We start from the raw sequence: 144,179 nt of genomic DNA on the forward strand, positions 1-144,179 counted from the left end.
AGTATACTCAAAATACAGAATTTCTCCACAAACTATATGCATAATAATTGTTTTTTTATGTATAGAAATGTATTTCTAGCTATAGTATAGAAATGTATATGATGAAATATATGTGAGAACCTACAAGTTCATCAGAAATTCCTTTGCAATCACCTCCTTTCTCCACTAATTCTCTATTATAAGCTCTTTTCTTAGTTCTATCATGAATTTATTTCCCAAACTCAATGTGTTACTATTATAATAATGCCTTTATTTTGATACTATCTGTGGACTTTATCCTTTTCACAATTTAGTAAACACAAAGATTGCAAAAGCCTATTACTTAGGCTTCTGAAATTAGGCTCCTATCTCAAATGAGGCAATAATTCTTTCCATATCTTACATAGTTATTAAATATATTAATAAATGCAAAATGTGATGCAAATTGTAAGGTGATATATAAATAAAAGCTACAAATATTTCAGTAGAAAATGGACACAGTATTCTTCCCTAGTCTGATGTAAATTCAAGTTGTATACCTGAATCCATGAATAGATGATGCCTAGATTATTAATATCCAAATATTAGCACGAGAATATGATTACTGGTTGAAAGTTCATACGTGGCTTTTGGTTAGTTGTGCGGCTTCTCCAGTTACCAATGTCCAAAACTCGGTTTAATCATAGCCCCTTATAGATTAAGTGGTTGCTAGAAAATACAATTAGTTTTGAAGACACTAGGAAATTTTAAAAATGTTTAAATGTTTAAATGTTTAAAAATGTTTGTAATAGTTGTAACTTTTGATAGTTGATAAGCAGGGGACATGTGTGCATGTGTGTGTGTGTATAAAACAGTGAATTACCTGACATCATCATATTGGAGCATGCTCTATTTTCACACCCCTATGTTATAGAAACATAGTAACCTTTGGAAAGGTGTATAATTTTTGCATAAATCTTACGGATTTAGTACATTTCTTCTTCTTTATCATTAAAGAACACTGTGGACTCTGCCTACAATGGAAAGTGGATGTTAGTTGCTTAGCAGTAGCAGCAATGAACTGCATTCTGTCACTCAGCTGATTGTAGTGACCAAGTGAAATGAGATAGTTTCTTGGTTGTGAATTCAAAAGCTCTTAAATGCTTTTTTCTCAGGAATGTCAGTAGGCCCTTGTCAGTATAATAGAGCTGATATAGTGACAACCTGATTTCCCAGTAAGTATTCACTTTAGCCATACCAGCTGCCAGGCCCTACCACTGGCTACAGCTTTGCTGCAAAATAGAGATAGTCATTTTTGTAAAGAATTAAATCGCTTTATTTATTACTGATGTTGCTTGTCTCAGTTATTGAAATACTTTGTCACAGCTGGAGAATGCAGCTGCTTTCCTTCCCCTTATATCACAATAAAAAATGTAAAATAAATACACTGGAGGGTAAAATAGTTTATTTAGTGTTTAAAATAGGCTTTCAGCTAGTTAGAAATATGTAATTTTTGGAAAATGAATATGTAATTTAAAATGAAACATATTGATGATGATCAATTATTCTAATTGTGTTGTAGTATTCTTTTGAAGCTTTTATTTCTTACTTGAGACAAACAAAATGCCCACAATTCAAACTTAAGAGAAAAGTGAAGCTACTGAAATTTGGACTCCTTTGTGTAATCATCAACAAAAGATGGTCAGATATGTTTATAGATATGTTTAATAGATATGTTTATAGATATGTTTAATTCCATCAGAGCCTGGCACATTAGCAATGGGAAACTTGAAAACACAAAATGTAATTGTTCCTGAATAATATGATGAACCAGTTTAGAACATAAAAAAATGGTTTATCCAAACTGCACTCCTGAAGTTGATACAAAATGAAACTCATATACTCTTAGTTGTTTTCTAAAGTCAAGTATATTTAGACTTGGCAGTTCAAACCCAGAGGAGATTCAAGTACACAACAGGGAATGTACATAAAATCCTCTCCTGATCGTGACTGAGCGATAAAACCCTAGTGTGTAAAATACTTGTGCTGGAAAAAATCCATGAAGTATTTTAACATATTAGCTGACCAGAATCTGGTAAAAAGTTTCCAACTGAAATTACCTAATAGAATGCTAATAATTTTTTAAAAGCAGAGTAAAAATAAAATAACTTCTTTTCCTATTCATGACAAAATAATGAACTAGATTAGCCCTCTCTCTTCATGCAAAAACAAAATCTAAAGGAAAATAAAAAATATAAGAAATAATTGTTTCCGACATTGGACTAGATGCAATATAAATCTGTAATACTTTAAGAAAAACAAACAAGGTGAGTCCTTCAAATTTCCCCAAATTTTTACCGTGAAACACTTTTCTCATGGCAGGGCAAGAAGGGTTTCTGAGTGTAGAGTCAGGGTAGGTGAGATTTTCACCTTTTCATGTTGTAACAGAGTGTAGAACATCTGCCTGCACAAGCCTCAATAGTGGAGTATTTGGGGCCTGCAAAGAAACATTACGACCTTGTTCTAAATTGTGGGGTTGGGTATATTTGATCTGAATGAAAACTGTTTATGTATTATACATGTTCACTCATTAATTTTAGGCAAAGATGATAGAATAGTAAGTTAACTAAAGTCTATCAACATGTTTCACAGCTAAGTAGTATTTACAATAAATAACTGTAAACCAGGCTTTAAACTGAGGGCTCTGTGACCATAGATCAGTTTATTAACTTTTCTAGATCTCAGTTTTCTCATTTGCAGAATAAAATTGCTGAACAAGATCAGTACTTGGTAATAATAGAAAGTTATAAGAACAACTATTGAGCAGCATATACATGTCTCAATAATTCTTCAAAACATCTCTATGAAGTTAGAATTCTTAGTATCCCATTTTACAGTGAAAATAGGTAACCTGTCCACGGTAAAATAGCTAGTAGGTGACAAAGAATGAATATGCACCCAGGTGTAATTGTTTCCCAACTCTGCGTTATTATTTGCCAGATTATAATGCTTAGATGGGAATTAACCAAAAAACATCTACTTGGAATGCACTTCATCATAGAAGGAAAACACAGTAGTAGATGATTAATGTAAACAACTGAAAACGAAGATTGATGTTATTAAACTAAATACTTACAAAACCAACTCTAAAAACATAAAGCTGCAGTCTGATCTCTTGAGCCAAGAAATTTTGGCAGTCTAATAAACTTTAGTTATGATGATGCTTCTTTGAACATTAAGAACAAGTCTGGTTTTAGTGGAGTTGATTTAGGCAACTGAATTAATTTAAACTCATATTGAAATGAACCATGTTTTAATTTTCTATTTAGAAATTAGAAAAATATCCCAATTTTCTAATTCCATTCCAATGATGTTAATCATTGTACAAAGTACTTTTATATATTTATTTTATCAAATTCTTGTTATAACTTGTTTAAATAGTCCATTGAAAATACATAATTCTCTGAATTCTGAGCAATAATATACCTGTAGAATCATTCCCACAATTAAGAAAAAGACTGTATCCAACATGACATAAAAGATTCCTTATGTGCCTTTGTAGCCCATCCCTTCATGTGTCCCTGGCTGCAGACAATCTGATTTGCCCCTTATCGCTATATAGGTCTCATTTTCTGAAATTTTATATGAGTGGAATCATGTAAGATGTGCTTTTTTGTGACTATTTCATTTCACAGAGGAATATTATCTTTAGGTTCAGCCATGTATCAGCTGTCCCATGTATCAGCAGTTCACTTTCTTTTTATTGTAGCTGAACACCGTGTGTAGATATACTATCAGTTTAAAATCTACTACCTGCTGTGCATCTTATCAGGTACATATTGGCCAACCAAGGATTTTTTTGGTAAAATGTCTGCTAAAATGTTTTGTCTCCTTTCGAAAAAGTCTTTTTTTACACTAGATAGCAAACAGTTTGTCTAATATTTTCTTCCAGAAACTTTATAGTCTTAGCCTTTAGGTTTGGATCTATGATACATTTAGAGTAAATTTTTGTTTATTATGAGAGGTGAGAGTTAATGTTTATTTTATTTTATGCGGATATGTATAAGGAATAAATTTAAGTGTAATTTTGTGAGACCAATTCATACACATATTTTCTTTTCTTTTTTTTTTAAGAGTTTATTTATGTAGTTTTAGAGAGAGGGGAGGGGAAAGAGAGAGAGGGAGAGAAACATCAGGGGCCTCTCACATGCCCCCTGCTGGGGACCTGGCCTGCAACCCAGGCATGTGCCCTGACCAGGAATTGAACCACGACCCTTTGGTTCACAGGCCCACACTCAATCCACTGAGCTACATCAGCCAGGGCCAATTCATATACATATTTTTTCTATACATGTCAGTTGGCTGCATCCAGTATGATGCTACTAGTAAATGGTGGTGGCAAATATAGCTCCAAATAAAGTTTTCATCTTCTCATGTGCTTTATCCCCTTTATCCCTGAGGAAAAAGTACAGTGGGTGATCCCCAAAGACAAAAAAAAATATTCTCCAAAATTTATTTAGCTTTGTGTTTGAATTCTTTTTCCTCCATTTTTGTTCTATGTGTTTACAAAACTATGTGGTGGGTGTTCGAAAGTGGTTCTTTCTCACTCACTATCCTTTTCATCTCTAATCAAGTTAGCCAAAGGAGTTTCCCCTTAAACATAATTACATGCTATTTTAGAAATGGGAATTTCTAGTGGGCCATCATGCAATTCATTTGTGAAAGACAAACACAATATGATCTCACCTATAAGTGGAACCTAATCATCAAAACAAACAAGCAAGCAAAATATAACCAGAGACATTGAAATAAAGAACAAACTGAGAGTAACCAGAGGGGGTGGGGGAGATGGATGATGGGGGATGGTAGGGGAAGGTCCCCCAAAAGAACACGTATAAAGGACACATGGACAAAGCCAAAGAGGGTAGGTTTGGGGGTGGGAGGCAGAAATGGGCCCGGGGGAGCATAGAGGTGTGAAAATGGAGACATTTGTACCAGAACAACAATAAAAATAAATTAAAAAAGAGCAATTATAACAGGTCTTATTCTCCAATCACCTGATGATTAATTCACATAACATTGAGGATATTCAGTGAGAATATGTTCCTTATATAGATCACATTTGATTAGGATATTGTTACTGGGTTTGGGGGATGTGTTACCTGTGCTTATTTACTAAAAATTCACTAGAAAGGGGATTTAATACATGATCTTCATCCATGAAATGATTCAAATTGAGGATAGACATGTGCTTTTATTTTTATGTAAAATCTCATTTTGTTTAAATATTAATAATCTTACTTTCACTGAAATGCAGTGAAAATTTAATTCATTTTGTGTAAACTAGCTAAATATATTGATTATTGTGTTATAATAATCATCAGAACAATGTAGTTATTACCTAATTACCTAATATGTTTCATCAGTAATTAAAAATGGGATTTCAGCTTATCCAAAACATAACATAGAAACATGTCGTTAAGCCATTCCCAAATGTGTTTGCAATGTGATTATTTGAGGAAGCATATTTAGACTCCTCAATGGATATTTGTGACAGAATTAAAATTCTTTTGTTTCCTTTTCCATGTTTATTCTATTGAAAACAATGAATTGACAAAATCTGACTGTAAACCTGGAAATGGTAAAAGCATCTGATGATTATTTCACATTATGTGATTATATAATCTACTATATTGAGGGGTTATGCAACTGAGAAACTAAGAAGCACTTCTGTAGAAGCCAGAAAATTGCAATGAAATTCATGTTTCAGAACTTCCTTACCCACACTCTTTTTTAAAATTTATTTATCTTTAGAGGGGAAGGGAAGGAGAGAGGAAGAGAAACATGAATGTATGGTTGCTCCTCATGCATCCCCTGCTGGGAATTGGCCCCTGCTGGGAACTGGCCTGCAACCCAGGGATGTGCCCTGACTGGGAATCGAACTGCGATCGTTTTGTTCGCAGGCCCGCGCTCAAGCCACTGAGCTACACCAGCCAGGGCCTTACCCACACTTTTGATGTAGCAAAGTAAAGGTGGCTTGTAAATACAAGCCACCTATATAATTCTCTTTTTAACATTGCTAAATTTACCATTATATGAAGCATTTCAGTGGTTAAAAGTGCTTGAAAATCTGTGACATTGAATCATAAAAGAAATGATTTTTAATGTTAAAAATTCACATTATAACAAAAATAAATAATATTTGAATCTACAAAGTATTTAATTTTACTTATTTTATCCCCAAGAATATTTTGTTAACAAATAAAAAATGCTACTCAGTGCTAATACCAGTTTCAATTTCCCATATCACCTTCTAGACTCTCCTTATATACATGCACATTTGTAAATGTTTCTTTACATGTTTTTGTAACTGACTTCCAGATTCTTTTCCAGGATGCTGATATAGGAGAGTTCTTTGTTGATATTTTCATAAGTTGTACAGCTGTCTGTTTTATTACAAAAGATTTTTATATTTCAATTTTCTACTAATTGATTTATATAGTTCTTACAGAACAGAAAGTTCAGAGTTTAAAAATGATGTGATTTGGTCCATGCAGATGTTTCATCTATCTTCCATGCTCTGCCTACACTAGCATAGTGGCTAGACATTTATATAACTTGGGCAGTTACTCACCCAATGGTTCTAGCAACTACCTGACACCATTCGTACTTATGACAATATTATTAACTATATTCTCTAAGTTATACTTTACCCTGTAACTATTTCGTAACTCCCAATTTGTACTTCTTAACCTCTTCACTTTTTTCATGCAGCACACCAACCCCTTTCCCATATAATGACCAGCAGTTTGTTTTCTGTTTCTCTGAGTTTTTTCCTGCTTTGTTTGTTCACTTATTTTGCTTTCTAGATTCCACATGTAAGTGAATCATATGGTATTTGTATGACCTATATGACTTATTTCACTTACCATAATATCCTCTCGGTTCATCAGTGTTGTGGAAAATAAGATTTTTTATGGCTGAGTAATATTCCATTGTGTACCAGTTCTGGCATATATAATGCCCCATTTTATTACAAAACTATAAGCATGTAATTCTGTAGCATAGCAATATCATACTCAAGCATATCATATGTTATTTTAGTTGAAATGTCCAAATTAAAACTATAAATTATTATACACGTATTATTACCCTACCAACCACACTTAAGCAGGTGTTACTCCCACTGGACCCTGTATATTTTCCTCATCCATTCGTCTTTTGATTGGAGCATTCAATCCACTTACATTTAAATTAATTTTTGAAAGGTATGTAGTCATTGCCATTTTATTTTTTCTAATTGTTTTTGAAGTTTTCTGCTCCTTATTCTCTTGCTCTCATGTGCATTGTTGACTATCTGTAGTGTTGTGTTTGGATTCCTTTCTCTTTATGTTTGTGTATCTCTTACAGATTTCTGGTTTGTGGTTACCTTGTGCTTCCTATATACCAAGCTATGTTTGTAACAGTCTATTTTAAGTCGTTGCTCACTTAAGTTCAAACACATTCTCCATCACTATCATTTTTACTAACCACCTCATAATTTTTGTTACTTTACTTTTGTTTGCTTGTGTATATCCCTTAATTTACTGTTGTAATTACACATGATCTTCTTACTTTTTGTCTTTTAAACTTTATACTACCTTTATGGTTGGTTGACCCATTGCTTTTACTATGTGTTTGGCTTTGTCAGTAAGAAGATTTTTCTTTGGGATACTTTCTTATTCTTACTTTTAAATTTTTCCTTCTTTTTAAAGAACTCTTTTTAACATTTTTTTTTGTAAACTGCTTTGGTGATTATAAATTGTCTTAGCTTTTTCTCATCTGGGAAGCTCTTTATATTTCTTTCAATTCTTAATGAAAGCCTTGCTGGCTAGAGTAATCTTGGTTGTAGTGCTTACTTTTCATCACTTTGAAAAGTGATGAAAAGTATTTTGTATTTCTTGTCAATCCGTCTTGGCCTGAGAAGTTTCTGTTGAGAAATCATGTGACAGTCTTATGAGAGCTCCTTTGTGGGTAACTAACTGCTTTTCTCTTGCTGCTTTTAAAATTCTCTGTCTTTAAATTTGACATTTTAATGATGATATACCTTGGTGTGGGCCTCTTTGGGTCCATGTGGTTTGTGATTTTTTGTGCTTCCTGGAGTTATGTATCTATTTCTTTTTGCAGGTTTGGAAGGTTTCTAGTCATTGTTTCTTCAAGTAGGTTTTTGATCCTTTGCTCTTTCTCTCCTCTTTCTGATGTTGTTATGCTTGATGTTGCCCTAGAGGTTGCTTAGATTATCATTTTCTTGAATTTTTTTTTCTTTTTGCATTTCTGTTTGGGTATTTTCTGCTATCTTGTCTTTTAAATCAGTGATTCAATCCTTTGCTTCATCTAATCTTTTGTGGATTTCTTCTAATGGTTCTTCCTTTGTTATAGTATTCTTTATTTCTGTCTGGTTCTTTTTGGTTTTTGCTGAGTTTTTAATTGAGTTTATTGGGGTGACATTGGCCAGTAAAATTATATATGTTTCAGGTATACAATTCTATAATACATCATGTCTACATTGTATTTGTGTGTCCTTTTTGTTTTGTTTTCTATCTCCTCTTTTTGTTTCCTATTTCATTGTTGAAGTTCCACTGAAATCATTTATTCTTCCCCTAAGTTCATTAAGCAACCTTATAAACTTTGTCTTGAACTCTATATTTTGTTTATTGTTTGCCTCCATTCTGATTAGTTATTTTTCTGGTGTTTTGTCCTATTCTTTTCATTGGGACATCTTTCTTTGTCTCCCTGCTTTGGTTTCTATTTATTAGGTAGATCTGCTATGCCTCTCAGATGTAGCTTTGTGGCCTTGTGTAGTAGGTTTCCTGTGGGTCCCAGTGGCACAGTCTCCAAGTTTGCCTTAGCTGTGTGCTACCAGTTGTGTTCTTTGTGTGGGTTGTGTGTGCTCTCCTATTGTAGTTGAGCCTTTATTGCTGCTGGCATGGCAGAATGTGGGACTGACCCTCAGGCTGACTGGCTGTGAGGGCCAACCATGAAGACAGAGGATGAGCTATTGTGTGGGCACTGACCTGCTGTGGAGGCTGACCCTACTGAGTGGGATTCACTTTATTGAGGCTCTGGTACCTGCCAAATTTACCGTTAGGGTAGTGCTGTGGTGTAATCTGAGGCAGGCCATGAAGTGTGTTGGTTCTGGGACCTCTTGGGAGGAGCTCTGGTGTAGGCCAACTGTTGCTTGTATTTTTCCTGGGGTCCCCTGGTAGGAGCTACACAGTGATCTGCATGTGGTAGCTGCTTGTTTTGGACTTGCAAGTGCCTGGGAATGATTACATTGTGAACCCAGTCTGGCTGCCACACTTAGCAAGAGTTATGGGGCACGATAAAGCCAGCTGCTGCTTGTATGAAATTTGTGGACCTTTGAGAGATTTAGGAAAGTCTGCAGCATGGACCCAGGCTGGTTGTGTTGATTAGCCTCTGAAAGATCTTAGGCTGGCATATGGATTGGGTGTGTCAGGGTATCACAGCATCACTGGGGAGGTGAGAGTGAGAATGATGTTGGCCAAATTTGGTGCCTGCCTATGCCTGCTGTGTGGAGGAGGGATCATCAGAGAAACAATGCTGCCTGCTGAGACTTTAGTCCCAGAGAGAGCTGGCCCATGACCCCTTGTCCTATGAAGCCAGACAATTAATTTTTTCCCCATACTGTCCTGGCATGTTCATGGTGTCTTTTAAGTTGCTGTTCATTTTCTGGAGCTTAGGGCACATGGTTGTGAGTGAGTTTGTACTTGAGCCTTTTAAGAGGATGCCTGAGTCTCCAGTGGCCCTCCATCACACTAGATGCAATTCCCACTGATTTTATAGCCAGATATTGTGGGGACTGTTGTTCCCAGTACTGGAGCTCAAGACTAGGGAGCCCAGTCTGGGGCTGGAGCCCTTTGTTTCTCAGGGGACACATCTGCAGCCAAGATATCCCTCCTGATCCTTACCTGCAGCATGTATGTATGGAACCAATCTGTTTTGCATCTCTAACCCTCCTACAAGTCTTGATGTAGCTTCTTAAAGAAGAAACCTTAGTTACTAACTATATCCTTAGTTGGAGGAGTTCTGTTCAGCTAGTCTTCGGGTAGTCTTGAGGGTGATTGTTCTATAATTTAGTTGCAGTTTGGAAGTTTTCCTGAGAGGAGATAAGCACAGTGTTTACTATTCCCTTTTGACAAGTCCTCCTGGAAATAGTTTTAAACTGGACTGGCAGTGTTTTCTCATCAACTGTCATTTTTGAAAAGGTCTCTGTATATAGGTTACACAATTTTGTATGACCTTCAAGATTAAATAATTTGTGATATTATTATGAATTGACTAAGTTTCTAATTGAATGACTGCATTATCACTGGAATGTAAAAATTCTACTGTATCATCCCATCTTTTTCTCTGGAGCTCCCAGTCATGCCCTCACTGACTAATTTTATTACAGGAAATCGAATTTGGTAAAACAAAATTTTCTCTGATGCTTCTGCTTTTAGCAAAGGCTACTGTCAAGAAAATTTTAGATTAAAAAGAAGATATCCCACTTCTTAAAATGCATGAGTCAGCATTAGGGCTGATACTGATGATGATGAACGTTCTTTGCTGTTTGGTCCACCTCTTTGGATCTTTTAAACAAAATCCTTAGATTCCAGGGGCAAATATTCAGGAGTTGGATTCATATCACAAAGTATCGGGCTAACTAATTCAGAAAAATTACTTTTACCACTGTTCTAGATATCCACTTGTTAAATTTTCTTCTTTACTTTTTGTTACTTTTTACAAACAGATGATACTTGATATCTATTTTCGTGTTAAAATACTTACTTAAAGGTTTGATGAATTTATCAAACAATTATTTATTTATAGATTTTATTTTCTCTACAAAGGTGTTATGTTTTTACTGACCAATGATTTATTTATAGATGCTATTTTATTTACAAAGCTATGTCTGAAAATAGTTTTGTTTTTTTTTTGTTTTTCTTTTTTAGTTATGGGGATCATTTAATGCATATCTAGTATTTTATACACAGTAATTATTTACTTCTATATGGTGCTTTATCCATACTTAGATCTTTTGCTTGGGAGGTATATCATAAAATGATGAAATTTTATCTTCTGCTAGGATAAACTGATTTCTTCTATCTGGTGTAAGTACTTTTATTTGAACATCCAAATATACACAGTGAACTGTAGCTGTGTCATAGAACCAATCTTGAGTTTCATCTCAATTTGCTAACTATTTTGGTAAAAGTACCTCTAAAAATTTAACAGAAAAAAATTCAAGTTCATTTTCTGGTGGTAACTGAGGGCTGACTAGTATACTAGGTACATTTTTTGTCTCTTTATCCTCATGGTACACAGGTAATGCTAACACACAGCATCTTCTCAAACCAAAATGAGTATTAAAAACATTTACCAAACCCTTCTCTTACACAGGCCTCTATTTTACTTTTTTTGTCCTTAAGTTTTTGCTCAATATAATATAAATCATCTACAGGATACTAAGTTATGCTTTAAAAATTATTTTATTTTTCTAAGGGAAATAAGCATTGTATATCAAGTACAAAAGCTTTAATGTTTGTCCTGGTGAGGTGGTGATGAAGATTTGGAAATGCCAGTGTTAGATCGAGAAAACACCTTTGACAGAGCTGAAGATACCTTTGCCAGCATATTAGATCTTTGTTTGGAAACACTGGCCTTGGGAGTTCCTGTGGATAAAGCAAATCAGTAATATGCATGTTTATTAGGTATTTTAGTACTACAATCATACTACAGCACTGGTTTTGTAAAATTTAGAAATTGACACAAAAAATACTTCATGGGTTTAAAATCATTTGCAAAGATTATTTTCCTGTGAAGGAAACAGGAAGAATGGTATCTCCATATATCCAAAGATATTGAATATTGATGAGGTTGAACAACTTGCCTAAGGTTACTCAAGTGGAAAGTGGCCAAGGTCAGGGGACAAGGTCCAGCCTTCTCATTCTCAGTGTATCATTATACCTTTTGCACTCTGAGGCTTCTGTAGTCAGATATGCAAAAATTGCTTTTCATTGTCTAGCAGAAAACTCTCTGAAGAAGCCTGATGAACTAGACTCATATGGAGAACTAGGTTTCAATTCTATACAAGGCAGGCGTCTATTTCAGAGTGGCGAAGGGAAAGCAGAAGTGTATGTATTAAGATACCTCAAACAGTATGCGAACAGAATGAAGTAGAGATATCTAAAACACTGCTTCTCATTGTGTGTATAATAGAGTGATTTGTGGAAATTGAAAAATAGTATGAATCCTTGGATCACAAATCACCAATTGAAAGGAAACCCCCGAGAGTGGGCAGATATTGATATTTAAAAATAAATGCACACCTAACTCCAATGTATGAGAATTAGAGTTGACAATTCCTAAAGCAAGAAGCAGATGCTACTGTGTGTCTCAGATGAATAAATACACTTAAGTTCTGCTGAGAACCCCTACTTTTCCATTTGATTCCAGCATATTTGCCATTACTTCTCGAAAATTTTTGTAATCATAGCTTTAAAATTTTTGCCTGAAAACTTCAACATCTTGGCAACATTGGAGATTGACATTTTTTGTCTATCTTAAAAGTTGTAGACATTGTCTTAGTTGTTTGAAAAATTGCAGAAAAAGTCTTGATAGTTGAGGATTTCATTCAGATTTAAATTATTTCAGATTTCATTGTATATTTTATAGAAAACTAAGAATGTATGTTTTCAACCCTGACCTCTCCATTGAGCTCTAGACTCAAGCATCCTATCGCTTATTAGACTGGCACCTCAACTTAAATGTCTAATAAGTACTTCAATTTTATCAGAGCTAAAACACAATTTTTGTGTCCCTCCCCTTAGTTACTTCCACAGTCTCTCCTATTGTACTAAATACATCCTCCCACTGCATGCTTGTTTTAGGCTCTTGAAAATACAGCTGTGATCTTCATGGAGTTTACCCTCTATAAGGAGGTAGCAACAAAATTGACAGCCAGATAATAACAAATGCCATAGAGAAAAACAAGCAATGAAGTGGAGTAGGTAGCACCATACTGGGAATGAGGTTCCAATTTCACAAAGTGAAGTCAAAGAAGACCTCACCAAGGAGGTGCCATCTGAGTCAAATTCTGAAGGTGAGGACTGAACAATGCAGCTACGGGAGGAAGAGCACTGCACAAGGATCAGCAAATGCAAGGGCTGCTGATGCCTGGGGTGTTTGAGGAGGAGCAAAGCAGCAAGTGAGGCCTGAGCAGAAGGAGTCAGAGAAGGAGCAAAAGAGGTGGTTAGAGAGGTGATAGAGGATTGGGGGGTAATGTTCAGATGATGTAGGGTTTTGCAAGTCATTACAGTTTCTTTGTGTTTTATCCCAGATAAGCTGGGAAGTACTTATTATCTAAAATTATCTTGTTGATGTTGCCCTTTGATACCCCGCCCCAAGTCGCAATGTAAATTCTATGAGAGCAAGGACTTTGTCAGGTTTATTCACACATGGGATGTAACACAGAGGAGATACTCAGTAACCTTTTGAATGAATGAATAAGTAAATGATTGACTTGGATAGCTGCAATACTACTAGTAAAGAATTAAAAATGACGATTGCAACAAACTAGGAAAAAACAAAACAAAATGAATGTATGGGTCTAGACTGGACTCTGTCTCTGACTCAAAGCAACCTTGGACAAGTCCTTTCCTCACCCTGAACTTGAGTTTCCTCATGCAAACAATTGAGGACATTGTATTAAGTAGTTGCTCTCTGACTCTAACAGCCTATGATTCCATAATAGAGGCATGATTATCAGTGATTATTGTGATACCTTCTGGTATCACATTATCCCCCAGTCCTCTATCACCTCCCTAACCACCTGTTTTGCTCCTTCTCTGACTCCTTCCGTTCAGGTCTCACTTGCTGCTTTGCTCCTCCTTAAACACCCCAGGCATCAGCAGCCCTTGCATTTGCTGATCCTTGTGCAGTGCTCTTCCTCCCATAGCTGCATTGTTCAGTCCTCACCTTCAGAATTTGACTCAAATGGCACCTCCTTGGTGAGGTCTTCTTCGACTTCACTTTGTGAAATTGTAATCTCATTCCCAGTATGGCGCTACCTACTCCACTTCATCGCTTGTTTTTCTCTACGGCATTTGTTATTACCTGTCTGTTACACACACATTGTGTGTTCATAGAATTCTAGCATACTTATTGGTGCTGCACTATGACCCATCTTAGTGAAAATGATTGCCACTTTGACCTTCTGTGAGAGAATATTGTTCTTGAGTGGATGTTTGAAAGAGCTAGGGTAAACCTGTGGTTTGAGTTTCAAGGAAACTTAACAGTAAACACAGTACCTTCTCTCTCATACATCCCATTGTAGTTAGAACCACATTGATCCTCTGAGGATTCAACAAATGGAAAACCAAAAGGTCCTCACAAGTTTTCTGAGTGACTACTAAGAGATTTTTTTAAAAAGTGAGGTCCATACTAGCCAGGTTGTAATGTCAGAAAATAAATTTAGCTCTGAAAGCCCTCCCCCACCCCCTTTTTAAGGCACATTTGTTGGGCACAAAGGTAGAGGCCATGGAGATGGAAGCACAAAGACAGGATAAACTTTCAAAAAATTGTTAAACCCTAGTGTCACGGATTCCAGCTCAGATAGAAACCATGGTCGACCCTGTTTTGTGTATATTTCTCACAGGAGCATGACAAATGTAAGTTCGTAATATCATACTATATTCATGATCAAAATCATTAATACAATCTTAATAGCAAATCAGACAAAGCAAATTATTTGGCTTATTCAAACATCTGAGTGATGTAGAAGTTAGATCACATTTCTAAGAGTAGTTAAAACTCACAGCCAATAACAGTAACACAGTATAAACTTTAGATTTGATAACTAAAAATATCAAAACAGTAAACAAAGTCCACTTTTGAATACTTTCTAATTAAGTTAAAAAATAAATCTGACCTTCTGATATATTATGTGTATCTGGAATACAATCTTCAGTCTCACTAAAACAAAAGAAAAAGAGCATTTCATTTTTTGTTCAGTTAATGAATAAAAGAATTACCAGTTAAACAAAAGAACAATCTGTCCGTCAATCTTCATATAGAAATAAACTTGGAATACTATATTGCTGAATTTCCAAATTAATAAATATGATATCTAAATTGACTTTTTTCACTTTAAGAATTTTGGTTAAATATACACAGCATAAAATTTAACATTGTCACCCTATCTTAAGTGTACAATTCTGTGCTTGAGTGCACTCACATTGTCGTGCAACTCTTACCATCATCCCTCTGCAGAATGTTTCATTTTCCCAAACTGATGCTCTGTACCCATGTGTTACTGATACCCCAGATTCCCCACTCTCCACCCCTCCAAACCACCATTCTGCTTTCTGATATGACTTCTCTAAGTATCTCATGTAAGTGGAATCATATAATATTTGTCCTTTTGTGGCTGATTTATTTCACTTAGTATGTCATCTTTAATGTTTGCACACGTTGAAGCATATCTCAGAATTTCCCTCATTTTTTAAGGCTGAATAACATACTTTGAATATATTAACACATTTTATTTACCATCATTTATTCATCCATCATGTTGCAGCTTCCATGATTTGTATTATGAATAATGTTGCTCAAACAGATACCTGTTTGAGTCTCTGTTCTCAATTGCTTTTGGTGTAACCCCAGAAGTGGAGTTGCTGGATCATATGGTAACTATACATGTAATTTTTTTGAGAAACTATCATACCGTTTTCCACAGTGATTGTATCATTTTAAATTCCCAACCGCAATGTAGGAGGGTTTAAATTTCTTCACATTCCTGATAATACATTATTTTCTGATTTTTAAAAGAGAACTATTTTAATCAATGTGAACAGCATCTCATAACAGTTTTGATTTGCATCTCCCTAATGATTAGTGATGTTGAGCATCTTTTTATGTGCTTATTTTCCATTTGTACATATTCTGTGGAGAAATAGCTATTCAAGTCCTTTGTCCAATTTCTAATTGGTGATTAGAAATAATTGGTGATATTTTTGTTGTTGATGGTGGTCATGAATTATAGGAATACTTTATATATTCTGGATATATCAGGTATATGAATTGCAAATATTTTCCCCATTTTATGGGTTGAATTTTCACTCTATCCTTTGAAGCACAAAATATTTTAATTTTGGTAAAGTCCAATTTATTTAATATTTTTTGTTCCTTGTACTTTTAGTGTTTTATCTATAAAATTATCACCAATTCCAATTGTGTATAGTTGTGTAGTTTCCCTAACAACATTTATTAAAAAGACTGTACTTTCCCTAATGAATTGTCTTACCATGTTTCTGTTTCGTTTAGGTTATCCAATTGTTGTCATAAAACTATTCATAGTACTTTCTTGTAATCCTTTTTATTTATATACACTGAGTTGTAATGGCCCTTCTTTCATCTATGATTTTAGGTATTCAAGTAGTCTCTCTCTCTTTTTAGACGATCTAGAAAAAAGTGCCAATTTTGTTGATCTCTTTAAAGAATCACCTCTTGACTTCACTTATTTTTCTCCATTGCCTTTCTAGTCTTTGTTTTGTTTATTTATGCTGTACTCTTTATTATTTTCTCTGCTAGTTTCTGAGTTTAGTTTTTCTTCTTCTAGTTATTTAAGGTATAAATTAGGTTATTGTTATGATTTTTTAATGAAGAAATTACTGCTGTAAATTGCACTTGCACAACTTTCGCTGCATCTCATACACTTTAGTACCACATTATTTTAATCTTCATTTGTCTTGAATATTTTTGACTCTCCCTGTGATTTCTTCTTTGACCCACTGGTTGTTTAAGAAGACATTGTTTAATTTCCATGTCTTTGTAAATTTTCCAGTTTTCCTTTTGCTATTGAATTCCAATTTTATTCCACTGTAATTAGAAAAGAGTTTGTGTGATTTCTAGGCATATATCCTCCTTGGGCTCCCAGTTGTTTTATCAGTCTGTGGTTTATTTTTTGTTTCTTTGAGCGAACAAGGGCCTTCAATTTTCTGCTCTTCTATCTTGCTCTAAATTGACTTTCATTTGGTATTTTCTGTGCCCTTGTCTTCGACATTGATATAAACAGTAGGGAGATACTTGCGTTACTAATCATGTATGTTTAAATAACCATTTTGCAGGAATAACAGGCAATAATGGTCCAGGAATAAATGTCCTCAAATAGTGTTAGTTTCAGAGTCAAGAAGAAACAATTCCTTTATGCTGCGTGGAATAAGAAATGTAATCAAGTATATTTTTCTCCATATATTTATTGTTTTCCCATAACAGAGAATGTTACCTCTTCCAGCTTATACAGTCTTATAAACTAAGAACAACTTTAGGCAAGTTTTAACTGTTCTAGATACAGTTATTAATTAGATGTCAAGTCTACAGTGTATTTTGCTCTCTGTCCTCCAAAAATTCCATGCTGTCCAGACTCTGCTTCTATAGTCATCTTAACTTGGATTGTCTTCTCCTCATACAAATGTTTCCCAAGCTTACATTCTCACATCAAACTCCATTGCTTTCTAGAATTTATTTTGGTATGCTCCAACTTACATGGACCCCTCTCTTCTTGGGATTCTTCTTACAAGCAGTTGTAGGACTGGAACACTTAGTTACTAAAGATATTTGAGCAGGACGCCTTTGGGCAAGTGGTGCAAATATGATTGTGACCCAATACTTATCTCCCAGATACAAACAAACAAACAAACAGACACAAATAAAACTGCACTAGCAAGTTCTTGTTCCAAGACACTGCTGGACTAGACAGAATGTATAGGCTGGGAGAATAAAAAGGGGGCATCAAATAGAAAGGCAAGGCCTTAGGAGGGATCTACAATGGGGTGGTATGGGAGGGAAGAATGAGGGATGAGTGGGAGTCTAGGACTAAACACTCGCTCAGTTACTATTTTACCAGGGAAACCGTCCTTCCTATAGGCATTGCTTTCATCTCAGATTTCTATTTTTGTATTGCTTTAATTTCATGTACCTGGCAGATGAAATCAGATCTTCTTGGTTGTATGAAGATGAACTCATAATTCTGTGGATGAGGTAATGTGTTGGTTCACTAGTAGTATTTTTTTCTTTTTCCTGAAAAAGTGAAAGCCAGGTATTACTGCACTCTAATCTACAATGTGAGAAAAGATGTGAGAGATTATTTAAAAGATACACGAACCCTATAATTATATTTAAAATATTTCTTTCCAATATAATTCTTTGGAATTGGCTCAGTGAAGATGATCTATTATTATAATATTGGAATTTGAATAGTTTTTCAAGACAAACCTAACACAATATTGAAGAACACAGTTTACCATTTCTTCACTTTACTAATATTTTAATAATATCTCACTGAGTTCAAAAACAAAAGGAACAGATATAACTGGTCAGTTCAGAAGATTATGTTTATAAATGCTGTATTCTCTTGAATGATTGCCCCTTTTAACATTATGTAGTGCCATTGTCTTTCATTACAGTCTTTGTTTTAGTGTCTGTTTTGTCTGATATGATTATAGATATAGAGCTTTTGTTTTCATTTCCATATAATATTTTTCTGTCCTTTTACATTCAGTCTGTGTGTGCCCTTACGGCTGTTAGTGAATCCCTTTTAAGCAGCATATGAGTCTTGTTTTTTTAACCAAGCAACTACTCTTTTGTGATTGGTAGATTGAGTCCATTTATATTTAAAGTAGTTATTGATAAGTATGTATTTATAGTCATTTACTGATTTTCTAGTGCTTTTATAGTTACTCTGGTTCTTTCTTCTTCTCTCTCTCTCTTGCCTTGCGGTTTGATGGTTTTGTTTACTGTTACGTTTTGAATCCTGCCTTATTTTCTTTTTTGTTTACTCTAGTTTTCTTGTGGTTACAGTGAGGTTTACATATACCATCATAAATATATAGCAGTCTAGGTTAAGCTGTTATCAACTTAAATTTAAACACATTCCAAAGCTTTATATTTATACTCCTCCCTTTTATTATTTGATGACACTTGATACTGCTTTCCCTCAATTGACTTTTATTGCTTAACCTATTATTTCTCTTAGTCTATAAATATTACCAGGCTAAGGAAAACACTGGAACCATTTTAGTATTTTTTTTCTGCCTAATTCAAGTATATTTTTGGACCGAATTTCTGAAGATCTCTATTCTTTCCATTTACATCTGGTCACCGATCGTCATGTTTCTCACTCACCTCCTGCTGTGGCTTTTTCTCCATAGAAGACTCTGTTACGGCCATGGTTGTTGAGCAGGGGGGCATATCTAGCTCAGCAACAGGTCTGTTAACTTCTCTCTCCTTCTGTTCTTTTAGAGGATCTGAGGTTTCTTCAGTGCTCACAATATTTGTTTCTGTGGTTTCTTTCACTTGATTTTCAAGTTGTTCTCCTGAGAGTTTTTCTTGAGTAACCTCTTTTAAAACAACTTCATATTCATCAGATGTTAGTTCCTCTTTCATGTTACTTTCTGCATCATCTTCAATATTATGAGCTACTAATCGGATGAGAAGATCTTTTTTGTTCTGAACATCTTTTAAAAGCTCCACCCTGGTGATATCTGGCTTCCTTATATTCTGAAATGAATTTCTGCAAACAATCTGAAATTGAAATTATGGTGATCAATCCCTCAATCACTTTTCTTATGGTTCTATTGTGATAAAGCTATGTTAATATGATTTCTATTTTCAACTAGGTAATACTATATTCACATACCACTCACTTATAGTTAGCAATGTTTTAAGAAGATACAAATGAAGCCTATAAGAAAAATTATAAAAATATTTGTCTATCATTTTTTACACTTAGATCATATTAATCCACTATAATTTATTTCAAAGTGTAGAAGGTCTAGCACAGCTCCTTTTTTCTTAAACTTTATATATTTTGTTCCATCATAATTTACATTTTGTACATTTACATCTAAAGTTTTATTGCAGAAGTAGACATGATAATCCACTTTTCTAAAATTCTAGATAAGAAATTATAGAGGAATCTAATATTTTAAAAATAAAATCTAGTTGTTATCTAATCTTGATTTTTTGAAATACAAAAAAAACCCAAAATTGTGAGGTTTTTTATTTCTTCATTCATCTCCTTCTAATTCTGATCCTTTGGATATAATCTCACCTCCCTAATCAAATCTCATTTTCCATTTTCAATGACTAAGATAGTTCAAAGACAACCATAATTCAAAAATAGAATTTCTCCACTCTTGTAGCTTTTGATGATGTCACAAAACCTCCAAACTAACTTAGTTAATAACCGTAGACCTCAACATGTCTTTGTAACACGGTAAACCAGTTTTTGGAAAATGGTGCCCTAAAATAATACATTCTGCTGAAACAAACTGTAGAAACTTCCTCCTTAAAAAATTAAAACAATCAAGTTTGATTTTCTGTGTCAGTGAAGGAAACCAGTGGTTTAGAAAGTCTAAAATCATTCTATATGGCTTTGAAATTCATTACTATATATGCTCTTTCAATTTTTAACTAACCATTATTTAAATAGCTCATTTTTGTTGTAATTTTTCCCCATTCATCCCCCAAATACCCTCTTCCATACCCATAGTGCATATGCCTTGTGTGCTGGGAATTTATGGTATCTCAAAAAAGATAATAAAGTGTTGAGGAGAAGCCAACATGTGTCTGGGTTCTCTGATATAATTTACTGCTTTTTTATCACTTGTCTTCCTCTATACTGCAGATAGACAGTATTGGTACCCACATCGATACAAATCACATATTTAACAGAGTGTGCTACAAGGGGGTGGCCCTCCAAAAAACCAGAATTGATTTATTAAAAAATTATATATGTATTCTCACATGTTTAAACTTCAGTCACCTTCAAAGTACTCTCCATTTGATGCAATACATCTATTGGATCAATACAACTTTTTTTCCACTGCTCAAAATGCCTTTTGAACTCTTTGATTTTGATGCCTTTCAGCGTTTCTGTTTTTTGTTTCACCTCTTCTACATTGGCAACATGTTTCTCTTTGAGAACTTTTTTCATCCAAGAGAAAAAAAAAATGTTGCTCTGGGCAAGATCAGGTGAATTAGGGAGGGTGGGACACAAGGGTCATGCTATTTTTGGTCAAAAACTGCCCAGCACTCAGCACGGTGTGAGTAGGTGAGCTGTAAATCACCCATCAAAAAGTGGACGAGCATGTTGAAAGAGTCTTCAAAAAAATTCACTGAAGCTGAATGCAGCCTCTCACAACACCAGCTGGCACACTGATACAGATGGGTTTCTAGAACATTCACCTAGCAGGGAAACCTTTACTACAAGGGGCCCACCCTCTAGAAGATAATTCCATTGGGGGGTCTCCCCTATATCTCTGCTTCTTTGCTTTTTTTATTCTTAGGATGACTTTTCTTTCCCTTAAGAGGACAGGGTGACTATTTGATTAAAATATTTCCTCCCTGCTTTCTGGGGTCTATGAATGAATCAAGCAAAGAGAGCTAGTAACAAGTGTAAAATTTGTGACAGAAAACTCACAGGTAACTAAAATGTTATTTAGAGTAGTCATTCTACAGCCTGTTCAGACAAATTTTACTCCTGAGAGATTATTTAGAAATAAATGAAGACTACCAAGTAATACGCTAATATGATGAAGAGAACTCATAAGGAATAGCAAATTTTTGAGCTGATAAGGACTGTCATCTAGTCCAAAAAGTTTAGGACAAAAGAGATGAAATTACTGTCTCAGTGTCTGGGTATGAAAATGTAAGGCATTCGTTAACATACTTGTATTTACCAGCCCTGAGACTTAGTTCAGTGGGCTGCAGGGAAGTGCTAGAGAAAATTCACTTCAAGATTATGCTCCCAGGAGAATGATCCCAAATTTTATTCTCCCTTTCCAGGACACAGAGTACAAACATAAACACACTTAGAACTCCTATGAATAAACACCTTTAGTACAAAGGGCTTTGATAAACATCAAAAAGCATAGTGGATCAGTGTCACTCCTTTGTCCAGAAAATCCCTTTGTCCTCGGTGTTTCCGGGGACAAGGACAGTTTCCTTGTAACAAGGACATCATTTTGACATTTTAAAGTCCTGATCAGTTTAATATATCTGGGGCTTAGGCAGAGTTAGATCTATGGTAACAGGGAATGGGTTCATGAAAACATCAGTGCTAGGGCTGCTGGACCTAGAACAGGGATAAAAGAGGAAGAAACTGGGTCCTTTGTTGGAGTATAGAAGAAAGTGAAAAAGGCTGATATTATCCATCTGAAATAACAAGAAACTAGTATAACTTACAAGTTTGTAATCTAATGTTTGTTGATAAATGTTGTTAAAAGTAAAAAGAGTGCTACTACGGTAGAGCCTTAAGTTTGATAAGTTTAAATTACTATATGTAGTTTTTAAAACTTCATATATCCTAATATTCTAACTGGCCCCTTTGAACACCTTTAGATATCCAAAAGAAGAACTGTAGGAACTATATAAGACTGTTTTTTGGTGACTCTTCAAATGAAGATTGTAATCAGTCAGCTCGATTTTTATTATTAAGGGTATGTCCGTGTATTCTTCTTCTATAACTTTTTAAAAATCAAGTTTAAGCCAATTGTCTTAGGAACACTAGCTCGAGACCTTTAAAGTGAACCACGGATATATCAAGTCCAATAGGTTATGGGACCATATGGATGAACCAGTGCAGCCAATCCTCCCATTGGGCTGGGCTATAACAAAAAAATGCAGTCAGAAATACATATTTGAGGAAAGGAATCATAGAACCACTGTGTCTCCCTCTTCACCTCTTTTTCTATGGTGGCTTCAGCACTCACCTCTAAGGGTTTCACATTCAGCCGTCCCGTGTTACTCAATGAGGTGCGCCTTTCTTTCTTTATCTTTCTCATATTAGGTGTGTCTGATGAAGAGTAACTTCTCCCATTTATTGATGCTCTTCTCACTTCTGCTATGCTGTGTCCAGTGTTTCTTAAACATTCCATCTGAAGTTTCTCAAGAGGTTGAGTTTTTATAGAAATGACAGCTAAGTGGTCTGAAATAATGCCTGGATCTACTTTGAGTGGTTTATTTCCAATATGCGGAACTATTTTAACTGGCATTTCCTCTCCAATTGAACTTTGACTTAACTCTTCTCTCTCTTTGTCAGGGATCATTTTAAAAGCATGGTCTTCTGCCTTTTCAATGATTTTACTAGTGTCTAGATCACTAAAGAGATCAACATTTGAATTCTTTGAGTCATCTGTATTTACGGGAAAGTTTGAAACCTCATTAATGATTAAACTGGCCACCTTTTTAGGGAAGACTCTGTTTTTATTTTTTATGTCATGGTAAAGGTCTTTCTGGCTTCCAGATTGAAGCAGCACATTACTATAAACAGAGTCAATAACCTGAGAAATCATTTCTACACTTTCTGGATTTAGAAACTGCTTTTCAGAATCAGTGGCAACAAGACTAATATTACTTTTGGAAATTTCAGCTGTCACTGATTTTGTCAGTTGAGATGCAATTTTATTTAACTCAGGCTTTGATAGGTTTTCTGCCTCTTTGCTTGAGGCACTTGGCAACCTTATTATTTTTGCCAAGAATAAGGCCAACGCTTCCTCCAAAAATGTGGCGTCTAACATAGAACATTTTCCAGATGCAGACTTTTCCTGGGACTTCAATTCATCAACAATTTTGACCACTTTTTCCATAACTTTGACAGCTTCCAGAACTGTTTCTGAACTTGGTACGTCTTCTTTAACTTGAGATTGAAATTCAGAATTGGAAATTTCCTTCACCACTAAAAATCCTATTATATCAGAGAGGACATTGCTCTTTCCCATTAAATCTTTGAATATAGAAGTATGTGAGCCATAATGGTTTAAAACACTGGTATACACAGAATTAACTACTCTTTCAATAGTTGCATTGTCAGCTAAAGTAACAGTGGGCAATTCCTTGGCTGGTGGTACAAGTTTAATCTGACTTTTTGAGATAAATTCTTGTATTGAATTTAATACTTTTGAGACTACGTTTTGCATTTCAGTTGCTAGAGATGTGTTTCTTTCTTTATCCACTTTTGGAAAGGTGCAAAAAAGCTTTGATAAAAATTTTACAGCTATTTCTTCTATTATGTCATAAGGCAATATATGAGCATGTGATGGTCGAGGCTGGGGAGCATCAGTAGTTTGTATAACATCTTTAAGAATATTTTCAACAATACTGTCAACTTCTATACACTGATGTGGAGTTAGCTCTCCAGAAAAATAGTTCTGCAACTGATTGCCAGACACCTCTCGTAGAACTAAATCAACTATGGCTTCTGAAAGGATTCTGCATCCACTCCCTACACAATTTTGTATAATCTCTTGTGATCCAAACTGTGACAGGAGATTATCATAAATAGAATGAGCCACTAATTGAATAATTTCATCATCATTAGGATGTAAGGATTCCACATATTGAATAACCATATCTTTATCTTTGGAGATCTCTGTTGTGACTGTACTTAATAACTTCATTTGAAGGAAATCGAGTTCAGTGAGCCAGTTGCCCTCAGATGTATTTACTTTGGTTTTGGATACTATGCAGAAAATTTTAGATAAAAGAGCAGAAATCAGATTCTCTAGAAATTCGTGAGGCAGCATGATGCCATATGGTAATGATGTTTGACATTCTTTACTGGCTGTTTGAGCCACCCTTTGGACCTTCTTGACAACCTCCTTAGAGTCCAGAGGCAAACATGCTGAAGCTGGAACCTCGTCACAAAATATCAAATTAAGTTGATGTTCAAAAATTTCATTTATCACTGCACTAGTTAGTCTTCTTGCTAAATTTTCCCCATTACTCTTTATATTCTCACAAATGGAATCTTGAGATCTATATTCCTTCAAAATATTGCATACAGAGGAGTGAACGACTTTGTTAACCAATGTTTTATCGATTGCTAGTGTTCCATCTAAGAAAGGTATGTTATTTTTAGTCACTTTATGCATGTGTGACATTTTATCCATAGTTATTTTCTTAACATTAGATGCGGCTTCATCGGCAGTTGATTCTTTATGCTTGCGACGAACTTTAGGAACTGATGACACCTTAGCCACGGGTGGAGAACACTGATTTTCCTTATTTGGCCTGAACAGCTTAATTTGAGCCTCTGAAAACTCCTTTAACAGTGAATCAATAAGCTTCATAGCTGTGTCGTAGAGTTCAGCTGGATTCTGGCCATCACACACATTTCGACACTGCTCATGTGTCTGTGTTTCTGGTGAGGTAGAAAAGATCAGTTTGTTAACCATTTCGGTGATAACGTCTTCTAAAAATTTAGCAAGAAAAATTCCAGGTTCATCTTCTGGTGGGTCTTGAGGACTGTCTGGTTTACTAGATTCATTTTTAATCACCTTAACTTCCACTCTGTCTTTTTCTCTCTGTTTTTCCCCTCTTTCATGCTCTCTCTCTTTGTCTTTTTCGTTTTCATTCTCTTTGGCAGGGAGATTTTCATTAATTGAGGGGGATAAATCCTTTGTTGAAGCATACTGTGCAAAATCCTTGCTAAACTCTTGAATTACAGGAAATGTCTCGCTTGAGGGACTTTGAAGATTTGAATAACCTACTGATTCTTGAGAACAACTCTCCTTAGAAACTGTTTGTAAAATATTATCATAAATATTTTCAGTGATATTTTGAACACATTCATCAGCTGAGTAGTGTCTCTCATTTACATCTATTAGAGGTGGACTGTCTTTTCTCTCCTCAATGTTTGGCGTTTGGATTACTGTTTTCCCAGTTGTTTCTGCTGTCCCTGCATTTCTCACTTTGGGTGTCAAAAATAACTGGAAGGGCTTCTCTTCCATTTGAAATAGATTTTCTCTTGTTTTACCAATCTTCTTTTCATTGTTTTTTTCAATATCTGGTCCAAGTATTTCTTCCTTACATGCCGTATCATCAGAGGCCTCCAGCACTTGTGTGGATACCTCATTACCTTGCCCCTCTTTGTCTTTTGAAGCTGATTTGTGTTTCTTGTCAGTTTCATCATCTTTAAGTGTTCCCCCCAAATCTGGATTCCGAGTACCTTCATTTTTCACACTAGTATTTGGAGATGTAACTTTTGTTACAGTCCCAGGATATTTTTTAATTGAAGTTGCCATTTTAATTTCATTCTCTTTCTTTTCATTTGTCACACCTGCAGCTGACCTTGAACACAGGTTAACAATGTTGTCTTTCACAGTTTCAGGTAGAGAGGTAACTTTTGGATCTTGAATGTCGCCTTTTTTAATAGATGTCTCCTCAGTTTGGAAACTTTTCTTTATACTCATTACACTTCTATGTATGCCCAAAGTGTCTAACAAATTTCTCTGGTCTGAGGTTGGAGAAGTGTGCTTGTATGGCTGTTCTGAAAAAGTAAGTCGGTTTCCTTTTACACATCTATTCTGTGTGGGGCTTTTCTGTGGTAGGTGTTGAACCTTTTGTGTAATGTTCTCTGGATTTAGAAATGAAAAGAAGGTGGATGACCAGTCTCCTGAAAAAAGTGGTTGAATCTTGAAAGCAGAGATTGCCTTTTGGGCTAAATTAGCAATCATTTCTATTCCACTGTTACTTTTATCATCCTTCTGAATTTCGTTAGACTTACCTATGAATTGATCGTACACAAAATCGGATATCTTATCAACTGTGTCTTTATCAATTGGTGGAAAAGCAAACATTTCTTCCGCATTTGGTAGAACTTTGATGTCATTTTTCCTAAATTCTCCTATCAGAGAGTTTGCAAATTTTATAGCCAAGCCCACAATGTCTGTCTCTGGCATTTCTTTTTTCTCCAAAGCTTCAGTAATATTTGGAAGAGAATAAAATTTGCGAGCAAGGTCAACAATTACATCTTCTAAAAACGTGGCTGAATATAGAGAAGTCTGTGTTTTTTCTTCACCACTTTTGGTGAGTACAGAGACATGGTCATCGTTACTGCAAGAGGATTCTTCACCGTGTAAAAATGGTTGCAGGTGATGATCCATGATTTCCTTCATAATAAAACCAGCTATTTTACTGAGGAATGAGCCTCCTTTTTTGTCTGCATCTTTTTGCACTTCGGCTTGAAATTCAGATTTTTTCAAGATATTACTACATATAGAATCAACCAAATTCTCAATCGCTTCTAACTGCGTAGTACTTTCTACATTGTCTTCTGCCATGGCTACACAAACTTCATGTTCAGAAATTTCTTTGATAATTTCATCAGTCACTTTTGAAGCTGCATCCTCAAACTCATAATCTGGTGAGACGTCTTCCTCTTTTAGTTCACTTTCAGTGTCAGTTGAAGGGAAGAAATGCCCTAGAAGCTTGGAAGTTATATCTTGTAAAAGAGAGCGAGGCAGCATAGTAACACATGATGGGAAGGTGTAACTATCCTTCAAGATGACACTTAGCACTTTTCTGATGATATTATCAGCTTTAGGGGAGGTATAGGAAGAAGACACTAATTCTCCTGAAACTAACGACTGCACCTGATAATCATAAATTTCTTCCAGCAGCAAATGATATATTTTCCTTCCAAAACAAATAGTGTCACTTTGTATAACTCTGTATACTTGAATCAGAGATTTATATTCATCTAATATTTTTTCATAAATTTGGTTGACTGTTTTTTGAACCATTTCTTTGTACCTGTCTGAAAAACATATATCATTATCAAAATAATCTGCAAGTAAAATCTCTGATGTGGTGAACTCCAGAACAATTGATTTTACTAATGTTGTAACAATGCTAGTAATTTTGACTTTTACTGTATCTGGGTTTTCAGCAACCAAGACATTGTGTGAGAATGCATAAAGGAGTTTACACAAAAGTTCAGAAATTACTTCCTCCAAAAAGACAGCTGAGTTCACTATGAGAGACAACTCTCTTTGTTTAGACTCAATTGGTTTTTGTTTATCACTTGGATCAAATGCAGCTGAAATGAAAGTCTTATCTCTAGCTGAAAATGACTGAAGATGATGGTTAAATATTTCTTTTATTATAAAACTTGCTATTTTTGAAGCAGGTATGTTACTTATATCTTTTTTATCTTTTGTAAGAGAATGGTAGACATTGGAATGTGACAGATCAGCATGAATGGCATCAACCATGGATTGAACATCTTTCTCTGAAATCATACTTTGTTTTCCATTGCCGTGTTTGACAATACACACTGCGTGTTTTGAAATTATTGATACAATTTCATCTATCAGTTTTATGACTGTATTACTTACATCTGATTGGGAGGTATCTGTGCATTCTGCACTGGAGGCCAGTGGACTCATTTGAGATATAAGCTGGGTGACAATTTTTTCCAAATGAGTATGTGATAACTTAGTCGTATATATTGTTGATGTCTGTCTTCGGAATCTTGATTTAGTAATGTCACATTGAATTCTGTTTATCAAAACATTAGCATTTAGTTTGGAGAGTGACTGACAAGGAAGCTTTCCTATTATATTTGAATGAATTTGGAAATCAGAAATTTCGGCCAGGATGATCTTAGTTATCCTCGCAGCCAATGTCTTTGCATCATTTAGAAAACCATTATTGGCCATTATTTTCATGTCATACTCTTGTAAAACTTTACTGAATACCACATCAATAATATTTTTGACTACATCTCTCTCCACTGGAGGCAAACAAAATTGTTCTTCTGCATTCTCTATAATGCTAACTTGGGCTTTTGAGAATTCCTCTGCTATCAAATGTATGAGTTTTTTAGCTTTATCAAAAAGTTCATCTTCTGAATCTCTTACTGATTTTGTTTGTACAATGCCTAACACCCTGTGGAATATTTTGTACAAAACTCCAGAAACCACATCTTCCAAAAAAGTTGAAGAATAAACACTAGCATAAAACCACTGCCTTGTCTCATTGTCAAGATATTTGTTTGAAGAGGAAGGCAAGGACTTTCCATCTAGAAATGGCTGGAGATGGTGCTGACAAATATACTTAATGATAAAACCTGCTATTCTATCAATGAGAACATTGTTACTCCCTGTGATATTTTGCTCAACTGATTCTTGAGACTCGGAGTTTTGTGAAATATTTTTGAATACTGAGTCAACAAGATGGTGAACATCGTCTTCTGAATAAACAAACTTTGTTTCTTCTTCATCTTTTGAGAAGTGAATTTCATGTTGAGAAATTTTCATCCTGATATCATTGATTATATTTGAAGCAATTTCATTGAAATTCACTTTTGATCTATCTTTTGGAGATTCTGTGTTCAGGACAATGTTAGGTGCAGAAGGAAAGATTCTAGATAATAATACTCCAATCATGTCTTCTAAAAATTTGTAAGGTAGCAAAGTGTTATATGGAGATAAACTCTGACTTTGCATGGTAGATTTATTGATATTACTAATAATATCCTGAATGATATTCTCAGCTGTGGAAATAGAGTGGGAAGGTGATGTCAAATCCCCAGAAAACAGTGGATGAAGAAGGCAATCTGAAATAGCTGCTATAATTAAATTGGTAATATTTTCCACAAAATTTTCACTTTCTTTAGACTCTTTGTCAAACTCTGGGTCTAGCCCATGCTGTTTCAAAACATTTTTATAAACTGAGGTGACGAGTTCATTCACAATGTCTGTATCTACAGAGGAGTAAGACTGCTCTTTGTCATCACATAGAACAGGAATTTTAGCTTTGTCGAAATGGCTATTTATTGAGTTCACTATTTTCTGTGCCATGTTTTCCAGCTCAATTTCAGTGTTATCCTTTGGACTGAAAATCTTTGATAAAAGTTTGGCAACAATTTCCCTGATGAATATGTCAGGGTAAATACCTATGGGTGATGGCGTCTTGGGTTCATGTGACTCTATGACTTCACTGAGGACCTGTTTAACCATGTTTGCTATCACATCCAATGGTGTATTCGGACGAGGCAAATCTTCTTCACACAAAAATGGTTGAAGATGATTTTCAATAACCTCTTGGATAATAAAACTAGCTATTCGGTCAACCATAGTTGGGCTTCGGCTGACTAAACTTTTCTGTATTGAAACAAGAGAGTCAGACATTTGCATGATATTACTGTAAACAGAATTCACCATCTTCTGGAGGTTTTTTCCTGTACATAGATGTTGATCATTATATATAGTGAACCAAATTTTATGTTTTGAAATGGCTGATATAACCTTATTGACTATACAGTTAGACAATTCATTAAAATCTGAAGTCGTGAAATGTTTTTTCCCCAAAGAGTTAGCCTTCCTGGGTGGAGCAATGAGTTGAGATAGAAGTCTTCTGATGACATCTTCTAAAAATGAGTGTGATAACCTTGTGCTATAGCATGCCGAACTTGACTTTGACGTAAATTCTCTCAGGTTATTTTGTAGTTTCTGCAGTATTATTTCAGCTTTGAGAGGGTAGTAGGAATTAGGCGTGAGCTTTTCCATGATGCAAGGTGGGAGCTGGTAGTCCAAAGTCTCTAATAATACACATTTAGTTATTTGTTCTGCTATTGAGGCATTGTCATGTGCCAGATTACCACCGCAGGTTACTTTTGATTTATATTTCTGTAAAACAGCATCATAAACCGAGTCAACAATGCTACTAACACTTTCTTTATGGACTGGGGAAAAGCACAGCCTTTCTTCAGCGTTCCGTAAAACAGTGACATGCGCATTATTAAACTCATTCACTACATTGTTGACAAATAATGTATTCATCTCATTAAGCCAGGCCTCAGTAATGTTTTCACTTTTGCCCCACAAGGAAGTAGAGAGATTAAAAAACAGTTCTGAAATTATTTCCTCTAAAAATGTGGCTGAATAAACTGCTGTATTTACATCTCCCAGATTTAGCTTATTGTGGATGGCTATTGTATCCATATTCTTTGTTTCCTGTCTTTTAAGAGGTGACAAAAAAGAGGAATTTATTGCACACTTCTTGCCAAATGGTGCTTGTGTCACGGAGCTAACCTTACTGGGATTATTCAGGGATCCTGTCAAAGCATTACCCTCATAATTCATGAATCTTAAAGGATATGTACCTTGTTCTAATTCTGCTAATTCTGGCCTTTTTGCTTTTATAAAACTAGACTGTATTTCTCTTGCTCTATATTTTAAATGCTTGTTTGCAGTAGGTGGACCCTGGGAGAGTTGCATACTGTGACATAGTTTATCCATCAATGATTTAACCAAACTGTGGGAAATGATTGTGAGCATGGAGTCTGATGACAATAAATCTTGATCCATTTTTGCCAGATGTTCCAAAAGGTCTGACTTGTAAGCTCCTTGAAAATGTTCATAGTCCATTGCTCGCCTACAATAATCAAATTCTTCATCTTCCACACTTTGAAGTATTTTTAAAAGCTGACATTCTTCTGCTGATATTTCATCAGTAAGAGAGCCATTATCAAGAAAGCCAGTGCTTGTGCATTTTTCCAAAAGTGTTCTAATAAGTTTCTGACACACGACATTGAGAAGAAAAACTGAATTGGGAGTGAGCCCTAAGTTACTTCCAAGTATGCTATTCCTTTGCTGATCATTCAAGGATGAGAAAAATGTTCTTGCTTTATCAGAATCCACAGTGTTATCTGGGTGTTCATCTGGAGAAAATAAATCTAAAACAATATTGAAGACTTTATTGACTACTTCTTTGGATTCACGAGTTTCTAGGTTGCTAACTAGCCTGCCTAACTTATGTGCAAGGTAATTTAATTTATTCTTTTGAATGAGATGGTCGTTTTGCTGAGTAGATGATTCCCAATCTGTGCAACCCATCTGTGTTTTCATGGTATTTGTTTTGTTGCAAATTGGCACACTATTGCTTCTAAGCCTGGAAAATGATTTATTTCTTCTATTGCTTTCAAAGTGATGAGTTATTCCTATTTTTTTGGACAGTACATGAATCACTCCTATTAAGAGATCCTGAAAAAGATTATCAAAGTCAGCAGCAACTATTCCTGGGCAATAAATGTACTTTGTTTCTAAAGAACACATTTGCTGTTCAATGTTAGCCTCTATAAAGTTACTATTAAAAAGGGTTTTAGTAATCATTTCGGAAATACTTAAAGCAAGTTCTCCAATAGATATTGACCTGCTTCCAAACACTTGAGAATAAATTAAAATAACCTTGTTAAACCCTACATTTTGTTTTTCCCATGCTCTCTCCTTTTCTCTACCATCTTTGGTGCTATCAGAAATGTTTAAAATTAAATGGCAAATGACACACTCAGTGAGATGTTCACGTAATTGATAAAGTGAAGAACCACTGTATACGGTTCTTAGAGGCTGTTTTGCTTCATATTCTTTCCTTGATAGTGTAGAAACAATAGACATCTTCTCACTGGACACTTAAAAAAAGAAAACACAATTATTAGCATGCAGTAAGATAAATATGGAAAATTCAATATATCAACAATTATTTACAGCCCTGGCTGGTGTAGCTCAGTAAATTGAGTGCGGGCCTGCGAACCACATGATCGGTGTTCGATTCCCAGTCAGGGCACATGTCTGGGTTGCAGGCCAGTTCCCGGCAGGGGCCAGTTCCCAGCAGGGGATGCACAAAAAGCAGCCATACATTAATGTTTCTCTTCCTCTCTCCTTCCCTACCCCTCTAAAGAAAAATAAATAAAATATTTTAAAAAATAATTATTTACATATAACTCTCACGTTTGGAACAGCTCACTAAAGAAAAAGAAAAATATAGTCAAGAAAAATTGGTCTTTCTTCTAATAGTTATTTCCCATCTTGTGGAATCTTAATTTTAGCCAGAAACTTGATAAAAAGAACTGCAGGAAATTCAAATTCCTAAGTTAAATGCTGATATCTGCCTTGCTTAATTGGTTATGGACCCTAAGAAGTTGGAAACTCTGGGGTAGAAATATTTTCAAGTTGAATTTCACATCCTAGCACATCTGCAGTGATCTCAGAGACCTCATGTAATTACATATGAAATATTTTTTAGTTAAAACATTTAATGTTATTCTATATATTACTTTTAGGAAACTAAGGGGGTGTGTTGCAATAACAACTTAACTGAAATAAAAGTGTGCTAGCTCCAAAAATGTAAGGGATGGATGACTGTGTTGGTAGTCCTTTAATCTTTAGATTGCAGTTGTTTTTACAAAAATGGAAGGCCAAGCCAGCCAGACTCAGGACTCCATTCTTGCTTCCATTCCACAGAGTATTTACTGCAAATCATGTACCTGGTTGGGATGGCCAATTTTTTTTGAATGTTGGTGAGAGCAGCTCTTCTTTCTCAAAACTTCCTCGGAACTTAATAATTGGTTGTACCCCCGCATGTGGAGTCAGGTAAGTCTTTGTGGAGATGGGAGGCTTTTAGCTGAGCTTTGACTGCTGGATAAGACTTGCCCACACTGAGATGAAGGGAATGAGGAACGAAATGTTCCATCTGAAAGGGGGAACCTAAGTGGCACCACTCAAAGGCCCTGGACATGTCTAAGAATAGAGAATTGATTTGCCAGAAGAACCAAATGTCAATGGGATAGAATTATGAATCCTCTTTTGTTAGTTTTGTTTTTCTTTTTTAAGTTCAACTAGCTATGCTTGGAGAAAATTTGTTTTTTAGCTTGCAGCTGCAGTCAAACAACTGTCCACCTTCAAAAAAATGCCAGTTTTAAGAATGAAAAATTACCTCTTCCTGCAGGTGTTAGGATGGTATTATATGCTCTTACTTGAATGTCGGGCAAGTGACTTATCTGGACTGGTAATGCAGCAACTCACTACTGGTAAATGGAGTCATTGCTCCAGGAAAGGGCTATTCTAGTATTATTAGATTCAATTTTATGAAATTGCCAGTAATCAATAGGTTTGGACATACAAAAATGGCTCTTACGTGTGGTTCAACCTAACATACACAGACAAGCATTCTTAGAAAAGGAGTGAAAATATCTTTGTAAGAATATGTTTAGAGTACTACACCTAAAAGAAATTCAAGAATACCTTAATGTAAACAAGATATTCAATACCTCTATTCTTATAAACTGTGAATAATGGCAAAGACTTCAACTGCACACCTTGAAAATGTGAATCTCTAAGCCACAATCAATGAACTGTGGCTTTGGTATAAAGAAGCCATGCACAAGAACTTTGAAAACTCTTTGGAACTTATATCTTATGTTCAGCTCTGCTTTAATATAGTCTTATTTTCTCTCACAGGCAACGAACTCTTTCAGGTTCAAATCATGTGTTACACATTTTTTTAAAGTATCCTGATATATTAAGGAGTATTAAATACCTCAGCTACTAGGCTGTTTTCAGAAAAAACAGGAACTGTGGCTTCTCAGATAGGAAATCTTTAAACATACCCATTTTTTCTAAATTATGCCAATTTTAAAGTAAGTTATCTCTTGCTTACCTCTGGTTTTGAAATTCTGGAAATAGGCGACCACAGATGTGGTTACATGTCTTGCTACCAAGTTAATTTCATTTGGACCCAATTCATGATCAGCAAAAGCAATGACGCCGAATTCCTTCAGAGTCTTTATCTTTGGGTGATTAATGTGCTCCCATTTTTGCAGTAAAGAAAAATCTCCCCTGCTTGCTTCAGAATTTTTGTTTTGTTCTTCAAGTATACAGCTGATCCTTTTATCCCACATCCCTAGCAAACTTTCCTTCTCGTTCTTTTGTCCTCCAGGGTTTTGCTTTGATATAAAAAACGGTTTCATTGTTTCCATGCTTTCATTACTGGGTGGTTGACTTGGAAAACCGTAGCTCAGCAGCACAGTATTGACAATATTTTCTGCAGCTAAGCATATTTTGAGTGGTGAAACCGCTGTTTGAGTCTGGTTTGGTTCAACAATTGGTTTTAGGGCCTCGTAACGAAACACTTTTGGATTTCCACCTCTTCCCATTTCTATGAATGACATGCCTTGCTTTAGTGATTCTTCTGTGGATTCATTCACTTTCTTAAACAGTTTTTGTAAGACGCTGCCTTCAGGAAGGGAGCTATTTCCTTTTGTGGATTGATAAATTGGCCATCCCCTTGAACCATAGTTCTGTACTTTGTTTCTTAAGCATGCTGGTGCATTTTCTGAATCAGGCCTTTCCATCGGCTCTGAGCTTTTAATTGGGTCTTCTGCAGAGTCTCTGACACACGAAGGTAAATTTGACGATGCCCTGTAGTTTTGTTTCATATCTTCCTCAGAATGAAACATCCAACCAGGTACACTGATTTGTGGAGGATTATTCGTAAAGCTAACTTGCTTTAACTTTGACTTGGGGATTTTCGTGTTAGTTGCTAATTCAACCTGATTAACAATGTAGGTATTTTCCACTCTCGGGCACAAACTTTCCATTGGAAGGTTTTTGATTAGAGACTCATTGAAATAAGTACACTGGTCTATCAGTGTGCCAATGATCTCACTTGCTACAATGTTCTCATTCAATATGCTGATTGATGATGGTTCTATTTGGGTTATTTCTTTGTCTAGCTCATTCTTAATTATGCCAAGCATGTCACTGATGATATTAACTGCATATGTGAGCAATTCTGAATGAAAGGAATGAACACGTCGAAGAGTATTCTGTACATTTTCCTTGGAAATAACACTACTTGACTTAGCTTCATCAGAAAACTTTTTCAGTGGTTGTAATTTTGGCAACATCTTTTTGGTTAATAGTCTCTGTTGGACAGGAAAAAGGTTTTCTATAGGCATTTTCACTATTTCAGAAAACTCATATTTAGAGATATGTTTAAACTGCAAGTCTATAAATGACTCTAATATGTTTAAAACCCTTTCTACAATTTCTTGAACAACTTGCTTGCTAGAGCCCGACGAAGTTTGGTCTTTTGTGTTCATGTTGTGGATGGGTGCACTGCTGAGGCTATCCTTGGTGGAAAAACTACACTTTCTGCTTGCTGGAGTTTCTTTACTCTCTCGGGTGGGCATCCGGGACAAAAAGCACAGCTGTAATTTTTCAAATAGCATTTCAACAATTTCGCGTCCAAACATATTAATTTGTGCTTTGGTATCCTCAGCTCTGGTAGAAGTTCTTTTAAAACAGTTATGAAACTTACTTCCACCATCCTCAAGATGTGGCAAATTTAAAAGCGAGAGAGAATATTTTAGATCTTTTGCTTTTATTGAAATTACAGTTAAAACATTTTCAGCTATCATCAATAAGTTACATTTTTCACTTTCTGTGTCATTGGATTCTGCTTGCCATTTGTCAAACATCTTTTTAAGTACACCATCTTTAGGAAAAATCTGTTCTAGCTGTGAAGAAACATTTTCCAAGTAAAAACATGCCTGTGTTTTGGCACGAGACCCTGCCCCTGCATTCTCCTGTGAGTGTCTGAGGTCATCCAGACGCGAGAGTTTGATGGGATGAGCCAAACTCTGGTTATTTGTAGCATATAATTCTTGCAAAACTGTATTAACTATTTCATTTGCTGCCATAATTTCATCAAAGGGCAGAGCTTTCCCATTTACCATTGCTTTAGTGTGCCTCACCTTTTCAAATTCTTTCACGGTTGTTTCCAGGATATCACTTATTATGTGCTTGGCGTACGTTGTGAGTTCTGAAGTGGGCAGTTTCATTTCTAGTAAGCTTTTGACATCCCCTGCTGTGAGGCTATGTGACTTCCCGATGGCAGTCTTGGGCTGGCTGTCTTTCAGCGTTTTCTCTCCAGGTCCTAACTTGGTCTTGCTTTTGGCCTTAACACTGCTACGTCCTAGGGGCAGTTTTGTCCTAAATTTAGGTAAAGAGCTGACTTTTGATTTTGCTTTTAAATTTGTCTTAAACCCTGGCTGAAAGCTGCCCTTAGGCCCCACTTTAAAACTATGCGGGCTTAGAGGTTGCAACTCATCCAAACCACCTTCAGGATATGAAGCATCTCTTAGATGAAATGAAGCAAAACTAGTGATCTTATTGACGACCATTTGGACCAAATCCCTCCCCACTTGCAATGGTGAATATCGCAGAGACCTGTTTTCTAACAGAGAGACATTGTCGTTGCCCAGGTGAGGATAAACCTGCCGTGTCGCGTATCTAGTGGAATCACTCCCTTTTCCGGCTTGTTTAGGTTCTGTGGTACATGATGGCTTCTTGGGTGGAGTATCATTGTTGTCAAATGCTGCTTCTCTTTTATTACTTTCATACAGAGATGATACAACTACAGAGTACATTTCCCCTAAAACGATTTTGATTATGTCATTTGCTACACTATTAATATGTGGTTGAGAAAAGTTTTTTTGTGTTATGACTGATGTTCTAATTTTAGAATTAGATGCAAAGTAGGGGTTTTCATTAAAAGGAGGCAAATGGCCTTTGATTTCCAGTACTCGTTGGTACACTTCATTTAAAACCTCGTTCACTGCACTGAGCAAGGCAGCTTTCTCCTTTTGTTTTGATTCTTCATCTCTCAAAAAAATTTCTTCCAAAACAATTCTCTGGCTCTCCTTTTCCATTCTCATTTGGTCTTGTTCTAATGGATACTGTGAAAACAGAGATAATTTGGTGTTTTCTTCCTGCTCTCTTTGTTCCAACGACATTTCTTTTGATCGAGTTAATTGTGAAAATAAATTGTCTCTTGGGTAAAAACTAATTTCCTTTGCAGATCTTTTATCATTTAAAATCTTTAAGATACTGTTGACTATTTCACTCACAATGATGTTTTCTTGGAATGAAGTCTTGTTTGGATGTGAAGATGCCTTTTGGATTTCCAGGTCTAAGTCATTTTTAATCAGCTTCAAGACGACACTGGCAATAATGTCAGCATATTCCTTAAGACTAGCTTGGGAGAGAGGAATTGTGGCCCCGCGTTTTGCTCCGTAACTGGCATGAGCGGAATCTGTGAGCTCTTGGCTGAGGATAGTTTCAGGGGGTATTTTCAGGACATTCATGTTTGATTCAATTTGGCTTAATTCGTAAAAAATGCTATCATCTTGTTTACAATTTTCCAGTTCCTGGCTAACAAAGGATTTTTCTTTAGGCTGGAAACCAAGAGTAATTAATGACTCTACCCTTTTTGTGGCAAAAGATTCTAACTGCTTAAAGATAGTTTTAGTAATGAAGTTAGCATTCTCCTCACATGGGTCAGGAGCAGATTTCTTGCTGTCTTCTCTCTCTACTACAGTTATCTGACTATCGACGGCGTAAGCTAATTTCAGATTTCTTGAAGATGAAAAATGTTCTGTTTTTCTTTCACTTTTTGACTCCACAAGGGGAAGTGGTTGACACTCTGCTCGTGGAAACACGCCACGAAAGCTAAGGGGCAATCTTGCAGAAGTAGGGTCCTCTGCTTTCATGCCAAGCATGACAGTAGAACCGAGATTATGAAGAACAGTATCCACAACATCACCGGATATCAAAATGACATCTGACTTAGGAACTGAAAGTTTTCGAATGATCTTCTTTACCCCCTCCATGTACATTTCGGAATTTGCTTCTGAGTGTTTACCAGCTATGCTGCGTTTCAGAGTGGGCATAGCAAAAGAGAGATTATTTTGATACAATGTTTTTTCATAAATATCACATAAGATACACTCGATGGTATCTTGTATTTGAAACTGAAGTACATTTCGATATTCAGTCTTCTTAAACATCTTTTCAATGATACCTTCTTGCTGATTGGAATTGAGCTCTTTGTCAGAATTGTTTTTGCCACAGTTACTTTTAGATGATACAATATCTAGCACTGTATTGACAATTTGACTCGCAATACCTTCAGGAACCATAATGTTGTGAGTGAAGAAGGGACTTTTTTTTTCTCTGTCTAACTCATGTTTGATTCCTTGTAAAATTTTTCTGGCCACTTCTGTTGCATGTGTATTTAATTTATTTAAAGAGAGTTGGCATGAACTGGTCTTTTCCAGCATAATATGATCCACTGTGCAGCAAGAAAACTGATAATCAGAGTATGAGTCTTTGGCTGGAAACACTCGGTTTAACGTCCTGTTCTGCTGACTAGGTAAAGCTAATGGAGCTGTGTAGTTGATCTGGGGACAAAAGAGAGATTTTACTTTGGAAGTAGCAAAAGTTTCTAGATTTGTTAATATTGCATGAACAATGTCTTCAGCTACATTTACTGTAACCCGTTTTTCGGCACTGATGCTGGACTGAGCAGCACATGGACTCTTGTCCAGCACAGTGATAGAGGATTTTTGTCCATAGGTGTGTTCATGAAAAGAAACATTTGCTGAAAAGGTGATGGTTTTATACCTATTTTCACTTGCATTTCTCTGTGTCATGGCAACCGAATAAAGTTTATGAAACACAGTTCTAACAATATCATCTACTACTATGATTACATCTGCTTCAGACACTAAAGGATCCAGCATTTTATCTGTAAATGGAACAGATGCTTGAGCAATTGGTTCATCAACATTTTGAGGCACACCACTTAAATGGAAGTGGGAGAGAGAAAGCACATTTAACTGACTGGCCAAAACACCTTGAAAAATTTCATTCAAAATATTTCTAATAATGGGAATGAGTGGAGATTTCTGTGGTTCTTTCAGCTTCACTTCAATTTTGTTCAAGGTTCTTTCTAGAATCCATTGTTTAAAAGAATCTGCTTTAGTTTCTTCTCTTAGTGATGTTCTCTGTCCAGGGAATCCTTTCTCTGTCTGTGCAGAGTCTTCTAGAAACGAATCTGATTCAGCTCCTCCCGGAAGAAAGTTTCCATAAGTTGGTTTGTATCGAAATTTTTCTATGTCTTTCTCTTCAGATTCAGTTTCATTTAACATATCTGAGGATACTGCATCTAAAATTAAATTGACTATGTTCTTAAAAATTTGTTTCTCAGGTGGTGAGGTTTTTACACTTGTCCTCAAATCTAATGCATTCATATTTAATTCTGTTTGAATAGCTTTCAAAATGGTACTTGATACCTTCTTTGCATGTGTGTATAATGTAGACTGCAATAGCTCTTGATGTGTGTCTGTGAAAACACTGGGACTTTCACATTTTAAGTCTACCTTATTGCTTTTTTTATTTTCAGCGCGAGTAGAATCCAGAGTTTCTAAATTTCCACTGGCAAATCCTTCCAGTTTAGCAAAAACCGTATTGAGAATGTCGGAAGCCATAGCTTTCAGTTCATTTAGCTGTGTTTCTTTTGTGCTTCCTGTTTTGGAAGGCACAGGAGCCATAATTTTTGCCTGTTTTTTAGTCTTCTTTTTATTACTCTCCCGAACCATCCTGGAAACGATGCTGGCGATTATGTCAGTGCATTTGGTGATTTCCTCAATAATTGAATCAAATGACAGGCTATCAATATCAAGAGACTCTGAGACAACTTTAATTCCAGAACTTGCAAAATTAGTATCCGTGTCAGCACTGCATAATTTTGCAAGGATATAGTCCAAAATCCCTTTGGAAATGAGCTGAATACTAGACTGCAATTTAGTAGCTATTTGCTGACTCATCTTCTCTCCGGGCTGACCCTCAGGATGTGCTCCTATGAGCTTACACAACATTTCATATAGCGCTTCCCCAATACTATCTAACACTTGCAATCTGGCATTCTCTTTGGGATCTTTTTCACTAAAGTCACTATGGAGAACACAGGGAGTAGCTAAAAACTGGTGAAAAGATTTTTTATCTTGCCTACTGGGCAAAGTGTTTTGATTTTCAACATTGTCAGGTCCATATGAAGTTGAAGGGCTTGGCTTATCTGAAGGGAGTGAAATGCCACTTTGATTTGAATGTTCACTTGATGATAACATTTCACAAATACAAGTTAATAATGGAGATGCCATAATGTCATCGCTGAAACTTGAGACAAGGGATTCTAGGTCATCGGTGTCAGCACAAGATTCTTTACCTGTAAGGAGTTTGGTGTGGTCTGCACCCTGAAGATTTAAGTTTTTCTTATTGAGGTCCAATTCATTCTGGATAGCGTGCAAAACAATGTTCACTACCTTAGTTGTGTAAGTACTAAGTTGAGAGTGTAGTGAAGATTGCTCTGCAAGTGAAGGTTTGAAGCCCATTTGCAATTTTGGATAAACGAGTGACTTCAGCTTTTTAAATACTGCATTAATGATGTTATCAGTCGTGTCTTCTACAGGTCCAAGTTCATTTCCTTCAGACTTTAACAAGGAAGAGTTTGTAGGATCTAAGTTGCATGAAGATAGATATTTCATTTTATTTTCACTGTCAAACCATATTTTCAATGGTTTTCTACTTGGTGCTTCTTTGACCACATTGGGAGTATCAGAACTATAGAAAGAGGTTTGATGAACTGATGCTGAAATGGGACTTCCGGTGCTATTGGGAATGCAGCTTGATGCCTTGTGAAGTATATTTAACACAGCATCTGTTATTTCTTCAGCCACTTTATTAATTTCTGACACAGAGAACATCTGGTCGGTCCACTCTTGAAGTGACAGTCCTTGAGGTTTTTCTGAAAAAAGAGCTGAAGCTTCTTTGCCAGTTTTAATGTCTAAGTGACCAGGAGGGACAGAAGATAAGTCTTTGACCATTTCTGTTAAAATATTTTTGAGTACGTTTTGTGAAGCCTTTTGTATTTGATGCTTTTGATCTTGGCTAAAAATTGAAATGCCTTCATTCAAACAGGGTCTTTTCTCTATAATTTCTTTATTGTTAAAACAAGGGAATTCAGTCTCTAATCCCCCTTCACAAAAGGCAACTCTGTTTTTCACAGAAGCAGGCTTTGTGGGTGCTTTTCTTTTTCTTCTATGTTCAAAACAGGCGTTTCCTTTTGTAAACCAATATTCAGAATTCTGTTCTTGTGCTATTGCTTTTTCATCTTTAATAGATGAATCAAGCACATTTTTCACAATTTTGTCTATTTCCTCATTATCGTCTTCAGAATAAAGAACCATGCCAGGAACGTTAATAGGTGGGAATTGTTTCCTAGGCCTAGGGTCACTAGAGAACCCAGTGCCAGTCAGTCTGTACTTCTCTTCAGTGTCAGAGAGACTTCTCAGCCTAGAGTGTCTACTTTTTTGAACCTCCGCTTTTACTGGCTTCTGATGTAGCTGAGTGAAAATATCATCGAGTAGCTGTAGGAATACGACTGTTTCTTCAGATGCAATAAGTCTCTCATTTTTAAGTTCACTTTGTACATATCCTAGTATAGTGCTGATTGCTTCCTCTATATAGCCAACCAAAGAGGACTGGGAAAAAATATTTGATATTAAATTTTGTATTTCTTCTTTAACAATTAAATTAGCGGCATCAGATTCAGGACTACATTTATTTTTGTCAGCTTTTGTAAGGACCGTATGTGTTGGGTCTGTCATATGCTGCTGATAGGAAAGTTTTGTTGCATCTTTGAGATGAGGAAGTTCATTTTGCCTACAAGCAAGAGCCACCAGCTTTTCTAAAATGGCATGCACCATATCCTCTGCGACGTCACACATGGGTTCCAAAGTGTAAGGCAAGGACGCTGTCAAAGGTTTGCCACTTGATGGAGGAAGATATTCTTCACTGAGTGCTAAGCTTGCATTTGTGTCGGGTGATGACTCTTGTGTAAACATCTCAGCACACTTTTTCTCGACTGCAACCTGTAGCTTTTCAAGCATGTTGTCCACGATCTCTGAAGCTACTAAGCTGACATCAGCATTGGACATCAAGGCTCTCTTTTCAGGCTCACTTTGGTCAACAAAAACTTCAGCGGTAACAGAAGAAATAGAGGGAATGGCTTGGGTTAGATCAGACATTATTTCTTGAAAGATGCTTTCTAAAATCAATTCAGTTTCCCCCTTTAAGTGACACTTAAAGTTAACAAAAATTTTCTTTAAATTCTTTATTTCGGCTTTTGCTTTTTGATCAGCTAAGTGTGGACTCTCTAAGCCATCTGTTTCAGTGGTAGCATCCTTAGACTTGTTTGTGCCTTTTCCAAATGATGCTAAAAGGTAACTATCGGATTTACAACTTCTGAGCTTAGGGCGTACATATATCCTGCTGGTTTTATGACATTTGAGTTCAGAAGTTATAGATTGTCTTTTCATGTGATATGTTTTTCCAACGACTGTTCTTTCCACCTGGGCAGAAGGTGATTCTGTCATGTGGTATGTTTTTTCAACAACTGTTCTTTCTATGTGGGCAGAAGGTGGTCCTGCCATGTGATATGTTTTTTCAACAACTGTTTTCTCCACACGGTCAGGTGATTTTAAAGGTGTAGGTGGTTGCCTTACTGAATTGTCAACTGCAAATGTATGGGGCTCTTCCTGAAATGGTTTAGTTGTTGCAGATGTATAGCTCTCATACGTAAACTCTTCACTGCATGTGCTACAGAAACTTGAACTATCTGAAGAAAGGACAGACTCTTCAGATATGGAGTATGCGTTATACTGCAGCCTCTCTTCATACTTTGTGATGGCTGGGTATAATATACTGGTCACCGTAGCCACGACCCAGGTCATTATGTTCTGAATTGTACTATTCAGTTCTTCAGAGGTTACCTGGAAAAGAAGCAAGCAAGAATGAAAAGAAAATCATGTAAGAACCTACACTATTCTGGGATAGAGGGTAACATATATATTTTTTATATTAGGCAATGTTTAACTGGATACCATCATGGTAATAAAGTGAATGTGTATAGAATCTATTTAGAATTTCAGATTAGTTTCAAATTGGTTTATCTGTATACCATAGAATATTTTCATATACATTCCCATTTGATTCACATTCCCTCAGAACTTTTTATCCCTGACATTTATTGTTGGAATATATGACTTTTTGATTTTCTAAAAGAAAAAAGATCACTAAACTGTCATCTAGAATCATAATATGCAAGTATGGTAGCAAGAAGAAACATAGTATCTCTGACCCAGGAAATTTCTGAAAATACAGCAGATTATTTCTAACAAAGCATTTCTCAAAATAGATGTAGTAAAAACATTTGAGTGCCTTTAGAAGCATCTGGGTAGCTCTTCATTTCCTGATGCAGGGATATGCCTATGACCTGATGGAAATGACTACAGGTAATTGTTAAGAATGATTTCATAGGAAAAAAAGATTAATGCCTTGTGGAGATTGAATGCTTTTGTATCCAACAAAAGAATATCAGTGCAGTTGTCTTGGCTAGAAAGGCGAGGAAAGGTGATGCGATGAAGGAATCACTGGTTTAGATAAAAAATAAAGGCCAACCCAGAACTGAATCTTTGAGACAGGAAGGCTGAACTGGGGCAGGGAAGACGGAGAGTTTCTCATTTTGAGCTGAAAATAAAACACAGGGGCCATCTTTGGATGACCATTTCTGTAGATGTCAATGCTATTGTCACAAATTAAACTGGACCAAGAGTAGAAACCAAATGCACCTGTACAATTCTATATCCCTCTACTTACTGAAAATCTACGTTGGGCTTGCAAAAATCCTATTGCCTCTAGTGAACTAGTGGACTGTTTGTAAATTGTTACTACTTTTAAGACGCGAAGCCTGTAAACAGCGATTGGCGGGAAAGTGTGCAAGTCTAGTATATGGGCACTAAGGTAAACAATAGTTCACATCCTGCATACTGCCTTAAGTTAGCATGGGAATTTCATGTTTCGGGCCAACATTCAAAGAAAAGTTATCACCCATGTAGCATACTCTCTCTGATGCATTTGAGAGTGTTGGGGGTACTCCAGGGAAAGCTGTTTCTATCTGCTCTAATTACCTAATCTCCTAACAATATTTTTTCACTTACTGTACAATTGTACAGCATATTTTGGGTGATAGCATATGTTGTATAATACTTGTCTCACATTGTAAAACAAATACATTAATAAGAAAAAAGAAATTTTAAAAGAGAAAGTAATTGCTCTAATCTACTACAACATGTATAAACTAAGACATTCTTATATATTATTTGTCTTATAATCAGAGGTAATAAACAAGAGACCTGCATTGTTTTTCTTAGGCTAAGTGAGAAGACGTGTTTCCAATTGTGCTATATAAAAATAGATATTCCTAAAGTTTTCTATGCAGTGAAATATGATAAATAGAATCTAGTTTTCAGTTGCATTCCAACATAGTAGTACACTGAGAAATATGCCCTTGGATCAAAGCTTTCATATTTACTGTGCATCCAATGAGTTGAGAAGGTGTCCATGTGAAAAAGTACATAGAATACATGCTGCCCTCTCACCCTTTTCTCTTTTCTGGCTGGTCTGACCAGGTCCAGAGTTCTGACTTAAAAATATACCCTCCCTATATGTCTGTTCCAAGTCTCAGTTCATAGGTGACTAGGAACCTTTTTATGTGAACTTCTCGCTTGACCAGCTCCCTTCTTATGACAATGGCTGACAGACCCAGGCATCCCAGCTCACCAGCCAAATCTGCAAAGCCACGTAACTCAATGGCTTCTCATGACAGAATGGTTTTGTGGCATCCGAGGCTGTTCTTACAGCCTTATGAGATCCCTTCCTGCAAGGCCAACATTGTCTCTTGATGAGAACTTTGCACCGCTACAAAATCTAAGAATTAGCCAAAAGTAAACATTAACAAGGGGGGGGGGCAAAGAGAGAGAGACTAACAGCAATAGATGATAACTCATTATTTGATTCACATTTTTGTTCTATTATGACACATTAGAAAGTATCATTAGTAGCTGTTTTATCAATGGGTTTTATGATACATACTTTGTTTTGCAAGCAATTTTGTAGGAGGTTCTGTTGTCTGTAAAAAAAGTTGATCAGTTATTACTTAGGGTCAAAAAATTATGAAACTTTGTCTAAAATTTCTAATCACTGAATCAGTTTCTTCTCTTTATGTCTGAGAATCTTTCTATAGAAATTTAAAAGGAAGCATAGGCTTTTTGTCTAATCCCCCCAGATCCACTCATTTCTCCTCATTCTTTAAAACTGACTCACACACTTAATTACTCGGGGAAGTAATAAAATGTGTATACTACATAAAATATCTATCTCTCTGAAAAGTCTGTTTCAGAACAACTTTATTTATGGCTGCTTTATGGGTCTCTGAGGAAGGACACAGAATTGCATGGAGAAGGTGTGCTAGTCTTTCTGTCTCCTAAATGACAGAGGTGGCAAAGCATCTGTCCAGAGTTTTCTGATAATCCTTTACTACCTCAGATTCCATGGCCCCATCCACATTTTCACTGAATAGTAGGAAGGGAATATGTGGGTGATTATTCAGAAACTGTAGTTAAAGCCACAGGCTTCTAGCCGTTTTCAGTACCAACTGATGTGCAGCCCCTTTCCATGTGTAACGATTCTACCACATATTCTAATCAGCCTTATCACCGCCCACTGATATCAAAGACAGAGTTTTCTGAATTGTAACAAATAAAAGGAGAACTTAAATAAAACAAGGGAACAAGAAAACAAATAGTTAATACGGTCTAAGACTAGTAGTCGTGTTTCAGATATATAATATTTATTTCCCTATATTTCAACATTGGCCCTTTGCTTATTCTCTTCCTACTTTTGTAACAGAAAATGGACACTCCTTTTCCATTTTTTTCTAGGCCTGTACTTCACATTACAGAATTTGATTTTCCCAAAGCCTATATTTCAACTATGAAAAACACTAAGAATGAGTATTCTAGCCTAAATTGTGGCAGAAAAACCACCTCACTGGTTTCAGTTCAGGAACTGGGATACTTAGACTAGCGTCTTTATGCCATGTGGAACCTGGGGTGTGAGGGCTGATGTCAGGGACATAGTCACTATCTTCTGACCTCTTTCATTTTTCCAGAATCTGGTTTCTTAGGTTAACCTAAGCATAGTTTTCTTCTTTTAGATGTTCTGCAACCTAACTCTCCCCTACTTATTTTTCTGTTCTCTTCACATTATACTGCCAGCACCACAGGGAACGCAAGGAGTCCAATATGTTGACTTATACTTGTGCTCAACAAGTTTCCTGCCTCAAAGGCATGCATATAAATCTAAAAAAGAGCAGAGACCTAGAATAAAATCAACCAAATAACTGAGAAACTTCAGTGAAGACTACTAAAAATCAATTATAATAACCAGATAAAAATGAAGAGTAGAGAGCTCTGAAAATTCATTCCTCCATAAAAGTACTGGGTTAACTGGAAAAAAAAAATGTATCCCTACCCAAAGACATGCTAACTGATTTTAGAGAGAAGGGAAGGGAGGAAGAAAGAGAGGGAAAGAAACATTGATGTAAAACAGAAATATCAATCAGAAGCCTCTTGTAGGTGCCCCGACTGGGTCCAAACCCACAACGCAGGCATGTCTTGACTGGGAATTGAATCCACGACCTTTTGGTTTGTGGGACATTGCCCTAATGAAATGAGCCATAATGGTCAGAGTTGGAAATTTTTTCATAATTTCATGGTGAATGTTTTCATAGTTTTCAGAACTCTGAAAATTACTTAATGGTGTTCAAAAATCCAGAATGTGTTTTTTAAGAAAAATGGCTCAGCTGGGTAAGAATAGTGAGCATTGTGGTATTTTAACTTGTCCTCCTTCTGAACCCTTTCTACAGCTCCATGATGTCCTTGAAAAATACCACCTCAACACCACAGGGGCATATTTATTCGCTGTTCTGTCTGCCTAACATCTAGCATTATATTTCGAACATACTAGGTCCTCATTAAATGTTTTATAAATAAATTTCCATTTAAAGTGTTTTAGATTTGGGCCTATTCTCATAACAAAGGAAGTCTTTGTTTAGGTCACTAAAAGAACTTTAGAAGTGGTTCCTAAATATTTTGCCTTCAATTTTCTTACATATTGCTTCCAGAGTTATCCATCATGTATGCTAATTTGACCATTAGATTCCCTCTTAAAACCATGTCAATAAATGACAGTTTATTAATGTCATCCAATAAATAAACTACAAATTTCTGACCTTAGTTGGCAGAGCAGCAGATTTATTGCTCTCTTTACTCTGTCACTACTTACGTCTTCCTTCAATAATAGGAATTTATTATCTAAGTGCAATGCTTAACTTTTGCAACTCTGGTTATCCCACTGTTCATTATTTGCTTTGCTCTCATTATCTGGGTTCTAATTTCCCATGTATATTTTATAAAGCTTTCTGAATATATGTTACCGTTAGAAAAATTGGAACTAAGCAATAGAGAAGAGGGGGGTGGATGGTAGAACAGAAGCGATGATTGCATAGCACAGTCATGAAATCTGAAGTTAGATCAGAAGACTGTGGCATGTGTAAGAGGGACCGAGTGAGACTGGTGAGCACTGGGAGCCATTGTTTTGTTTGTACCCTGACCTGGTGTAGGTTGGGTGAGTGCAGCTGAAAGTATTTTGTTCCTGTCCATTTGGCAGGGAGTGATGAAGAAGCTCCAGATCATGCCTGCATTTCTTCATTTTAGCTGACCTATAATTTTAATAAAAGAGTTTGCAAAGTATTTGCTATGAAATATTCACGTAACTCTGTAGTTCTGTAATCTTGGGTGGGGGGAAATTAAGAGATGGGGATTAAAACATTATTATAAGCCTCTTCCAATTCTTTAAAATAAAGAGGCAGCTATATTTTCACTACATAAATTTTTTTCAGTAAATAAAGAATGGTTATTTTGTATATATGCTCATCATTATTTCACTTTTTTCTGTTTCTTTAACCTGGGCTAGTCACTTTTCTTCCTTCTGCATCTGTTACAGTGCTGTGGGTCCATGAACCCTCAGTAGGTCAATCGAACTGACCTCCATCAGTCCTAAAGTGAAGATCTTTCCTTTAAAGAATTTCGGTCTAAATAAGTCATTTTTTACCACCCTATACCACTTAATTTTAACCAACCATTTTTGTAAAAATTTGAAATTTGTAAAGTGTGTAGCCTGGACCTTATGTGTCATGTAGATTTTTTTTAAGGTGATAGTATTGGGTCTAAAATAAAGTCTCTCTCATTTAAAGTTGAGAAAAACCATATAAAAATACCAACAGAACAGGTGATCACCAAGGTTTGAAGAGTAAATGTCCCTTGATTCCTAAAACTTCTTTATCAAAGACTTATACTTTCTATCATTAGAGATGATTATATTGGACTATATAGCAAATATAATAAATTTAAAAAGGAATAAATGTTTAAGTCATTAATACTTATAGTAACATCACTTAGTATCATTAGGAAGCCAATAATCAGTAAAAGCTTAAGGAATGGTATACGTTTGAGAGAGGAGAAAGGTGAAAGGACCAGTCCACATCCTAAAAAGCCACTTGAAGAGGAGAGTCAGGGTAGGACATACTACTTGAAAGTGGCATGAAGGCCCTGAGTATAGGAAGGTGTGGAATCACGATGAGGGTAAGAAAATAGAGAAGGAAGGAGAACATTCACTTCGTCTATTTTACAATTTAAGCTCAGTGCTAAAATTTACCAAAAGATAGAATTATCACAAAATCCAAGTAGAACTACGAGGAAGATCCCACCTAGTTCAGCGTTGAATTGAAGTCATGCAATTATTAAAATATTAATTTCTAATTATACATTGATCTCCTTATCTACTTACATATTTGATGAGACACGAGAAGGGAAAATACCCTGGGGTACGGCAGAAGCCTGAGGCCCTATTTATCAGAAGAAGAAAATTACAGTTAGTTTGTATCCTTCCCTGGCATAAGCCTATAAAACTTACAAAAATTTAATTATACCTCTTATAAAATTGTAGTTATATCCTCTAGTAAGTACTTATTCTCTGTTGTCACCACCTTGTTTAAAAGTCTGTAAGACAAACAGACTTTCCTTCAAACAAACTCTCTACCATGAAATCCACCTTTTTTAGCAAGGCATAAAATACACCTCAAACTCTGGTGCTTTTACCTACCTGTCCAGTGTCTTCTCTGACTAGTCTTTCAGATGTATCCTATGGTGCTGACACACAGAATAACTTATAATTTCCTAAATATACCATCTTTTCCAAGCCTCTGGGCCCTTGTTTTTGCTGTTTCTTTTGTCTAGAACACTTTATGCCTTCTTTTAACTTCTCAATTTTTTAAGTCCTCTAGAAAGCCTTCCACAAAACTTGTCTCAGTAAACACCCTTCTCTATTTTTCTTAAAGCATCCTGTATATTTCTATTATAAAACTCATAATGCTATACTGTAATTAACTGTTTACTCTTCTTTCTTCCTGGCTATGACATAAATTTGCCACTATATCTTCAGAGCTTAACACATATTAAGCCTTTAATAATGTTTATTTGTTGAATACCTAATTTAATTAATATGCTTCCTCAACACTTATTTATTGATTTGTCTGTTATTACTCTCTTCCCACTCAAATACTTTCTAACTTGCTTGGTATGTAGTCCAGCAAGATTCCATCACTGGGCTGCAGTAAATACTCTGGATGAAGATGACATATAAGTGCCTGTGCAGAACATCTCTACAGGCATGCAGGACTGCTGTGTTTCAACTATGCAGATACTTAAATGAATAGATGTTTTAGACAAACAGACTTTCCTGCTTACAGAAAGTAGTACTAATAATTATAGCCAGCTCAAAGTCAAGTTTAAATGGCAACACTTTGTTTCTTCTAATGAATGAGTGACTAATGGGTACCCATAATTTGTATAAAAAGTCTTACTTAAATCCTATGAAATCTTTCAAGTTGGTTGGTGTAGCTTTGTTTTTGTGTGTGTTCAGTTTTGTAGAAGAAGCAACTGGATCAAGGGTACACACACCCAAGGAGTTAAATATGAAGTCAATACTATTTTAAAATAATAAAGCAAAACAGTCCTATCAGGTTTTAGTAATAGGCCAGAGTAAATATTATAAAATAACTTATGCCTACAATTCTGTATGAAACATTACAACCATCCCCTTAAGAACAGATAAGCTGCCAAGGAGGTAAGAGAAATCCTTGAGAGTAAAAATTGGGGGAAACACAGATCTGTAGTGGTTAGCAATTATTGAAGCTGATGCCTGGCCAGGTCTGCAAACTTGACAGTGGGTCAGAAGGTGTAAGACATCAGGGGATATTAAACCAGATGGGTAATTAAAACTAAGAGATCCCCAACAGACATATAAGAAGATGTGCAATGTTACTGATCATCAGAGAAAGGCAAATCAAAGCCTCACACCTATCAGAATGGTCATTATCAAAAAAGACAAGACATAGCAAATGCAGGCAAGGATGTGGAGGAAAGAACACCCTTGTGCACTGTTGGTGGGGATGGAAATTGGTGCAGCTACTGTGGAAAACAGTGGGGAGGTTCCCCAAGAAATTAACGATAGAGCTATCATGTGATCTTTCAACTCTACCTGCAGGTACATCAAAAGACATAAAATCACTATCTTGAAGAGACATATGTACTCCCATGTTCACAGCAGCAGCATTCACAACAATCAAGAGATGGAAACAATCTAAGTATCTGTTGGCGAATAAGTGCATAAAAATATGATATATATGTGTGTATATATATACACACACACAGTGATGTTATTTGGCCTTAAAAAGGAGGCAAGCTAATATTTGTGACAACCTGGAGAACCTGTAGGATATTAAGCTAACTAAAATAAACCAACGACATATTTTTATATAGAATCTAATTTTTTTACAAAAGGGTTGCACTCCTAGACATAGAGAGTAAATTGGCAGTTGCTAGGGGCTGGGGCATGAAAGAAATAGGGAAAGGCTGGCAAAGAGCCAGCCTTTAGTTATAAGATGAGTCAAGTCTGAGGATCTGATGTGTCACATAATGTCTGTAGTTGATAATGTTATATTGCATAATTGGAATTTGCTAATAAACTAGAACTTAAGTTTTCTCACAAAAATTTTCTAAATAAAAAAGATTATGTATGATTGTTGGCTAGGAAAAGATTTCTTCCACAGGAGAGGGAGATAACTATCCAAAAATAAAATATAATGAATAATAACCCAGTCTTCAAAATCCATAATAATAAAAGAAAAGGAAAGGCATATAGCATGAGATTATAAAGCATCACTACACTCAACAAAGGAGTCATCATCTGGAATGCAACAAAGCCTGCTTACAAATCAGCAAGCGACATAGGCACAACACAATAGAAAACTGAGTAAGAGATTGAAACAAAACCTTCAAAAACAGGATCTCCACATGGCCAAAAAAGATATGAAACTTCATTACTAATAAGAGAAATGTTCATTCAAACCTCAGTGAGATACCAACCCACCAGAATGGCTAAAATTAAATAATAAAGTGTCAAGAGTTGAGGATATCAAATCACAAGAACTCTCCTGTGTTTTCTGAAGGGGTGTAAGCTTTTCAGAAAATTCTTGAGCATCATCTACTACAGTTGAACATGCACATGTACACAGAGTGGCCCAGTGATTTTATTCCTAGATGTGTATGCAATAGGTTTTTCTTTCTCTCTCTCGTCACACACACACACACATGAATTCCTTTTATCAGCTCATATCTGGAAAAATCCAAATGTTGTGAACAGTAGAATAAATTGTGTACATAAACTATACAACAATGAAAATAAATCACAACTCCACACAAAGAAAGTGATGATTCTCAGAAATATATTGAGAGAAACAACCAGAAACTATATATATAGTTCATATATATATACATATATACATATATATATATATATATATATATACATACACACCTTGATTCCATTTATATAAACTTCAAAAGCAGGCAATACTAATATTGTGGTAGAAATTAAAAAAATGGTTATTAGAAGAGGCAGGATGTTCTGATTACGGGGCTTTGGCAGTACAGATTATTTTATATTTAATGTTTATACCTGAGGTTACATAGATTTGTGTGCTTCTAGATTATTTACTGAACACAAAAATTTGTATTTCCTGAAAGGTTTTAATACTAACTAAACCAGTAAAATATTAGTATAAGAAATATATTCATAAAGTGATACATGATGAATGGTTTTATGCTGATACACTTGAAAACTTAGGTAAAGTAATTCATTCCCAGAAAAAGATAATTACTAAGAGTAGCAACTAAATAATCGTATATTTAATTTTTAAAAATTGTAATTAAAAACTGCCTAACAAAGAAAACTCCCAGCCTTGATAGCTTCACCAGTAAATTCTACAAAATCTTTAAGGAAAAAATTAATCCAATATTCTCTGTAGCTCTTCCAGTAGATAATAAAGGATTGATACTTATGAGACTAGCACAACTTTTATGTGGAAAAAAACATTATGAGAAATGGAAATTGTAGAACAATCACTACCATGACTGCAGAAACAAAAACATAAAACAAAACATTGGCATATTAAATCCAGGTACATGGAAAAATAATAGTACTTATGATCAAGTGGCTATTATTTAACATAATAATTTTAAAAATCAACATAATCAATAGGATAAAGGAGATTTAATTTAAAATATTAAAATTTTACTATGACAAACACAATATATTTCTGAATGGGGAAGATAGTATGCCTCAATTATGTCTATTACTTTTTAAAAAAAAATTTTATCCATTGATTTTAGATGGGGAAGGGAGAAATATTTATTTGTTTTTTTACCCACCCATGAACTCATTGGTTGATTCTTGTAAGTGCCTGGACCGAGGATAAAACCTGCAACCTTGCATATCAGAGTGTCACTCCAATCAACTGAGCTACCTTTCCAGGCCCTCAAGTATGTTTATTCTACAAAAGCTTCCCTGACTACCCCTAGGTAGACCAAGGCACTGTCTTCTCTCTACTTGCTCTGATTTGCATATACCTACTGCCTTTATTGTAATGGTCATATTGGGTTGTGGTTATTGGCATGCCTATCTCCTCACTTCATCTTAACAACCTCGGACAAGAACACTAGGTTTTCTCCTTTCAATATTCAGCACCATACCCAGCATGAATAAGGGGCTCAGTTGAGACACTGATCTAAAAGATCACATAATTTACTCAGTAGCTGTTGCTGATGTTTACCTGATTCATAGAAGACATTTGATCTCTTGTTTTGCCTTTTACTCCAATCAGAATTTATGTCCTTCTGTATAATCCAAACAACAAAACAAACAAACATCCTCAAATAATTTTTTCCAGGATTTGAAAATCAATACACACACATATTTAAAGATACAAATTTAAGATTTTGAGAATCTCCCTTAAATGTCAGTTTTTAAGAAGTACACATATTTTTGCTGCTAATAATAAATCTATAATTTACAGAATTTAAAATGTCATGGTTATAGCATAGGTGATCCGCAAGACTACTCACACATTTGGTGATTTGTTAAGACTCATGGGACTCAAAGTATATTTGTGTTTATGTCTAAGATTTATTACAAAATAAAGGATACACTATAAGATCACTGAGGAGAAAATAAGGAGGCCGAGTCTGGAAAAATCCATGCACTGTCTTCCCTACACTCTCTCCCTCTTGTGGGAAGACATGCTTGATTATGTTCCTTTCTCCAGCAATAAAAAATGCAGAAATATGTCATTTTCATGCCCAGGAAAATACAGTAGAACCTTAGCACTCAAGGTTTTTACTGAAGGCTGGTCATGAAGACACCTCTGCCTTAGTGCATGCCAAAGTTCCAGCCTCCCAAAATGGCAGTCAGATGTTCAGCAAATATTACATTCTTTGCAGGGTTTAGATACAGTGTCCCACCTACTCAGTTTGGAAAAGTTCTATATCAGGGAATATTAGAAAAGCCAAATTCCTAAACACTAGCCAAAGGCAAACCTCGCAAGAAGGCCTTTTTAAAAACAGAGGTCTCAAGCCTGCCATGTCAACTTTTTTCTGCACAGTAGTTTCACTGGTATTCAAAACGTAACTATTTCTGGAGTGCATTGATTAGTAAGGAAGTCAATCAACTCAATGGGACAAAAGAATAGGTTTTTTTTTAAAACAAAGCTAACAATAGAAAGGTCTATAAGAGTGGAAAGACAGAACAGTTTCTCTGAATGTGTAGGGATGTAGCTCTGTAGACTTCTCCAAGAATTCAATCTGCTCAGAGAGGTAAATCCAGAGCAATAGATTTTTCTTTTCACCAATTCTGAGGGATGAACATAGGCCACAAGAAGTACATTTTTCTGACAGTGGTAGCCTGTGTACAACATGTTGGAAACTGGATGAATAATTACATTAATAAAATGCAATTTCTCATAAATTAGATATTTGTAGACATTTTGATACTCATTTGAGATTATGTGAATGGCAAATTGAATAACACTCTTAATATTCCAAAGAGTCAATTGTAAAATCTAGACACTGTTTTTGAAGGAGTTGTTTTGTTTGTTTTTAGTAAAAAGACATAGGCTTAGCAATTTGTTGAGCAATATGAAAGCTTTGTCAGAGCTGTTAAGAACTATTTTTATAACTCTTAAGATGCATGTAAAGTAGATATTGACATAGAACATTGAACTTTAAAATGTTATTTATAATACAACTCCCCTATAGAGAAGCATACCATACTCTATATGAGAACAAACACACTACCTTGTAAAAGTGATACATAATGTGATCTGCCATATACGAGGCCTGTCCAGAAAGTATCCATCCATACGTTATAGAAAATGGAGACATTTATTGAATAAGATACAGGATACAAGAAACATTGTATATAGGACAGTGACACCCTAGTTCCTTCTAAAATAGACATATTGGGACCTCACACAGTTCTCCCAGTGGCCATCAGCTGCCCCATTGTATCTTCCTGAATTTCATTGATGGTCTAAATCTCTTCCCTTTCAAAGGTGATTTTAGTTTGGGGAAAAGTCTAAAGACTCAGGGCACAAAATCGGTGCTGTAGGGGGGCACTAAATTGCCTGGATGATTTGATGTTTTGCCAAAAATCTCTGCATGACACATGAGCACGCACACTGTTGTGGTAAAGTTGCCAATCCCCAGTTAGTTGCCCATAGCTGTGGTCTTCTAAATCATCCAAATATAGTGTCTCCCGAGGAATGTTCAGGCTTAACACAAAATCTGATGCAGATTCATTGTTCTAGTCACTCAGTCATTTTGAATGTTACAGCACATGGTATACATGTTCACTCAATGGCATCAACCATTCCCACTGACTATTATAGTGAGGTGTCACTGTTCATGCATGCGCATCCCAGTACATTCTCCTTGGTTACCAGGTTAGATTGATGTCGCGCAAACTGTTCTCATTACATTAACAATGTTTGGACTTTTTCCCCACAGAATCCATGATATGCACTAGAGCAGCAGTCCCTTTTCGGCACCAGCGACCAATTTTGTGGAAGACAATTTTTCCACGGACAGGGGAGGGGTGGAGACAGGAGGTGGAGCTCAGGCAGTAATACAAGCGAAACTTTGCTCACTTGCCCAGCTCCGACCTTCTGCTGTGTGGCCCAGTTCCTAACAGGCCACAGACTGGTACCAGTCCACAGCCCAGGTGCTGGGGACTCCTGCATCAGAGCACACAGAAAATGATGCCATTTTCGGAATTCATTTGAAAAAATTTAACCAATTTTTCAGTTTATTGAAGTCTCTTTAAAACCATGTTCCCTCTTCAGCACAGTTTAACCAGTGAACACTGTGCTACTAGTGGAATGGAAGATGGGATTTTAACACCTACAACAACAAGCTGTATCCTGACTCTTTGCTGGTAAGTTTCCAACAGCAGGTAGCTTATCACTGGTCAAAAGGGAATGGGGAGGGACAGTGTGGGTGTCTCTAAACAACCTGTCAGTACTAGGCAAAGCCAATCAAAGAAAGCCAATTTTTTATTTCCTTTTCATATTACAGGTACAACTATAGAATACCAAGTTGTACCCTAGAAAGACTATCCTATAGCTGTTAAAATGTAATTATGGGGTATTAATTTCAGGGTTAGGGTTCTTCGGCATGATCACTTTATGAATGATTTTTTAATATCAATGATAATATTAAGATGGTACCAGATTAATTCTATTTGCATTTGGGGTGAAGAAATACTACTTACCTCAAATTTTGGAGGGGCCAAATAAGTCTGTGAGGATCTGGGAAAATTTCTTGTAGGTGAAGTCTGACCTGAAACAACTGAATCTTGAGGTGAAACGCACAGAGTTCCTAGAAAAAGAAGAGATACTTTTAAATATGAGAAGGTAATATTGCTGGAACAAAGGTGAATATTAATAGAATTGATTGAGTGTTCTTCCTGCTGAGCCACCACAATCACTGGATTACCACAATGAGGGATTTATTTGACTTCAGGAAGTATCCAAAAGGATAACATGACCTTTTTTGACGTTCATGGCCTACAAATTACGAGTGGTTCACCATTGGTTCCAAAGAGAAATTTCAAATTTTTCAACCTTGATCCTAACTTACTGAATTTTAAGACCAGCTTAGTCTGCATAACTAACCAAAGACTTTGGCCAGAAATAACTGCATTTCACTCAGTCTGCAATGGAAAACCACTCACTATTTAAATAACCAGGCGGTTCTTTAGGGAGAATGTTTTCACAGCAAACATATGGTGAATTTAAAAAAGGAGAAAGAGATTGGAGGAAGGGTACTCAAATATTAAAGGATGGAGAAAACAAGGCAGAAGGTGCAGGAATGTGAAAGAGGAGAGGGCAAGGTAAATTAGGATGGTAGATAATACAGAAGTGGCAACTTCGGGATGTGAAGTACAAGACAGAGAAAGAGTCAAAGATAACTCTGGTTTTGTTCCTCGGTGAAAACAGAAGGATCAGGAAGATGATGAATTTAATTTTGTATTGAAAAAATTTTAAAGACTTTATTTATTTATCTTTAGAGGGGAAGAGAAGGAGAGAAGGAGAGAAATATCAATGCATGGTTGCCTCTTGTGGTTCCCCTGCTGGGAACTGCCCTGCAACCCAGGCATGTGTCCTGACTGGGAATCAAACTGCGATCGTGTGGTTCACAGGCCTGCACTCAATCCACTGAGCTACACCAGCCAGGCTAATTTTGTATTGAATTTGAAGTGGCTATTGGTCACTGGATGGAGATGCCTGATATTTTCTGACAAGCATAGATAGGAGCTTTTTAGTAATGCCCAGAAATATAACAAGGTACATTAAAAACTTGGTCAATGTACAGCCTACTCAAGGGGATGTGGGAAATAGGGTGTATTGTCTGTGGGGAATCGATGGCACTGGTCCCCATATGGATCTTCCATATTTTTGTACCGTAAACTACTGGCCCATTATGTGTCAGTAACTTCCCCTACCCATCATTATAAATAGCCACAGCAGGGACCCTAACTTTCACACCTTGCAAATTTCAAAAGCCATACTCATCAAGCATTTGCTCAAATATTTTGGCTAATTATAACAACTATAATCATAAACAATCTTATACTATGTTTGGTTTTCTAAGACAACTGTAATTTATGATATCTAGTAAAACAAATAGATTGAAAACTATGATGAAACCATAATATATCCTTAACAAATAACAAAATAATTATATTTTTTATTTTCTTACCTCTATCATTACAAATACTTGGTTTTATATAAATGGATCCATCTTTCTATATGGTACAACATTAAAGAAAAAAATATTCATTAGTAACTATACTTTTAAAAGAGATTTGGCCTTCTATCAACCAGATAAAGAATTCCCCTGTCCTCCATCCCTTAATTATCTCATGAAAATTGTCTCAGGGACACTACATCTTATGAACCTCCTAGAATACATTTCCCAGGGATCTCAAATTTAACTATTTTGAAATTGAGTTCAGTATGTAGCAATGTCCAAAAGTGTTCCTCTTCCAATATTCAACATTTTGTTTAAATCATGGAGACTACTAATGATTGGTTCTAAAGCTATACAGTAAAACAATTAGTTTCAGGGCAAGAAAATCCAATCTATTCTAATCTAATCTAATGCTTAATGAAAACACTAATTAGAATCAAAATAAAACTTATCACTCCAGAATCTCATTTTAGTGTAAACACCATTTTACAGTGTCTCTCTGGCCCACTTGACAATAAGTCCTCAAGTGATTGTCTTATTTATCTACGTATCCAGTATGACCCAATTTTCTCATTTCCCTTCCCTCTGGTTTAGTTCATTGCTTGGCCAATAGGAGATACTCAATAAGCATTACTTAGTATTATCATTATTATTGCTAAGTATTTGTTTAGATTAGTTTCTGGTAAATTAAATAATGAGTGGAACATAAAGTTAACTCAACACTTTCAGAAATCATGAATCATGAATAGACCTTAATATTCCTAACCAATTAGTACTGTGCTTGTAGGGAAAGAGGTAGTTTATAGAAGTGAAAGTTAACTAGATAAGTTAATAATCACCATACAAAAGTTTGACACACAATTTTATACCTTTTGCTCAGTATCATAATCTTGTATATTTGACTGACAAACAACTGGAGTTGTTGGTTTTCTCCCAACATTCTTTGAAATATTTAGTGATTGTTGAATAACATTTGTTCTGGGTTCTAAAAGTGAATGAAAGAAAAAAACACTAGTTTTTTTAAACAACTTATTGAAGTATGACTGAAATGCATTAAACTGTGTTTATTTAAATTGAATGTTTTTTAAAAAATTACTTTATTGTTTTTATTATATTTAAAATGTAAATAACCATGAAATCATCACTATAATCAAAATAACATTTCTAAGACCCTCAGACGTGTTCTCATCCACTTGTAAGCCCTCCCATCCATTGACAGCACAGCCTGGCATCACATGAAATGGTTTTGAATTCTCTAGAATTTTATATGGATGAAATCGGAGAGTGTTGTGCTCTTTTTGTTTTTGGCTGGCTTTTTTCACTCAACATAATGTTGCATGTGTTAATTTTTTTCAGAGATTTGCAGTGTATGATGAATACATCACAATTTTTTACATACTCCCTGTTGTTTGGATTACTTACAATTTTGGCCTCTTGCAACGAAAACTTTATGTCTTTCATGAACAAGTCTCTGTGTATACATTTGTTTCATTTCTACTGGGTAAATACCTAGTAGTAGAATATTGGGTCATATGGTATGCATGTGTTTAACTTAAAAAATGCCACACATTTTTCCTAAAGTGAGCTTACCATTTTACACAGCATTCACCAGTGTGCATCAGCATTTTAATTATTTCATATCTTGTCAATACTTAGTAAGGATAAGAAAGAAATTGGTAACGATCAAAATGAAAACCAAAAAAATTAAAAAGCAAGAGAAAAAAACAAAACTAACAGCCGACTCTGAAAAGTTCATAAAGGGATAGCCAGATTGGTCAGAAAAAAACACACAAATTTCTAGCAATAAGAAAATTGGAAATAGCAGTACAACCGAGTTTACAAAAAATACTAAACATAATAATAAAGAAAAGGATGGTTCAATGTTTGCAAATCAGTAAATGTAATACATCACATAAACAAAAGCAAAGATGAAACTCACATGATCATATCAATAGATGCAGAAAAAGCTTTGATAAGATATAACACCCATCTATGATAAAAACACTCAGCAAAGTGGGAATAGAGGGAGCATTCCTCAATATAACAAAGGCCATATATTAAGACCTACAGCCAACATCATAGTCAATGGGCAAAAACTAAAAGCTTTTCCACTAAGATCAGGAACAAGACAAGGTTGTCCACTTTTACCACTTCTATTCAATATAGTACTGGAAGTTTTAGCCACAGTGATCAGACGAGGAAAGGAAATAAAAGGCATCCAAATCGGAAAGGAGGAAACAAAACTGTCATTGTTTGCAGATGACATAATAGTGTATATGGAAAATCCTATAGACTCTACCCCAAAACTGCTTGGCCTAATAAATGAATTTGGCAAAACAGTGGGATACAAAGTCAATATCCAGAAATCAAAGGCATTTTTGTATACTAACAATGAATCAGCAGAAACAAAAATCAAGAAAAAATCCCATTTGATATAGCAAAAGCAAAAATAAAATATATGGAAATAAACTTAACCAAGGAAGTAAAAGACCTGCATGCTGAAAACTACACAACACTGAAGAAAGAAATCAAGGAGGACACAAACAAATGGAAACAAATACCATGTTCATGAATTGGAAGAATTAACATCATCAAAATGTCCATACTACCCAAAGCAATTTACAGATTCAATGCAATACTTATTAAAGTACCAATGGCATATTTTACAGACATAGAACAAACACTTCAAAAATTTATATGGAACCATAAATGACCCCGAATCGCAGCCACAATGTTGAGAAAGAAGAACAAAGTAGGAGGGATCACAATACCTGACATCAAACTGTATTACAAGGCCACTGTAATCAAAACAGCCTGGTACTGGCATAAAAACAGGTACATAGACCAATGGAACAGAACAGAGCCCAGAATTAAACCCAACTCTCTACAGTCAATTAATATTCGACAAAGGGGGTAATGGCATAATATGAAGTAAAAATAGCATCTTCAACAAATGGTGGTGGAGAACTGGACAGCTACGTGCAAAAAAACAAAACTTGAGCACTGACTTATGCCATACACCAAAATTAATTCAAGGTGGATAAAAGACTTAAATATAAACCGTGGAACCATTAAAGTCCTAGAGAAGAACATTGGCAGGAAAATCACAGATATTTCATGCAGCAACATTTTTACTGATATGTCCCCTAGAGCAAGGAATATAAAGAAAAGAATAAACAAATGGGATCTCATCAAAATAAAAAGCTTCTGCACAGCTAAAGAAAACAGTATTAAGATAAAAAGAGAACCAACTGTTTGAGAAAACATTTGCCAATGATACCTCAGACAAAGGTTTAATCTCCAAAATACATAAAGAACTTACTCGACTCCACTCTAAGAAGACAAGCAACCCAATTAAAAAATGGGCAAAGGACTGAACAGACACTTCTCCAAGGAGGACATACAGAGGATCCAGAGACACATGAAAAGATGCTCAATATTGCTAGGTATCAAAAGACGCAAATTAAAACTACAATGAGATACCAATCTACGCTGGTCAGAATGGCCATCATAAACAAAGCAACAAACAACAAATGCTGGAGAGGTTGTGGGGAAAAGAGAACCCTAGTGCATTGTTGGTGGGATTGCAGAGTGGTACAACCACTATAGAAAACACTATGGAATTTTCTCAGAAAACTAAAAATGGATCTGCCTTTTGATCCAGTAATTCCACTGCTAGGATTATATCCTAAGAACCTGAAAACACCAATCCAAAAGAACCTATGCACACCAATGTTCATAGCAGCACAATTTATGATAGCCAAGAGTTGGAAGCAACCTAGATCCCCATCAGTAAATGAATGGATCAAAAAACAATGGTACATTTATTTACACAATGGAATTCTATGCAGCAGAAAGAAAGAAGGAACTCCTACCCTTTGCAACAGCATGGATGGAACTGGAAAGCATTATGCTGAGCGAAATAAGCCAGGCATTGAAGGACAAATACCATATGATCTCACCTTTAACAGGAACCTAAACAACAAAACAAACAAGCAAGCAAAATATGACCAAAGACACTGAAATAGAGAACAGGCTGACAGGGACCAGAGGTGACAGGGGAGAGAATTTCAGGGGAAAAGGGGAAGGATTCACAGAAACTAGTATAAAGGACACATGGAGAACAACTAAGGGGGGTGGAAATGGGAGGGAGGTGGGGAGCACGGGTGGGTGGGCTGGGATGGGAGTGGGGGAAGGAAAACTGTCCTTGAACAATAATTAAATAAAAAAATCAAAAAAGATGCATAAATACATTAAAGTTCAACACTCATTCATGACGAAACTTTTTAGTGAACTAGAAATATGAGGTCATGTCCTTTCTCTGAAAGTATATCTTTTAGAGACTAGAACTAATATTCTAATTTTTATCTATCTCTTTTTTTAAGTTTTAGAAGAAGATTAGGGTACACAATCACCATTTTTTAACACCAACTTGGAGGTCCTAGCTAGGAAGGGAAAGAAATGAAACATGAATCCAAATAAAATCCCACCAGACTATGTTGCAGATATTGAAAAACTTGTTTTAAAATTTTCATGGAAATGCAAAGACCTTAGCAAAGTAAGTTAATCATGAGCAATAACAAGTGTTAAAGAACTCAAACTGCCAAATACAAGATTTGTTATAAGCCTACAGTAATTAAGAGTATAATGAATTCACATTCTGACAGACAGATAAAAGAAAAGAGAATGTCCATAAATAGGTCCATCTATACATGGTCACTTTGTCTTTTCAATGATACCTATAACAATCATGCTGAAGCAATAGGACATGTATAAGGTACACTGGATAATCCTGTCTTCCCAGAGAGAAAAGAAGCTACCCCAGATCTCTAAGCTTATGCTGCAGATGACTCAAAGAGTAGTAGTGAGGGGTTCCCACTGGCCAGAGCCGTCGCAACATCAGCATCAGTGAACACAGTAACAACAGTGTATTGAAGCACATCAAATTTATTTAAATTTATGAACTCAGACTGACACACACATACACACAAATAATCGCTCAATGTTGGAGGATGCTACCAAGCCATTTTTATAGTATAAACTGATAAATGATGGCAAAATATTAAGCATCGGTCTGCTTTACCTAAGTATCCTATGCCACACTGTAACCAAACAGTAGTTGAAGTTTCTTTTTATAGAAGTATTCCAGCCTATTTACAAAGAAGAAATGATAGAATTTAAAATATCCCAATTTTGCAGCTCCTAACTAAATATTAGACATAGGTTTTGAATATAAATGGCTGCTCACATCACAGAGAGAAAGACAATGAGATATTATATGTCTCCCAAGGGATAGACAGACTGTCCTCTATGAACCAGTGTTACTAAAAAATTGAACCTGAGAGTATATTGATCTAACCAACACTTTATAAGAACAGAAGAAACAACACACATAACTGTACCATATAGATGCAATCAGCAAAGTCCAGTCTATGAGGAACACAACAGGACAAGTAGTTCAGCTTATTCAACAAATACATTGTAGTTTATAAAAAGAGGGAGAAAGGTGGAGGGATACGCAGAACAAACTTGCAATGCCTGCCAGGGTACATTCAAACCAACAGCAAACAATGTTAATAACATTCATGATATTAGAAAGTTAGTGGTTAAATATTTAATCACATTAGGGGATTATTAATTTGTGCAGTGTGAAAATGGCACTCTGGTTATGTATTAAAACATAATCCTTATCTGTTAGACACACACTGACATATTGATGGATGAAATGCTATTCTGCATGGGATGTACTTTAAAACCCTCGGACAGCAGGAAGAGATCGAGTGCGTAGACAAGACACAATTTTGCATGAGTTATTGTGAAGTGAAGTGATAGGCATATAAGGGTTCTACTGGGGCTTTTAAATGGTTGAAATGCTTAATTTAAAAAGCTAAAGAAAAGTCATTGACCAAACTGTAAGAATATTTGCCATATAAATAGACAAAAGAGTAATACTTTTGCCGTATCAAAGAGAACTCACACAAATTAACCTCAAATAAAAAGTAACAAAATACACAAACCATGAAGGAAAAAAATGCAAAATTATATTACATTGAATTAAGAGTTTCTATATATCAAAAAGACAAAAAGAATAGCAATAACCCATAATTTGGAATAATAATATGTCCTATGACATATCTATGTATACAATAATGAGTGTCTAGTAGGACTAAATAAATCTTTCAAATTTGTAAGAAGTGTAATTCAGTAGAAAGTGGACAAAATATTTGAAAACACAATTTCCCAGAAGAGGATACATGACTCAGAAATCCTATACCTAGGTACATAATTCCTAGAGAATCACTTGTCCACCTGTAGCAGGAGTTTTATGTGTACAAGAATGTTCAGTGCAATATTGTTCAAATAACAGAGAGTTCTATGAACAAAAAAACCCAGATGTATAAATTGTGGTATATTCACATAATGGGATAAGATTAATAATGAAATAAAGTGTCAGGCAGCACAAAGATAAAACTTCTGTAACACAACACCGAGCGCAAAAAGCAAGTCACAACAGCATTATAAGTTACATTAAAATATCTTAATAATGGTGTGTATACATATGTCTATATATAGTTTAAGGGCACACATTCATGCAGTAAATATATTTTAAAATGATTGTTATGATTATCACTAGATTCGGATAGTACTATATTTTGCATGTATAATATGCACTTTTTTCCCCAGATTTTTGAGGGAAAAATAAGGATGCATATTATGTATGTGTAGTACTAATTCCATATCTCATTGAAATAAAGAAAAAACTCTCAGGAACCAGAGGAAGGGGAGGAGGGAGGCAGATAATGGGGGAAATAAGGGGAAGGATCATCAAGGAACATGTATGAAGGACACATGGACAAAGCCAAAGGGAATAAGATAGAGAGTGGGAGGTGGTGGTGGGGAAATGGAAACTGTATTTGACCAACAGTAAAAAAAAGGAAAAAATATTTTTCATTCTCTTATTTATGCTTATGCATTAAAAGTGTAACTCTAGAAAACAATAACAATATCCATATGCAAAATAATACCTGGAAATATGACAGTTGGTTTTGTTTCTAAACATAATTAAACAAAAAATTGAATTAAAATATTAAAACAAAACATTTTCCCTGAAATTTTGGGCCAAAAACATGGGTGCACATTGTGTATGGGAGTACATTATACATGGCAAAATATGGTAGTTCTCTTTGTCAGGAAAAAGGTCTGCTTAATAGAAATTTGGCAAAAGATAAAAACAATGAAAAGAAACTGAGTGAAGGCTAAAGGGTTGGAGAGGGAAGAAAAAAATCCACGCAAAGATACACACAATCAAACTACTGAAAACTACCCCCCCAAAAAAATCCAAAGAACCATGGAAAAATGTCACATTAATTATAGAGGATTAAAATATTCCACTACTGTAATTATTTCATTAGAACCATGATGACCACAATGAAATATAATAACATTTTTTTAAGATCTGGAAAAATAAAAAAACAAAATACCTGTTAACTTATACTTCTATATCAAGTAAAAACAGTTTCTTTCAGGAATGAAAGTGAAATAAAGACATTCTTACATGAAGAAAAACTGAGATAATTCAGTGCCAGAAAATTTGTTCTAAAAGAGATGTTAGGGGAGTTTTACAGACTGAGGAAAAAAAACAATAGAAAGAAACCAGAGGGGATGGGGGAGAGGGATGATGGGGCAAAGAAGGCGAAGGGATGTCAGGGGACATGCACAGAGGATCCATGGACAAAGACAAGAGTGAGGGCAGGAATGAATGTTGGAGGTGGGGGTGGGTGGGGTGGGGAAAAGTAATGGGGAGAAAATGGGGACAACTGTAATTGAACAATGACAAATAAAAATAAAAAACCTGAGATATCAGGAATTAAAGGGAAACCAAAATGAAAACAAAGTACTCACAGTTGACTATGCTTCCCCTATTTAGTTATATAAAACCAAATGTATTGCATCGTCTAAATGGATATGTGGTGTATGTAGATGTAATACATAAGAACTATAATAAAGGTGAGGAGGATAAAGAGACATATGTAGAGGTGAGTTTTCCACATTCCACTTAGAGAGATAAAATATTTATTCACAATTGATTGTAAAAAGCTAAGCACCTTGTTATCTGGAACAATAACTAAAAGTTCTGTGCAAAAATATATAGTAACAACAATAGCCATAGACATTTGGATACCAAATTTTAAAAATACCATGTATGACAGAAATCAAAAATTGAAATACCTATCTGTAAATGTAACACAATTTATATAAGATCTTTATGCTGAAAACTATAAATATGTATTAAGGAAATCAAGGACAACCTAAACAAATAGAGATACCATATTTATGAATTGGAAGACCCTACTTAGTAAATATATTTCTCCTCAAATTGACATGTAGATTGATTTAATGTGCTTCATTCAAAAAATCCCAGCATAACTTTTGTAAATGAGCTGATTATAAAATGTATATGAAAAAAAACAAATGAGTTAAAATGGCTATAATTTTTTTAAAAAAGAAAAAATACAAGTGGAATTATACCTCATTTAAAGACAATAATGAGCTACAATAACTGAGACAGTACAGTATTGGTAAGGGATAATCAATGGAACCGAAAATGAAAAGGCAAATCACAGAGAGAAAATACAAGTCACATATCTGGAAAAGGCTTATATTTAGAATACATAAATAACTCCGAAAACTCAACACTAAGAAAACTACCTAACTAGAAATGAGCAAAAAGTTTCAACAGATACTTTACCAAGCAGAATTTTAAAAAGGCAACAGGTACGTGAATAGTCAGTATGATGTGCATTGGAAATGAGAGTGAAAACCAGAATGAGACACCACTGCATCTATTAGAATGGCTAAAATAAACATTACTGATAATACCAATGGTTGCATGGATGCATAGCAAATGGATCTCTCTTGTATTAGTGCTGGGAATGCAAAATGTTACAGCTCTCTAGAAAACTAGGGCAGTTATTTATAAACACCAACATACACTTACCATATGACCTAGTACTTGTTCATGCAAAATGCTGAATACAAATACTGCTAACTTTTCTATTCATAATCACTAAAACCTGGAAACAACCCAAATGTTCTTTGATTGGTGAATATATAAACAATCTCTGGTGCATACATATAATGGAATACCACTCAGCAATAAAAAGGAGTAAACTATTGACACGCAATAGCTTCAATGAATTTCAAAGGCATTATGTTGAGTGTAAGAAGTCATTATCAAAAGGCCAATACCTTATGATCCCATTTATAAGACATCCTCCAAAGGGGGAACATACTATGGTAATGTAGAACAGACAGTGGTTGTTTGGGGTTATTCTGGAAGGGAAGGAGGTGTGACTGCAAAAGGAAATTTTTAGAATGTTGGAACTGTTCTCTTATGATTCTGATAAAGGCCACACAAACCCACACGTGTGTTAAAATTCATGAAATTGCTCCAAAAATTCTATTTTGTTTTAGGGTACTTAAAAGCAAAATACCTCAGGATCTTTCTTTGAGAATAAAAAAAAAATGCAGAGACAAGATCTGAAGCTGAGACCAAACAAAATCCAGAGCTCTTAACTCTGCTGGAAGAGTTCCTGCCCCAAGGGTGTGAGAGCAGTGACACTGTGTAGGGTCTGTGGTCATGTTTCAGCGATACAACGGAAGCTGAGAAGGTTTGATATTGGTGAATGGGAAACACAGATACTTCTAATAATACATAAGTTGTGATGTTAACTTCTCTACATTTCTAAAATTCACAGAATAGAATGATTCACATGCCATTCTTCTTTGAGTGGAGAGTAGGTAGTTAAGTTCCCCTCCCTTCCTGGTATGTATCAATATAGTCTCAGCATTCACCATTTAATAGAATATGCCTCCCAAGTACACTTAAATCTACAGGCCTGATCCCTGCACAGCTGTTACAGTTAGACAGGTACACTGGTGAGTTTCAAAATGATACTTTCCACCTAGCGTCCTTTCCTTCAGTACCACCGGGATTTGTTGATATCAGTAAGACCAGTCCAGGCTGCATTAAACACTAGAGTTTTAGATCATCCTATGTGATATAATTGGTTTAGAGACTGATAATTTAGTTTCACTGTCTACATTTTAGTAGATGTGGAGCTGGTGTCATAATTGTGTGTATTGTAAGAACACTTCAGTGTATTGTACAAAAATCTGTGGAATTTAAAAAGGGATCCAAAAAGCTTAGAAATGAATTGACTCAACCTCAGTGGTTCTGGGCATGAAATACAGTTTCAGCTAAGGCTACTCTGTCTCTTCTCAGGTACCTGAACCTTGATGAGACTGACTAGTGAAACTAGGTACTCAGGGGAGGACTTTGGACGTTCCTCCCCTTAGATATTAACTGATAAAAACAAAGTGATTTAACTTTTATACTTTAATTTCCCCTGGAATTTTAATAGTGGGAGGAGATTAATGTTGTTTAATTTTGAAAAATCTTATACTTTGGGGAGTGTAATATTTGGGGGTTTTTCACGCTGTCATTTGGGTTCCAATGAGCTCTAATAGACAAGGTGAAGTAACACAGTGTGACATACATAATGAAGATACACTTCAATAGGGTTCCAGGTGGCTTTGCAGTTAATGTACTTTACTTATGACTCACTTCAGAGTTTTCTAAAATCATTTTGAGCATTATAAAAACTATTTTGCAAATCGTTCATTTTCATGTACTGTTCATTTAATAGCAATAGACCCTTCATTTAATTTTTCTAAAATGATAATGTAATGTTAAGTTCAAAACACTAAATTAATAACTAGAAGTCAACTTCTGAAAGCAATATAGGTTTTATCACTGTTGGCAAGAATCACTCTAAAACAGTCATTTGAGGATTTCTTTGCATTTAAGCAAAAGAAGTCCTCAAAACACAGTTTTTTCCCAAGTCACTATGTAGTATTTCTTACCACACAAGTCAATTATCATAAGCACCTTTGTTTGCTTTCTGGTCAACAACAGGATAAATTGTCTTTATATCATCATGAATCTTCTTCTTCTTCTTTGGCAAATAAGCTTAAAGAAATGCAATAAAACATTTATGTTTAATAATGGTGATGACAGAATTACCCAAAATAGACTCTCTCTTCATGCCCTAGAGTAATTCAGCCATATGTTAATCTATATGTGGGACTGTGGGGAGGCATTGTAGCAAAGAGAGAGATATGAAATACAAAGAAAGACAGAACTCCTGAAATATTACCCACTCAAGTTAAATGATATGCTTGGAGGGACAGATTTTTCTCCTGGCAGAGAGGAAAAGCTACACACAGCTCAACTGTCAAATGTAATTTCCTCTGTGTGTGGATGCATACTAACGTAGCTGCTGGCCAGAGACCCACCAGCTCACAGTCACTATTGCACTTGTTAGATGTGCCTCATAGCCTGGCATAGACCACCACTGACATATTCCTTCTTCATGATAGAGGTGATTATAGTTCCCGTCCCTAACCACTTAGGAGGGCAAAGGATCTTCACAACATGTATGCTCAGTGGGCTTTTGTTTGAGATGCAAAGTGTGAGGGCCATCTGCCTTCCCGCTGGAGCAGACCCACTTGACAGGCCCTCTCCCACTCTCTTTGCGCTCCCCTCGCAGGTACCCCTGGAAGCTGCCTACTTTGCCGAAGATGACAGCATCACAGTAGAGGTATCACTTAATTTCATTTATGAAACAAATATTCTTATCCTCTGTCACCTGGATAATACATATTAAGTTTATATTTGATTTCTTCAAAAGAGGGAGTTTTGAGGTAAAAAATGTTTAAAATGTCTACTTGAAACTCTCTTCTTATTAAATGAAACAGTTCACAGTGGAAGAGTAAGGAATGTATATAGTTATTGAAGTGATTTCTTTTCTCAAGCAACACATTCCTGTCACCATCTCAATGAGATGAATAGATTGAATTAACCCATTTGGCAAACATATAGTTAGTCTATACATACTTACATGCATGCAGGCATGCATACATACAGTACTAGGTACTCCGTCAAGTACAAAGATTATGATATCATGGTTGATTGAGACAGAAGTACCTAATAGGTGTATCAAGAATCGCACAAGGTAATGTAGGGATTCAAAGGAGAGGGTTGCTCCAATTAGGGTTATTAAGAAAGACTTTATGGAGTTGCATTTACAGTGGAGCTTAAACAATGATAGGATTTGGATTGATGGTTGGTGAGCATGCCATTCCAGTCTGAAAACATTGGAAAAGAGAGGCACAGAAAATATGAACGGTGATTTATGCTTAGGAGTGGTCAGTAGTCTCATTTGACTGGACAGTTAAACAAACTGAGTGTTTACTATGGGCTAGAACTTTTAAGCCCTTTATAGGAATTATTTAGGACTATTATCTCTGTTTTTAAATGATGGGATGGTGGCATATAGAGCTTAAGCTATTATCCAAGCCATTTGCACGGTTAGAGAACGGTAAAGCAGGGCTTGGACTTCAGCAGTTTGTCTCAAGAGTCTGTATATGCAGTGCTTAGATCACAGCTGCTCTCTTCAAGGAGATATGTGCAATAAAGTAAAAACAAAGTTAGATTTCATCTGGACACCGGATGATGAGGGATGGCTGCCTAAGAAGCCTGAGCTTCATTTCGGAGGTAATGGGGATCTTCACGTTCTGGGACCAAGAGAATAAACGATCAGAACAGAGTTTTAAGTATAACTAGGTAGCAGTTTAAAAAGAATGGATTTGGAGTAGGTTAAATTAAGGGCCAGTGCAGACTGGTAGTATCCTACAGGAGTGGCACAGGTAGGCGCTCACCCCAAAACAGGGTTAAAGGGACAGATGGGGTTGATGGATGCTGTGACGGCTACTTCATGGAAGGTGAGCCTGTTTCTTCGGATACTACCTAGTCACAAATAATTAAAGCAAGCCCATATTGTTCCATTCTGGCCATGAAATTTTAATTAATATCATTACCTAAATTCATTTTATAAATGCCTCTATACTCTTATCATGATATAAATAAAAGAAGCTGGGAGGGTTTGGTCATAACAAAGTCAATACTCCTCCTTTAACCTTTATTTTCTTCCTCTTGCCTTCCATTCTTCCTTGCTTCCCTTCTTTCTCTAACGCCTCCCTTCCTTCTCCCCTTTGTTTTTCTCTGGTGCTGGCTACTATTCTTTCTAGCTGGCAACACAGCAGAAAACTATGTTGGCATATGACACTCATTATCTTACACACAACCTTTTCAAGTTTTAGTAGCAAAAAAATACATAATTTTAAGTATAGAGAAATTGGTTAGAACTATAGTATAGGCAAGCTTGCCCACTGAACCACTTGGTAAGATTATTTTAGTTTATTCCAATTTTCACACCTGTCTACTTTTCAACTTAAACTGCAATAGGGAAATGCCTGGAGCTGCACCTGGTACAAAGCAAGTAGAGCGAGAATAAATAAACAAAGTTTTACAAAATAATTCTTAGATAAGTACATAGAAAAATACTTTCTACAGAGCCACATCAGCTTCAATGTTCTTACATTCACAATATGTTCCATCCTGTCCTCTGTAGTCATATACACTTTTTTCGGTCTCTTCTTTTTTAAAGCCATTGTCTTGTATTTTTTGTATATGATAAGCCATTTTTTTCTCTAAAAGGGCTTGTTTCTAAAACATCACAGGAAATATATTGGTTAACATCAACTTGCTACTTAGAAATGCATAATCAATATTTATAATATAATTGTACATTGGAAATCAACAGTCATTTCTGTCTTATGACTTGTCAGGTAACTCTGAGTACAAATATGAGAGGACACTAAGGGGTGAGTGTCCATTTGTGGCCACACATGGTGAATACACACATTTAATACAAAGGTTCAGTTTTCTTCGCTGTATATATTCAGGGAAGTAGTCCAGTTTCAGATCAGACAGGATAGCCTCTTACTCCATAGCTATCTTGGGAATTCAAGGAAATTTCTAAATTATCTATAATTGGAGGATTACTGAGTAATCACAAGACACGCAGGCCTACCTTTGGTAAAAATAATATAATACATGACATGTGGCTTCGTTTTGTGACTCTCTGGACTAATATCCGTCCTGGATGTACTAGAAAGGATATAACTGCACAGAACAAGAATCCCCAAACTCTTCACATGGTTCCCTAGTTCATTCAGCAAGAAAACGGATCAGTACATGTAGGTGGGGAAAAAAAAAAGGAAAGCACTGAGGCCGCAAAAAGGTCCGTCCTAAAGGATTAGCGAGAAGAGTGCTCCTCATCCTACCTAGCACATCTAGTCTCCCCAGCCACTCTGGAAACATTGCATTCACAGTGCATTGGGTGGAGTATTAAAATGAGTATTGCCTCAGTAGTGGGAGTTACTAGTCTCAGATTAAGCATGATTCTGGTTCCAAATAGCAAATTTTAAAAAGCAAGACCTATATCAAACTGTTTCTAAATAAATCTATATAGATTTAGATAGATATTTATCTATATCCAAGGAAAAAAGTAAAAATACTTATAGGGTTATAAAAATACTGAACACCTAAAAAGTAAAATTCATGATACCTGGCATCCAACCAAAGCCTCCTAAGCATGTAAAGAAGCAATGAAGTATGACCTTTAACATGAGTAAATCAGTCAATCAAAATTGACCCGGAAATGACACAAATGTTAGAACTAAAGATAAGAACATTAACATAGATAACATAACTACATTTCACATATTTAAAAGGTAAAAAGGAGACATGAAAGATGTAAAAAAAGACCTGAATCAATTTTTAAAATGTGAGATAGTAATGCAATGGATGTAGTAATAACACAGTAGACAGTTCAATGGAAGAGACTAATTAATGTTTGTAGAGAAACAGAAACTACCCAAAAGGAAAGGACTAGGAGAAAAAAACTGCACAACAAAGACAGTATCAGAGAGATGTGGGACAACATCAAGCTGCCTAATATGTCTGTAGAGAGGAGAGATGGGCAAAAAAATGTTTGATAATAATGCTTGCTATCACAAATTCTATATGACATTATATTGGAGGTTCTAGTTCATGCAGTCAGGCAAGAAAAGAAAGACAGAGAAGAGGATTTAAAAAGAAATAAAACTACCTTTATCTATAGACAATATAATGTAACCCACTCCGCCATTCTCTTGACATTGTGTCTCTAAGTGCTGACTCTGACTAATATGCAGCTTATAGATAAACAACCTGTTTGTGTAAGAATCCTGGGGACTGACTTCAAAAGATATGGGCTCAGACCTTCAGTCATCCCAGCTCTGGGGACTTAACTTTCAGCTGTGGATCCAGGATGACATGAATTCAGGATGACAAACCAGGATGGTGCACCCTGTACCATCACTCACCTTATCAGAATGGACGGTGCTTGCCTGCTCATAGAGAACTTTTCAGCCCTCTCTCTTGATCTCTGTTCTGCTTCCCCTCCCCCTCTAATAAAGATCTCTACCAGCACCGGATTGTGGGGATGGACTTTGAGACAAAAGTCCCCCATCTTCACAGAGAAGGGAGCTTTAAGACAAGAGTCTCTCACTTTCCATAGAGTTGGCATCGGAATAAACTACTTGCCTTTACATCAGCACCTGCCCCTCAAATACTGGCTTTTGAAGCAGCAGTCAGCGGGACCTGCACTATCTACAGTACAACTTATTTGAAGAATTATTAAAGATACAACAATCAGGAGAGTAAGTCAGACAAATGAGAGCAAAATAAAAGAGTTCAGAAATAGACTGATACAACTTATTTTTGGCAAAGATAAAATGCAAAAATCATTTAAAGACTTATGTAACTAAGCTCATCTGGAGTAAAATGTATATAATGTCAAATCTAAAAGAAAAATATACAAAAATCTTCTGAAACACACATAAATAAATTAAAAGCCTCTTGTATTAAAACATGATTTTAAAAAGACAATTTAGAATAACTCTATGGGAAATATCAATACTTCAAATAGCTTAGCCGTTAACACGGTTTAAACAGCCTGTGGTGTTGCCAGGCCTGCCACCCGTGGTGATGTGTAACGGGTCCTCCTGGTGCCAAATGCATCCACTGCACTAGTTGCCACTACAATTAGTGAGGGCCCATTGAATAGGAATTAGCAGTAGGAAAAGATTAAGAGGAAACCGGGAGCATTCTATTGCTCTTTCAAAACAAAGATACTTTCAGAGAGGTCTGAAGGCAACAAAACAAAACAAACCAAGAAAACCCCCCCGACCAACTTGGAGAGAAATCTCTCTCAAAAAAGTGGTGAAAATTTCAATATTAGAAAATAATGATTTGTCTTGGCTGCCGTCGCTCAGTGGATTGAGTGCCAGCCTGAAAACCAGAGAGTCACAGGTTCAATTCCCAGTCAGGGCACGTGCCTGGGTTGCGAGCCAGGTCCCCAGGAGGGGATATGCGAGAGGCAACCACACATTGATAGTTCTCTTCCTCTCTTTCTCTCTCCCTTCTTTTCTCTACAAATAAATAAATAAAATCTTTTTAAAAAGCTCCTTGTTTTTTAAAAATAATTATTATTAAAATAAGTTGGAATAAACTGAACTTGCCATATGAGCAGTGAGTTCCTGATAATACCAAAAGGCACAGGTGTCAAAAGTAGTTTAAAAGGTTATCATATCACACATATTTGAATTTCCAATATTAAAAAAGTTGTAACATAGCAGTATATACCAATATAACCAAATTATATAAAACTTATAGTTATCTCTAGGTTTGTCATAAATAAACTACCTAAGGAAGTTATTTACACTATTTTTGATCAATATCTTGTCATTTATGTTTGATATATTGTCATTGATATTTAATTAAATGAAAAGGCAATCTATAATAAAGCCCATAAAGTATAACATGAATTTATTTATTTGGGGACTATGTAAACATTTGTAGAAATTCTATACAAGTGTGCCTGTGTGTGTACCAATAAAGTCATGTGGTGGTGCTGGGGTTACAAATGATTTCTCTCTATATATACAGATTTAGACTCTAAATCATAAAATACTATATGTTATGTAAAATTAAAAGCACTAACTCTAAAAATTGGTGGGTAAAAATTGAGAACTCTTTTGAAGCAGTTCTGATTCTGAGAAAAATTAATTATGTCATTTTTTTTCTACGGGAATTACAAGTATAGTTTATAGTTTAAGATAAAGACAAAGGTATGGATACCTCTGACTTTAGGGCAGTTCTTTTTATATTATAGGCAGAACATAATATTCACCAAATATAGTAAAATTTTCATAACTTTCAGTTTTATATAGTACATATCATTTGGGGGAATTGACCCACTGCCGTCTTAGATTGTGTACTTTCAAAAATCAAACTAGCAAAAGCTTCTCCTCTTACAGCCCAAATTGGAGGTTAAGGTGAAATCTACCTTCTTGTCACTTTCTTCTCTGCTTCTGCGCCTTTGTTCCTCTATCCTAGCTTCTCTTTTAACGTCTTCTCCAATCTTGCTCAGAAGTAACATCTCTTTTGCCTTCCATTCCTGCAGAACACAATGTTCCTGTACTTAGGGTTTACAGTCAACCTGTGTGTTTTGCCCACCACCACCAAGCCAATTAGGACAAGTCACCAGCCTGACAGAGATCAGGTCGGCTGTAATGAACGGCATCCATTGGCTTTCACATAGGCTTTCCTTACCGCATGTCTATTAGGAATGCAGGCATGGTTATTGTTGGCATGGCTACTTTTTATGAAAGCTAAATTTTAAAAAGTATCCTGCTCATTTTGGGGACTATAGGGGAGTTAAATGGTGTCTGGCAACTTTCACAATAATCTCTTTAAAAGCCGATATTGACTCACATATACAATTTGTGGCATCGGCCTCATTGTTTTATGTAACAACTTGTGTATAATAGCTGTGAAGAAAGATGAATGAGGATTAAGTTATTTAGACCTTACGTGCCTTTAAGAAGTATGAGAGACAGCTAAAATTATTTACAAATAAAATAGTGCACACAATTTTTCTCTTAAATTTTCAGTGTACCTCCTCACCTCTTCAATTTTTCTGCGAAGACTAAGTTTCCTTCTTGTTTGTTCCCGCTGTCGTCTTTCTTCTCTGTCCATCTGGAGGAGGCGCTGTTCTTCCGCGGCGCGCTCCCGTTGTTCTAGCTCTCTGCTTATCATATCCAAGTATCTGAATGAATGCAAATTCAAGTAAAGGTGTGCTGGGGGTTCCCCCTGCAGTGACATCTGCTGCTTTGAATGGCCCAAACCACTTCCTTACTCACTTTTTAGCTCTTGAACTCCAGGAATTATATAGTTTTCTATCACTTCTGTTCATGGACTTGTAAACTAGCTCTCACCATATTTTGTTATACAGATCTCCCTACCACATAAGTGTCTCTTCTTACGGCCAATACAGTGTTAAAATATGGTGCAGACTTAGTAAAAATGTGCACAGTAATTATTCATAACTCATTGGGTTTATGGATATGAGCTGGCAAAGAAGTTTTAAACAACTGAAAAATTGATTTCACATCTAGGAAAAAAAGATTTAAATTTCCTAAGAAAAAGATGTATCCCAGGTATCCTGTGATTTACAAAACCTTGAACAAATCATCCATCTACTGTCTGGGTCTCTGGTATATGCGACTACCACAAAATGAAATCACGGAATATAAAAGTCAGGTGTGAAACCCAATCCCTCACCTTAATGAAGAAGGAAAGAGGAAGAGGAAAAAGGACTGTAATATCCCTTCCCCTCCTAAGATATGAGCTTGACTACAGCATAGTAATAACTGAACACGAGCAGGTGATATTTGAAACGCTTATGCATTTTTTATGGACAGTGCATATTTATATTGGTATTAGAAAGAGTTTCATCAAACTTCCACTTTTGACTTGGCACTAAATTCCCCAAATGTAATGCTCTCAGCTATTAAAGATGAATCATAGAAGCTATTGTTAGAAGCTTGTGCTGAAAGATATTTTTCCTCCATTTTCAACTAGGGAGGATTCCATGTTACCCTGGGGACTCCCATGAAACCCAGCCACCTCTCGTGGGGATTGCTCCTCCTTCTTTTGCCATCAAAGCTTCCAATCTCTGTGCCCCGTGGCCTCCCTTCCTGTCCTACTGAGGACAATCGTGGAGTTAAATAGGGTCTAGTTCTTAAAAAAAGTCGTAACTCCAATTCTTTCTGGTATTTTTCCAACTTATATAAGTCCACAATGTATACATAAAACATACAAAAACTTCAAACTTACCTGTGTCTTATTAATCGCTCCTGGTTCTTAAAAGATTGGGTATCTTCTTGTAACAACCAGTTTTGGAACTGTGCAACGTCAGAATGTGCAGGTATTTGGTTCTTTTCTTGTAGTTTTTTAAGTTGTCTTGCAAGCATTTTCTATTAAAAAAAGTGCGTGTGTATGTGTATATAATATTTTTTTAATTTACCAGAAATAAAATTGCCCTTTGCTATGTCTTTTTATATTTAGTGTTTAGTAAAATTCTTGTGCTTTCTAAATAGTTAATTCTGTTTAACTGCATTGAAATTTATTTTGAATCCATTACAGGCATGAGCAACTGAACCAAAGTAAAGATTTCTCTCTCTGAAAATGAAAGATAAATATCTTATCATACATTTCCCTTCATTCTGAAAAAAGTTAAATGAAAATATGAAAGAGGGACAGAAGAAACTCTAGACACAGAGGGGAAAACAGGAAAAAATATAGAACACTTAAAGGGACAGGTAAATCATTCTCGTTTCTATACTACTCTCTCAACCTTAGAACATACATCTGTAAAAGTACACATATACCTTTCTAATTTTTAAAAGCTTTTATTTATTTACTTTTTGAGAAACGAAGAGAGGGAGGGAAGGAAAGAATCATCAATCTGAGAGAGAAACATCGATCATTGCCTCTCATATCCACACCCTCTGACTGGGAATTGAGCCAGAAACCTTTTGGTTTGCAGTCCAGTGCTCAATCCACTGAGCTATACCAGCCAGGGCTACACCTTTCTAATTTTTATTCAACCCTCTTGACCATAAAACTGAATTCTCTCATGAACATGTGTGTGCAAACACATACAATCACACTCACTAATTCTGAGTTAACAATGGAAAGGAAATCACTATTCATACCCACTCACTCTACACTCAATCATTCCTCTTTAGCTTTATAATATTTTACTAGGTGATACATGTGTGGGTACAAACACACAGTGTACATGTTCTCTGAGTCACTCCTAGGATGTTTTAACTATTCATGCTGATCCTTTTCTGTTACTCAAGTTGTTTTGGGTTCCAGTTTTAAAATCTTGTGTGACCACAATAAACTCTTGCTATTGGCCAGAGCCCAGACAGAATGAACACATCAGAGTGGCAATTTAACTACTAAATTATGCCAACTACCACTGGCATATTGATAGATGACCTGGTTGGTCCTATTCCTTTGCTTGGCCTAATGTAGCAACTTCAAATTAATATTTATTCCTGCTTTAAATTTTTATTAGCAGAGGAATATTTAATCAGTTTGTCAAATTAAAGGTAAAATATTATCAGAAAATACTTTTTATATAAATAAACTTCTCTTTTAAACCCTATGTTAAAAACCAAAGTTAAGTATTTAACTTACTTGTTCTCTTATATAGTTTCTTTCAAAGTCTAGTTTTAAACTGGTAAGATATTGCCTGTATTTATTCAACTCCCTCAAGTTACATACAATCTAAAAAAAAAAACAAAATAGTAATAGAAAGTATAAATACAAACATTTAAAAATCATAGCAATCACTTTAAAGGGAAAATATAGTACTGCTATACAATTTGATAACATTTTAGTAGTAGATTTCCAACAATTTTGTAAGCAGTATCTCTCTACAGTTGTTAAATGACAGGAAATTTCATTCTAAATGTCACTACTTTATTAATATGGTTTGTAAATTCAGTACATACAATTGGAGTTATTAGATGAAATACCAATCTAATAATAATATTCAACACAAATTAGACCATACAGCTTTCTTATATTCTATGAGGATTCTTTCAGGCTAGTTTTGCTGTGTTTTTATTTTCTCTCAACTTTTTAAAAAGTTCAATAGAATATAATCCTGACAAGCAAATAGTGTCATTGGCCACAGAGGAAGAACCACGATACCAATGGGAAATTGTCTTGACCTCCTCAAATTATTTGGTAATCATCTTCTGATATTACAGTAACAAAGGTGGAAGAAGTAGTTATCATTTAGAAACAACTCTTATCTGACTTCTCTTGACCTAAAATACTAAGAAATTCATAGAATTTCTCATTAAGTATCCCTCAGGGCCAAGTTAAAGGGGGAAGGCCACTCCCAACCCTGTGACACATAGAAGCAAGCTTATATCAAGTCCTGAAAGTCTTCAGTAGCTAAAACGAACTAATCTTCAACCCACTTTATTATTGCTGGTGATGTAGCCACCTTTCTTCAGTCTCCGTAGGATATCTTTGCGAGTGTGGTATGCTCTTAAGTGTGGATCATGGAGACTTTTATATTGGTTTCCCAAAAGTCGACAATAAGGATCACTCAGGTTAAAATCGTAAGAAGGTCGAAAAAGCTGCAAACGTAGATTTAAAAATATAACAAATGTAAAATTAATGAATTTCACTTTTAAATATCAACCTATTAAAGTACCTAGAATATCCATTAAAACTAAACTATGCAAGAAGAATTTGAAGTGGAGAAAACCAGCAACAGAGAGAATTGGATTCATGAATGCTAATTGCTTATTCCTAATTTTCCCCCCATTGACCTGAATTCATCTAAAAACTCACCCTCACTCAGTTTCTCCACTGATCTCTATCAGTCCCTGGCCCTGAGCCGGAGAAGAAAGAAAGTGAGGAAAAGAAATAAAATAATATAAAATTTGTTTAAATATATAAAGCTAATGCTAAGGTCCTCCATTTTCCCACTTCCAGGTCAAGGCACTACCTTCAAAGGATAAAGAAATATTATTAATTATGACTATTATAGCTCAATATTCTGAAAATGAAGAAAAATGGAAAACCTTTTTTCAAGATCCATGGAAACAAATTTATCAAAGACAGAAGAACTCAGATGTTAATAATGATGGATTAAACAGTTACTGTATCTTGGGATCTTATCTAATACAAGAAACCTAACAATCTCTGAATGTTATAGTCAGGAAAAATTTCAAGAACTAAATTATAAAGTTCAATATATTGAAGAACCAGTTATAAAGGATATTGATAGAAACTGCAATTTAGTTCATATTTGTAAAGACCAAATACAACCATGAGCAATAGCCATTAACATACAAAAGAAGGAAAATATCAGCCAATAGTCATGTTTCTATGTCTGTTACTTTAGAGAAAAACAGTTCGGTTACTTAGGCTCACTTGTAAATTAAACATTACAAAAGTGTGTGTGTGTGTGTGTGTGTGTGTGAGAGAGAGAGAGAGTGAGTTCTTAGTCCATTTTCAATAGCAAAATGGCGTTGATGCATTAAGGGAGAAACTGTGAAAGGGGAAAAGGGGAGGACAGAAATAGGAGTGGACATTGTCCCAATGTCTTTACAGTACTTTTGTTTCCCTTTAAGGTTTTTTTTTTTTTTTTGCCAAAAAAAAAAAAAACTACTGAAGTTTTAGTCCAGAGTAACATCAAAGCAGGAACTGGCTCAAGTGAAAGGCAACTGGAATACGTGGGGGTGGAAAAACCCGGAGCACCTGCCCGGTTCACAGGCATCCAGTTCAATGCTTAAGACCCCCTAGTCCCGACTTATCTGCAGGTACCCCTTTGGGACCTCCCCGCTGTTTGGTCTGGCAGGAGGCAGGTGAGTCAAATTCCAAACCCTGAGGAGCCTGGCTGGGTGGATCCTCAAAAGGAGTCCACTAAGGTAGGTGGGTGGATGGGCAAAGAGGCAGATCCGTGAAGCCTGACAGAAAGCTAGCTTTCCTTTTCTGTTTCCAATCCAAGGGAATTCCTTGGGAAGTTTCTGTTCTCTTGCTTAACACCAGGCTTTAATCCCTTATAGCCTAAATCTTAAAGTATAATTCCTTAATTACCAGTGCTTCCCTGAGAAGTCAAAGAAAGGAATTCTATAGGTCAATGTCCTGAATTCAGTGAGACCAGATATGCAGCAACCAATAAGGACTGGACTGGTTGTTTCTTTTAGACATTGATATGAATCAAGGATTGGAGTAAGTGTTTTTCTAGACATTGACATTTATCTGTTGACTCCTTTAAGATATTGACTTTTAACAGTGATGAGCTGTTTCTCAAGATCGAACCTGGGCTACTGACCTACGAACAAAGAACATCTTTTAAACAAATCCATTCAGTGGAGCCAGGATAACCCTTTTGTTGTCAATTAAAATAACTGCTTTGTCTCCCTCAAAAAAAAACCCTAAAAGTGTACATATACAGCATTATGCCACTGAGGAGCTTTTACTGAAAGAAAGGGAACACTCTCACAAAATCAGTCTTCAAGGAAATGGTGTAGAGCCTAATTATAAGGAAATGAAGGCAATTTGAGGGAATGAAGGTAATAAAGAACAGAGTGAACATCTTTTTAAAAAAGTACTTGACAAGTGGATTAATATTCAACAAAGAAAATGGTAATACAGAAAACAATATATTTGAGGAATCAGAGAAAAGAATGATGCAGTTTTGGACACAAAAGAGGAGTGATACAGGTTTTAAACATTCTTCAAGAAAGCTAGTTTATCTGAATGTGACTCAGTTAAACTGTATGAGGTAGACATGTTTTTTGTTAGCTTGCTCTATTTCAGTGGAACAGATCAGTTTTTAAAAATGAGTATTTTTTCCAGAAGCAGAACTTACTTTAAGAAACACGTTAATTAGGCAAGTATCAAATATCAAGGAGCCCTACTCATTTCTGATATCACAGAGCATAGAAGGGTAAGGGGATCACTTAGAATTCTCCCTTGTAGAATGTTTTGCGATATTAATCAAAAGAAACCATTCCAAAAAGAATGTGTTGTCCCTCCTTCAGTGTTAGTTCTTCAGTCAAGGGCTGGGCAGGTTAGAGAGCGGGAGTAGGGCTGAGGACTAGAAACATGAAAGGGTATGAGGGACATGCACAAAGTTATAGAACTATAATAACAGAATTCTAGTGTTGAGTAAAATTATCCAAACCAGGGGCAAGGGAAATCCTAAGGAGACATAAGCTCACTGGGGCCTAGGGTGGTTCAGAAAGAATCTTGAAAGCTGGCTGAAAACCATAGCTTGGGGAGACGAGAGGGTAGGTATGCCAGGTTTGGGGGCAAGGCAAATCAAGGCACAGCCACTCTAAAATGGCATGTGTGAGGGCATCTAGAGGAATCCAACTGGAAGAAGCCAAGGCTCTGGGTTGGGGTTAAGACTGGAGAGCAAGGTTGGGGCAAATCATGGGGTCGCTTTAAGGCGGTAGGGTCTTCTTCCATTAAAGTGAGGTTAGAGTTTCTAAACGTGTCAACTCATTTCAGTTCCATTTTTTCCTCACTTCTGTGTATGAAATAGAAATTCACTCAAAATAAAATCATTTGGAAGTTTCTGTAATGAGAATTTTGGCCAAGCTCTTGTTGGTTAAAATCATAACATAAATGGCGGGCAGCACAAATAATTTCCCACTTAGAAGTAAACCAAAAATTTACTTCTAAGTAAATGAAATCGCACCAAATAGGTACATCTTAAGTGTTGTTATAAAAAAAAAACAACTTAAAATGTTTTCCTTAATTAAGAGAGAACTAAGAATCTAAACTTTCTAGTCCATGATTCTGTGCAAGTTTACTAGGTGAAGTTGCTTGGCATAAATTCTAAACAATACCTTGGTATAGATGTCAGTTTCATTGTTCTTTGTTTTATTGTGTTTTGTCTTGCTCTGCCTGTTAATACGAATTCCCTTAGTGAATTTTGTATGATGTAGCGCCGGACTTTAACAGCAAATAGAAATGGGCTAAGGCGACCAACGCTAAGCCAAAGTTTACCTTTTCACTTAACCTCGTCGTGTAGAATAAAGTGTTGCTCCCTGGGATCATGGGCAGCTTGACCCCAAGAGGCAGATCCAGTAGTTCAGCCGCTCCGATCCCTGGAAACTGGGTTTTGTGCACGCCCTGTCAGGTATAATTGGAGAGTTTTGTCTTTGCTTTTAGGCTTTATTTACTTAGTTTAGGACGATTTACAACTACTTTAACCAAGGGAACCAAAGAGACACACATTCAGGGTTGAAGGGGAGCACCCTGGCCAACAGCGCAGAAGACCTCGGGTCTGGTCACCAGCCAGTTGCGGCCACCGCTACCCGCTGCGCCGCACGAGGGCGCCCTGGTGGCGGTTAGACACCAAGGGAGCGGTCTGGCTCTCCTTGCCCCGTCCCACCGAAGCTAAGGACACCAGGACTCCTGCTACTCACATCTCCGCACTGCTGGCTGTCGTCCGCCAGGCTGCTGGTGGCCGTCTTGGTGGCGGCAACACTGGCAGCCTTGGAGCAGGCGCTGAGGTATAGGTCCATGGTCGGCACCGGCCCCTCTTCCTCCCTCCTTTCCTCCCTCGTCCAGCCCGGACAGGGAATGGCCAGTACCCCAGGGTACCCGAGGCCTCACCCCTGCGGCGTTCCAGGTTCGAACGTGGGGGCCCCAAAGGGTGGAGCTTTCAGAGGGCTGGCCCCTCACGCTTGAGGTTTGAGAGCCCCAAGTTGGGTATACCTGTCCTAGGGCCCTGGCCGGAGAGACCCACAGTCTTAATACCATTTCTCTCTGAAATCAACAGTCAAACCAAAAATCTCAACATGTACAGCTAATTTCTCCTGGCCTCCAAAGACCTATTGTTCCATAAATAAATTCATTAATCAATTCACTCATTCGCTCATTCATTCATTCATTCATTCATTCCAAGAGTGACTGTACCATCCATTCTAGGGCCAGAGGCCTTTCTACCTTTGCCCCTCCTAGGCACTGTGACCACGTCCTATCCCAGGCTCCCAAGATCTTCTTCCCACTCAGATCTTACATAACTTTCACTGGCTTCCCTACAGGCTCATTGCCTTCCTCCCAGCCACCTCCCTACCGTCTTCCACTTTCTTTCTAGCTCTTTTCTCTCTTCTACTTCCTCCTCTCTGCCTACCTTGCTTTCTCCTGTATCCCTCTTTCTCCTCTCAGTGAGAATTTATGAAGAGCCTGACTCCTCTGGGCCAGTCATTGAGTTGGGCACTGGAGATTCAGTGGTGGGTAAAATAGAACACTTTCTTCAAGGAACTAAGAACATTGAAGTGAGCTTCAAGGAACTAAGTAACAAGGAAGTGAGTACATTGAAGGAATTTGGCTTATGCACCTGATTTCAGGAATTTTCATTTAGCCTCTTAGATTCTTTAACCCAGTTGTTCTCTGTTGTTTCGGGGCCATTTAGTAATAATACCTACCATTGGTGGAGAAGTTACTAATCACATACACTGCTAAATACCATATTTAAACTTGACAACAGCCTTGTGGATAATAACACTTTTTTTATTCAAAGATTAAAGAAGAATTAAAATCACTGTTAGAGAGTGTCCCCAGAGGCAGTTTCTTAAGCCATAAATGCTCCTTTAGATCTGCTCTATTTGTTTTGATGCTACTCATGTGCTCAGGGTTCCTAAATGTGAAATCTAACCTTGGGACACAGTCCACTGCCAGCTCTCCACAGGGATGTGTCACAATCACCTCAACTTCGGTGTACTCAAACCCAACCCACCACCACACCCTCTAATACAACAGGACAAAACCGAGGCCCTATTTTTCCTGCATTTTCCTGGTGACAATACCAGTATCTCCCCAAGTCGGAAATTGAGAAATGCTCCTAAATACGTGCCCCTTATTTCCCACATTCATTTGATCTCTAAGTCCTGGTGATTTTATCATGGAAATTAATTGGTTCACTCTCCTCTGTTTTTAGAGTGCTCTCCCAGTTTTTTTCNCTGCTCTATTTGTTTTGATGCTACTCATGTGCTCAGGGTTCCTAAATGTGAAATCTAACCTTGGGACACAGTCCACTGCCAGCTCTCCACAGGGATGTGTCACAATCACCTCAACTTCGGTGTACTCAAACCCAACCCACCACCACACCCTCTAATACCAGTATCTCCCCAAGTCGGAAATTGAGAAATGCTCCTAAATACGTGCCCCTTATTTCCCACATTCATTTGATCTCTAAGTCCTGGTGATTTTATCACGGAAATTAATTGGTTCACTCTCCTCTGTTTTTAGAGTGCTCTCCCAGTTTTTTTCTTTTGATCTGTGTGATTGCCGTAGCCTTACAACGAACATCTCCCTACCACCATTTATTCCCAACAACCCTTCTTTTAAATTGATCCTGACACCACTTTTCTACCCTGCATTAAACTAATTTCTCCCAGGAAGACAACACACAGCACATAACAGGCTCTGGGGCTTGGTCCCTGTGTTAGTGTCTTACTGCTGCTGTAACAAATGACCACCATCTTAGTGGCTTAAAACAACACAAAGGTATTCTCTTACGGTAATTGAGGTCAGTAGTCTGAAATGAATCTCATTGTGCTGAAATCAAGGTGTTAGCAAGGTGGCATTTTTCTGGAGTTTGTAGGGCACAGTCTATGCCCTTGTTCTTTCTGGCTTCTCAAAGCTTCCTTCTCCTCCCACTTCAGATCCATCATCAGATCTCCCTCTGACTCAGATCTCTATTTCCCTCTTCCATAATTAAAAATCTTTTGATTATTCTGGGCCCATCTAAATGACCCAGGATAATTTCTTTATTTCAAGGTCAGTTGATTAGCAACCACAATTCCATCATCAATCTTAATTCCCCATTGCTATGAAACTTAGTATTCACATATCTTGGACATTAAGATGTAGATAACTTTGAGGAATATCCCATCCCCTACCACTGCCCTCTCTCTCCCTTTCTAAGACACGATCTCCCCATACTACCTTTCGGCGTTGAACCTGGAATGACACAGCATGGTTTGCAGCAGCTCCTACACTGATCCAGGTGATTCCAGTCTCTGTGTCCCTGCCCTGCTGTTTCATCTGCCTGGCAGCCCTCTGTAGGTCAATGCTTGGAAATCTCAACCAGCTCTTCAGATTTCTTAATTATTGTTTAGCAAGGCTTTCTGACAAATTTTCTTCCTCTGTTTCCCTCCATATAACATTGTTCACCAAAAGTATCAAAAGTACCCCTTTACCTCTCAGTCTCACTTTAAGAGACTGGGAACTCCTTGAGAGCAGATATTGGTCTATGTAGCTTTAGCATCGTGCCTAGCAAGCCATTAGTGAGCCCTAAGTATAGTTTTATTCCCCTTAGCAGGCCTGAATGACACCTATTGAAGGTTTTTAATTTTAGATTACTCTGGTGACAATATGGAGAGTGCATTTGTAGAGGAGAAACTAGAAACCTGGTAGGCTTTGTGAGATGTAGTTACATAGGCAAGAAACAAGCAAGTGCTAAAACAATGAGTCAAAGGCGATCGGAATGAAGGGAGGAGAATGCGTTTGGGGGACATTTGAGGCGGCATTGTCACAATTTGAGGTTCTTCCTCATCTCACCTACTTTAAAAACAACTGAGTTGCATAGAATGACCGATACTGTGAAATAGATAAGGGTAGATGGCAAATATGGATTCTGGAAGGAACTGCTAAGCCAGAAAAGTAAATGAGTTCCCTAAATAAATTTCAAATATGTGAATTCATTTAATAAGAAAGCAGATTGGAAACAGAATAGACAGTCAGTAATTTATAGTTATGTGTAAAGAAGACTTCGTTGCATCCTTGGAGCTATATGTAGTTTAGGGTCTTTTCAGAGACTGTATGAACTAGCATTTACTTCATAACAAAGCATTCACAGAATTTAATGGCTTTAAAGAGTGATTTGTTATTTCCCACAGCTCTCTGTGTTGCTTGCATTTCTTTTGGCTTGGGTTGTCTCAACGAGCGCTGAATGATCCAGTATGGCTTCACTCACATGTCCAGGACCCCAGGTTGAATGGTGGAACCATAGCTGGAATGGTTGGGATTGCTGGACCATTTTCTGCAGATGTTTTTTCATCCTCCAGGTAGTGAGACCATGTTTTTTGCATGGAGTCTTGGGGTCCCGGCAGCAAGAGAGGATAAATATTAATGTGGTTTTGTGCTTTTCAAATCTTTGCTAGCGTCATATTTTCTATTGTCCTGTTGGCCAAGGCAAGTTACATAGCTAAGCTCAGAGTCAGTGTGGGAAGGGACTACCTGAGGGTTTGGATGCGGTAAGGTTTCTTTCTTGGGAGCAGAGGTCATTGCTACTAAAATCATTATAGTCCATTCTCTGACCTCTGTGATTCTCTTCCTCTTGTCCCTTCCATATTGAAATACTAACACTTCATAGACTACAAAAAGTTTCATTCAATTGTTAGCAGTTCAGTATCTTGTGACCTACAGTCGTGTCTAGGGGAAGTTCCTTAGATACTGCCTTTGTTAATCCAGAGATTTATGTACTTAATTATAGCAAAATAACAAATTTCCCCAAAACTTTAGTCTTAAAACAACAATAATAACTTTATCTCTTGTAGTTTCTGTTGTTCAGGGATTCAGACAAGGCACAGAGGAGTCAGCTGCTTGAAACTCCAGCTGGAAGAGTGAAGGCCTAAAGCTGGCTTCAGGTCTTTTAACAGTTATTACAAAACTGTGCCTTTGGGATGCTATTTTTCAGATCTGTCAAGAAGGACAAGAACAGTCCAGGATGAATCTTTCAGTAATACTGAGACGAGATGCTCCTGTGTGCCACTGGTGGGAACAGGTACGACTATTTAAGCTCTGTTGTGACTTCCCAGCACTCGCTCAGGTCCTTCTGGGTGGTTCTTTCCATGGCATATGGTGGTTGCCTTACATGCGTATGCTGGACAGTGGGCACGGAATCTCAAAGATGACCTTCTGCTCATCTTGGGAGTTCTTGTTCTGAGTATCTCTTGTCTCCTTAGATCTCTGCCTCACAGACTTTAGCCATATAGTTCTTCCTGGGCTTGGGAGGTGCTGCGGTCTGGAAGCTCGCTCAGGTTGGGAAGCAGGGACAATACAATGCCTCAACTCTGTCATTTATCGTCTCTCAGAGATCATTGTCCCTTGTTTGCCTAATGCCCAGTGGCATGAAAGCTATCACTTCACGTATTTTGTCTGACCCATAGAGATGTTCAATCAATGACAGTTTTCTTATTAGCATTGCTTTGAGTGGTATTCATAAGGGTGTGATTAATTTAAATAGTGGGCGGTCTTCCCCAGTTCATTGTCTTCCTACTTAAAATCAGAGAGACATTGAGGGACTGGACTTTCTGCTCATTGCAGATTTATTTCTTTTCATTTCAGTTGAAATGCCCTCATGATCCCAATCACCATTATTAATGAGAGGATGTTGTATACATTTGGTGTGTTTAGGGGAAAAACGTTTGAAAAAGAGTTGGAAAATGTTATCTAGCAAAAGGAGCATTTTGCTCTATTAATCGGGTAGCTATGGCTTGTTTTTAAAATGTCAGCCCTGGCCAACAGCTTGATGGCAACCTTGCAAGAGACCTGGAGCCAGGTGCACACAACTGAGCTCTGTCCAGCTCCCCGAGGTGCGGCAACTGTGAAATACTAAATGCTTGTTACTTTAGACTGTTAAATGCGGGAGCAATTTATTGCATAGCAATAGGTAACCAGTGCTTACTATGTACCGTTCCTTGTGTTAGGCAGCTACCAGGGTGTATATCATTAAATCCTTTCACTAACATTGTGAGACAGTTTTTGCAATCTCCATTTTACAAAGAGGAAATTTGCGCTTGGAGAAATTAATTTGCCTGTCATTGTAAAGCTTTAAAGTTGGCTTAGTTCTAAGGGATTCTTAATTGGCAAACAATTATCCTTTGGTCTCATCATTTTTTAAGTAAAAGTATTTTTACATCTTAAATATTTTTCACTTTTATTGAGATATAATTTATATGCATCACTGTATAAGTTTAAGATGTACAATATAATGGTTTGACTTTCATATGCTCTAAATGATCACTGCTGTGAGTGTAGTTAGCATCCATTATCTCCTATAGATACAATAAAAAGAGAAAGCAAAAAAAGAAAAAAATTCCTTTAGATGTGGTGAGAACTGTTATGATTTACTATCAATCACTTGAAATATATGTGAATATATATAGATATATGAAGTGATTGATATATGATATATACATGTATATATACATATGTATGTATACATACACACATACCCTACAATGGTGCAAACTATGGTCATCATGTTACACATTACATACCGAGTAGTTTTTTATCTTATAACTGGTAGTTGGTACCTTCTGGCCACATTCCTCCAATTTCCCCTCCCCTTTTGTCTTGAAAAACTATGTGCATATGTTTTCCTCATGTGAGACTACACTAGCATAAAATCAGGGAAAATAATAGAAAACTATCAGTAAAACCACTGCATGGGTATAGCTTCATTATCTACACTGTGCATCTTTATGACCCTGAGAGAACCTGAAATAGGGGTCGGGGTCAGGACACGAAAGTATTGATGTACTGATCATTTTCCATGACTCTGCCTCAGGTGTTAATGATTCAATCTCCATACTACTTTTCATACTACAATAACTCATTATGATCCCATTTATCCATTTATCAAAATCTATTTTATTCATTTCATTAATTTCTGTGCTTAATACAAGAGAATATAAATTCACTATAATGTGAATTAAATATTAAAATTTTGTCTCGGCCCTTAAGAGTTCACTACCTCTCTTCTCACTCTAACATAAATATCAACACATGCATGGTCGCACATCTTTGTCATTTGGAAAAGAAAATGTTAAGTTGCGGGTCTTTAATACAGCTTCTCTCTTTGCTGTGGGTTCTCCAGGAAAAGGAGAAGGAAAGTGACCCAAAGTAGTCCCCTGGTAAACATCCTAATGGTAACATTCTGTAACAACAACAACAGCAACAGCAAAATAATTTTTTTCTATAGAATGATTTTAGCAGGACATGCCTAATTCTCTGTAATTGCCTATGGTAAGCAAATTGGAATATATGGATTTATGGATAATGACTAGTCGGCAGATGTTACATAATCTGTGTAAACCTCTCAATATAAAATATGAATGTCTCATAACAGGCTCCTTCTATGAAAGTGAGGTGACTACCTACCTCATAGAAACATCATGTGTCATGTTGGGCCAGATGCCTCTGATGTGGCATGATGGGACCTGGAACACTGCACTAGGGGACCGGGACTTCTCTTTGTGCCTCATGACTATGTTTCCTTGAAATTGTGAGTAAAATTTGACGCTGAGGGACAGCTGTGATTCCCATGAGCCTGAATTATCAATTTGCCTGTGTTGTCTCAAGTTCCAAATTGTATGGATGTTTATGATGGCCCTCAAGTTTTATTCTTTTATTAATTGATTTAATCACTTTGTGTCCCTCAGAGGCACAGGAGAGAGAATTTTATATTGGTAAAGTGCTAACATGTGTGGGTAAAAATTTAAACAATAAAAAGTAAAATAGTTCACCTTCATATTAAGATCCTAATACTCTTGATCAGAAGCAAATAACAGTAGTCTGCATATCTTTATGCATGTGCAACCATTCCTTATGAAGTATTTAGTGTGGATTTTCACACATCACATTGTTGTTACAGATATCTATGGGCATTCTTGTGTATAGATTGCTGGACGAAGCGTGTGTTGCCTTCAGAGCAGTTACTCTAGTTTGTCACTCCCCAAATGGAGATCTGATAAGGTGCGCACCTGCTACGAATGTCTTTCTTTGTTATCGTGGGTACATATTGCTCACAGATTATTTCGAGTAATGACTAAACTAGTTTTCTAATTTTTTTGTTTGTTTTGGAGATACGAGCAATTCTTTTCCCTCAATTTTCACTCTCTGTATTTGTCATTTTGTATTTTGAAAACTTTACTCTACTAGTTTTAAGCCAAAATCACTGGATAACTTTCTGTTACTTTAAAAATGATATAACCTTAGCGGGTGAGTAAAAGAAAGGTGATGTTCAAGTGGCTTATTAGAAAATGACCTGCAAAATAGTATTATTTGGTAACCCTTAAAAAGCAAAACAAACTTTTATAATCATAATGGACATATGCATATATTTAGCCTAAAATGTACCATGAGTTAAAAATAATCTTGCATTTGTCAGCCTGGGCACACAAAAGACGGAAGACAGTAGATTGGAGACTGCTGCCTTTCGGAAACGCCTGCTTGTGAGGCTGTCTCTGGGCAGGCTTCTGGGACCCTGGCAGTGGAGCCACCCACACCCTGAAACCACTGGTCCACTGCACTGAGACTCGGTGTAAAGACAGCGTGATTGAGACCGAGTACATGCTTTCTGTCTGGGAGTTTGGAATTGTGGGGTGCTGGATTGTGTCCACTTAAAATTCACATGTTGAAATCCTAACCCACAGTACCTCAGAAAGCCACTATATTTAGAGAGAAGACCCCTAAAGGGGTCATTAAGTTAAAATTAGGTGATTAGGGTGGGCCCTAATCTAATAGGACTGGTATCCTTATACGAAGTTTAGAACACAGACAGGCGCAGAGGAAAGACCATGTGAAGACATGAGGAGAAGACCATCAAGTCAAGCACAGAGGAGGCCCCACAATAAAGTAACCCAGGCAATACCTAGATCTCAGACTTGTAGCCTACAGAACTATGGGAGCATAAACTTTTGTTGTATAAACCACCCAGTCTGCAATATTTTGTTACGGCAGCCCTAGAAAAACCCAGTCTGACTGAACTAATGGTCTGAGTCTCTAATGGGTGCCCTAGCAGAAACATTGCATACATATTGCTGCATTTTTTTTTCTTGCTGGGGAAAAGAGCATGTTTTATGCATTCTCCTCTGGGCAGTAGAGAGCATTTAGCTGAAACCTGTCTTTGAATTTCTCCAGACTCCATTTGAGTCTTTTTGCCTTGCAGACCCTACCATGCATCCTTTCACTGTAATAAACCCTAGAAGTGAGCTAGCTGTACAGTACGGGTGATCTTGGCGGCACCAGATACACTCACAAAGCCAAAAGAATGTTCCAAGGAATCAATCTTGTAAGCAGAATAGAGTTTTACATTTTTGGGTGAACAATCACTCCTCTTTGTTGATGAAAATATTGCGTATTTGAATCTTTTTCAGACTTATTTTTAACTCAAACAAAAGATGGGATCCTGCAAATGTCGATCTTGTGTTATTTGTCTCATTGCAATAAAATAGATTCTTTAGGGAAGATTTTTGTCTGACTTGTTCAATGTACTCTTCAATAACTAGAATAGCAGCAGGTAATAATTATGAAATAGAAAGGGCTCAATAGTAGGGATTCAATACATACTGCTTCAGTAAGAGGGAATTGGTTAATCTTTTTTTTCTTGGTTACTGCTTGAATGAACCTTGCAAGTACTTCAGGTTATTTTAAACATTTAACTCTGAGCAGTGATCTATCTAAGCGGCACTGTCTTCTTTTGCGTAGTGCCTCAGGTGTTTAACCCCTAAATTATTGTTTTCCTACACAATGTTAAGAACAGGAGCTATGGCATATTAAAAACTATGTTATGGCTTGTCATTCCTCTTTCATCCATTTATTTATTTAATGGATATGTACATTGTTTACTTTGTTGTATACTTTCTTTGACTGCAACAGAATATTTTAATTGTGACCATTCAGCTTTCACACAGTGAATCTTGTAAAATCTACCAGGACCCACAGATTAAACTGAGTACAAGGTTTACTGATCTGCATAAAGTTGTAGTTATTTTGTTAAATGGAAGATCAGAAGTTGTTTGTAAGTTGTGAGGTTAACTCAGTGGATCAAGAGCATCATTTTTAAAGAAAAAGCAAAAAAGTGAAGAAAGAAAGTAGTGTCTATCACATTTAACAAGAGTTTTACTTCATGCAAATTTGCTTTAATTATAGCTATATAATTTACCTATTTTGCTTATGTAAATACATAATGTATATAATGTGTGTATTATAACTTTAAGGAAGGAAAGTTTTAAAGTTATCCAAAATAATGGATTGTGAGTGTTTATATTTTAATAAAAGGTTCTTAAAATTAAAGACCCTTCAAAATTCTAGTGGACATCATTTCAAGAGTACATTTATTTTACGAATGAAGATATAAAGGATCAGTAAAATAAAATTATTTCTTGAAATTACAAACTAAATTACTGGGAGATTTAAGCTTGTAAGTTAAGTTTTCTGTCAAATAATAGAGCTTTAGAAAATATAGTGCTTTATGTTTTCTAAGCAGTAACTTTGGAGTTGCTCTACTCACAACATTGAATAAACACATTCATTATAGTAAATACAATCCCCATAGATGTGGCTGTATTTTCTAATTTTGAAAGAATGAACATTCATTTAAATGTTTATTAAACTTACCAATACACATTAAATAAAGTACCTCTAATTATAGTTATATATATATACATACATATATATATATATATATATTTACTTTTTTACTTCTTCAAAAATTGAATTAAGGTAAATTAGTCTTGTCAACATGGGGTAATTGTCACCTTTTCATGTAGTTGGTTTTATAACATTCTAACACAGTGTTCAGAAAAAGCACCAATTAAAAATATTACCATGTCCTTATCGTCCCTGCCGGCTGGTCAATTATATTAACATTGCAGGGGATCACAGGGTTGTTTCAAGAAACAGCTTATCGGTTATGGGCATTTTGTTTTGTTTTATGTTGGTTGGTTAATTTTTTCACCTAATTAGTGAGCAGTCTGAGAAAAGTTTTATCTTCAGTGAGGTTTCAAAAGTAATGAAGGTGGGAATAAAAGAGACCTTGAAAGACATTCTGCACCCACATACACACCAAATCTCTCAACTATTCTCTCCCGTATTGAAGGCTTTTCTGTCTGAATTCTACCTTATCCGACACCAGGAGCTCACTCCTGTTGTGCTAATATTTGCATGTGTTTGGCATCCCATTGCCTATCTCTTTATTTTAAATCCTTTTGAATCACTTTGTATTGGATATATTTCTTACATACAGAAAACAATTGAGTTTTGTTTAGTGGGACAATTTCAAATCTTCTTTTTCAAATGCAATAGATTAACCTGTTTTGCTTATTAACATAAACAATATGTATATATCTGTCAGTATAATTATTTTATGCTACTTTTACTATAATTCTTTAGGTGACTTCTTCTCTTAGCCTTCTTAAGGTCTTAACTGTGTTATAAATATTCCTTCTAAATTTCTCTGATACATTTACACAAAAATTAATCATAAAATTATGTTTCAATTATAGACCCATAAGAATGTACCCTTAATATTTTCATTCCAACTCAGGAAGTATATATTGAAAAAGAAATAATCTTTCAAAATGGTAGTCAAATACCAAAAGCCATTAGAGCCATTGTTTCTGGTGAGATCTTGAAAATTCAAAAAAATAAAATGTTTTTTTGAGGGAAAGAAGAAATTCAGAGAAAGCTTGTCATTTAAATATTAATATTTTATTTATGCTTATTTACATACCTAGGCATTTCACTCAAATATAATCTTTAGTTTCCAACAGGTCTAAAGTTGACAATAATATTTAGACCTGTTGTCACCTGAAATTTACTGTGCTCTGCTTTGGTAACTGTGGTGATCACTGAAATTATTACTTTTATAGATAATTATATAAAAACAATTGCTTTGAAAAAATTCTTACAATGGAAGATTTTAGGGTGTTAGATAATAGCTTACTAAAATTATTTCCTCGGGCATTTTTTCTTTTATTGTTTAAGAGTAGGAAGAATAATGCAATTGATTTGTCTAAATTAGCTTTTAATGTTCATTTAATGTTTGCATTATGTTTTATCAAGTTATGCAATTAAAATAACTTTAAATATAATTGAATTTCACGGTTTACTTTTGTAATGAAATATATTTGCTTTGCTACAAAAGAAATAGACTTGNGTGTTGGATAATAGCTTACTAAAATTATTTCCTCGGGCATTTTTTCTTTTATTGTTTAAGAGTAGGAAGAATAATGCAATTGATTTGTCTAAATTAGCTTTTAATGTTCATTTAATGTTTGCATTATGTTTTATCAAGTTATGCAATTAAAATAACTTTAAATATAATTGAATTTCACAGTTTACTTTTGTAATGAAATATATTTTCTTTGCTACAAAAGAAATAGACTTGTAAATACTCTTTATATGATGATTATTAGTATTACAAAAGTAGTAAAATTATTTTTATAATTTTCCTAAATTGGTAATATTAAACAATATTTGAAATGTGGAAGAAATGTGCTTATGTATTTTATTTTGTTAAAGCAAGTGAACTGTTAATAATGTACTTTTGAATTAAACATTTAGAAGAAAATTAAATTGCTGGCAAAACTTTTAGTGTGACTCCTGCATAGCAATGGTAGCAGAAATTGAATTATTACACAGTTTACATTATTTTTTAGTTTTTAATTCTTTTTACTTTTATTTTTCCTTCCAGTCTCACATATTCTTTTTTCTTAATTTTCCTTTTATTTTTGTTGTTGTTGAATATGTAGACAGTGATTTATGGTTTGTAATGTTGTTAAAACATGCTTTGAAAAAGATAGTTTATTATAGATAAGAATACTTTTTCTTTGCTAATTGGTATTATTCTAACATTGAAAAATGCTAACTTTGCCAAATTTTATTTTATTTTTATTTTATTTGTTTTTAAAGATTTTATTTATGTATCTTAGAGGGGAAGGGAAGGAGAGAGAGAGAGAGAGAAATATCAATGTATGGTTGCCTCTCGTTCGTCCCCCGCTGGGAACTGGCCTGCAACCCAGGCATGTGCCCTGACTGAGAATCTGAACTGCGATCTTGTGGTTCACAGGCCTGCACTCAATCCACTGAGCTACACCAGCCAGGGCTAACTTTGCAAAATTTAATATTTAAATCTATTAAACTTCATAAAATACATTTCAAAATCACAATTATTAAAAGTGTTACTATAATCTTCGTAAAGCACAAGAATTTAAAAAAACTTTATTTTAGAAAATAATTCAATTTTTTTCACTATATAGTACAGTTTGCAAAGGCTTTTAGAGTGATGAAGAGCAATCCCACCTTTAAAATTAAGAAGGTTGTTCATTATTAATAGTGTTTCTATTAATGATATCTAAAATTGGCATATAGAACATAGAAAATTTTTTTTCTCATCTAACATTCAGGCATTGTGCTTATTATCATAAATTAGATGATTTAAATTTCTTTAAGTTACTTTAGATTATTTAAATACTTTGTCAAGTCCAGCGTTTAACAACAAAGTCTGTGAGTGAGCCAGTGAGACTGGAAAACCTGAGTTGAAAGTGGCTTCTCAGTTGGTCAAACTGAACGAGTAAAATTTTGGAGGGTGAAGGGTTTGGTGAAAGGAACCATCAAAAGCAGGGGGAACTGGGGTGCACATCTGGAATGCCACAGCTGGATGGCCAGTGAAGCAATCTCAGCTTCAGCTTACAGCACTGGAGAGGGAGGAAAAGTTTGGAGGGAATTCTGATGATAGGATGCGTTTGGCCAAAAGGTAGCAACATGAAGAGGAAGCTGATAGAGAGTTCTGTGAAGTCTGACTCAGTGGGACTGTGTGAACTTTCACAGTCACCTGAAAAGGCAGTATGATTAAGATGCCAGGACTAATCTCTGAAAATAATGACTTTTGCTTCAGTTCTGCCTTCCATTTGTCCGCACAGATTACTTCCCTTTTTTCTCTTCTTTTTATTATATTTATTGGGGTGACATTGGTGAATAAGATTACATAGGCTCCAAGTATACAGATCTATAATATATGATCAGTAGATTGCATGGTGTATGATACAATGTATGATCTGTAGATTGCATCGTGTCCCCCCCCCCCAAAGCCAAATCACCTTCCATCACCATATATTTGGCCTCTTCCACTTTTTTACCAGCCCCACCCCTTTTGCTCTGGTAACCACCATACTGTTCTCTGTGTTTGTGAGTTTAGTTTTATATCCCACAATTTACTGTCACTGGCAAATTTTAACCTGGAGTCATATAGGAAAGGAGATTGTAGTAATACCAATTCTTCTCCTTACCAAGATTTATTCCCAAAGATAATCTAGAACAATTACAAGGTTTTCTTTGTATTAGAAAATAAGTACTTTATTTTTGTATTTCTTCTTTTTTAAGATTTGCTGTATTTATTTTTAGAGCTAGGGGAAGGAAAGGAGAAAGAGAGGGAGATAAACATCCACGGGTGACAGAAGCAGCAATCTCTTGCTTCGCCCTCGTGCTGCAGTCGGGATGGGCCACAACCCAGGTGTGAGCCGGGCCCAGGAATGGAGCTGGTGGCCTTTCACTTTGCAGGGTGGTGCTCATCCGAGTAAGACACACCAGCCAGGGCTTATTTTCAGATTTTGAGAACAAATTATGTTGTATGTATTTATATTACAATACAATGAAATACAGTCAAATGATAAGTGACCAGAACTTAACAGGACACTCTATTTGTAGTGCCTTTCCAATTTTCCCACTGGACTGGAATCCTGGGTATTAAACTTTAGTCCGAGTCACAATCTTTCTTTGAATATAAACATGCTGATCTTAAAATCATGAAACATAATTAAAAAATATTTTCTTTGTTAATTGTTGAACATCACCCATTGCCATCAATTTGTATTTCATATTTTTGATATTTGATTTTATATGTATTATAATAGTTTCTTTAATTTATTAAAAATAAGGTTTCCACGGTCTTAATGCAGTCTTGCTGTGCCATAAATTTGCTTGAAGCTGATGAAACTGTACGTGAATTAGGACTTGATTCCTTATCATTTAACTTTTTCTATTGAAGCATACTCTACTCTAGTAGATACACACAAATGTTAAATATATATCTTTATGAATTTTACAAGATGAATTCACTTGTGCAACTATCACCTGGGCCATGATCTAGAACATTATCACTGTACAAAAGGTCTATAAATGATGTTGCCATGGACAAACGCTAAGGATATTATGCCAAATGAAATAAGAAAGACAAATACTGTTATGATATCACCTATATGTGAAATCTGATACAGCCAAACTCATAGAAACAGAATAGATTGACAGACTAGTTGTTCTGTCAACAACAGAATAGTTGTTCAGGGGCTGAAGGGTGTTGGGGGAAACATGTTGGTCAAAGGGTACAAATTTTCAGTGACAAAAGAAATACATTCTGGGGTTTAATGTACAGCATAGTGATTATAGTTAACAATACTGAATTATATGATGCTGAGAGTATTCATTAAATGTTCTCACCACACACAAAACCTGTTAACTATGTAAAATGATGAATGTGTTAACTGACCTTATTGTGGTAAATCACTTGTTTTATATATATGCACCTCAAATCATCTCATTTTATGCCTTAAACCTACACAGTTATATGTTGCTTTACAAATATATCAAACCTAGGGAAAATTAATGAGTAAAGTCAATAATACTCTGTAGCTTCTTGTTTATTTTAAAGCTTTTATTTATTTATTTTTATAGAGAGGAAGGGAGTGAGAAAGGGATAAAGAGAGACATCAGTGTGTGGTTGCCTGTTGCGCACCACTCCTACAAACCTGGCCTGCAACCCAGGCAAGTGCCCTGACTGGGAATTGAACCGGTGATCCTTTGGTTTTCAGGCCTGTGCTCCATCCACTGAACTACACCAGCCAGGGCCTATAGCTTCTTTTATGGGACTCTTGTACATCCTTTGTTAGAATTCTACATGTTGAAAGTTTTGGGATAGTAAACAGCAACTTTAAAAAATATATTTATATGTTGTGCAGAAAAGGGTTAGTTAACTCAGTGTCTCTGGGCTGCTCAAAACTTGCACATTCCCAAGAGAAAACTGTTTTCAATATTGTCCTATGGCTGACTTTTGGAAACTCAGCCCTTGCCTTAGAGTGTTCTTGGAGTGTTCCTGGAGTGATCTTGCCTGCCTCAGTCTTTGAGTCAAGCTGTACCACTTTCTTGAGATAGTTTATGCTAACTGTGTGATTTATGGTGATTACCATCTTCCTCTGGCAGTTTGGAGCTTAAATAGCTAAGGTCAATCACACAGGTGCCTTATATCTACCTAACTGACCCTCAATAAAAGCCTTGGAAGCCTAAGATCAGGTGATCTTCCTTAGTTAGCAACACTTTGTGTATATTGTTACATACTGTTGCTGGGTGAATTAATCATGTCTTCTGTGATTCCACTGAAATGGGACCTGACTTAGAGGACCTGGTGTTAGAAGTAGGATTTAATGGAATGATCCTGATTCACTAAAATATGTTGATATTTTGGGGGGGGGTATGACGGATGAGAAAATGGGGGATGACAAACTTTTGGTGACTTGATGGCTGCTAAATTACATAACAAACAAATTTGTGGCGGAATCCCAGCATTCTTGAATTGAAGAGTGCTGTGTTCACGCTTCTCTTTAGGCCAGAAATTGCAGTGGAGCTTCTGCAACCAAACTGTGACCCCTGACTACAATGGGAATAATATGTCTGAATGGCAGGGTCCAAATAATGGCATGTAATTACCAAACACTAATCTGGTATGATTACTGGGACGAATAATGGATTCAGAGCAGTGATCGAAATAGCCTGACTCACACCTATCTGTAACAATGGCTAGCTGATTACTTGTGATAGCCCTAGAAAAATTAGAGATGGGCAGTCTATTAAATTCTCACTTAATCTGTGTTAAGTAAGAGGTCTAGTTCTAGTTCTGGTTAACGTAAGTCTAACTTAGATCGCGAAACAAAATCATGGTCCCCTTGTGAACACTCACTCATGAACAGGTACACACACTGACCCTCTGGAATGAAGGAAGGCCCCCCGCCACACTGCCAAAAATGTATACTGTTAATTTTCTCCCACTGTTTCCACCCATTAAGGAATCCTGTAGATGGTTCTCTGTGAAAGAGCAAAACTATGAAGATATTTGTGTTCCATGTGAATGCTCACCTAAGAATGACCTGTTCTGGGGATACCAGTTATCTTTTTTCCCTAGTCATTCCTTTCTTTGCCCAATGGGCTAATGGTAAAAATGGCCAAGATGGCAGGAGTAGATATTTTGCATGGTCCTCAGTTTTATGGGCCTCTGGCTGGCAAGACCAGCATAGATATGGCCACTGCTCTGGTCTGATCGAAGCAGACGTGAGGAAGGCTGTGCAGTTGCACCCTTGATTTCCAGTGTCTCCCCAATTAATTAACTGTACTTTCGTTTAGAGAAGCAATGTGTCCACTTAAATACACTTACCTCCTTAGACTCTCCTGCAGCTAGTGTGGCTGCGTAGAATTATAGGTAGGTTTAAAGTCAGTGAAGTGGGTTTCTGAGAAAGTTCTTTTACTTCACCCTGCCCTTTTCTTTTTCATGGGAATATAAATAACAGACTAATGGCTAAAACAGCATTTTTGGACTCTGAGAAAAAAGTCACAGTGCCTCAAATACCAAAAGACAGAAGGAAGATTTTTTTTGCCTTTTAGATGTTTTTGACATCTCAATGAGCTTTAGACTGCCTATTTCAAACCTCTAATTGCATTAGAAAAATAAACTCCTATTTGTCAAAGTTTCTATGTGCAGGAATGGCTTTATACACCTAAATCCAATGTCTAAATTCACGTAGGTAGGGCAACCAAATACCCAGAAATAAATCCTCAACAAAGAAGAGGAATATAAAGCCTGGATTCCAGAGACTCCAAAAAGCAGTGATAGGATTCTAAGGATCAACACAAAGAAGAAAACAAAAACACCAGGTACCCCTAAAGGTAAAGTAGTTTGAAAATATCTCTGCGATAACTTTCACATTTACTTTTTGCATCTAGAGAAGTATGGTGTAAATGCTTATTGCAGAGAAATGTAAAACTAAAATTTAAAAATATATATTCATGCATTGGTTGAACATACTCAGGATTTAGGTGACCTATATATATAGTTAGATAATTCAGTGCTAACATAAAGATTTATGTCATTGAGAAGCAATAATCTTTACAGCTCAAGGAGCTGAATCCTGGATTCTAGAGAAGTGGGATGGGGTGCAGACCTTAGATAATATAAATCAAAAATATTATAAACAGTTTTGGAAACAGACAAGTGTACAAATGTTGGAATAAGTGACACTAAGACTCAAGGAAGAAACTAGCTTGGGATGTCGCATATCTGGACTCACCGTCCTGTTTCAATTTTCTATTTGCCACATATGTTTGTTTTTTGTTTTTTGAATGTTTTCGCGTTCCATGCTGTCTCCTGTGTGGATCCCTGTCTGCATCTGTCTAGTTCCGTCCCTGCTCCAGAGAACACAATCCGCACCTCTGTTCTGTCACCATCTCCCGCGAATGCGATGAAACCACTTCACCCCCAGCGTGTGAATCTCAGGACAGTTGACTCCCATTTCTTTCTTCTCTCTTTGCTATTGTCACTTTTATTTCCTACATATGTTATAAAACCCACAGTGATTGTTAGCTTTAACTGTCAATGATTTGTTAATGCAATTATACACCAAAAAACATCTTTCATACTTATCTACAACACTTTGGTAATTGCTTTGAGTAGTAGATCCAAGTCTATCATTTTCTTTCTTACTGAATCACATATTTTAGTAGATAAAATAATTCCTATCTGGTAGCCATGAACTCTTTCAACTTTTTTGTATGGAAAACTATTTTCTTTTTTATTTTGATGAAGTTTTCCCTTAATATCAAATTGTAAATTGGAAATTTAATTTTAAAAATTTCTTTATTTTTTATATTATAAAATGTCGTTCCATTTTTGAATGGCTTTCTTTTCTCACAATAAGACTTTAAACCTTTTAATACCTATTATTCATATGATAGACTACTTATATTGTTCCACATTTCACCCAATAACTGCTTTTTTAAACTTTTTGTTTTGGTCCGTGCTTCACTCTGCTATCTCTTTAAGTCTGCAGTGTTTGTTGGGCGTGTCCAACCTGCTACATCTACTGAATAGTAGTTTCATATATTGTCCTTCACATGTTTTTCACTGTGTGAGTCATTTGGTTCTTTTCTCACATCTTTCATTTCTATTTTAATATTTTCCATGTTCATATTTCATTTATTTCCTCGTGTATATTTATAACAACTATTTTAATATCTGTCTTCTTTTTCTATTTTTTTCATTTTAATACTGGTACTATGGGTGATTTCTCTACTGTTTAGAATTCTAATTATGATGCGTCTTTGCGTGTCTAATAATTTTCCCAACAGTATGTTCAACAGCTTTGTTGAGATAATTCATATAACATAAAATTTACATATTTGAAGTGAACAGTTCAGTGAATTATTGTATACTCACAGATACGAGCAATCATCAACAGTCTATGATAACTCTGATCACCTCAGAAAGAGACCCAGATACTTTAGGCAGTATCTCTATAAAACTGACACATTATTATAAACTAAAGTCCATAATTCACATTAAGGCTTACTCTGTTACACTTTCTGTCAGTTTTGACAAATGTATAACAACATGTATCCATCATTACAATCTCAGATAGAATAGATTTAATGTCCTAAAAATCCCCGGTGAACTACTTATTTCTCTCCTCTACCATCCCTCCCCCTAAAGCCCTAGAACCACTGATACTGTTTACTGAATCCATATTTTTGCTTTTCCCAGAATGTCATATAGTTGGAAATACAGCCTTTTGAAAATGGCTTGTTTCACTGAGAAAAACATATGTAAATTTCCCCCATGTCTTTTTATGGCTTGAGAGCTCATCTTTTTTCATGCTGAATATTTATTCCATTTTCTAATATACTGCAGTTTGCTTATCTATTCATTGACTGAAGTTCATGTTGATTACTTCCAAGTTTTAGGAATCATGAATAAAGTTACTAGAATCATTTGTGCACAGGTTTTTGTGAGAACATAAATTTTCAGTTCAGTTGTGTAAATTCAATACTGAGCAACACAATTGTTGGATAATGTGATTAAGAGTTCCTTTGGTTTTGCATGGAATTGTCCAAGTGTCTTCCAGAGGCTGCACAGTTTGCCTTTCCAACAGCAGTGAATGAAAGTCCCTGTTACTCCACATTCTCAGCAAGATGTGATGTCATCAGTGTTTTGAATTTCAGCCACTTTAATATGTGTGGTATCTGTTATTGTTGTTTTAATTTCCCATTCCCTAGTAATATATGTTGTTGAATATCTATTTATATGCTTTCTTACCATCTATATATCTTCTTCAGTGAGGTCCAGATCATTTGCCTAATTTTCAGTTGGGTTATTTGTTTTCTTATTGTTGAGGTGGGATTTGGGGGGTCTATTTTGTGTATTATTGAGTGGTTTGCATACTTTGGATACCAGTCAATATCAAATACATGCTTTGCAAATATTTTCTCCCAGTCTGTGGCTTGTCTTTTCAGTTCCTTAACTGTCTTTTGCAGTGGAGGTGTGTTTTTCCTTTGGTACATCATGCTTAGTGTAGTGCCTTAGAAGCTATCACCAAACCCAAAGTTAGGTAGATCTTCAGCTATGTCTGTGATACATTTTCAGTTAACTTTGTGCAAGTGGTGAGGTTTGTGTTTAGATGCTTTTTATTTTATTTTTTACTTTTATTGCTTATAAATGTACAGGGCTCCAGCTTCATTTGTTGAAAAAAAAAAAACACAACTGCCCTTTCTTAATGAAATTGCTTTTGTTTCTTTGTCAAAAGCAGTTGACACCTGGACTTCTCTTTCTTTGTAATTCCCTTCTCTGCAGTACTCCATTCTGAGTAAATTTGTGTGGTTGTCACTTAAGGTTAATCTTTGGGGAGAAAACTGATTCTTACATATTTTTTGTTAATAAGCCAGGTTTTTAAATGATTTATTCCGTTAGTTAAATTACTTAAAGAAAATGACATTGAAATTATAGGACTAAGATAGCACTTGAAAACTAAAATATGCTTATTCCCCATGGATCCTAATATGATAAGAACATCTGCAAAATAGATTTTTAAGTTCAGTTTGTTAACATTATAAAGTGGATAGTTTTGCTAGAACGTACAAATCCTGTTATAGTAAAATTACAACAGCAATATTAATTTCTCATATTATAATTGCACAAGTTACAGGAAGAAGTAATTGGAAATCATTACAGCTCATCACTAAATAAGAATGGGGTATATTAGGTCATGTTTTGTTCCTGCAGATTTAACTGTTATATTTTTATGCTAACAGATCATAAAGAATTATAAGCAATAATCTCTTAAAACTGAAGAGGTATACAAAATTAATGCCTTTAATTTTCTTCCCACACCCAACTCTCAGTATTCCAGATAGTTTAGCTCCTGGAATGTTCTTATGTATACATTGTGAACAAGGCTACTATGCATAATTTTCTAAAAAAATATATCCTATTTTATTTTTTAAAATATTTTATTTGTTTATTTTTAGAGAGAGTAAAAAGGAAGGAGAAAAAGAGGCAGAGAAACATGAATGCACAATAGACACAGTGATCTGTTGCTTCTTTCGTACCTCCAATTGGGGACCTGGCCAGCAACACAGACATGTTTCCTGACTGGGAACCAAACCAGCAACCTTTTGGTTTGCAGGCCCATACGCAATCTACTGAGCCACACCAGCCAGGGAAATATACCCTATTTTTCTTTGTGTCTGAATTATCCATGAATGTAATATCACCATGCAGCTGGTTCTGAAATATTATAGAATTTTAGTGACAGTTTCCATTTATCATAGTACATTAAAAATAAATATTAACAAATGTTTAAAGAATGAAATGGATTCTTTTTTAGTAGTTTATTTTTATTGTATCCTTTTCATGATCATTTATCCCTCCTACACCCTCTTCCACCTCCACCAACCCCCTGTACAATCACCACACTGTTGTCCATGTCCTTTCTCTTTCTTGCTCCATCCTGCTACCCACTCCCTCAAAAAATAAAATAAAATGAATTCTACTTGATGGTTTTGAAAGTATGTTTAGTAAAAACACATATGAGCACATATGCTATATATTAATGCTTGATTCTACTACACAAAATACCTCAACTTTAATAAAATTAGTCACTGACACACTTGTACTCATAAAGATAGATGGATAAAAAGGACATAATAAAATCTATAAATACAAACAGGATAAATCCAATTTATTGCTTAAGTCTTTATAGTGGTACATTCAGAAAAAATAGTTTGATTTATGGCTGCTGTATTTTAATTATGGGTTAAAAAAGTCAGAAACAGAAAATGTCTATAGTTGCAGTGTGTGAAATTATTTAACAAGTAGTAATATAAGAAACCTCTCAGGTGCCAGAAAACAAGAAAATGTGGTGGTATAATCTTTTTTTAAAAAAATATTTTATTTATTTATTTATCTTTAGAGGGGAAGGAGAGAGGAAGAGAAGCATCACTGTATGGTTGCCTTTTGTGCGTCCCCTGCTGGGAGTTGGCCTGCAGGGAACAGACCTGCAACCCAGGCTTATACCCTGACTGGGAATCGAACTGCGATCCTCTGGTTCGCAGGCCTGTGCTCAATCCACTGAGCTACACCAGCCAGGGCCAGAAAATGTGGTGGTATAATCTTGAACAAAAGCAATGTAAAGGAAAAAACATGCAGGAATTTGAGTGATATAGATGCCTCATTGACTGATAAATTAAATGCTGAGAATTAAAAAAGGAAAAATCAAAATAATTTCCATATTTCTGTCTGCCACAGCTGATTAGTAGGTGGAATCATACAAGATATGAAGAAAAAAGAGCACTTTGGATAATGCAGGTATGTGTTAGGACTAGACAAGGGGAGGGAGTGTAAAAAGTATATGAATTATGATGCACTTTGGCAACATTTCGAGAGTAAATGGAGATTTAAGTGTGATCTATGAGATTAATCTCTGTAAGTGGCAAAAAAAGAAGCTATTATTTTGATACCAGGAATGCATAATGTAAACTATTTTACTGTTATTCATTGGCACTTAACTTTCCAGTGTACATCATCATACTCTAGGAAATCAGTTAGAGAATATTTGTGAGACGGGCCAATATATTTTTGTTTCATTTACGATATTGTTGATCATCAGAATTTACATTCAGGTAATATTAGTATATTATTAAACATTAGATTGAATCTTTTAATAGAAAAAAATTATTTAAAAAAAAAGGATTTTATTTACTTGTTTTTAGAGATGGGGAGGGAGAGAGCAAGAGAGGGAGAGAAACATCAGTGTGTGGCTGTCTCTCATATGCTCCCCCACCGGGGACCTGGCCAGCAACCTAGGCATGTGCCCTGACTGGGAATTGAACCAGTGACCCTTTGATTCGCAGGCCAATGCACAATCCACTAAGCCACATTAGCCAGGGCTAGAAAATTTTTTCTTTATAAATTTAGTTAAATTTAAAAGTAATGTGCATGTTTCAAAAGTAGAAACATGTAAAGACACAAAAACAGAAGAACCTAAAAACAAAAAAATGAAATATCAGAAGTGAGTCTGACTATGGCACTTGTTTATATATATATATATATACATATATATATATATATACACATACACACACACACACACATATATATATATGTATCTGTCCAGAAAATGTCCAGCCACTGTTAAATAATGAGAATGGTTTGCATTACATTGATATAACCTGGCAGCCAAGGAGAGTAGACTGGAATGGACATGCATGAACAATGGCAACTTCACTGTACTAGTCAGTGGGGGCAGTAGATGTGGTTGAGTGAGCATGTGCACTGTGTGACTGTTGTATTCAAAATGATGGAGTGAGTACAACAACTAGTCTGCATCAAATTTTTCATTAAGCTTGAACATTCCTCTCTGGAAACTATACGGATGATTCAGAAGGCTGCAGCTGTGGGCAACTGGTGATTGGTGGCTTCATCACAACACCACACCTGCTCATGCATCACGTCTCATGCAGAGTTTTTTTGTGCAACATCAAATCACCCAAGTGACTTAGCCCCCCTACAGCCTAGATTTGGTGCCCTATGACTTCTGGCTTTTCCAAAAACTAAAATCACCTTTGGGAGGGAAGAGGTTTCAGACTATTGATTAGATTTAGGACAATACAGTGCAGCAGCTGATGGCAACTGGGAGAACTATGTCAGGTTCCAAGGTATCTACTTTGAGGGGGACTGAGGTGACATTGTCCTATGTACAATGTATCTTATATCTTGTATCTTTGTTAATAAATTTTGCTATTTTTCATGTTATATGCCTGGACACCATCTAAACAGACCTCATATAACTACAGACTTTCTACATGCGGATGGAGCAGCAGTGAGGGTGGGGAGAGGGAATCTAGGACTCTTAAACAGCTTTTAAATTAATAATTATGTGTAGGGGCAGGAAACATGTGGGAAGCCTCTGTATCTTCTCTTCAATTTTGCTGTGAATATTAAACTGTCCTAAAATATAGTTTTAATAATAATACTAATTATAACATGCAATTTTAATGTGTCATACATAACCAAATTTAACTAAATATTTACTTTAAAAAAAAGACTTGTCAAAGGAAAAAATTAAAAATATGTCATGATAAAGAAAAGTCATGGTATAAATATGTTAAATGATATATCCTTTTATTTCCATAGAATCCAAAATTTCTGAATCAGAATATAACACAAAAATCCAGTATGGTTAACATAGTTACTCTTCCTTTGGATTTATTTGATGTGTTTTGGTAAAAGCTGGAATAAGAAGATCAGACAAATCAGTAAGATGGTAATAACCAAGCCAGATCTCAGGTGAAACCAGGGACTGGGCACCATCCTTTCCTATCTCTGAAGTTTTTCTTAGGAAGCAATGCCAAGATAGAGGATGTAAACATAAATACTTTTTAGTTTTCAGTTTATTTGCACTAACTATAATCCATGGCAGCTGGAAGAACTATAGGGTTGTGATGTGCCATATATGCTGTAATTACATTCTCATTACTGTATAATGAATGTACTGAAAACCCCAGTCCACACCATCTTGGTCCTGTCCTTTATTATTACACAATATCTTCTAGAACTTTAGCTTCATTCCTTCTGTAAGTAGAGCTAGAGAAATCATATACTGATGCCTAAATTAATATTTCTTGCACATTATGTTTTTCATCATCATATAGAAAGAAAAATGATAAGACCTTGAAATAATTAGAATTAATAAGAAACTATTGGGCATGATTAGAAGACAAAATGTTCCTAACAAAATCTTCAAAGACAGAAACTAAAGAAAGAGAAAGACACATGTATTTGAATTTTAAAAATGCATGATCAAAACATTAAATATATAAAGGTAAAAAGCAAATAAACATCTAATTTAAGATGACAGAGCACATTATTTACCTTTTTATGCAATTTAATTGAAGAAAGTGTTGATATATATGTGTAATAGTAATGACATAAGCTATGGATTTATATTCATATTAAAATATGAAGTAGTGACATCAGCAGAAGAGGAAACATTGACAAATTGCTAAGGAGAAAGAGCAGATAACTTATTGACAGAAAGAGAAGGCAATAGAGAATCTGAATACAGTGATGGGCTATTGGAAAAGAAAGCAAGGTAGTGAGTTAAGAAACTATTTTTGAAAATGTATACTTTCTGTCTGCAAGGAGCTACTAGTATAGTAACTGCCCCTAGGTGAGTCCAAAAAGCACTTTCTAAACAACCATTCCACATAGGGGAACTAGTGTGAGAATTGGACAACAGACAGAGGTTAAGACAATGTTCAATTACCAAATTAGAAAAAGAAAAAAATTAAGGAATTTGGTGCCACTCAGTTTTGAAGTAGATATTAAGTATTTCCACACAAGAGCATCATCTTTATTATTAGAGGGAGTTGGAGGGTCTTAACCATCACCCTTACAGTATACCTTAAACAGGAGGCCGACTCTACTTACAACCTATCCATTTTTTTTTTCAGAACTTAGCTTTACTCCTGCACAATGCAAAGAGAACTAAGTTGTTTGCAACTTTCCAAGAATAAAATGACAATACTAATACTAATCAACATAGTCTATCATACATAAATACAAAATACCAACTAGGAATTAACAGGTATTTGGAGAAAGCCAGCAGCAGAAAGAGAAAAAAAGTCAGGATATAAAAACTGAAACACAGTTAACATAAACGTAATGTAAAGAATGGAAAAGACTTTTTAAAATGTCATTAATATTCCTGAGAAAGATAAGGGTAGAACATATAAAGTTTTTAAGGAACTAAAAAAATAAAACTCAGAACAACAAAACACTAAGTAATAGGAATATTATCACAGGAATATTTTTAAATACTTTAAAACTACTATCACAATTTGTTTAATAAAATGAGAAATTTAACTAAAGAGGGACTGTTCGCTTTGTATACTACCAGAACATCAGGTGATAATTTGAATTTATTGAGAAAACCATCAAGGAGCATGCTGACCAGCAACATAATGTGGGAGACATCAGTGTTGGAGAAGCAGGTTAGGGCGCTGGGAGATGGGTGCGTGCCTCAGTGGGAATAGAGTTAGACTGGGAATGATGAGGTTTGCTTTATGATTTCAGTCCTGCTTCGAACTGTGCTGCGGCTTGGCACACCATTTTTCCTCACGGGTAACAGTTTTTCCCCTCTATACATTCAGTTTTCATCCTGTTTGTGTTTCTGTATTATTATCATATAGTTCACATCAATACCGATATCATTCTTTGTAGTGTATTTAAATACACAAACTTTGCTTATATAGATATCTAAGAGAGTGAGTTTTCATTTTTGCCTTCTATGAATATTTTAGGCCTTTTAAATAATTCTTATTACTTACCAATAATAATTACTCACTAAGAATTTGCCCCCAAATTCTTTTGGTTTTATTGTTTGCACCTCTGTACTCTTCCAGGGCAGCATCTGCAGTTCACATGTCTGTTTCAGTTCTTTCTGGCTGCGGAGTCGTGTTTACCTTGGTGCAACCGCAGGGCTTGTACATCTGCAGCTCTCACAGGGTGGTGTGCTGAGAAGAATGAGAGAAGTGCCTGATTGTAGTGTTGGCACACTCAGACAAGCAAGCTTCTCATGTTCTTTTTGTTTGCTTAACAAATCACATAGGAGAAATTAGACAGCAGGCCAAACGTGCCGCAGCACCGCCCCCTGGAGCGCATTCCCCATCTCCACGCGTGGGCGCATGCTCCACTGTGGCTCTTTGCAGTTTGTCTAATGACTTATCGTTTTACTTATCCTGTGTGCCAGATGTGCTTTAAGTGTTATGACCAAAATTCAAATTCCCTTCAGAAGAGAAACTCTCGTACTCCAAAGTAACCTAACTTTCAATATTTAGTTTCCCTCTGAACACGGGGAAAGATAAAAGTGACTTTTGAACCCCAGATCTTGATTTCAACCGGTTATCGCTATCTCGTGATGGAGGTAAATTCCACATGGCATGGAGTATGCCTGTATTATTCACTTACTTATGTGCAGAAGGCATTTAATAAGTACTTATGATAAGTTAACAAGCCATCAAAATTCTCAGATTCAGAATCCACATAATTATTTTGAATTGATTCATTATTTAAGCAAGTGATAATCAAAACTCCTTCCTAGATAGTAATGTCTTTGGCACATTAATTAGTCCCTAGAAGAGAAAAAAACTCACAAAAGCAATTAAACCACTTTTCAAATAGTCTATAGAAATAACATATAAATTTTCTTTAATTATGAAGTCTATTTTATTTCAATACTGAATTTCATGAGACTACCATGATTTTAAAAATGATAATGACTTATCTTCCTGTGCCATTGAAATATAATTACAAGCACTAAATAAAATAGGCTTATTGGACAATTTCTTTATTAGGCATTTGCATGAAAGAAATTGTTTTTCTGCTTCTGTTTAGAAGTTGACACTATACATGGTCTTATTTCACATTAAAAATAACAGAGCTGGCAGGGAATCAAATGGAATAAACTCTTCCTTAAAGCCAATTTGAGCTAACCTGTCTGGAATAAAATCCTTTTATTCTATTGTGCAATATCCCCAAGCTGGTGCTACATAAACTCTGGTGTACCTACGAATCAGCTAGGAAACTTGCTATATGTAGATTTCCATAGACTCAGATTGGCCTATGGTACCATCAGAATGAATTAATTGTATCTTTCCATGAATGTTTTCTACCTTTTGTCAACAGCAACGTATTCTCAAAGATAAAAGCTCACTCAACTTTCCTTTCGTGTAGAGAAAAATTTATTCTAAAACAATGGCTCTAACATATATTTTGAAGTCTGAGATGGCAATTTCAATTTCTGTTTCATGGAGCCAAAAAGAAAACCACAGAGCTATAAAAAAACCCCCACACATTCCTGCACTTTCCAAAATCTGTATCTGATTCAAAACTAGAGCATCATCTTCCATGTATTTTCCTGAAATTTTTCTTATTTTTATCTCGGAGATATGTTGAATATTTTATACTTTAAGCATACTTCTTGCTTTTAGGCAAATTGTGATTTATATTAACTTTATATAACATATTTGTTTTGTTCAATAATAATTATTATTATTCTCAAGAACAACTAAGCAGTTATGCTAAAACTTTTTCTCTTTTCTTGGTATTACCTCTCAATTTAATAGATCTGGTCTAGGTACTGTTATACTTCATTTCTTTTTTTTCTTTCTGGTTACTAACTGTGTTTTTATTTTTAAATGTTTTATTGCTTGCACTATTAGTTGTCCCCAGTTTTTCTCCCTTTGCCCCCGTCTTACCAGCCTGCCTTCCACACACTGCCATAGTGAATCCCTACACCACTACTCATGATGATGGGTCATTCATATATATTCTTTGACTAATCCCTTCACCTTTTTTTTTAAATACTGGTTTTCTTTTTTTAAATTTATTTAATTATTTTTCAAGTACAGTTTTCTGTCTATTACTCCCATCTTATCCCACCCCCCCGACGTGCTCTCCCCCTCCCTCCCATTTCCACCTTTCTTAGTTGTTGTCCATGTATCCTTTATATTTGTTCCTCTAAATCCCTCCCCTATTTTCCCTGAAATTCCCTCCCCTCTCCCCTCTGGTCCCTGTCCCCCCGTTCTCTATTTCAGTATCTTTGGTTATATTTTGCTTGCTTGTTTGTTTTGTTGTTTAGCTTCCTATAAAAGGTGAGATCATATGGTACTTGTCCTTCAACATCTGGCTTATTTCACTCAGCATAATGCTTTCCAGTTCCATCCATGCTGTTGCTCCTTCTTTCTCTCTGCTGCATAGAATTCCATTGTGTATATGTACCACAGTTTTTTGATCCATTCATTTACTGACGGGCACCTAGGTTGCTTCCAACTCTTGGCTATTGTAAATTGTGCTGCTACGAACATTGGGGTGCATAGGTTCTTTGGGATTGGTGTTTTAGGGTTCTTAGGATACAATCCCAGCAGTGGAATTGCTAGGTCAAAAAGCAGATCCAATTTTAGTATTCTGAGAAAATTCCATACTGTTTTCCATAATGGTTGTACCAGTCTGTAATCCCACCAAAAGTGGACCAGAGTCCCCTTTTCCCCACACCCTCTCCAACATTTGTTGTTTATTGCTTTGTTTATGATAGCCATTCTCACCGGTGTAAAGTGGTATCTCATTGTGGTTTTAATTTGCATCTCTCTTATAGCTAGCGATATTGAGCATCTCTTCATGTGTCTCTGGATCCTCTGTATGTCCTCCTTGGAAAGTGTCTGTTCAAGTCCTTTGCCCATTTTTTAATTGGGCTAGTTGTCTGCTTAGAGTGCAGTCGTGTGAGTTCTTTTTATATTTTTGAGATTAAACCTTTGTCTGAGGTATCATCGGCAAATATGTTTTCCCATGCAGTTGGTTTTCTTTTTATGCTGTTTTCTTTAGCCGTGCAGAAGCTTTATATTTTGATGAGATCCCATTTGTTTATTCTTTCCTTTGTTCCTTGCTCTAGGGGATATATCAGTAAAAATATTGCTGCGTGGAATATCTGAGATTTTCCCGCCAATGTTCTTCTCTAGGACTTTAATGGTGTCATGGCTTATATTTAAGTCTTTTATCCACCTTGAATTTATTTTGGTGTATGGTGTAAGTTGGTGCTCAAGTTTCATTTTTTTGCACGTAGCTGTCCAGTTCTCCCTACACCATTTGTTGAAGAGGCTATCTTTACCCCATTTTATGTTACTGCCCCCTTTCTGTCTGCAGCCAGCCACAGGGGCGTCTGCCACGGAGGACTCATCGGGAGCCCGGCACTCTGCGGAGCCCTGGGCTGGCTGTGGGGTCCTTGGAAGAGAGCTGGCTCCCTCCCTCACCATCTAGACGGGGCTGGGTGGCAGAGACCTATCTGCCTAGGTTTGCAGGGAGGGTGGCAAGGACAGGGGACCATGGTCAGTTGCAATCTCTGTGGTCGCCAGCCCGCCAGCCCAGGAGATTTGAGAGGAGCAACCGGTCGGGTTGGGGATTGGGCTGGGCTGAGAGGCAGGCTTTCTGGAGAAGTTTTTACTGGAAAGTGGACTGAAGTGTTCTCTTGCGAAGGCAGCTTGACTTGCTTCTCACCCAACCACAGGACTGGGGAGGACCAGTACCAGATCCCATGGGACCCAGGCAGCCTGTGGGGTGAGCGGGCACCCACACCCCAGTTTGGTAGCCTGGATGGAGCGCGGGTGTGCACCTGCGCCTACAACCCAGCCCAAAGAGGGGTCCTGCTGAAACCAGACAAACCAGATTGGACAGTTTGAAACCAACAAGGGAGGGTGGGTTTTTCCCCCTTTTTATTTTTAACTTTTTAAAATAATCATATATTTTTAACTTTATTATTGCTTTATCTTTCAATACTTTATTCCTCTCCTTTCTTTTTTCCTGTTTTAGTCCTTGTTCCTTTCATCCCAAACTTATCTCTTTTTCCTCCCTTCTCCTACCCTTTTTAAAAAATGTTTGTTTTTTTGTTTGTTGTTTTCTATACCACTGTAAATACTTCACAACACATCTCTCAGGTCTTAGCCCACTTTACAGGTTCTTGAATCTATTACTATAGTGATTAACTCTACTTGCTCACACGCTACGTCTATTTACTATTCTTTACTCTCACCTTACCTCAAAATTTGACCACCTGTAACCCCACTGCTTCCTAGATGCAACTCACAAGCCTTCCCTCCCCAACAAGAGACTTATCTTTGGTCCATCCTTTCTTAAAATTGGCAAGTTGGGTTGAAGATTATGGTTAACACTATATATAGCTTAAAGATCTTCTGTCTCTTCTCTACCGGCTGTGACTGTAAATATCATAAAGTACTTTCCTGCTGTCATAAACCATTTTGGCTCCCCCTCCAACTGATCACACACACACAAAGAAAGGAGTAGGTGGAAGTGGAGAACATCAAGATACCTACAGGAGACTGCACCACTGAATCTTACAGGTATTCTACCACAGAAGTTCACATCATAAACCCAGGGAGTCAGAACAGATCAATTTAAGAAGCTGAGGCTAACAAGAAGAGTCTCACAAACAATGGGAAGACAAAGAAACAACGCCCAAATGAAAGAAAAGGTGGAAGTCTCAGAAAGGTGGAAGTTACAGATGAAAGAGAGGCAAGTCAACTATCAGATATTTAATTCAAAGCACTGGTTATCAGGAAATTCAAAGAGCTCACAACGAGCTACCAGAAACTACAGGGGAGCTACAACAAACTCACCACAAACTATATCAACATGAAAAAGGAAACAGAAACTATCAGCAAAGGCCAAGAGGAAATGAAGAATACAATTTCTCAACTGAAGAACACAGTAGAAGGAATGAAAAGCAGGATTGATGGGGCAGAAGATTGGATCAGTGAGTTGGAGGACACAGTAGAAAGAATCTCCCAGAAAGAGCAAGAAAAGGAAAAGAGGCTCAGAAAGAATGAGGAGGGATTAAGAGAAATGCAAGATAATATGAAACGTAATAATATCCGAATAATAGGAATACCAGGAGAAGAAGAAGAACAAGGGACAGAAAACCTATTTGAAAGAGTAATGATGGAAAATTTTCCTAATTTGATGAGAGAAAAAGTCACACAAAGTCATATATCCAGGAATCACAGAGTCCCATTCCAGAGGAACACAAAGAGGCCTTCACCTTCTTTCAATCAGTCCCCACCTCCCCCCTCCCCTTTTACACCTTTCAGCCTGTTCCATGATTCTATGTCTCTGGTTCTATTCTGCTCATTAGTTTATTTTGTTCATTAGATTCCTCTTATAAGTGAGATCATATGGTATTTGTCTTTCACTGACTGGTAAGTAGTATTACCTGACTAACATGAGTATTACTCATATTACCTTCTCCCAAAGATTTCATCTGCACAGTTTCACTATGGTAATTTATACCTGAATTCATCATAGAGCTGCTCATCACATGGGAGCAGATAATGAATCCTTGTGTTCCTCCATTTGTACTTTCAACTTCTCTCCTTTATACCATATATCCTCATTTAAAACAATCTGCATGTGGGAGTATATTTTATTTTCACTTTTTCCCTTTGTATGTCTTTAACATATATTTCCCTTTATATCTTTTTTAAGAGTATATTTTATTGACTGTGTTGTTACCGTTGTCCCAATTTTCCCCCCTCGGCCCTCCTCTGCACACTATCCCCCTTCACTCTTGCAAACCTCCCCTTTATTCACGTCCATGGGTTGCGCACACAAGTTCTTTGGCTTCTACATTTCCTACACTATTCTTAACACATCCTTGTCTATTTCATACCTGCAGATTGTGCTTCTTATTTCCTGAAACTTTTCTCCAATTCTCCCTCTTCCCCTTCCCAGTGGATAACCTTCCAAATGATCTCAACAGCTATAATTCTGTTCCTTTTTTTGTTAAAATTATTTTTTACTGCCATGAATAGATACTGAATTACACTGAATATTTTTTACATACTGATACAATTTTTCTCATTAATATGTTAACATGGTAAATTGGGTTAATACATTTTCTAATGTTAAGCTAATCTTGAATTCCAATATCTGAAGTTTTTGGCCCTATTTGGTTATATGTACTTTTTTTAATTATTATTTTTTTATTTAATTCCTGTTCAAGTACAGTTTTCTGTCTTATATTCCCAGCCCTGCCTGCCCCCCACCCAGTGCTCCCCACCTCTCTCTCACTTCAACTCCCCACCCTTAGTTATTGTCCACATGTCCTTTATACTTGTTCATGTAAGTCCATCCTCTTTTCCCCTATGATTCTCTCCCCTCTTCCCCCTGGACCCTGTCAGCCTGTTCAGTATTTGACTGTCATTGGTCACATTTTGCTTGCTTGTTTGTTTTGTTGTTTAGATTCCAGTTAATCGTGATATCATATGGTATTTGTCTTTCACCACCTGGCTTATTTCACTCAGCATAATGCTTTCCAGTTCCATCCATGATGTTGCAAAGGGTAGGAGCTCCTTCTTCCTTTCTGCAGCATAGAATTCCATTGTGTAAATGTATCATAGCTTTTTGATCCATTCATTTACCAATGGGCATCTAGGTTGCTTCCAACTCTTGGCTATCATGAATTGTGCTACTATGAACATCGGGGTGCATAGGTTCTTTTGGATTGGTGTTTCAGGGTTCTTAGGATATACTCCTAATAGTGGAATTGCTGGGTCAAAAGGCATGTTCATTTTTAGTTTTCTTAGAAAATTCCATACTGTTTTCCATAGTGGTTGTACCAGTCTGCAATCCCACCAACAGTGAAGTAGGGTCCCCTTTTCCCCACAACCTCTCCAGCACTTGTTGTTTGTTTCTTTATTTATGATAGCCATTCTGACTGGTGTTAAGTGGTATCTCATTGTGGTTTTAATTTGCATCTCTCTGTTCCTTATTCTAGTTGTTTGCTTCATTTTTTCTTAGATTAGGTTGTTGGTAGTTGTGAATTTGTTGCCTTTTTAAAGTTAATAGTTTTGATCTTCTTTTTCTTAAATAAGCCCCTTTAATGTTTCTTATAATACTGTCTCGGTGATGATGACCTCCTCTAGCTTTACCTTGTCTTGGAAGCACTTTATCTGTCTTTCCATTCTGAATGGTAGCTTTTCTGGATAGAGTAATCTAGGTTGTAGGTCCTTGCTTTTCATCACTTTCAATACTTCTTTCAAGTCCCTTCTTACATGCAAAGTTTCTTTTGAGAAATCACCTGAGAGTCTTATGGGAACTCCTAGGTAGCTCTCTTCCTCTCTCTTGCTGCTTTTAAGATTCTCTCTTTATCTTTAACCTTTGATGTTTTAATTATGATGTGTCTTGGTGTGGGCCTCTTGGGATCTGACTTGATTAGGACTCTCTGTGCTTCCTAGACTTGTATGTCAATTTCTTCCACCAAATTACAGAAGTATTCTTTTTTATTTTTTCAAATAAGTTTTCAATGTCTTGCTCTTCCTCTTCTCCTTCTGGCACCCCTATGATTCAGATGTTGGCTCTTTTGGAGATGTCCCATAGTCTTCTATACTGTTTTCAGTTTTTTTAATTCTTGTTTCTTTTTTCTGTTCTGGTTAAATGTTTATTATTTCCTTATGTTCCAAATCGTTGATTTAAACCCCGGCTTATTTCCCTTCACTGTTAGTTCCCTATAGATTTTTCTTTATTTCACTTAATGTAACCTTCATTTCTTCATTTATGTTGTTGCCATAGTCAATGAATTCTTTGAGCATCCTGATCACCAGTATTTTGAACCCGGAATCTCATAGGTTGGATATCTCTGTTTTACTTAGTTCTTTTTTTTTGGGGGGGGGGTTGTTCTGTTCTTTCATTTGGGCCATATTTGTTTGTCTCCTCAATTTGGCAGCCTCCTTGTGTTTGTTCCTGTGTGTTAGGTAGAGCTGCTTTGACTCCCTGTAAAAGACACCTGTAAATTGTATGGGGCAGACTTAGATAATCTCCAGGGTGAGGCAATCTCCTTCATCACTTTGTGGCTCTGTGTCCCTAGAAAAGGGACTGAGCTGCCGATTGGCTTCTGGGAGTTTGCTTGGCACTTATCCATTTCAAATTCCTTCACCCACTTCTCTTATATGACTGGCACCCTTCTAGCTGTTGCCCTGATGTTGAATTCCACAGTGGGTGAGTTCGTGTATGTTTTAGACCTTGAGGGTCTTTTAAGTTGGGTTTCCTGAAAATCCGGCAGTTTTTCCAATGCCCCAACTCCCACTGGTTTTTATAGCCAGAAGTTGTGGGGATTTATTCTTCTGGCACTGGAACTCTAGGCTCTGAAGTCTGAGCTGGGGCTGGGATCACTCACTCCCAAGGTGTTCCTTCCAATTTTTATCCACCACACGTGATTGTGAGACCACCTGTGCCTGTTCTGCCCCTGCTGCTACCTCTCAGCACCATGCTGTGTCCCCCTGCCTCTCTGCCCTGTCTCTGTGTCTCCACTCCTCCTACCCAGTTGGATTAACGTGGCTTCTCTAAATCCTTGGTTATCGGATCTCCATACAGTTTGATTTTCTGACAGTTTTGGGTGCTATTTGTTTTGAGATTTGGTTGTAATTATTTTTATGGTTGCATGAGAAGGTGAAATGTGTATATATATATATACCTCCATTTTAACTGGAAGTCTCTTTAGGTATTTCTTATTAATAAAGTATAGTTCTACATTTTGAAATAATTTATCTGTTAAATACATATTATATGTTTAAAATATAATGACTTCAAAAAAGAAACATAATGTCTAGAGTATCCAAATGATTTGGCAATCACCTCTGACCATGTTTTTCAGCATTCTGTTTGTTGCATGTGCCAGATATAGATATAATTTAAAAAAAGAAAAGAAAATCTTTGTGAAAGTGTTAAATGATGGTGGGCTCTTAGAGCAAGAACAAGGGAACACATAGAGATATAGTCTAAGATTTAAGATATCTGAAATTATTTTACAGACAATAGAGAGCAGCTAGTGCCATGATAAATGAAAGCAGTAAATTAGGGATATAAATTTAATATGGCCTGAAAAGTATGGTACAGAATACAAAAAAGAAGTCTTGAATGTCTAACTGTAATATTTTTTATTAATGCACAGTCTTATTCAAAACTTGAAATTGCTTCTCAAGAGATTATTACTTTACATGAACATAAACAAGAAAAATCAAGTTATAATTAAATCTATTTTTACAATGTAGGTATTTTTTAAAAGATTTTATTTATTTATCTTTAGAGGGGAAGGAAAGGAGAGAGGGAAGGAAATATCAATGTATGGTTGCCTCTTGTGCATTCCCTGCTGGGAAATGGCCTGCAACCCAGGCATGTGCCCTGACTGGGAATCGAACCGTGATCCTTTGGTTCGCAGGCCCACGCTCAACCCACTGAGCTACACCAGCCAGGGCCCAATGTAGGTATTCTTAGAGTCAAGGAACATCTCCTTTATCTTTGTTTTCATTTTTATTTTTTATGCACTAGAATAGTGATTTTCAACATGTGGCAGGCACACTGATGTGCCAAAAGAATTTTTAAAGCAGAAAATATCTGACTATATAGTTACAAATACTGACCTCTTTTCCCTTAGATTGTCAACTTAAAAAAAATGACAACAGCAAGCACAACAATACCTGTCCAGTGTAAATGAATCAAAATTATACTTATTTTTTCATCAGATTGACAAAGAATATAGCATTATTTTGGTGTATACATAATTTTAGTAATTATCTTAGTGTGTCATGAGATGAAAAAGGTTAAAAATTGCTACACTAGAAATGCAGATACATTTGTGGCATATCTGTATTTCTACAGATTAGAGTCTATCATTCTAAAAACAATCTGATATTTGTCATGACGCACACCAGGTGTTTTTCTTTTTGACTTAGGCTGAAAAGCTCTTCATAGGGTTTAGTGTGGGATCATTTTTGAATTGTATTTTTTCTCATTCTGATTTTTCACAGTAATAGAAGGTACATATGAATGTAAACTGAATGTAAAGATTATCATATTATGTACAATTTATTCAACATGAAAGAAATTCTTTTATTTGAAGCCTAATGATTAAAATAAAAGCCTAAATTATACTGTGGTATTTTGGTGTTGATCTCTCTTGCTTTTTACTTATCTACTTTTTACTTTTTAAAAAGCATTAAACAATTTGTAATTCATAATTTTATACATGTGCATTCTCTTTATTTTTTATTTTAAGATTACCACAGTTTATCATTTGTCAATTCACAGTATGTAGTAAATGAGTATATTCTCAAATATATGTTAATTTTTCTAATTATCCCAGAAAGCTCATTAGGTTTCCCTTAGAATAAATCAGCAATTATTACTTTTTTAATATCAGTGATCTTAAATAATTTTCTACATTTTTCTACAGCATAAAATAATTTTTTCCTGTAGTTTAGCTGGTCTAAACTTTGTACTTGACAAGTAAAATGAATTAAAAATAAAAATGAATATAGAAAGTTTACAGGATGAACACATATAGATTTTTCATTCTTATACATAAATGCCTACTAACTATCAACTTGGAATAATAGAAAAAGGTGACCCTGATCCTCTTGACATCATGATATTTTGGGACAGTTTAAAATTGTTCTAAATGCATGTTTTTGTTTGCATACTTACTATCTAGTTCATGATGTGATTATATTTGTAAAAAATTTCAATTCGAACTACAGAATTGTTTGCTTTTAACTTAGGAAAACTAGTTTGCATCTGTTCATTTTATTAAAGTATCAACTAAGCAAAGGAATATGACAAAAATATTATTTGATGTAATTTCATATAATACCAAAAACGACATAAGGAGAAGCATAAGGAATAACAAACAAGGTTTTTGTTTTTCAAAACTGGGTCACCATGATTCTCTAAACAAGCCATTTGTTTGCACAGCTGCAAATTACCCATGTTGTGTTAATTTAATATTCATTGAGTAAATATATGTAAATGAACATAGTAAAAGGATGCTTCTTTCTCAGGTATCACTGTGTATTGATTAGGAAAAATGTAGTCTGTGGAATGATGCTGAGTGTGTTGGATTTCCAGAGGAACTGCTGTAGAATACAAAATGTTTATATTGAGTCCACATTGTATTTTTTTTAGTATGCCTACAAGTTTCCTTCAAAACCTTTTATATATTTGTAAAACTTTTGGTTAAATTAATAAAATTATCAGTTAGAATATAAAAATTCAGAGATAAGAACAAGTAATTGTAAAGCAGATAACTCTGTTTGTAAAAGGTACAAATACCAGGGTTTATTTTTTCTTTTTTGTTTCTGTCATATACCATATGAGTATATCTTATTAATGGTATAAATCCATATTGATAAATGTAATTATTTGGCATTAGATTAGATGCTATGAGATATAGCACATGGCTGTGAATTTGACAATGCAGATTATACTTTTAAAAATGAGTTAGATCCTTTGTAAGGTAGAGAAAAGTAGGTGTAAGAGCAATAGTTTTTCCTACATAAAAAATGAATATTTTAGCATATGAAAAAGCCTAGGGCTACCTTTAATCTGAAAATAGCCAAAATTAAGGGCAAGAAAGCCAATCACTTTTAAAGTTGCAATTATAAGCATTAATGTGACAAAAAAGTTTTCATTGTCCAATAGACATTAAACTAGTATCATAAATATAACTCTTTTATTTCTGCTTTGTATTTTATTTATGTTTAAATTAAATTTATTGAGGTGACATTAGTTAATAAGATTATAAAGGTTTCACATGTACAGTTCTGTTATACATGATTTGTATATTGCATTGTGTACCCACCACCTTAAGTCAAATCATCTTTGGTCACCATATGTTTTATCCTTTTTATCCTTTACTAATTCTGACCTGCTTCCTTCATAGAACCACCATACCATTGTCTGTGTTTATGAGGTTTTTGTCTGTTTGTTTGTTCATTTGATATAAAAGAGCAATACTTTTTCATGAACATCTGTTAAACCTGTGGTAATGTCATGAACTCTAAGGTGTCTGAGTTATTACCCTATTTGTGAGTTGCCAGTATGACTTTCTGTGTGTGGAATGGAAGATATCTGAGATTCCTTGGTCAGAGATGAAGGATTATTACTCATAGCACAGAAGGTAATATGAATTTCATGTTTGTATTTATTTACTTTGGCCCCCAGTATCTCAAGTGAGAGGCAAGAGGAAACAAGTGGATACTGAATACATAATAGGCTTGCATTGTAACTGAGCAACTCTCTGAGCTTGAAACCCAAATTCACTGTAAGTTTCTGTAAACAAGCCTGCCCAACCTCTGGCCTGTACAAGCAAACACATGTGTCCTTTATTCCAATGGGAGATGCAGCCTCCATCTCCCAAGATTGTTTGCTATACAAACATCCTTGAAAATGTGGTTTGAACAAACATTGCCTGTGTCTCTGCTCATAAGACATGTAGAAATGCAAGAGATCCCTAGAGAAATGTCTCAACAATATTCAGTTCTCATTTCTGTATTATCTCGACCTCTGGTGAATCCTCCATGTGTGTGTCACTCTATCAGCCCCTTTGATTAATCTGACTGACAAGAGCTGGGACCAAATCGATTCAATTTGTTTCACACAGCTTCATTTTCGAGAAATCCCATTCAGTCAACTGAGAGCTCCCTAATCAGCTTGTGAGTTTTTATTAGTACCCTTGAGGTAAAAGTTCAGAATACAGGACAGTTTATAGCTTGTTTCCACATAAAATGTACAATTCTGGGAGCACATACGTACTCCTGGAAAGAAAGTTGTGTTTACTATTATTGCCCTCCCCCTACCAATGGGGTCTACATCAAACAAGAAGCGCAATTGGAAAGTGCCTCTAAGGTGGCCTAGATGGTAAATTTCAGGGTTCCCAGTTCAGGCTAAATAGCTGACCATAATCCTTGCTTTTGGTTTGCTGTCTGAAGACAGTTAAACTAGGATGTCCCATGTGTCCACTGTACCAGCTAGGAGGCCTCCTCCCCACACCTATGCAATAACTGAGAGGGAGGGGGTGGAGGCACAAGAGCTGGAGATATCTCCTGCATTTTTATGCTCTTTTCAGTAATATGAAGAAGACTAACAAGCAGGTCACAGCCAGAACTATCCAGAGGCGTGCCGCAGACCTAGCATCAGTTAAATCTGTGATGCTTGCAAGTTTGGGAGCTCAGCTTGGGAGGGCCCCACCAGAGTTATTTCCTTCATGAAGAGATGTCAGGGACAGTTCTAAAGTGCTTCTCTCTTCTACATTCCTCCCAGGGTCTACGTGCCTCCTCCCCAGTATCAAGTGCTTTCTCTTCCTAGACACTCATGGGTTCATGGTGCCCCATTGCAGTAACTACAGCTTTACCTTTGGTCCATTTGTTCCCTACTGAGGCAAAGACCTTGCATTCAGAAGAATCAGGGACAGTAGGACAAGGGCATTTGTACAAAACTTAACCAAGTGTTTTGATATGTGGAAATATGAAAAATGATCCCTCACCTTTGGAATGCGGAATACAGCAGCTACTCAAGTGAACAGTCTGACACCATGCAGTCTAATTAATTATCCTGATACCCTGTTTCCTAGCAACTATTCTAACTACTTATTCCACCCTCTACTCTTTTGTCCCCACAAGACATCTCACAAAGCCTAATAATAGGACATGCATTGCAATATTTATTACAGTGCTATCTATGGTCTACAGTGCACCAATGTGATGGAGACAATATTAATGTCTGGTACTGGTAAGAGGATAGGTAAAGTATGGAAGCTATTGAATGCAGAGGCACATGGATGAATATTTTTAAGGTTTATATATAAACATTATGTGTATAGTTATATGCAATGATTATGTATAGTTATATACATACTTATATATGTGTACAGTTATATCATATATATAGTGATATAACAGTATGTCACAATGCTGTTTCCAGAAATCAAAATATACACACTCAAGACAGGAAAAATTGAAAACAGTATTAGGAGTATCTAAATCTACCCTGGAGGCAAGATACAGTGGGGTAAAAGAAGTGAGTGCCAGTTAATAATGAAATTGAATTTTAAAGGGACCACATGGGTTTAATCCACTCATTAATTCATTTTCTACCTTATTCTTAACAAAAATAGAAATATTATACATGATTAAGATTTTTAATGCACTTCAAAGACTTGGGGCAGTTTGGTTGTTCCCCTCCATTGTGAATCCTAAATTGACTTTCTAAGATTTTCAACCTAATTTATAAAGTATAAATTCTGTTGTAATTGTGGACAATATAGGTAATGTAAATAATTATATGTAATTACAATATAGGTAATACAAGTAATTGCAAGGGCAATGAAAGAACAAATTTGCTAGGGATTATGGTTCATGTAGATTTAAGGTATCTAAATGTCATTCTTAAACTTCCCATGCATGGTAAACAAAACAAATCTATTTCTTGAATTGCTTGAATTCAGCCCTTGTCAAACTTTTGCAAGTATTGGCAACCAGACAATAAAAATACTTTATTGAAATGAATATAAGTTGATTCTTTGAGCCACCATGGGAAGCTGAAGTGCTTAAGATAATCTCCAACAGTCACAAAAGCATACTTTAAACAGAGTATCAAAAAAGGAGATGAGAGAATTTACCTGCACAAAATTTCCGTGCAGCCAAACATGCTAACCCTAGAGGGAAGCCTTGGTGATCAGAATCTGAAGTAGTCAGTACGCATTAGGGATTTTAATTTTGACTGAGGAAATTCACAGTTTAAATTAATCCCTGAAACTCAGTATGGGACTTTGGTTCCTGACAAGATGACACAGTCATCTGAAAAGGTGTCTTCTTCTCAGATCATCGACGTCAGAGTTTCTATCAAAGAGATGGGTATGCAGGGGCCCACGGGAGATTCTAAAGCTAATGCTTTTGTTCTAAGTTCTAAGCTGGGTGTGAGACAGACGGGAGTTTTACTGTTAATGTTACTGTCATGGTATATGTCGTATACCCACATGCACAATATATAATTAAACATAAATATACCAATACATAACATTAAATATTTGATATTTAGGATAAAAATTATAAATGTTTCAGAAAAAAAGAAAAGCAAATAATATAGAAAATTTTGCAGAAAGAATGAGCAAGGATTTCCAAGAGTTAGAGAAAGACCGAATCCTTTGGGCTGAAAATTATTGTTGCTGTCAAAAGTAATTAAGCTAAAAATGAGAAAATACTGTGAAATTAAAAATATCAAAAAGAAGATATTCTAAAAATTTCAGAATAATAACGGAAGATGAATTAAATCGACATCAGACTGCTCCATAAAACTTTGTATATTTGTTTTCTTTCCTGTGTAACCAGTGACCACAGGCTTCTGGCACCAGTTTCCTAGCATCGTTGGAACCAAGCACCGCCAAACGAGTGGCCTAAATCAGCATAAACCTTCTGTCCCATAGTTCTGAAGGCTAGACATCTGAAAGAAAGGTGTCCATGATCTTTAGGGCCATAATCTCTGAAACCCATAGGGAAGAACCTTTTTTTGTCTCTTTCTAGCTTCTGGTGGTTTATTGCTGCATTTGCATGTTTACTTTGTTCTGTTGGCCTCAGATTTCTGCACAGAATGATTAGGGAGCTATTTTTGTGCTTTAAGTGAGATATGAGGTGGCCAAGAAAAATTATTGTTGTGTAGGTGAGAAGTGGTAGGATTCTGGATATGTATTTGGTTAAAGTCAGTAGATTTCCTGATTAATCTGATATAAGGTGTAAGAGAGAAATAAAGGAGTTTAGGATGACACAAGGTTTCTGGCCAGAATTTTTTTAAAAATGGAATTTCTATTAACTTTAATGGCAAATGTGAAGAGATGCCTTTGGAAGTATGGAGTTTGATACATCTAACTGACATCTAGCTGAGGATGCAGAGTCCTTAGGTGGCAGTAAGAAATCAGAATATTGGGGGATGGGTTGGGGTGGGGGGAAAGGCAGAAATCTGTACTTGAGCAACAATTAAAATAAAAATACATTAAAAAATCAGACTTTGTGTAAGGAGACTGGGTTGAAGCACAGAGATTGTATTTCAAAGCATGAGTCTGGATCTTTTCTGCAACAACAATGTTACTAATCTGGTAGTTGGCAGCCCTCATTACAGTTCGGGAGCTTTGTAGCAACTTTTTTATACCATGGCCTCTGAGTTCTGCATATTCTTTTTATGTATGTGCTGCATAGAGCTGATAATGACATTAATATAGTCTTTCCCTGGAATTATTTCCCCTCTGCCCCACTATTGAAACATTGCACTAGCTTATTCCTACTCATTTTAGCATCTTGTTCAAAACTGTCCTCTCCAATTTTAAAACTCCCCTTTGCTACTTCTTTCTGTTTCCTAAACCCACATTTTCATTATTTGCCCATTTTTACATATAATTTATTAGTTAAAAAAAATCTTGCCAGAGAAAGAAGGCTAGATGCACAGGCCAGGTTCAGAGTGAATTACAATGGCCCAGACGGACTACAGAGTTGCATAAACATTCCAGATGCATAGCTGAATTTTACATCAGATGATACATGCAAATGCATGAATAATGCCTTTTTTATTTTTAAAGAGAAAATAAGTCAACAAAAATGATTGAAAACCCATTTTAACTTTCTATAATTTTGAGTTGTTAGAAAGAATGCAATAAACTATTGCTTCTGTTGAACAATTTCCCTTAATCAGGTAATTTACAAATGCTTTTAAATATCAACTAATCTTTAGAAATTACAATAAAATATGTCTCATCTGCTCACACTTAGAAAAAATAAATCACGGCCAACTAAACCACGTTGTAGAGTTACAAAGCTCTACTAGAGAGTGGGAACAGCTTACTAGACATTTAATATTACTAGAAGAAAAACATGACATTGTATGTTATTTAAAAGAATATGTTTGTTTTTCTATGCTTTTGGGGGAAGGAGAGATAGATATAAGATGAATACTAGTAAAATGTGTTCCTGTTATAACTAGTTATTAGCACATTCACTTTTCTACAGTTTAATAAACTTCATTCATGTATATAGAGAATACATATATATTTATATATGGATAGATAGAGAGATACAGATGTAAAGCCATCACCGAATGCTTTTGATCCATGCCATTAACTTTTCCTCTTGCACATCAGTTTTTTAGACACTATTCTCATTGAATACACTATTCTTGAAACTGTGTAGAGTTTTGTAACTTTTCAGCCAATAAAGAGAATGTAGCAAATAAAACATTATGTGATTTCCCAGGCCAGTTCATAAATAACAATGCAATTTCTCTGGCATTCTTGGTTTTTTTTCTTCTGCTACCAAGTAAGCAGTCTAACTTCTCTGAGCCAGTCACACTGTGAGGAAGTTCAGTTCAGTACAATGAAAAGGAGCCTACAACTATATAAAGAGGAAGAGAGATGCTTGGCTAGTCCCCAGCTGGTCCATCCCCCACTGTCCGGGTTCTGGTCACCATCTGTCTGCACTGACACAGGGCACAGGAGACACAATAGTCCAGCAAAACTTTTCCAAATTGTTCACCTAAAGAAATGGTGATCAATAATAAAATGATTGTTATTTTGAGACACTAGTTTCTGTATGTCTAGTTAGAAAGCAGTAGCTAACCAGAACATCATGAAATCTCTTTCATTAAAGTCAGTGTAGCTGTTGCTAACACTCCGTGTGCCTGTAGCAGAGCCTGACACTGAGTATTTGGTACAGCACCATTTCTCAACTAGCTAGCCATTTTTGGCAGTTTAATTACATTTGACCTCTTTCTACTCTGGAAGGGGCTACAATTTGTTCTTGCTGGAATCGACATCTACCTCGGACATGGTTTTGTTTTTTCCTGCCTGGAGTGCCTCTGCCAGCACCACGGTTTTAAGAATTGCATATGACATGATGAACCAGAATAATATCCTTCAGTGAGATGTTTGATTTCATTGCAAAGATGGTGTGACAATAGGCACATAAAGAAAAAAAATCCTCTTTTGCTTGCATATGTGGCATCACCCAGATGCAGCTAATTCAAAAGTATAACAGTAGGGGCCTCTGCTAAATTGTCAGCTCAGAATGACAGCCTGTGAGTTGATGTCTCCCAGAATTTGGCGTATGTACTAAACCTACGATTGGCATGTATGGTACTACTCGCCCTACAGTCAGATTGCATAGGTTATGTAATCAAAGAATAGAAATAGAGTTGGACCTCTATCCCTTCTAATCATCAGTATGTGCAATTTATGATTGCTATCTATGCAGTTTTGTACCCTGCCAGATTAGAGCTTCTAGTTTCTAAAAGGAGCAGCACACGTTTGCTAAGGGTACCCTTAAAGACGTGCTCACTTCCAAATAGCATCAAATTCAAAACAGACTGCCACTTCCTTAATCCGTCCTAAATCATCCAGCGCGACAACAAGACTATCTGGGCTCTGTGCTCGGGTACTCCGTCTTCCCACATCACGCTCGTAAATCTAACTGTGTTCAATTCCATATGTGTGCTTAACGATCTTCAGCTATGGAGATCATCAATATATTTAAGGCCTTCACTCAAAATAAGCAGGTAAAGAAGAGGCAGGTGTTGTCTTGTTGGTCCTTTGGAATTCTTTGGATTGCACCATTTGGATTAATGTTTATTTGTGATAAAAGGCATACTCATATCTGAGAACAGCTTAAATATGAAAACTGTGCTCATTATTCAAATTGATATATATACTATTATTAGTACTTTACCTAAAACTATATTGTAGTGTAAGCCTTGACAGTTTTTTTTTTCTGTTTTGTTTCTTTGTTTTGGAATCAAAGTGCCTGAATTAAACTTTAATTTCCATGGCATCCACTTCAAAGAGGCAACCACTTCAGGAATAGCTGTCTACAACAAGCACATTGACTAGGTAAATAATTAAGCTGTACCTTGCCCCTGAAGGCCCCTCCCACTCTCCCACAAACTCATTTGTGTTAAAGATTTTGATTTCCATAATTGAACACTTGAACTGCTTGCTTTGTTTCTTTCTGTGCTTTAAATTCTAACTTTTATGTTTTGATTTCATCAATGAAGACTGACTCCAGGAGACCCCAGGCCCCCACCCTTGACTCCAAAAAAGCAGAACCCCAGACTCAGGCTCTTGCTCGTGTACTTCCCTCCCACCTCTTATCCCCACTCCTGGACCTCATGTGAGGTCCCTGGTGTGCCATGAGTTTCACAGGACCTAGAAGTTATAATTTTTTCAAAGTTCCTGATTTTTGTTGTTAAAGGGTATCTTGCAAGCATAATAAGAAAACCAAAAAGGCTGGTCCAGCCACAACACTGGTTATTGACAGGATGAGACTACCTCACAAAACATACATGGCCTACAACACGTTTATAAGTCAAGCAGTTTTAATTAATAGAATTTGAAGAATAACCAACACATATTATTTATAAACTAGAACATTATCGCACTTTTAATTTGTGAAAAGTTGACATAAATGGAGCCATTTTAAGAAGGACCAAGAGCAGCCATTTGAGAGGAACTTTCATACGTGTCTTACTCCTTGAAAATTTGTGACATTTGAACTGAGCATAATAAGTTTTGACCAGGACAAACCGTTGTTGATGTGAATTAGACTCTGCCACGTGATCACAAGGATGGCATGCCAGGGACCCATGTTCAGGAGATTTCAAGGTGGAAAGATTGTTTATTTGTGTGGAAATAAAAGTTGCCCCAGGGTTTCCAGTGTCTCATCTCGCTATGTTCTGCCATGAAGGAAGTTCAACTGTGTCCTCAGCAAGGCCAAGACAAAAGCCAGTGTTAGAATTTTTGCTCCAAATTAAACTGCAGTCCATTCCAGCACCCAGTTAGCTTACTGTGTATTCCCAGCTGCAGTCCACTGATCGTTTCAAGCAATTCATGGCCTGCGTGGACCCTGGTAGCTACAAGACCCACATCATTGTATGCTCCTGGGTGAGAGAGCATACGAATGCATGGGTGAGTACACTACCTGGTGGGGAGAAAACGGGCTTCTTTTTTTCCCCTGGTATTATAACCAGGAGATTGGGCTTGGGAAGAAACAGGTACCCTTTCAAAAGAACCAATCAACTTCCCAGGCTTCCATGGGCTTCATATGGGCTTACCTCCCAACCAATCCCTTTCTTCCCTGGGCTAGACTGATAGGCCTCTTTGGTCAAGTACCTCCCCTTACACCATTTTGACCTTTATTGCAGGTGTGCTTTGCCTTCCACTGCTGGCACCTGGCAATGTGGTACCAGAGGAGGGAAGGGAGGAGTATTAAAATCTTCTCAGTGGAGCAAAATCCTATGGTCCCCTGGAATGTGAACTTGTAATTTCCTTGTTGAGCAAGCAGGTTTGTGTTCATTTGATTAAGCTCAATATCTACCGTATTTTGCCATGTATAATGTGCATCCATATTTTTAGCCCAAGCTTTCAGGAAAAAATATTTTGTTTTAATTCTTTAATTCAATATTTTGTTTATGTATATTTAGATACTTATTTTTGTATTATATAATTATTTTTGTATTATAAAGGAATTTAGCGTTTACTTTGAATATATTATACTACAAGAAATTTTGTATAACAAATAATTACAAATCACAAGAACAGATTCAAGGTACAAGAAATTTTATGTGCTTGTAACAAATTTGCACGGATATTGTTACTGCTTTCTAGAGTTACACTTTTAGCACATAAGCATAAATAAAGAATTAGAAACATATATATAAATACAGAATTAGTACTACCTATATATAATGTTCATTCTTATTTTCCCCTGAAAATTTTGGGCAAAAAAGTGCTCATTATACATGGTAAAATATGGTAGTTCCCTTTGCTGTCTTTCCTTTATCAATATCTAGCTAAACACCAACAGTAACAAAACCAACATTGTCTTCCAACTAATTGTTTGTAAAGCTAACAAAAAAGCGGATACCCTGACCTCAAGAACCCTCTTTAGAGTCAATAACCAGCTGGAGAACTAAAGAGTAAGTTAACTTTCTAGCACCAGTGGAAATTCCTTTCTTCTATTCATGTAGTTATTTTCCTTCTTTTTTTCTCCTAAAACAATATTAAAGGCAGCAGGATTAAAATTTCAGGATTTGTTTTTGAGATTTATCTCAGATTTTTCCCTATGGCCTAAAATACCTCAGAATACCTGTTTTTAAAGGTGACTGAAGTACTTACAAGCTGCTGAGAATTTTATTATATATATGTGTGTGTGTGTGTGTATTATTTATTTATTTGTTTATTATTTAATTTTAGAGAGAGAAGAGGGAAGAAGAGAGAGAAAGAGGGAGAGGAACATTAGTGTCAGAGAGAAACATCAGTTGGTTGCCTTTCATAGGTGTTTTGACCAGGGCTCAAACCCACAACCTGGGCATGTGCCCTGACTGGGAATTGAACTGGTGACCTTTCGCTTTGTGGAATGACACCAAACCAACTGAGCCACAGTAGCCAGTCAGGGCCCTGCCGAGAATTTTAAATGTTTGTCTAGACTGTCTCTGTAATTCCTCAAAATCTGTAATGTTACATTATTATTATTATTATTATTATTATTATTATTATTTTATTGTCTTTCAAGTACAGTTGTCTCCATTTTCCCCCACCTCTCTCCCCTGACCCATCTTCAATCTGACCTCTCCTTGGCTTTGTCCATGGGTCCTTTTTACATGTTCCTTGACTCTATTAAGGGCACTTTTGAAAAAGAAAGATAAAAAATTCAGGATGAACCAAATTTGAAGCGTGCTTTGTTTGGGGAGTGTCAAAATTTGTAATAAAAGATTTTAGAAAAATGCAAAAGTTAAGTGATTTTTGCACCAAATCATGGAGACCTCTTTGATTAAAAACCAGATAATCAAATGTTCACATTGCATTGAATAAGTTCACATTGATTTGTAACTAAAAGTTCATATTATTTAATAAATAGTTGATTCCAAAATGTAAATGCATGTTTACCATTTTACTGTTTTATTTTAGCAGTTAGGAAGATCAATTAAACCAGCAGAGAGTAAAACAGGTTTTAGGAAGCTAAGTAAAATAACAGGCTATGTATATATTTGCAATGAATATGTATTTGTGTCTATTTAGATATTTGCACATTTTAAATAANGATAATCAAATGTTCACATTACATTGAATAAGTTCACATTGATTTGTAACTAAAAGTTCATATTATTTAATAAATAGTTGATTCCAAAATGTAAATGCATGTTTACCATTTTACTGTTTTATTTTAGCAGTTAGGAAGATCAATTAAACCAGCAGAGAGTAAAACAGGTTTTAGGAAGCTAAGTAAAATAACAGGCTTTGTATATATTTGCAATGAATATGTATTTGTGTCTATTTAGATATCTGCACATTTTAAATAATATGACAGATGAAATTATAATGAAAATAACAAAAAAGTAATTAGAATTCCCCTTTTGTCTGTACAACATCTGTCACAATCAAAATGAAATTCAGACACCATTATTAAAATCCCTTTTGTTTAAAAAATATGCACTGGTATATCCTAATGTAGCAGATAAAAATGTCTGTGGGGAATTTGATCTTATATAGTCACAATGAAAACAATATATTCTGAGAATGTTAAATTGTCTGTGACTAGTGAGACAACATATTAAATTCATACCAAGTGTCATCCCTCCGGGAGTCAAATGTTGTGTTATGAAACTGACATATCACAATGAAGTAAATGGAGTGTATAATAATAAATGTTGACTTTTAAAATGTACTCATATCCTTACTTTTTATAGTATTCTGATTTCTAGACATAAATCAAGCACTGAATTGTTCTGTCAAACAATGGATATTATAAATATGTAATCCATGTTGATTTATATTATGGTTACAGAAACCATTTTTCTAATGACAAGAAGTTAGTTTTCCACTCTTTGAGCAGTGATTATATGGGGTTCTCATTAAAAGAGGCAGCGCAACAAAAGATTCATTCTATCTCTCTTGAACTTATAAAAGGTTATCATCAAATTTAGTGTTATTAAATATTCTTAAGAAATGATGTAATGTTATAGTTAATGAAAATATAAACTTCCTGAGTGATATTTTTACTAAAATATATTTGAATTTTTATTATAATCTACTAATTTATCAATAGACAATGACTTGAAGTACACAGATCAAAACTTCACTGAATACAGAGGAAAATACTCTAAATACTTTTGTTTGTTCTGGTAAAAATACTCAAGAGGAAAATACTCAGAGGAAAATACTCAGAGGAAAATAGTCAAATACTTTTGTTTGTTCTGGTAAAAATACAGCTATTTTATAAACAGATCAAGTTATCTACAAATATTAATGTGATATAAGTTTTATAATTAAGGAAAAATGTTTAACATTAAAGGCACTGATGTTAAAACTGTTAGATACTGATATTGTTTCTGAAATTTATTATATTTTAAAAATATTTCATTTATTTATTTTTTGAGAGAGAGGAAGGGAAGGAGAAAGAGAAACATCAATGTGTGGTTGTCTCTTGCGTGCCCCCTACTGGGGATCTTGCCTGCAATACAGGCACGTGCACTGACTGGGAATTGAACTGGCGACCCTTTGTTTTTAGGCTGGTGCTCAATCCACTCAGCCACACCAGCTCACGCAGAGTTTCTGAAATTTATATGTGTCGGGGCCTAAAGACGGTGAATGCAATCCATTAAGAAAATCGCACCAGGAGGGCTTGGCTGAGGCAGCCCCAAACAGGATGCTGCAGCCCAGCCAGGTAGCCCCCANTTGAGAGAGAGGAAGGGAAGGAGAAAGAGAAACATCAATGTGTGGTTGTCTCTTGCGTGCCCCCTACTGGGGATCTTGCCTGCAATACAGGCACGTGCACTGACTGGGAATTGAACTGGCCACCCTTTGTTTTTAGGCTGGTGCTCAATCCACTTGGCCACACCAGCTCACGCAGAGTTTCTGAAATTTATATGTAGGTATTTAATGAATAATTCTTTGGATAACAGAATGATATTATAAAACTACTATTTTGAGTCACTTTCTCAATTTGACCAAAGACTTAACTTTATTTTTAACTCCATGGAATCTGTTATTGTATACAGGTGACTAAAAGGAGTGTCTTATTTTTTAGTCCTTGAAACAAGGTTTTTCTATCACCTTGGATAGATTTCTTTTAGTATTCTACTTTTGTGCCCATTTGTGCATCAGTCAGTAGTTCATGATAAATAATCACTAGTTGATAAATTGATTATACCAAATATTTCATAATGTTTTCAGCTCATTTTGGGATATATTTGTAGTGATATTTCCAACTCAGGTAGAGTTACATCCAACAACCCTACAAATGAGGAGACAGAAGTTGGAATATCAGAGCCAAGAATGCAAATGAGTGATTCCTCATCATGAGTTAATCACCAGTGTGAAGACTTATGTTGTTACTAATTCTCTAGGCAGTGAGATTCTTTAGAAATAGTATATTTCATCTGACAAGTACCTAGAAAAATGATTTGTTTAATGCCAGATGTCTCCTCATCACCTCATATTACATACAATTCTGTCTACTTTAAAGGTATCCCAAAATTTCTCATCAATAATGGAGATGGAACACAAAAGTACTACCTGAACGATGGCGCTTCCTGGGTTTTGCATAAGTGTTTTCAAAGTTTTGGAACTAGATAAGGCCATGATTGTGCACACCTTTGTCAGTCTTGGCCATCCTCCAAAATGCAAACACCTCAAGCTAATTCCAATCAATATATCACATAATTTCATATATGACATTATATTTCTCCACATGTCCCTTTTCCTCATTTCATTGCTAATAGTCCATTCCTTGTGTCTTCTATAAATCAACACCCTTATTCTCCTTTAGAATTTCTTCACAAACTTTACCCTTATTTCTATAATGAACCTCATTACTCCAATAAAATGGTATTTTTTTAGAAATACTCTGATGTGGATCTTGCCCACTAACTATATATCACAAACTCTAGGTCGCAGAACCAGCATCTGCACACACCTTGTTGCACTTGAGGACACCGAGGATGTCCGATTCCCACTAAAGTTTCAAACTCTTCATATTTCTCTGTTATATAAAAACTCCTCTTCATTTTATATGTATGTTGGGTTCTACTTTTTCCTTTATTGCTCTTTGTCGATACCATCTGCTTGCTTCCTACCCCGCCATACCCAAACTTTCTTTCATCAGTAAATACTTTTGGTAACAAATTGATAGCTTTTATCTCTAATTCAAGTAAAGCTTTCTTTCTGGAAAAAAAGTAACTTTCATGTAAGTGACCTATCTAGTAGCTGAACCACATTTTCCTCTCATTTTGGATGAATTTCTTCTTCAAGTGTTGTAACTCAATGCCCATTTGTTATGCTTAATAATCATTACTACTCTGATTATACTATGATTAGAATATGGCTTCATGTTATTTCATTCACCCACTCCCATTAATATGTTTTTAATGAATTTATAAAGCTTAATAAATCTTATCTCTCACCTAACCTATTCTTCTAACTCTAGCCGCCTATCTTACTCTCTTATTTAATTCCCTACGCAGCCTAAATTTGGTTGTGTGACCCTATCAGCAAGTTCTTGACAACATCCTCAACATTCTGAATCCCTCGTGTTTCTATGCACTTGTTTTGTATCAGAAGTCTGGAAGGAATGCAACTACCTACCTTTTCTGCTTGATAAGTGGATTGCTATCATCCAGTAACATAATCTTTCAGGCTCTATTTGCAACATTTTCCAAAGTCACTTTTCTATCTATAATTAATGAGCAATTTTTGAATATTGTCTCCTCTCTGACTACTTCTCTTTGTGTTGATAATGTTTTCAAGTATTGTATTTCATTCTTGATATATCTTTATCCATGGGTACTCTACTTGAACCACTCTGCCTGCTTTTACGGTTCTATAAACTGACTCCGATTTCCTTGCAAATTCGGCAAGTAGACCGACCATAAATTTAGCCAGGTGAAAGCTCTATACATTTCAATTTTTAACAATATTGTATTTGTCACCACACCGTAACAATTTTTTAAATGTCAGTTTCTTTTAAGAATGTTCTTGATAAAGCCGTGAACAAATTTATTAAATCTTGACCATGACTAAAGTTTTTTAATAGGCTGTATGACAAAATGGAAAATATGAATGAAGCATTATGTGAAAATATGGTTGTTTTCTCCAGTAAAAGAATTTGGTTGAGTTGTGAGCTGAACTGGTTGTTTTTTCACAGAACAGCATTTTCACTAGGGAAGCTATACTTATTTAGATCTCAAAAATAAATGCAGTGAGGCTGTCTCTTCTAGGGAGCAATCTGTGAAGAAGTGGAAAATAAGAATCTTCTAAATCCAATTTATAAAATGATCAAGGTACAGTTTCATGAAAATCACATTTGTTGATCACTGTTCTGGAGGTTGGAAGTCTAGGATCAAACTGACAGCTTGTCTGGGTTCTTAGAGAAGGCCCTTTCCCGGCTGACAGAAGGCCATATTCTCATGACCCCACATGGTGGAGAGAGAACTGAGCTCTTACTTGTCTCTTCTTGTCAGGCACTAACACCATCAAATGAGTTCCAACCTTCTGGTCTAATTATTTCATTGTGGTCTAAAGTCTCGACTTGCCAAATCATCATACTGGGCGTTACAATTTCAACATGATGTTGAGAGGATGTAAGGGTATCATTTAACATACCGTTTTCTCCTTTTGAAATGATTAATAGCGTATAAAATATAAGAAGCATATATAAGCAAATAGTTATGTATAACTTAATTTCAAAATATTTTAATATGATGTGCATTTATGTTAGATGTTATAATGTTGCAGAGCAGAGGTCCAAGGGGGGCAATATTTGGCCTACCCAGGGATGCCCAAAAAAACTGTTACAGAACAGATACACTGGGCCCCAGACTCCAGAGGATGATATACTAATACCATCTGGAGCCCCTACTGGGCCCGATCATCCATCACCAATTGGAAAGACATCTCTCAATGCCAGAGATTTGTGAAAAGGAAACAAAATGTTTATTTAATGCTATTCAGACGTAATGCTTTCATTAAAATATCAAAGTCGTTGAGGGTATACACCTACACACACACACACACACACACACACACACACACACACACACAGAGCCCTCCCTTCTCCTCCTGTCCTAACTCAGGGTACTATAAATTGGAAAAGAGCACAAGTTCATTTTTTCAGGCCACTGGTACTGTCTGTTGTGTTGCCGTCCAGGCAGGATCTCCAATTAATCCAAAGTCATGTGGCACCTTCTGGTGGCAAGAGTTCTTTGTACCAATTTTTCCAGTCAAAGTCTCTCCTGCTTTCCAGGCCACGTGGCCAAAGGGAGCGCCCCAAAGCCCCGTGGGCCTCTTCTACCAAAGCTGCAGGGGTCCGCACTCCACCAAAAGCACATCTTTCTTCTTCACCTGGCTGCAGGGATCTCCATTCTGGCAAAGCTGCCTGGTTTTCCCTTTCACCTGGGAAAGAGGGTGTTTGCACTCTGCCAAAACCATGTGGCTCCCTCTTTCACCTCGCCAAGAAGGGGCCCTCATTCTTCCCCAAACTGCATGGCTCTCTCCCCAATGGCTGCCGTGTCTGGGTTTGAATCCCCGTGCCAGTCTTCCTCTGTACCCCTATTTCCAACTCCTCCCACGATCAGTTATACTTGCCACTATTTCTGTATTATTACAAGTTTACTGAACTGCCATCGTGAGTCTGGGCAGGTATGGCCCCATGCCCTGGAGCCAATCTTCTCCAAGCTCCCACACAGGCCCTGTAACTCGGGGGACCTGCCCCCCAGTTACATCTTGGGGGGAAGTGACTTCATCCCCCAGCTCCAAGCCTGGCCACAGCCATTTAACATATCCAAGTAACCCACAAAAGGCTATAGATATGTTAAATGACCATGCCATGGATTAGCTGTAAGGTTGTGGCTGTACAAAACAGCCCTGCATATTCCTGCTCCAGTGTCCCTTCCCCCAACTCACACCTGTGGGGAAAGGGGTGAAGATATCTTATATGTCTCTCCAATAATTTCTACACAACCTGAGTTCTAGACACCATTCCAAATCTTTTTTGAGGCCCCCCTCTTGGCTGCACTCTGTATCAATAATAAAAGTTAGGTTTTAAACATGATTAGGGATTCTAGAAACTGGCTACATAAATGTTGCTTACCTCTGGTTCCTGCCCAAACCCTATTTCAATTATCCCTCACTCTTGGTCCAGGCAGCTGCTTATGTCAGTGTATATAGGTCAAATCTGGAGGCCGTGATAAAGAGAAGCCGCACGGACCACTTTTTCCTCGCTTCTGTGAAAGGCTGGAGAACGAGGCGTGAGATCACAGCACTAGGGTCAGAACGTAGCAGACCCTCCTGGGGAGCGCCAGAGGGGTGTCAGGCACCTTGGGAAGGGCACAGCGGCTCCCTGGGATGTGCTCATTCCCCCTGACCCTCAAAGATGTCATATGTAAATAAATATAAGTATGGAAAACTAGATGTTTTATCAGATGTTCTGATCTTACAGATCTCAAGGTTCCATAATTATGCTTAAGAATAAGCAGGTAAGATAATGAACAGGAATATTATGTATATATATTTTATCAATAATATTATTAGCTTGTCGTTTGACTTATATAAATGTTCTCTGTTTTCATTGCATTTATGATTAGAATTTTATTACATTTACTCTTTCAATTGTAGGTAAGATTTTTAAATCCAAAGATATAAAATTGTAATTATATGTACAGGAATAAAATTACCTTTTATATCACAGGAAGGAGAGATTTTGTGCATACTTGTTTGGTATATAACTTGTAAAACCTATAAATCCAACTGGAGCTATTTAAAAATTATTAATACACTAATCCACCTAAGATACTTTTGTGTTAAAACATTTATCCAAGCTTCTTAAAAAATATGACCTTTTAAGGCGAACCTTCCCATTGTTAACAATACATATATTCAGGTTGAATGTTTATGTAAAAGTGGGCCAGCACTGCATGTGATACTGAAACTCCTCTTGCTGAAATCAGCAATACCCGCCACATTGCCAGAGGCAACGACCTGCTTTCTCTCTTGCCTTTATCTTTCTGGCATTTGACACTGTTTGCTCAGCCTTCCTGATGCTTTTCACTCCTGGGGTTCTGTGAAATCCCCCATCCTGAAACCTACCATCCTTCTCCATGTTTGCAAGCTAATTTTTATCCTTTTCTGAATTCTGTGGAGAATTTGTATACATTTTCTTTAGGTCTTCAGTTTTCCCTATTTTTTTTTTTTTTTGAGAGACTGGACCTACCTGCATAGCTTCACGAGCTAGTGATAAGTGTCTGTTGGAGAGAAAGAGCTTGTGTTTAGAAAAATACGACTGGTGCTCGGGATAAAGGATGAGCACCTTATATGGAGACACACACAGAGAATATTGTTAGATTTCTAGTTGACAGAAGAAATGGGGCACTAAGGGTGGTGGGAGAATAGAAGAAAGGAGAGCCAGTGAAGGGAGAGAGTCAGGTATAGCAAAGGTAACATGGAAGGATGTTTGAAGACCCCATCAAGGATGAAGATGGGTAATTATGACTAATGTTCATTGTGCTTTGAGCTAACCCTTCTCTCTGCCTCCTCTTTACCCAGTTACAATGCTTCACATTCATGATAAACGGACAGTTTTGCTTTAGTTTAGTTTCCTCTGGAGTAATATAAAGAAAAGAGCTGAGCTCCATATTTGTGCTGTTCAAAAAATTAACACTTGCAAGTTGCTGAACAAAGAAATGAGTCATGGCATTTAGCCAGAGATCATAACCTAAATGTTTTTCCCTAGGAAATTTGCAGACACTTGCAGAAAGCATTGCATTCTTTTTCCACAGCCGTCCTTATGTATCTTTACTTAGGCATTAATCACCCTCTCCAGAACTTCATCATTTATCTGTTGTCTCACTGGACTCCAAGCTACTTTAACACAACAGCCCACTTCTAAAAAGTGCTTGAAAATGAGCCACGATAGCAATGATAGTCTCAATGTTGCCTGTCATAGGCATACCGACCTTAAGGGAGAAGACAAGAAGTAGACCCAGAAGTACTGACATAGTTAAAGAATTGGACCCCCTGAGGTGAGATTACCGTGTTCAAGAAATTGTGAAAAGCCCCGTTTCCTAGCAGTCAGTGTGATGGAGAGTTAAGAGCACTTCTTTCAGAGTTATTTAGATTTGTGTTTGAGCACTGGCTTTATCATTTATTGGTTGTGTAATTTGCTACCACTTCCTTAGCTTCTTTGAGTTAAAATTTTGCTCACTTTAAGTCACAGAGTTATGGGGAGGATTAAATTATTTAGCAGGTGCAAAATAAGTTAATGTTCAACTAAGGTGAATTTAATGCCTGGAATGTTTTTGCAGGCATGGAAAAAATATTACAGCAATTGCAAATATATTTTGCTTACTCTTCCGTTTCCCCTGGAGCCAGTGGGCCATGCGGCAGGCAGTCACTTGTTATTTATGTCTGAAAAGGGTGTCGCTGGGGAATTGGATCAAATTTTACTTTTGTTTTAAAAAACCCAACTTTTGCTGCTGAAGTCATAAACCAAACCAAGTGGGCAAGAGAGAGCAGTGCGGTGGGGCTCCCTGCCTGTGTTTGGTGAGGGCAGTGGATTCTAGGAAGAGCGCAACTTCAGACTCAGCAGAAATGCTCTGTTGTGCTTGTCCCTCAAACCCGCATGAGATCAACTATTCATGAGGAGAAAGAGAATGGGGAAAACAAGTTAATTCATTTCCTTAAAAATATTTTCTTCATATTAACTTATCCTTTAACTTACAGGAGCCAGTGAAAAGAAGTCTAAAATTTGCCTGAACTGTAGTGTTTGAGCATCGCTGATACAAGAGAAAATACATCTGTAATACATTCTGTAAAGCCCATTTCCTGTTACTTGCTGCAGAGCTAGCTGCCACATCTAATTGTGTTTGCAAAGTTCCTTAATTTGCATGAAAGAAGATAACATAAATGAAAAACTCCAGAGGAAGTCTAATTCAGCTTACCAGCCCAGGCAAGCTAATTTGTTATTCATTAAATGCTAATGAACCCAGCACCAATGTTTTATTTGTTTCACTCTATTTGAGATTTGAAAGGTCTTGTAACACAGTTAAAGTCTACAATAAACAGATGTGTGAAATTAATGCATCGCTTTCTTCTGGCTTTTGTTTGGTGGGTGTACAATTATTTCTGGACTAGAAAAACTAAATAAATCAGAAAGGAAAAGTATATTTTCTATCTGTTTATAAAAAATAAATTTATCAAATTAAGCTCTTCTCACGTTTATGTTGTCTTTAATTTCTGTAAGACCTAGACATTCTATACATCAGTCTGTTTGAAAAGCCCAAAGTGAGATGGAATATGAGTGAAGTGAAACCTATCATATTTATATCTTTATTTTCTATGACTGATTTGTATAAAGTGAAACAGATATAAATGATGCTGTATATAATCAGGTTACATTGTTTGTTTACTTTTTGATCAAGTTATTCATATTACCTGAATTATTTATTCATTGGTGAATTTGGCCATTATATAGACTAACTGAATTTACCTACTTTTATGTATCTTTAGTTCATTACCAATTCTTCTATATACTGTTTTGTTCTGTTGCAATATTTCATACAACATGTACGAGGTCAGAATTATGTTTCAGTAATCACTGCATATGGACCATCAAAACCATGGGTGTTTATTGTATTTGTTAGCAATGGCTTTCTCCTTTTAAGAAAAGGACAACAACTAGATTTCTCCTTTTTGTGTAATGCATATAGCAGTGATTTTCAACTTTTTTATTTCATGGCATACATGAACTAATTACTAAAGTTCTGCAGCATGCCAGAGAATATATCATAATTCCTGCTAATCTAACAAAAATAATGGTTATAATTTTGATTCATTCACTTTTGGGGGATGTTGTTGTGTTGTCATGTTTTCATCTGACTACAGCCTAAGGGGAAAGAGGTCAGTACCTCTGACTAAATAGTCAGGTATTACAAGTTCTAAAACTTCATCATGGCAAATTGGTTGAAAATTAGTGGCATATTATACAGCCAGAAATCTACTAATGTTACATATGGCAGGTTATCAAGGTCACTTAGCTCTTTTGGAGATAGACCTGGTTTAGTTTTCACCAGGAGTCGCTCTGGTGGTCGGCTGACCAAGAAGAGTCTGAGATGAGGTGCAGTTTTGTTACTGAGCAAGGGTCCGAGGGGGGGGCAATACTTGGCCCACCCAGGGATGCCAAAAACTGCTACAGAAAACAGGGGCCCCTCCCAAGGACAGTATACTAATATCTATAGGGCTCTTCTGTCCGCCGCCAGCTGGAAAGACATCTCTCAATGCCAGAGATTTGTGGAAAGGAAACAAAATGTTTATTTAATGCTATTCAGGCCTAATGCCTTCCTTAAAATATTAAAGTCTTTAAGGGTATACACCTACACACACACACACACAGCACTCCCTTCTCCCACTGTCCCAACTCCGGGTACCGTAAATCAGGAAAAGAGCACACGTCCGTTTTTTCAGGTCGCTGGCACGTGAGCTGTGTCGCCTGCCTGTCCAGGCAGGATCTCCAATTAATCCAAAGTCATGTGGCACCTTTCACTGGCAAGAGTTCTTTGTACCAAGTCCTAGTCAAAGTCTCTCCTGGTTTCCAGGCCACTCAGCCAAAGGGAGCAGGCCAAAGCCGCGTGGGCCTCTTCTACCAAAGCCGCACTCCACCAAAAGCGGGTCTTTCTTCTTCACCGGCCGCAGGGATCTCCATTCTGGCAAAGCTGCGTGGTCTTCCCTTTCACCTGGCCAAGAGGGGGTCTGCACCCTGCTGAGACCGCGTGGCTCTCCCTCCTAATGGCTACAGGGGTCTACATCTTCCTAAATACCGTGGCTCTCCCCCTCACCTGGCCAAGAGGGGGTTCCTCACTCTGCTAAAGCCACAAGCCTCTCTCGCAGGCACTCTCTCAGAGAAGCAGCCCCCAATTCTAGCCTGGTTAGCCGCCACTCCCTTCTCCCTGGCCCAAAACTTGGCCACAGCTATTTAACATATCTATGAAACCAGTTAAAGGTTATAGATATGTTAAAATGACCATTCCAGAGGTTAGCTGCAAAACTGTTGCTATGCAAAATAGCTCTCAATGGCCCTGCTCCATTCGTCCCTTCCCCCAACTCACACCTTGGGGGTGGGGTGAGGATATCTTAATATTTCCTCCAATATTCCTGTACACTTTGAATTCTGGACACCATTCCAAATCTTTTCTGGGCCCCCCCTTGGCTGCACCCTGTATCATAGGTACTTGACTCAAATTAGCTATAAATTCAAAGTTTAGAATATTACTCTCTGATCGATTGATTTATTTATCCACAGACTTGTTTATCATCTGCTATAAAAATGAGGTCAGAGATCTATTTATTATATTTATAATTGTTTTTAATTACCTGGAACAAAGCCTGTTGAACAATATCATTCAGTAAATATTTATTAAAAACTGTTTTACTTACTAGCTAACCCTTAGATCTTATATTGTCGATTTTGTATAAATTCCAAGAGACTGGGAATTATGAACTACTGTGTTTCTAAAGTTTCCTCTATTATTATTCATGTCTTAGGATATAAGCAACCTAGAGAATATTTTTAAGTTGTAATTTTAAAAATCTCTTCTTCCCATTCAACTTCCATTAAAAAAATATTAACACTTTTAGAGAGAGGGGAAGGGAGGGAGAAAGAGGGACAAAGAGAAAAACATCGGTGTGAGGAACATCAGTTAGTTGCCTTTTCTTCACCCCTCCTGACCCCTGACTGGGGACCAAACTCGTAACCCAGGCATACGTCCTGACTGGTAATTGAACTGGCAACATTTTGCTTTGTGGAACAATGCCCAACCAACTGAAACATACTGGTTAGGGCTTCCACTTATTTTCTTTAAAAGATCTTAATAATAAAGTTAAGTTTAGACATGTAATTATAACATGAGACAATTTTGAGAGTTATTAGTAATTGGTGGTCTTTGAAAATGTTTTCTGAGGCTATAGATTTACTGCTCTTGGGGAAAAAGAAACTACTCTTTTAATTGCACTTTGATTTGCTGGTATTTCACAGGAAAGTGTATTGGAAGATGAATTCTATTTTTTCATAAGTTTTTAGTTATTTACTTTTTATTTAGGTAAATTCCTCTTAACATAAAATTAACAATTTAAAAGTGCTCAATTCAATGGCATTTAGTACATTCAAATGTTGTGAAATCATTACTTCTATCTAGTTCTTGTCCTCAACTTTTAAAAACAACTTTATTGAGGTATAATGTACACATCATAAAATTCCTATAGTTAAAATACACGACTTCAA

General features: G+C 36.2%; 1 protein-coding gene across 1 annotated transcript; it reads right to left on the bottom strand.

The window, feature by feature from the left end:
* Positions 1-11,535: 11,535 nt before the first annotated feature.
* FSIP2 (fibrous sheath interacting protein 2) lies at positions 11,536-83,563 on the bottom strand. Its single transcript, XM_037044747.1, has 20 exons — positions 83,465-83,563; positions 83,043-83,168; positions 79,490-79,651; positions 78,696-78,785; positions 77,322-77,461; positions 76,110-76,251; positions 75,490-75,600; positions 71,636-71,762; positions 69,084-69,164; positions 56,652-56,758; positions 53,659-53,722; positions 49,275-49,332; positions 45,459-45,495; positions 42,994-43,297; positions 34,282-42,894; positions 22,773-32,254; positions 19,183-19,581; positions 17,978-18,078; positions 14,930-14,973; positions 11,536-11,672 (listed from the first exon to the last, which is right to left on the bottom strand). The coding sequence occupies exons 1-20, from the start codon at positions 83,561-83,563 to the stop codon at positions 11,536-11,538; spliced, it is 20,424 nt and encodes a 6,807-aa protein (XP_036900642.1).
* Positions 83,564-144,179: the final 60,616 nt, after the last annotated feature.

This window comes from Sturnira hondurensis, unplaced genomic scaffold (genome assembly GCF_014824575.4).
Source record: "Sturnira hondurensis isolate 20B ecotype Veracruz unplaced genomic scaffold, ASM1482457v3 Scaffold0004136, whole genome shotgun sequence".
Taxonomy (NCBI): Eukaryota; Metazoa; Chordata; class Mammalia; order Chiroptera; family Phyllostomidae; genus Sturnira; species Sturnira hondurensis.

What these genes read in the sequence shown, in the direction of transcription:
- FSIP2 (XM_037044747.1), bottom strand. Translation starts at nt 83,563, where the DNA reads ATGGACCTATACCTCAGCGCCTGCTCCAAGGCTGCCAGTGTTGCCGCC. An exon ending in TCTCGTGTCTCATCAAATAT is followed by an intron (nt 45,496 to 49,274) that starts GTAAGTAGATAA and finishes CTTTTTTTACAG; the next exon opens with ACAACAGAACCTCCTACAAA. An exon ending in TACACATAATATATCAGAAG is followed by an intron (nt 11,673 to 14,929) that starts GTCAGATTTATT and finishes CTTTATCCACAG; the next exon opens with GAACTCCCAAGGCCAGTGTT.